The sequence below is a fragment of the Atractosteus spatula genome, chromosome 8 (assembly GCF_055471065.1).
Source record: "Atractosteus spatula isolate fAtrSpa1 chromosome 8, fAtrSpa1.hap1, whole genome shotgun sequence".
Taxonomy (NCBI): Eukaryota; Metazoa; Chordata; class Actinopteri; order Semionotiformes; family Lepisosteidae; genus Atractosteus; species Atractosteus spatula.
Window position 1 is genome coordinate 15,202,408 of NC_142713.1, and position 135,225 is coordinate 15,337,632.

The 135,225-nt window shown below is 38.2% G+C and overlaps 2 protein-coding genes across 2 annotated transcripts; one reads left to right on the plus strand and one right to left on the minus strand.

Annotated features, from left to right (window-relative positions):
• The first annotated feature begins 45,936 nt into the window (after nt 1–45,936).
• fam180a (family with sequence similarity 180 member A) lies at nt 45,937–98,718 on the plus strand. The gene is made up of 3 exons (XM_088922761.1): nt 45,937–46,015; nt 95,847–95,944; nt 98,395–98,718. The coding sequence occupies exons 1-3, from the start codon at nt 45,937–45,939 to the stop codon at nt 98,716–98,718; spliced, it is 501 nt and encodes a 166-aa protein (XP_088778887.1).
• Nucleotides 98,719–117,315: 18,597 nt separating this feature from the next.
• slc23a4 (solute carrier family 23 member 4) lies at nt 117,316–132,191 on the minus strand. Its single transcript, XM_088922936.1, has 7 exons — nt 132,016–132,191; nt 130,932–131,052; nt 125,456–125,612; nt 125,001–125,254; nt 124,390–124,450; nt 119,478–119,573; nt 117,316–117,957 (listed from the first exon to the last, which is right to left on the minus strand). Exons 1-7 carry the CDS (start codon nt 132,180–132,182, stop codon nt 117,683–117,685), a joined length of 1,131 nt encoding a protein of 376 aa, XP_088779062.1. The 5' UTR covers nt 132,183–132,191; the 3' UTR covers nt 117,316–117,682.
• Nucleotides 132,192–135,225: the final 3,034 nt, after the last annotated feature.

A 135,225-nucleotide genomic window follows, 5' to 3' on the forward strand; every position in this document is an offset into this window, starting at 1 on the left:
TACCTGAAGTGATTAGTTCCACCTGAACTTTAGTATCACACTTATTAACAAGAAGTACAAAACTTTGCACAGCTATCAACATAATGTCTTATCCAAAAGGTAGTAAATGTAAAACATAAAACAGTAAAACATTTTTTCCTAGGGAAAGAAGCGGCTATATGTAATATGTAATATTCAGTATTCTTTGCAATGCAGTGTTTAGATTTGAAAAGTTTTTAATCTTTCAAAAACTTTGAAAAGAAATCGTAAACAAATGTAGTCAGTTTTGTAATTTGAATATGTTTGGGATACATTTCTGGTGAGATAAATTGAAATCAATTTCTTAGTTCTTGTAAAATCAACCTTTATAATTATACTACTACTACTACTACTACTACTACTACTAATAATAATAATAATAATTATAATTGTTTACACTTATATAGCGCTTTTCTGGACACTCCACTCAAAGCGCTTTACAGGTAATGGGGACTCCCCTTCACCACCACCAATGTGCAGCATCCACCTGGATGATGCGATGGCAGCCATAGTGCACCAGAAAGCTCACCACACATCAGTTAACAGTGGGGAGGAGAGCAGAATAATGAAGCCAATTCATAGATGGGGATTATTACGGGTCATGATTGGTAAGGGCCACTGGGAAATTTGGCCAGGACGCCTGGGTTACAGCTCTACTCTTTTCAAGAAACCTTTGCTTTGCTTATTGTTATTTACTATCAGTGGCGATTCTAGAGCTTGAGCAACCTGTTAATGCTGAATATTCTATCTTTTTTGTCATTTTGTAACCTGTCTGTCTTACCTAATGACTTAGAACTTAAGATTAGAAAATTCTAGACCCTGGAGCAATAGATAATGAACTTAGATAAAGTCAGACAACACTTATTAAATAGGAGTAGTGTGTTGCTAAAAATATGCACATTTCATGCACATGATTATAGCGACGTATCTCTTTTTGACAGAGAGCTAAAGAGGAGGTTTCCCTTTTGAGGACTTATGTATACAGGTGCACAAACTATAGGCCTTTGTGAGCAACAGAAATCAACATTCTTTTTTGGGGGAAATTCGGTTACCCACAAAGGTTGAAGGGTAATTAGTGAAACGCCACAAATCTGTCCTGGAATTGTCCCACTTGCCTAGGATAAATTACTAATGCCACACTAACAGTGAGTCTGATCCTTCTAATATGTCTGAAAAACATTATTATAAGTACTATTAAATATAGGTATACTGTATTTAGCACTCTGACACAACACTGATTTCACTGTAAGAACAAGCTCTAACAGCTTTAAAAATAACAATCATAAGAAGATGAGACATATTACAGGTGAGAGGATGCCATTTGTCCCACGTTGGTTGTTTGGTTGCTAGTAGCTTAATGATGAGAGTTTTATCAGTTTGTTTCTTGAAGGACACCACTTCAACCAGTAATTAGGAGTCAGCTTCAACCACTACTTTAGGAAGCTAGCTTCAGACTTCCACTTTCCTCTTCTTTGTTTAATAATCTTGCAAGTATTGATTTATAAAGCCACAATTTGTTCCCAAAAATTATTTAGAAATATTTTCTCATAAAATCACATAATATTTGCACAAGGTTTTGAGTCAAATGTTTGTTGGGGACCATTTAAATTCAAAAAGTGTTTTAAAATATAAAACGTTTCAACTTCTCCCATGTATACTTGTAAATGTAATCTATTTAAGGCCCTAAATCAGACTAACAAAGTGTTCAGATAACTGGGATAAACACTAACCAATGCTTGTTTTGCAATTGTTAACCCTACAGTTTACCAATATATATTAGAATTGTTTCTTGCAATGATAATCCAACAAATATATGCATACAACTTTTGTATTCACTTTTTGTATGCTTTTGAGAAGGAAACTGATTATCGGTCTAATGTCCCATGCATTCAGCATGCTCATGAGTTTACATTATCTTTTTGTCTTGTCATATTTAACACCTGTTTAGTGGCCAAAAACAAAACTAAGGTTTTGTAATTAGAATCATATTGGAGAAAAGTAACACCCTGCAACAAATCAGTAACAGTTATACAAAAATGCTGTTACCTAATCCACCCAGATGTATTTCACACATTACTTCATAGAAAAAAATTACCAAATGTACAAAACCAAACGCATTAAAAGATAAAGCACTCCCAAACACCCACCCAATATACTGCAAATTTCTTCTCAGAACAGAAAAGCAAAGGTTACAATGTAGATTTTGTGGTACACACTATTCCAGCTACCTGATACTTAATACTAATATGGACACATTTGTTCTTATCCAAAATAATTTTGACTAAAACACCTGTGACAAATTAATAAAATTGACAAGTTTGCTCGTTATAGTTTTTTTAGTTATGTTGTTTGAAATATGGCATTTAGGCAATAGTGTGAAATAAAATAATTATTACCCCAAAAGTCAAAAATACTCCCTAGGGATATGAGTTTATGAGGCATGTGAGTTAATTTATTCTCTGGCATAGCTCCAACAAAATTAAAAAATGAAAGGCGAACCAGGACAAATAGTAATAATTCAGGTGGATAGTTGCATCAGTATGCATAGACTGCAAAAGAACAAGTTAACAGGTTTATTCCATGCTGAAAAGAGAAGAAAGAAAACACAATATTCCACCCATGGAGCCTTCCTTCTGACACACCTGAGGAAGGCTCCATGGCCGTAACATTGTGTTTTCTTTCTTCTCTTTTAAGCATGGAATAAACTATTGAACTATTGTTCAAATATTAATAATACAAACTAAAAGACACAACACATTACACAAAACACAATATAAAGGGTACACAGAACAGATTTACAGAACAGTGTTTTAGCTACATTCTGAAAACTCAGTTTCAACTAAGTAAGCAGCTCAGTTTCACCCTGTTTTTTAGGTTCTCTGTTAAAGTTTTGATACCAGACTTGATAACAGTAGTCCATAATAATATTATTTAATAAATTGTAGTAGCTGAAGAAAAAGTCTAAAAACCGAAAAGGCAATGCAATGTCATGATTTCAATTACCTTATCTTTTAAGTCTACTCGGGCCTTTGAGAAAAATGGCATATGTTAATCTATTATTTACAGTACTTCTCCCAAAATTCAATTAAGAAACTTACTTTATTACAAGTAATCTTTACATTATTTTAGTTCTTTCTAAACTTAATTTACAAATTATTATTTATTCTCTTTTTCTTAGTTTGAATTACTTAGAAGTCTTTCTGAAACCATTTAATCTTCAATTCTACTGGAGTTTTAGATATGTCTCCAGCTGAAAGCCCCTGTTAATTAATTTTATTGACTACGTCTTCACTAAGTGTCTCCTATTACAGTTCTATGGCTTCTTTGTATAAATCTGCAGAATTTAATAAAATATGATATGATAATGCATGCCTTGTTAGATTTTAAAGCTACTAATCTTATTGCCTGGATGAACTACAGTCTGCCTTAAAGAAGAAGGTTCCAAAAATGTTAGTATCAGTTACCATCATGTTCAGTTATGTAGTCTTTACACTGTACAGGGAATGGGCAAATAACGGAAACACCTAACAATATATTAATATCAAGGACCAAGGAGTAGGGCCACCCTTTGCCTTCAGAACAGCTTCAGTCTTTCTTGGAATGCTGTCATACAAGTCCTAAACTGTGTAGTGCGATACCGCACCATTCTTCAATAAGAAAAGCCTCCAGTTCTTTGAGGGATGAAGGAGGTGGAAATCTATTATACACTCTGCACTCCAGAACTTCCCATAAATGTTCAATGATGTTTAGATCTGGTGGTTGGGTAGGCCATAGAAGGCATTTGACTTCATCCTGGTGTTCATGAAACCACTCCTGAATTTGTTTAGCAGTGTGTATGGGGGCATTATTATCCCGGAATATAGGAACATCATGAGGGAACAGTGTTTGCCCCATAGGGTGCACCTGGTCCTGTAAAAAAGCCTCATTCCTTGGCTGTTATACAACTGTACAGAGCAATCATCAGACCTAATGACTCCCACGAGATGACTGCCAATACCATTACGGATCCCCCACCATGTTTAACAGTTGGCAAGAGACATTGTGGGCTGAAGGCGTCCTTTGGCTTTATCCAAACATAAACCCATCCAGATGTAAGAAAATGGGGTGAAAGATGACTCATCAGAGAAATTATTTTTTTCCATTGCTCAGGGGTCCAGAAGCTCCTTACACCAGGTTATGCGTCTTTGTGCGTTGGCCTTGGATTCACGCGGTTTCTGAATGGAAGCTCACGACATATAGTTTTTGTTGAGACTGGGTCACAGAGGTGCTGATTCAATTCTGTGGTAATTTTTGAGGCTGTACTTTTGTGGCATTTAGCAACTACAGATGCAGCCATTCAAAACGGGTGGGGTATTTCGCAGTATACCGCGGTGGGCGTGTCGCATCAAAACGCAGTATCACGCAGTGTATCGCGTCATTTGACGTCAGGCCGGAAAGTATCTGGAATCACCTTGTAAAACCGCCAGGAGGAGCCAATAAAGCTTAACCTCTCATGTACAGCATTTGAGCTTTTACATTTAAACTGTGTATTACAGCATGTTAATCATCAGTCATTAAAAAGTTGGTATATTTTATGAAAGCAAGATTGCTCAGTTGGACAAAAGTACACAACCTACCTTTATCATAAATATTTTAATTATGCAGAAATATTTTATGCATCAAAGCCTTTACCGAAGATATTACTAATAGTATTAATAATGAATGACTTTGGACATGCTGTAAACTCAAAGTATTACGCTGGTCCACATTCTTTCTAACCGTCATTTTAAACGAAAATACTTTTATTTTTTTCTTTGACAAACACCACAGCATTTTATGATCTAACTAGCGAGGACAGGACATTAGCTAGCCAATACGATAAAGGAATGACTTTTTTTGCTAATTTCTTTAGCACATTTGTACAAGCACTTGGAATCTCTCCAAGCTCTACTTTATCAGGCATTTTCTTTTACTGTAACGGACATAAAACTCCCTTGCTTTTAACAGAGCGTTTCATAATTTCTAACTATGAAAATTATTTAAACTGCGACACTTATCATTCACCCAGAGCTCAAAATATCACAAGGATCCTCAAGAGCACAACAAAGACTGTATTAAAAGATACTTGTATCAGATACATGAGAATCCAAGCTTTTTTATCTACGCTTCCTTTTCCGTATACCAGATATTATGGTACCACTTCAGAAGGGTGTCAGCCAGTCAGATTCCAGGAATCGGTACTTTAAAGAAAAAATACACACCAGTATTCCATTTCTCCCTAAACATTTTAAGCATCGAAGTCTTTAACTAACGTTAAATAGCGTGTAAAAAAGTGGTAGTTTTAGGCTTTTCTGCTAATATAATATGGAATCGCGTATCTAAAGAAATTAATAACGATAGAATTATATTCGTGTACTGCGACAGTACTGTGACAGGGCTGTTTCACCTCTCTTCAAGTGACTTCCCCAGTAGTCTGCTGGTCTACATGCCTGACTAGTAACCCATAGGTTGTGTGTTCGAATCCAGCCGGCGCTGTGACTTTTCTTTTAACAAACATTTCTTTGAAGAAATAGAATAGCAATATTATGGACAATTAATTGACCTTTTATATTTCTAAATATCACAACATGATCGAATTTAAGTCATTTTTAATAGCAATGAATAATCACCTTCTTTCCTTCTGACAACTGTCCCTGCTTCTGCTTCCTGCTTCTATCGCGTGTGTGTGTGGGGGGGGGAATCCCTTTAGATCTCCCTTCAGATTTAAAAGGTTATTAATCATGTCTTCGGTGTCGCATCTTCCCAGTGTAGCTGATCTTTTGCTGCCTGGGTAAACTATCACAAAGCTTTAGAGAACTTAACATTTCTATTATCAACAAATTGTAAATACGACATTTACATTGGCATTATTAATTTTTCACTTGGGTGTATGGAGGATTGTCAGCTGTCACTGAGAGTAGACCCCCCCTCTTAGGCTGCGCAAACGATCTTTTAAATTTTTATGGAGAAATGGAGGCTGTACAGTATGCGTTACAATATAAACATTTATATTGATTTAAATCGCGTTTTGATTTAAATCGCAAACACGTGTTTAATTATATGTGTTTTTTGATTCACAATCAGACAAATGCAAGATAAATTGATATCTTTGTCTTCTAAGTATCTTAATAAACTTTCAGTATAGCTTTCTCCCCGTTTAGATTTATTTTTCTTGGGATTTCAAACGTGGAAAAATTAGATTGTAATCGTTTTTATTTTTTAAATACATTTTAGAAAAGTGTAATCTATACTAAAAAGCTGTACACCACCTGCTATATAGATACATATTGTAATACTTTCGGGTTCGGATAGGATGGACACAAGAACTCAGACTTGCGGAGTTAAAGCTGCCTTTATTTTTCTTCTCCGTCACCACCTGCCAGCCCGGCTCTCCCGCGCCCCCAACCAGAGACAGACAGCCCGTGCCCCCCAACAGCGCGAGCCAACACACCGCCCGCTCGCCCGAGAGAGAGTAACACCCAGGGGTGCAGAAGCAGGGAACTGTTTACAACGAAAACAGATACCTCCTCAGACTGTACGCCCACTTCACTGTGGGACAGCTGCACTGGTCAGCGGCCTTCCTAAACCCCGCCCTGACCACTTTCACTCCTGTCCTGCCCCTCACCGCGCACCCCAGCCGGGCGCTCTTCGGCCTCTGCCCGGGGCGAATGTGCTACAATATGTTTAGATATTTAGATATTTAGACCCGGCCCGGCACCAAGAGAGCGTCTGCATTTATAACTTAGTTTTTAAAATTAGTCAAGCAATATGAAGCATCTCTTTTTACTTTTAAGTCCCTTAATTATCTTTAAGCACATCTTTCTCACCACTTAGACTACTTTTTGATACCAGAAACGTGTTGTTCTGTCTAATGACATTACAAGTGGAAAGATTACAGATTTTAATCGTGTTTAATTTTGTTACGTTATACATTTTAGAAACGTTTCATCTATACAAACACCACAAAACTATTCTCGATTGTATTTCTGAATGTTATGTGACACTTAGTTCACTGTTTTAAATACACCTAATTAAGAAAGTTAGGTGTTAGCATAAACTATTAGTAATCAATAATATTGAATTAAGCACTGTAATAAGTTGTTGCACTTTCCCCCGCATCTTGTAAAAATATATTTTCATTGTTCAAATATACATTAAATCTGACTATCATATAATAAGTTAAATACAAAACTAAAGAAAAAATAGGGTAAAATATAATTCAAAATATTTTGCTAACAATGTTAACTGTTTATAAATAATAAAATGTATTAACCAAGGAGTAGGATGGCACAGTTGTTAGTATGCTTTTTGTTTTGTTTCTTTTTTAAATACAACAGTAGCACCTGATGTCTCAGTGGCTTTCAAAATTAAATTATACATGCAAACCTGTGAACTAGAAAGATAACTAAAATATCCATCCATTTCAAATGGAGGCGAGGTGGTTAGCATTGCTATCTTGCAGCACTGGGGTCCTAGGTTCAATTCCTGCCGTCCTGTGTGTGTGGGGTTTGCATGTTCTCTCTAGGTTCCGTGGTTTTTCTCCATATGTGTGATATGACTCCCTCTCGCACTCCAAAACATACTGGTAGGTTAATTGGTTTATGGGAAAACTGGCCCTGGTGTGTGTGTGTTTGTGTCTGTCTGTCCTGTGATAGACTGGCACTATGTCCAGGGTGTATTCTGCCTTGTGTCCGTTACTTACTGGGATAGGCTCCAAATCCTCTGTACTGGATAAAGATTAGAAAATGGATGGAAGTAAAGGCACTGTGTGGATGGAACTATACACAGTGTTAGAAACCCACTATGAAATGGCCCCATTCCTTCAATTAATGTGCATCCAACACACAGTTCAATGCTAGCAACTACACAAAATCTAAAATACAATCCTCATTTCAGCATCTGTGTAAACATACAGTTTGTTATTTAAAAAGTTATTTAAAAAGGCTGTTATTTAAGTTTATTTTTAAGGTAACTAGAGAAACTAGGAACTAGCAACTAGCGAGACCAGCAGCCTTATCACCCTGCAACTTACAACTGGCAACCCACTGCAGCTAAGCAGTGTGAGCCTGGTGAGTACCTGGATGGGAGACCTCCTAGAAAAAACTAAGGTTGCTGCTGGAAGAGGTGTTAGTGGGGCCAGCAGGGGGTGCTCACCCTGCAGTCTATGTGGGTCCTAATGCCCCAGTATAGTGACTGGGACACTATACTGTAAACAGGTGCCGTCCTTTGGATGAGATGTAAAAGTGAGGTCCTGACTCTCTGTGGTCATTAAAAATCCCAGGGTGTAATCCCGGCGTCCTGGCCAAATTTCCCATTGGCCCTTGCCAATCATGGCCTCCTAATAATCCCCATCTATGAATTGGCTACATTACTCTGCTCTCCTCCCCACTGATAGCTGATGTGGGGTGAGTGTTCTGGTGCACTATGGCTGCTTTTGCATCATCCAGGTGGATGCTGCACATTGGTGGTAGTGGAGGGGAGTCCCCATTACCTGTAAAGCGCTTTGAGTGGAGTGTCCAGAAAAGTGCTATATAAGTGTAAGCAATTATTATTATTATCAAGAAAGGCTTTTTTTTCCCCTCTTCACCTGGTCAGCCGTGATGGTCAGCCTGGCCTGTGGGATGGAGCTCATAGCGCTTTCAGTGCTGCAGGTGTTAATGGCGGAGGTGTTGGAGAATGGCAGCTGTGGGGGACGGGGGGGTGAGTAGCTGTCGGGGGTTGTAGCTGTAGGCGGCCATGGTTGTGGGGGGATGGAGGAGCAGTTGCAGCTGTGAAGGGTTAGGGAGCGTGTGGCTGTGGGGGGATGGGTGTCGAGCCACAGAGGACCCTGAATCAAACCTTTTAAAAAACTGGTTCAGCCTGTTTGAAGCCAGTGATTTCTTGATTTCTCTAGTTCCCACAATGCAGAGTATTACAGGGCCAGTATTTACATATGATATTTACATATGATATTTGTCATTTAAAGAAATTAACACGGGCAGCTTTTGGAGATTTAAGTGTTGGCTGAGTTATTGCAGGATATAAGACTAGAGATGTTGGTAAGAAAAAGATAATTTTGGGAAAGTTGAGGAATACACTGATAACAAGAACACTTGGGGTTAGGCATACTTTTGATGAAGATGATGAAGTTAACAGACTGTATGTTTACATAGATACTGAAATGAGGATTGTATTTTAGATTTTAGTAGTTGCTAGCATTGAACTGTGTGTTGGATGCACATTAATTGAATTATAACACATATAATTAAACACGCGTTTGCAATTTAAATCAAAACGCGATTTAAATCAATATAAATGTTTATATTGTAACGCATACTGTACAGCCTCCATTTCTCTATAAAAATTTAAAAGATCGTTTGCGCAGCCTAAGAGGGGGGGTCAACTGACAAGCCTCCATACACCCAAGTGAAAAATTAATAATGCCAATGTAAACGTCGTATTTACAATTTGTTGATAATAGAGATGTTAAGTTCTCTAAAGCTTTGTGATAGTTTACCCAGGCAGCAAAAGATCAGCTACACTGGGAAGATGCGACACCGAAGATATGATTAATAACCTTTTAAATCTGAAGGGGGATCTAAAGGGATCCCCACACACACACACACACACACACACACACACACACACATAGAAGCAGGAAGCAGAAGCAGGGACAGTTGTCAGAAGGAAAGAGGGTGATTACTCACTGCTATTAAAAATGACTTAAATTCGATCATGTTGTGATATTTCGAAATATAAAAAGTCGATTAATTGTCCATAATATTGCTATTCTATTTTTTCAAAGAAATGTTTGTTAAAAGAAAAGTTGCAGCACCAGCTGGATTTGAACACACAACCTGTGGGTTACTAGTCTGGCACGTAGACCAGCAGACTACTGGGGAAGTCACACGAGCAGAGGTGAAACAGCCCTACACAGCCCTGTCGCAGTACATGAATATAATTCTATCGTTATTAATTTCTTTAGATATGCGATTCCATATTATATTTGCAGAAAAGCTTAAAACTACCACTTTTTTACACGCTATTTCACGTTAGTTAAAGACTTTGATGCTTAAAATGTTTAGGGAGAAATGGAATATTGGTGTGTATTTTTTCTTTAAAGTACTGAGACCAGCCATATACTGTATGTTTATGTTCCAAAATTAATATCGTTTATGGCCTTCACACGCGTTACAGTATGCTCCTATTCTTTTTATGCTCAGCTACTAAGATTTCCCTTCAGTGGTAAAATTCCATATAAATATTCAATACTAAAACGGGCACAGTAAAGACATTTAAATCTTTCTACGACCGTCACGATGCGCGAGGACGTAGCCAATTACCCGCGGTACGTATCTGTACCGTGCATTTTGAATGGCTGCATCTGTATCATGTGAAGTGTCCATCTATCCCTGTTAGTGAGCTTCGACTTGCGACCACTGTTCCTCTTTGCTGATGCAGATGTTCATGTTTGTCATATGCTGTCATTATTTTTGAGACTTTTCCCCTCAACACATTAAATAGTTTTGCAGTTTTTGTGACCAATGCACCTTCAATCCAGGCACCATCTATTTGGCCTCTTTGGAACTGTTTTAGTTGCCTCATGTTGCTTTGAAAACTCATATATCAAAATGTGTCATTGTGATTTAGTGACTAAACTCATGTGGTGCTTCCATTATTTCCATTATTTATTTTTAAAACTTTATGATTATAAACAGAAGGAGTGTATGCTGCATTTTGTTTTTATTTCTCTGACTATTTTGTTATCTTTGACAAAAAAATAATATTCTAAGAAAATAGCTACAAATAGTGTTATAATGCTTGTGTAACTGTATTTGTACATGTATGTTGAGCTTGATTTGTAATGTAGCCTAAACAAATTTTCTGAGAAAAAAAAGCAAAATGAATGTTACACCATGTGCAGGAAAAGTGATCTACAAATGTATTGTTTGAGACCAGACTAGTATATCAATTTTTTTATGCACACATATTATCTCTAATTTGTGATTAAAAAACAAATATAATAATTAGCATAGTTTAGTTGTTTAATACCACTTCAAGGCAGATTTGATATGCCTTACATTGAAGGCTACTTCCACCTGCTGGAAAGATATTGAAACTACATCAAGTCCATCAGACTGTTTTGAGAAATAAATAGCAGGAAAGAGTGAACAGGATGTCCCACAGCAGTCAGACATACTGTCATATTACAACAAAATGCTTAATCCAGAAAACCTCCTTTTTATCATTAGACAATTTTTCATTTGAAAAATATCCTGCATTTGTACATAAACATAGAAATGTGAAAGCAAAATTTAGCCATTTCTTTCACTTATACTATTTTTCACCCCAAAGCACTTACAAGAGGCTCAGTGAATACTGTATCATTCAATAGTGAATACTCAATCATTCATTGCAGTGCAGGATCAAATGTATGACATCATCACTAAACAACATATGGATTTCAGGTCTCATACCTTCACCAATTAAATTAAGGGTTAATTTTAAGAAGCCTGGACTATACACTCTACAATCCCAGACTGGAGTTTATCCACGATATTGGACAAGGACAAAATTAGGAAAATTACTTAATTTTAAAAAACTGATATGCAGTTCTGAATATCTAAGCAGTCAGAACCTTGGTTTAAAATCTCAGCTCGAAGGACCCATTTACATAAGTTTGGCCCACTACTGATTAGGTTCAGAGATATGGCAAGATGGATCAATGTCATCTATCAAGACTTGGTGGTAAAATTCCATCTATTTTGTAACCTCTTTATCAAAAGCATAGCGGGGGAGCTTATGCTTTTGGTGCAAGGCAAGAGATGCCCTGGACAGGCCTCCAGTCCATTTTATGGCAGACACACGCACACACTCAGACCAGTTCCTATTTTCCCAGAAGTCAATTAACCTACCAGTACCAGTAGAGGAAACCCAAGTGAACATGAGGAGAACATAAAAACTGCACACAGATCTCTCATTAAATGCGACCGAGAATACTCCAACCGGCGCATCGCTCCGCCTGCCATCGGAGGGGTGGAGAAACAAAGTAATATAGCCAATTCGTAGAGGGGGATTATTAGGAGGCATGGGAAATTTGGCCAGGACGCCAGGGTTACACCCCTACTCTTTTCGAGAAACAGCCCGGGATTTTTAATGACCACAGAGAGTCAGGACCTCAGTTTTACATCTCATCCGAAAGACAGCACTCGTTTTTACAGTATAGATAGATAATACTTTATTAATCCCGTAGGGAAATTGATGTAAATATCAATTGATGTATAGTGTCCCCATCACTATACTGGGGATTTAGGACTCACATGGACCACAGGGTGAGTGCCCCCTGCTGGCCTCACAAACAACTCTTCCAGCAGCAACCTTAGTTTTTCCCAGGAGGTCTCCCATCCAGGTACTGACCAGGCTCACACTTGCTTAGCTTTAGGAGGTTGCCAATTGTAAGTTGCAGGGTGATAAGGCTAGTGGTCTCTTTAATTCCTAGTTTCTCTAATTACCTTTAAAATAAACTTAAATAACAGACTTTTTAAATAACAGACTGTATGTTTACATAGATACTGAAATGAGGATTGTATTTTAGATTTCGTGTAGTTTCTAGCATTGAACTGTTTGTTGCAGGGTGACATGGCTGCTGGCTCAAAAAGTGCATACAGATGGCAGTCCAGAAATTGAACCCACAGCACTGCAAGGAATGTTAACCACTGTCCCAGAGTACTTAAGGTGGTAACACCGCTGCCTCAATGCTTATTTTTTCAACCTAAAATTTTTAGCAAAAAGCAGTTTGATTTGCTTGCAAACTAAACACATCTGAAGTCAGGAAAAGAAGTCTAGATTTACAAGGAAATTTTTTGCATTAATTAAATTCCACTGCAAATTTAAGAGAGATTTGCATTTTCCTAAGATTTGTTCATATGTAGTATTTCATTGTGACAGGAATGTTATTACAGTTCCTAAGCTCATCTGTTTTTATTTCTGAAATATGCATCATTAGTCCTTCAGAAAAGAAGATAAAAATTTGGCATGCTGTTCCAAATCCTGTTTCTTCAATTTCACATACCAGTATTATTTTTATTTTAAAATGCACTAAAAGTGAGCTTTGAAGAAGTTTGCATATGTAATATAGTGAGATTCACACATTATGTTTTTAAAGTCAGTATTTGTTTGTCATAGCTGTCATCTTTTTTTCACCTGAAGATCCACTCATCGCCATGAGTGCACAGGAAGATAATGAACCACACTCATCCCTAGTGCATTGATGGCCTCATGGGAATTCTGCACTAATGAGATGATTGGCAGCTGTGCCTCCTGATAGGGCTAGCTATAAAATATGCTCACATGACTGCTTAAGTGTTCAGTACAGAACCTTGGGTCCAACCCTCAGATGCAGGTATAATTTTTATTTCTGCAGAAAAGAAAAGGCATCTTTTATTTTTTTCTTTCTCATGACCAGTACAAGACTGGCTTCTTATACTGGCCATTTCATCCTTAATAAAATTTAAAAAGAGAACCCTAAGGTGGTCTGCTGCTTCTCACTCAAGGAGAATTGATCTGAGAGCACTGTTGATGCAGGAGCTGAGCAATTCCAGTAGCAGAACCCTGTTACATGTACAAGAACAGATTTCCCATGGTCATGAACATAAGCCAGATCAAAACATTCAAAATGTTTTTAGTGTCTTATTTTTAAATATCTTAAAATGTTTTAATATCTTATTTAGGAAAGTGTTACTGTAGCAAGCTAGGGAGGAATCGAAATGGTTAGATACCGATGTAAAGACATAAATGAGACACCTTCTCCCCAGGTTATGGGAAGAAATCCTAATTTATCAGCTTATCTAGACAGTAAATTCTAGTTATATAGAAATAAAATGAATTCCCAGTTGTTACTGAAATATTTGAACTAGAGTAATACAGACTTTTTATCATAATTATTTAGCTAATAACTAATGGAGATGTCTGTGTGATTGCTCTTACAATTATTAGTGTAAAAAATATACTGTAGGAGGGACAAAACACAGCTCCAGTAGTAATCCAGTGGAAGTGTGGGGAATGTCACACCTGTTGAGACTTGTGTTAAGAAGTCTAGAACTCATTTTAGCAAGTTATGGCTTAAATTGATGGTCATTGATTCTTTAAGGGCTGCACAAAGGTCACCAAACCCACTGTTTTTTCACTGTCAAAAGAGGCTTGAGCTGCCAGATGCCACTAGGATCATTCTATCAGACTCCTTCAGTCTAGAGGGTTAATGTCATTTAAGCCTTGGTGGAGTGCAGAACTGATCGAAGACAGAGAACTAGAAGAAGTGGCTTAAACCTGCAGTATCCAGCAATTATATTGGCAGGACAAACATTCAAGAAGAAATTTAAAGCCAGTCTAGAGCAAAGAACGGCAGTAAGGCTGTAAGATTTGCAGCCTTGCAGTAATGTTTGATGTATACACGTCTTGGCACAACTTGTGACATTAGGCAGTTACCACAGGAGCCTCTGTGCTAGTTTCTGTGATTAACGTTATTATTAGCGTTATTACTAGCATTAAACTTTGAGAATTCTATTAATGAACTAGGGTTTTACCAGTGACCCTCATTTACACCACCAATGCTTGAACAGAGTTCAGGAAATCAAGTCTAAAACTCCCAAGCTCAGGTCCTTCCAATAGGGAATGGATAAGGATGCAAGAGGAGTGCAAATACCCAAAACATCAGGCCAAAGGAGTTGAAAGACTCTGCTGACATGTACATGGAGGGTCATAGGTACAGTAATGCCACGGGATTGAGGGACTGAAGTGGGGATGTATATACTGTATATTGCATATATCCAGCAATATTACAACTGAACCAAATCATGGAAGGTATTAAGAGTAATTTTTGGGATCTTTTACTTTATCTTTTACCGAAAGGTATGTTAAGAAAGTATAAAGCTGACTTGGTTTAACAGCCGCAGAGTAGAAGTAATCACATCTAATGACATAATAATAAAGTGTGACCAACGGGTGTTTTAATAATAATAATAATTGTTTATACTTATATAGCACATTTCTGGACAGTCCACTCAAAGCACTTTACAGGTAATGGGGAGTCCCCTCCACCGCCACCAATGTGCAGCATTTACCTGGATGATGTGAAGGAAGACAGTGGGAAATTTGGCTAGGATCCTAGGTAACACCTCTACTCTTTTCAAGAAACACCCTGGGATTTTTAATGACCACAGAGAGTCAGGACCTCGGTTTTACATCTTATCCAAAGGACAACGCCTTTTTTACAGCATAGTGTCCCCATCACTATACTGGAGCATAAGGACCCAAACAGACTGCAGAATGAGCACCCCCTGCTGCCCCCACTAACACACTTCTAGCAACAACCTTAGTTTTTCCCAGGAGGTTTCTCACCAGGCTCACACCTACTTAGCTTCAGTGGGTTGTCAGTTGTGAGCTGCAGGGTGATATGGTTGCTGGTTCATGACATGACATGACTAATACTTATTGTGAAACCAACTTTGGTTACACATGGAAGGACAGGACAAACACAAACACATCATAAAACAGGACATACATTCAGTGTGAAAGAAGTGTGAAACAAATTTCTTCGGAAGTTGTACTGTATGTAAGAACTAAAAAACTTCTACAGTTTGTCCTGTAGGGCAGACACAGGATGCATTGCTGTACTTATTGAACTCAATAAAAACTGAATCTGCATAAGGTTATATGCTGTTCTTCTGATGAAGAATTTCCCTCAACAACGTATTGTAGCACCCTTACCTGGCGTTGTGGCTGAAGAGCACCTAGCTGGGGTGCACGGCGAGGGGCAGGATGGGAGAAGTAATGGCCAGGGCAGGGACTAGGAGAGCCAGTGGCCAGTGCAGGTGACCAATTACAGAACTGGTGTACACAGTTCGAGAATGCCCAGACTCATGTAGTTTCCCTGGTGTTGCATCCCTTTTATACATGTACCCAATTACCACCCTATACCTGTGTAACTGTACCTGAACTGGAGGGGGAGGCCAGCCAGGCGCTGCTGGATGTACCCAGTAACCAGCGGTACAACTACGCAGCATTGGTATCGGCCCTCCAGAGGTGGTTCGGCGGAAGAGGGGAGGTACCAGGACTGCTGCGGGTGAAGCTGGCCCAATGCCGGTGCCTACCGGGAGAGCCACTGGGGCCGGTCGCTGCAGACGTGGCCTTCTTAGCCCGCCAGGGTACCCTACCCTCCCAGAAGAGGCACTTTGGGAGATAGCGCTCCAGGCGTTCCTCTGGGCCATTGCGCCGACAGTAGTGTAGCACCAGGTAAGACGGCCAGCGCGGCGGAGGAGAGAGGGGGCATTTTGCCCGGGAGTGCTGGCCGCCGGAGCCATTAGGTGGTCCCCCTGAATGGGGGAAGGCTGCCCTTGAATGACGCTAAATCCGATCTGGAGAGCCAGGAAGAGCGGTTCACACCGTCTTCAGGGTAAGTCACAGCCGGGGTTTGTTTCTCCCGTTACATCGAGGGCAGACCCTGCCAGGCCCTGGTTGACACCGGCTTGACCATCACCCCGTTGCGGCCCATTTTTCTGCTGGGAACCAAGGCAGCCGAACCCACAGAATAGGAAACCACCAGCCTGCGCCTGAATACGGTGATGGGGCAGTGCACAGAGGTCCTCGGCAAGTGGGCTCTCACCATGCAGCTTGGGGCTGCGAGGGTAAAACAACCTTTCTACCTTGCCCCAATCCGTGAGGACTGTATCCTTGGTCCTCTCCAGTCGTTTTAGTCCGGAAGAAGGGTGGCTCATGGAGGTTTTGTGTGGTCTACAAATAGCTGAACGAGGTCACCAAGGAGGACTCCTATCCACTGCCACAGATAGATAATGCATTAACCTCTGGTTAATGTTGGCCTGTGTCCAGTGGGCCAGGTCGAGGCTCAACCCCAAGAAATGTGAGCTCTTTAGGCGGGAGGTTACTTTTCTGGGGCATGTGGTCGGGCTGCGATTGGTGGCCATTGTAGTGTGCTCTCACGAGGCACCAGTTCTGTAGGGTTTGGGCATTTATGGGGACAATTATTAATTGTAGCTATAAATGACAAAATGATTCTTTTAATGGCCTTAGAATCCAACCTTGCGATATAACTCAAACAACGCACACACACAGGTACTAATACATGAGGATACATTTATTAACACATAGAATATGCATGTAAACCTAACAGATCTTATCGAGAGGGTTATCAGAATACAAAAGGTATATATTCAATCAGTTACGAAGAGTTACATATATCAAGAGGACATACGTTCAGTATATCATTCATTTAGACCGTTTCATAATTGAACTTGGTTACAACTTCTACATTAGATACTCAAAACAAGTACATAACTCTTAGGAATTAAATTGATATCAACTGGTTGGGATAACAATTGAATTCTCGAGCTGTAATGCATTGAAGTTGAATACTCGTCCAATCTCTGGGGATTCAGATCTCCTGCGGGCTCTCTGGCTCCGTGCCAGGCTGTGCTGTGCGGCTTGTGACGGTGCGCTGCTGATGCTCACTGACCGGCTAGTTAGTGTTGGCTTTAACTAGCACAGTTTGTGCACAGGAGAAAAGATAACTGTGGGTCCCAGCAGGTCAGGAAGAAGACCGGCTCGTTCCTGATGAAGCGCTAGTTCTGAATACTGATTCAGCTGTCCACAGTTCCAACCTGTTCACGAGGCTTGCTGCTGATGCTAACCTCGGGTGGATCCTCTAGTTACAACCTCCGCTCTCGACTCTTAGAACAAAGCAAAGTTCTGGCACTCGGACACACTGGCCATTACGTGGTTGTCCGGGCTGAGTCTCAGGATGGTCAGGAGGCACGCTGCGAGAATGTCCTGCCCTTGGGAGCCTTCTGCCCCTGGGCCGTCCTGCCCTGGAATTGTCTCGCACCCTTGGAATTCTCTTTAGAATAGTCTAGAATAATCACCAGACCCTCTGTGTTGCCTGTTTTTACCTGGAGGAACTTCAGCTCGTTCATTGGCTGAAAGTTTCATGGGCATCAGAGACCCACGTGGGTTACTCTGCCCTACCAGTCCCTGATTGGTTGATGATGAGTAACCATGCCCTCTGACCTTGGGGTTGTAAACCACTTGGATGAGGCTCTCCCTTGGAATCTTGCAGACTTTTAGGCGCCAATGGATGACCATTGATCATGATAGCCAGGCTTAGCTAAGTGCATCCCCCTCTGGGAGCTGTCCCTTATCAAAAGAAAACATCTTTAAATCAGCCTGCATGAATAGTTTTTCTGTGGCTGCACCACAGAGATGAAGAGAGAGATGGGGCCTCATTTGGGAAAGCACAGCAACATTTAATTCTGTCTTATTAATAAGCCTCTCCACTACACCATGGACCTGGGGAAGGTCCCTTCTGCACCTGCTGCAATGCCGTGAAGGCTGGAGGATTTTGTGCTTGACTTAACCGGGCTATTCAACGTTGGCGGGATGCCAGACGTCTCAGGTGGGGGCAATGTTTGATGCAGATGTTTACAAAGAAAGTGTACAACTGTAATAATTTGAGCTATATGAATATATTGTTATTAATTTATTTAGATATGCGATTTCATTTTATATTCCCTATTAATCAAATTCTAAAAAGTATGTTTCTTTTATTGCGATAATGAGCGCAAGTATTCATAGAAAAGGTTAAAACATTATAACTTTTTATGAAGTATACAGATGCAGCCATTCAAAATGCGTGGGCGATACCGCATTATTTTGCGGTACGCTGTACGCAGTCTACCGCAAGCTACCGGTAAATACCGCGAGTTACCGTAAATTCTCCTATAATACAACAAGCAAAATAATAGTATCCGGAATTTCCGCAAGGTGGAGCTAATAAAGCTCAACCTCTCATGTTTGAGCTGTGGCCATCAAAGTCTTTAACGAAGATATTACTAATAGTATTAATAATGAATGACCTTGGACAAGCTGTAAGTGTAAACTCAAAGTATTGCCCTGGTCAACATTCTTTTTTTCATTGACCGTCTTTGTAAAAGTAACACCACAGCATTTCGCAATCACGCATTTGTTTCCAATCATGCAAAGTACAGTAATTTTTACGAATCGATTCACCATGCCTTTCACATGCTCATAAAAGAGATTGATTTAGGAACATAAACATATTACCGTATGAAAACTGTACTGTATACAGTATGTATATGTATATTTAATGTCTTAACTGTGCCCGTTTAAGTATTGAATATTCATATCTAATTTTACCACTGAAGGGAAATCTTAGTACCTGAGCATAAAAAGAATAGGAGCATACTGCAACGCGTGTGAAGGCCATAAACGATATTAATTTTGGAACATAAACATACAGTATATGGCTGGTCTCGGTACTTTAAAGAAAACATACACGAAACATGGTTTCATTATGACCAGAATCGGTCTTGAGATATTTTTAACTTGATTTACAGTATTTGAGAGGTATGTCTTAACACCGATACTACAGTGCTTAAGTACTGCTCACGTATATGTTTCTAGGTTTATATTATGCATTTCATACGGTCAAATTACTTTTGAGCAACTAATAAGAAGCGCGAAACGGTATGCGTTTTAGTTTCATTTTGTGCTGGGACCCGTGGATTGATTAGAGATATCAAGTACATACAAGTCATTTTTTAAATGTTGTAGTTCGTCTTGTAAAAATGTTACGAGTACATCATCTATCAACAATTACACAGGTTCTGTTTCCATATTGCGGATTTTGGTTACGTAATATTATTTTCTAGATTTCACGTTGTGAATATATGATTTGGGCAAACAGAGCCGCAAAGAAGTACATTATGGGTTGTTGTTGTTTTTTTGCAGTTTTATCTAGAACAAGCGATGCTTAAACCTTTGTCTGATTCTTGTGAAACTATCCACACGACAGTTACAGTACCTAGGAGTTGACTTCAGTGATGTCACTGATGGGATGTTTCTAAAAATCCATCCTCTGTAAAATGTCTTCTCTAGTTGTCCTGCATATGTATTCGATAATGAAGCTGTGTGTTCTGAGCCTGGATCTCTACATTTCTGTATGAACCAGCTTAGAGGGCTAAAGACGGCTTGTGTTTAAATTGAGTGTAAGGCAATTTATGCTTCTAAAGTCATGGTCAGCATTTATTATTGTACTGTGCTGTAAACTTGTTCTGTGACTAGTCACATTATTTTATAGCGTTTTTATAGCGTTATCAAATCCGGTGGCGCTGTGTGTTAGTTTCCTGACTCCCATGTCACATGGTCTGTGATTGAAACCTGTGAAACCGGTTTAATTTGTCACAGCCAGCACTCCGGCAGAGAGGGGGTTGTACTCGTAAAGTAGAAGCAGGCGAGATTTCCAGCGAAAGACACCTCCCTCCCCCCCCACCCTCATACGATTCAAATTGTATTACAGCATTGTAATTACACATTGTAATTGTATTACACATTGTACACATGCTTAAAAGAGAAGAGAGAAAACGCAAGCCTTCTTCAGGTGTGAGGGTCTTCTGGTCAGAATGAAACACTAAAATGTAATGTAGGCTCTGAATGGGTTCAATTATGATTTGGGCTTGATTAAGGTCGCTGCTTTTCATCTAAAACCCTACTTGAATCCTTCTAAACTAAAAATCAGTGTTAGTGAGTTCTAAATAAAGAGATATCCAGGTAACAGTGAAACGGGCGGACAGTCTGGGGAGATCGCCCGTTTTCCATGTAAATAGTTCCCTGGTTCCGCACCCCTTGGTGTTTCTCTCGCTCTCTCTCGGGTCACCTGATCATTAGCTCGAAAGATTTCAGTGCTTTGTGTATATTCTAATAATAGTGAGGGCAAGGTGTGTGGGAACAGGTTTGGTTGAAATTGCATTGGAGATCTATGTTCTTCACACCTGAAACATTTTCTCTGAAAGCATTTTCTTCACAGTTTAACCGATCTTGTTACAGCATGTTACAGTTTACTATAATTAACCATATTAATTTTAAGTGCTTAATGCCATTTTTTGACCAGGCACGAATATTCTTAAGTCCATATCTTCGCAAGGGAATCAGTGCGAATTGCAATACTAATTAAATGACAGCAGGCACTTTCCACCCCCTCTGCCAGCAGGAACATTCCTATTCTTAGCTCAGCAGCTCATTACAAACCGGGTTTTTTTACACAGCGATACAGCTTTTCGTTGTGAATCTGTTTTTCCGTGTTTACAAAGAAAGTGGAATACAGTGATACTACCTGCTATACAGATACATATGTTTAGATATTTAGACCCTTAAATTAATATCATTATTAATAATAATGATTATAATGATAATAATGATAATCGGCCAGTGAAAGCTCTGTTGTCCTTCACATCAAAGCCTGAAACATTTTACCGAACCCAGGATTTTACAGAGAGGGAGGAGGCGCGGAGCTCAGCAGTACAGAACGAACATTCTGCTGCCTGGAGCGCTTATGGCTGCAATCGCGTCTGCATTTATAACTTAGTTTTTTAAATTAATCAAGCAATATGAAGCATCTCTTTTTACTTTTAAGTCCCTTAATTATCATTAAGCACATCTTTCTCACCACTTAGACTACTTTTTGATACCATCCTTAGTCAAACCAGAAACGTGTTGTTCTGTCTAATGACATTACAAGTGGAAAGATTACAGATTTTAATCGTCTTTAATTTTGTTACGTTATACATTTTAGAAACGTTTCATCCATACAAACACCACAAAACTATTTTCGATTGTATTTCTGAATAGTATGTTACACTTAGTTCACTGTTTTAAATACATCTAATTAAGAAAGTTAGGTGTTAGCATAAACTATTAGCAATCAATAATATAAAATTTAGCACTGTAATAAGCTGTTGCACTTTCCCCCGCATCTTGTAAAAATATATTTTCATTGTTCAAATATACATTAAGTCTGACTATCATATAATAAGTTAAATACAAAACTAAAGAAAAAATAGGGTTAAATATAATTCAAAATATTTTGCTAACAATGTTAACTGTTTATGAATAATAAAATGTATTAACTAAGGAGTAGGATGGCACAGTTGTTAGTATGTTTTTTGTTTTGTTTCTTTTTCATAAATACAACAGTAGTACCTGATGTCTCAGTGGCTTTCAAAATTAAATTATGCATGCAAACCTGTGAACTAGAAAGATAACTAAGATATCCATCCATTTATAATGGTGGCAAAGTGGTTAGCATTGCTATCTTGCAGCACTGGGGTCCTAGGTTCAATTCCTGCCATCCTGTGTGTGTGGGGTTTACATGTTCTCTCTGGGTTACATGGTTTTTCTCCATATGTGTGATATGACTCCCTCTCGCACTCCAAAACATACTGGTAAGTTAATTGGTTTATGGGAAAACTGGCCCTGGTGTGTGTGTGTTTGTGTCTGTCTGTCCTGTGATGGACTGGTGCTATGTCCAGGGTGTATTCTGCCTTGTGTCCGTTGCTTACTGGGATAGGCTCCAAATCCTCTGTACTGGATAAAGAGATTAGAAATGGATGGAAGTAAAGGCACTGTGTGGATGGAACTATACACAGTGTTAGAAACCCACTATGAAATGGCAGCATCTCACTGAGAATAAAATATTTTATAGTGCTGGCTTAAGGAAACAGCCTTTCCACCTCTCTTGCCCATCAGTATCCATACCTAGTTATTTAAACAAATTGCCTCTAATTATAAACATCTTAATATGCTGGCTCTGTGGATCCGCATCAGCTATGTTTGCCCATACCTTCAATTCATGTGCATCCAACACACAGTTCAATGCCAGCAACTACACATAATCTAAAATACAATCCTTATTTCAGTATCTATGTAAACATATAGTCTGTTAACTTCATCATCTTCATCAAAAGTATGCCTAACCCCATTAGGAAGTGTTCTTGTTATAAGTGTATTCCTCAGCTTTCCCCAAATTATCTTCTTCTTGCCAACATCTCTAGTCTTTTATCCTGCAATAACTCAGCCAACACTTAAATCTCCAAAAGCTGCTTGTGTTAATTTCTTTAAATCACAAATATCATGTGTAAATACTGGCCATGTAATACTCTGCGTTGTGGAATAATAGTTTATTTTAAAGGGAACTAGAGAAACTAAGAACTAGAGAAATCAAGAAAGGCTTTTTTTCTAGAATTAATAAATGCACATCCTGTTCACTGGGGAAATTAAATCCACACTGAGCAATCTTCAGTATGTTCAGAATATGACAGCAAGAATCCTATCAGGGATGCATTACACCTGTTTTCAAGTCCTTGCACTGGTTACCTATCAGATTTCGAGTCAACTTCAAAATCCTTATCCTCCTTATATACTGTCCTACAACTGTTATTATTGATCACCGAATTATTGTACTTGACATGACTTCATTCAGCCTTTCCTGAACGTCTATGACAGGCAGAGAGAGTGCTGTTTCTGGTGCGATCTTTTGCAGCTGACATTTCACTGTTTTATACGAACAAGAAATTAGATTGCTCATAAATCAGTTATTCTATATAAACACAGCGTAATTGCCCTCCGAAAATCCTCTTTTTCTTGTTCGTTTTAGAGACCTTGATCGAAACTGATTTTAGATGTCAGAAAGGATTTATTTTCTCTGTATTTCCTAAATTGCTTTGTCGAGATTTTAACTTTATATCTAACTTTATATCTAGGCTCAGATTTCAACTATAAATCGTACAGTAATTAATAGCAGTAAATACTGATGTTTTGCGCCCTCTTACCACAAAAATATATGTTTTGTAGTTGGGATTAACTTTATTTCGTACGCGTAGCTACTCCGATTTGGACACCGAACAGTTAAAGATGGCGGCAAATCAGACACCCAGAGAGAGGGGGGGAGGGGGCGTCTTCTCGCCTCCATAACTAAAATGCCAAATAGGAGTGTCTTAAGCGACATACACAGTCGTGTAACTGACAGTTTGAGGTAGCCTATCGTGTAAATTTCGTTTTGTTGCTGATAGGTTAAGCTTTCGAAACTCTGCCCCAAAGTCATGTGACTGATTTTTCGCCCTGTTTCGTTGGTTAAACGCAATGATCACAAGCACCACCATGGTAACTGGGATGTGTAGTTTTTAATTCCGTTTGAATTATAACTGTACTGTACGTACTGTCTTCATATTTGGCCAGGGCTTTAAAGAGAAGGCGCGCCAAAAAATTTCGGTGCCGTCGTCTCCGCTTTTTTTTTCCGCAGGCGGAAGATGTAAACAGCTTAATTTTCGTGTTAAATAATTTTTAAAAATTAAAATTCATTCTATACAGCAATCACATATTTGGGTACCGTTTCATAAAACTTTCATGCTTAAAATGTTTAGGGAGAAATGGAAGACTGGTGTGTATTTTTTCTTCAAACTATCAAGACCAGCCATACACAGTACAGTTTATGTACATACAGTAATGTTTATGTTCCTAAATTAATATCGTTTATGACCTTCAGATGCGTTATGCTCCTCTTCTTTTTATGCTCAGCTACTAAAATTTCCCTTTAGTGGTAAAATTCCATATAAATATTCAAAACTAAGCGGATTGAAATGTGCACAGTAAAGACATTAAATGATTAAATCTTTTCACTACCAACCAATGCACCACGAGTGCCCCTGTTGGTCATTTTGGCCAGCCAATCACTTACCGTGGTGCCCTACGGTGCCCTGCGGGTTGGTTACTGTACCGCGGGTTTTTACCGCTCATTTTGAATGGCTGCATCTGTATGAACTTAATATAGTCAGAAGGAGCATGTAACAACTTTTCCAAAATAACCACAGTATGCAACCACATGAAATAGTCTGATGCTTAAAATGTTTATGAAGAAAGTGGAATACTGGTGTGTATTTTTTATTTAAATTACCAATTCCAGCCATATACAGTTTACATAATATGTATATATTCCTAAATTAATATCGTTTATGACCTTCAGACATGTTATTCTCTTCTTTTCATGTTCAGCTACTAAAATTTTTCTTTAGTTGTAAAATTCCTTATTAATATTCAATATTAAGTGGATTTGAACATACACAGTAAAGAGATTGAATGAAGCAATCGTTTCACTAACAACCAGTGCACCATGAGTGCCTGTCGGTCATTTTGGCCAGCCAATCACATGCTGCGGTATAACGCGCTAAACTGCAGATAACTTCACCTTCGGAGTTTTACCACGCATTTTGAATGGCTGCATCTGTATAAATGTTTTAAGTTCCTTTTTGTTGCACAAGTAGGACAAGCCCTAACTGTTTTTTTGGGAAGGGGGAGGATCTTGGAGGCACTCCAGATCACAATTTGCACACAGCTCCCACCCCAGCCCTTTTTTTACTATTTAGAACAATTAAATAAATGAATTGTATAACTACTGTAGAAAAGTTTTATTAGCCACTTTGAAGAACACATAAAAAATCACTTACCAACAAGAACAAGAAGTACACATTTTATAAAGTTAACATATTTTACAATTAAAAGTGATAACTTCAATCTCTTAATTTCTAGTAAAACACCTCAAGTAGTGTCTAGCTGGAAAATGTATCTACCATTTGTTAGTTATATGGATCTGATCGACTGAAAACCAAATGAAATACAAATGCAATATTATAGTGACTTCATTTGGCTACTTCTGTTTTGAGATTGCTTACATGCCCCACTTTTCTGTGCTTCCTTTTTTCAGTGTCCGATAGGTGCTTCCTTTTGGAGGACAATGTGTATTTACCAGTTGCAAATCATTAAAACAGTTTGCAACACAAATAAAAGGTCACTTATGATGTTTCCTTACATGTTAGATATAATGAAAGATAAATAAAACTGGTCATACATTTCCTATTTTAAATTAAATGATCAGCATTTGGTGTAGCAGCAGCTGAAAATGCACTGGTATTGCCATTTTACGGCGAAGATGGGAGTCATTTACTACATCAACAATGAAATAAACTACTACTCTTTAAAAATTCACGACTAATAATATTATAATTTACAACTAACACATTTTTACAGCCTGGATTATCACGACATGAAACAGAAAGAGCTACTTCTGCATCATACTTGTGGAATGTGGCCTGGGAATCTGAATCACAATAACTTAGAGACAAGAGCTAAATGCTAACTTCTGGACCAGTGTTTGTATAGACTTTGTAGATATGTGTGAGAAAATAATAATAATATGAAGAAGAAAAGGGAGAAGAGGAAGAAGACTATATTAAGACTTTTGTTTGTTGGTTGTCTGAAGCTCACTTACTTTGGCTACCAAAAAGGAAATGACTTCTCATGTTAATGTATGTGACAATCTACAATTGTCTATGTAAAAGTAATGAAGTTTTCACTTGACTGTAACCAAACCATGACATACAGTAAGGAGAATTATTGACTAAACATGAATCATTCTTTCTTTTAAAGTCTAGTGACGATATCACTTCACATGTCTCACGTAACACCAACTCTATTTTCTATATTGAAAAGGGATGATTGACGGTGGTCTTAACCAAATTTGGTAAAAAAAATATGAATAATGGTGAGACATTACAAATAAGGTTCTACATTAATTTTCTTCTGTATTCCATTCATATTAATGGTAAACTGCATGACAGAATAAACCAGAAATTGTTAAGGGTGTTCTCAAATGTTATAATGTGTGTTGTCCCACTCCAAATTGCCACTGATACCTGTGCATGAGAATTTCCATATAAGTGACTTGCTCTGATCATTGGGATGACTATTAATTTTGAAGATCAGTTAGATTTAGTTTAATTTAGTTTTATCAGTTAGATTACATTCTTTATTATTCTGGTGTTGGTATTTAGAATGAACGCCTGAGGTATTGTGGACATTTCTTTTTTGTTCCATTCCTTCTCTTTTATAAGAGATTTTTCTTACTCTTGATAAATAAAATCTTATTATGTCACAAAATTCCCTTTCATGTGCTTTGTAAAGAATACCTTTCCATACATTCATCTATTCTTTTTTGTGTTATTTTGAAACAGTAATTTTGTATTGTTGAAATTTGCTTAAAAAATAGATGTTGTCCTCTTAATAAACTGTACTTTCTATTTTTCATTTACTATACTCAGCCTTTTTTTGAACGACCTAGCACCGATCCCAACCATATGACCATATGACCATATGAGCCAAAATATTAATTTAACCCACCATTTTCCTTTTTTGACACTGTTTTAATGTGTATCTTTTGAAAATGATCAAGAAATGGCAATATTAATCTAATTTTAAAATCAACACCTGTGACCACAGGTACATTTGACCACCAGAGAGTAGGCCATCAGCTACAGTATATCATCCTTTCAACCTACAACTAGTGATGCACTAATGCTAAGCAGGTGCTAAGCAGGTGTGAGCCTGGCTAGTACCTGGATAGATCACTGCCATCACTGAATCTGTACTCCATCCATAAGCTTTTTCCAATTATAGAGTTTAATGTGTAAACAGTTTTGACTTTTATTGATTTTATACTGGATATTACGATAACGAGTCATGTGATTTGCATGTGTGGCATGTCAGGAACTGTAGTCTTTGTTAATGTATTTTATTCATGTGACAAATGTTTTAAAACTACATTACACACACTGTGAAGCAAATATGTTCCATTTTAAAAAGACCATACCATCTCATAATGATAATAGAGCTGGACCATCTTTAATCTCACACTGTAGAAAGTAATGTTTGTACTGCTTTTATCTACAGATGTGCAGTTACTATACATATGCCACAGATATGCTGTGATCCTGCAGTCCTGAGGTTAAATGCTATTGAGAGATGATGAAGTAATAAAGCAAGTTGATAATCATGAACATCAATACAACACGTGCTTATTTTTTCAGTGTGACTAAGACTGAACCTGTGAGTATCAGTGCAGTCAACAAACATCACAAGTGTATGAGACACAATATTAGGTTATAAACAGTAGAACCACAATTATATTTGTCATTGTATTAACAGTTAAAATAGATACACATTTTAAAATTAGTAAAATTTTTAAACAAATCTGAAATCTAAAAACAGAAGTTATTAAACCTACTGTATTTCACAACTGCATGTGAGATCAAAGTGTGACCAACAGGTGTTTTAATAATAATAATAATTGCTTACACTTACTGTATATAGCGTTTTTTCTGGACACTCCACTCAAAGCACTTTACAGGTAATGGGGACTCCCCTCCACCACCACCAATGTGCAACATCCACCTGGATGATGCGACGGCAGCCATAGTGTGCCAGAACACTCACCACACATCAGCTATCATTGGGGAGGAGAGCAGAGTAATGAAGCCAATTCATAGATGGGGATTATTAGGAGGCCATGATTGGTAAGGGCCAATGGGAAATTTGGCCAGGATGCCGGGGTTACACCTCTACTCTTTTTTGAGAAACACCCTGGGATTTTTAATGACCACAGAGAGTCAGGACCTCGGTTTTACATCTCATCTGAAGGACAGCGCCTGTTTACGGTATAGTGTCCCCGTAACTATACTGGGGCATTAGGACCCACATGGACATGGTTTTGTTTTGTTAGTGGAGCACTTCAGTTGCACACTCGCCACATAGCTTGCCAACTTCACAGCATACCACCATGAGGAGTGTAACTCTTAGCCATGGGTAGACTTGCACAATTTAGTGGACCTTTTTTGATGGAGTTGATGGACTGCAGTTGGTGCTGCCATTGTCCATTAGAAGTGGTACTATGAAGGCATGATTGCACCTCTTTGCCTGAATGTTGAGGTTTGGGTGTTCTGTCTGTCCTAAATGGAAGAAAGACCTGTTCTACAAGTTAGCACCTTCTTGGGAAAGCCCATACAGTACATACTGTAGTGATGTAGAGACTGTCAGAAGAGGTATATTAGGGTGAGGGTTCAGTTGATCCAACTGTATACCCAGAACTGGAAGCCTGAGGAAGCTGAGCTGGAGTTTGATGATCCTGGGGTAGATGCTCTCTGGTAGGGTGGCGATTGCATAAGAACCACATGACTGCTGTAGTGCTATGTGTATTCAAGTCAGTAGGTAAGAGGCAGCCAGCGAGGATGCTTGGGTAGCAGAAGGGGTTAGTAACAGTTGGCATTTTCCCACTGAATATTTTGCAGGGAGACTAATTGGGACTGGGGACGCTGTTTGTTCCACAAAGGAGTTGAGAGTGAGCTGGACTGGAACTGCATGTCCTGACAACATGGGGCATAGATACAGTAGCAGTTGTAACATGACCAGGGGAAAGGTCATTCATAACAGGTATTTTCGGAATGACCTACTTAAAATACTAGATATGGACCTTAGCAAAATGGCTGCCAAAAAGAATCAGCTGACCTGTAAATGGAAAGGGTCTACCCTGAGAAACAATGAGACACAGCTGAGCCGCATCAGGAACCGAAATATAAGTGCCCCAGAGGCAGTGAACAGGGCGGAAGCCGATAAGGTGAATGCGGTTTGGAGGAAAAGAGAGGAAAGAGGTGTATGTTAAAGATCGGGCTAAAGAATAACGGACTACTGAAAGGAGAAAAGGTTTATGGTTTTTGGATTACGGACACTGGATAAGGATACATCGCGGATTGGCTTTATTACGGACTTTTGGAACTCGGATCGGATCAGGATTAAGGGAACGGATTACGGACTGTATTTGGAAGATAGTTGGAGGAAGAAACGCCACGAAACTCAGGAAAGAAAAGTGTGGTGTGAGTATTACTTTCATTTACATAAACTTTCCCCCGGAGACACCACACAGTATAGTGCTCATGCCAGAATTCCCTGACAACTCAGAGCATGCAGTCCTACATTTTCCTCATAGATTGGAATTTACCCTCCTTGTATTTAAAAGGCATTAAAAGTTCATTCTCTACACTCTGGTATTAATTTTCTATACTTGTCTCAATAACCTGTTATCCTTTATGAAAATATATGAAAATCACCTGAGACCCAGAAATTATACTTGAAATTATAATACATATATATATATAATAATTATACTTGAAATTATACTTGAAATTATAATACATATATATAATAATTATAATACAGAAATTATACCAATCAAGATTTTTTTTAAATGTGGTCTAAGAATCATAACTTGATCTTTTAGTATTGATCTTCTCTGGTAGATCTTAGTATAAATATAAATACAGTATAAGTACTTCAACGTTTACACTACAGTTTTACTTTTATTATAACAGAAGTTTTGCATTAATTTTTAGAATCTCTTGCAGTATTATTTTTATTTCACCTGAAACTCAATTTATTCTTTTTATGGTTTTATTTTATATTTTAGTTGTTCTAATGAGGAATTTGTATAGAGCTTTTGACATTACATTTTTGAATTATAGACTTTCTAAAATTAAATTAATATGTTCTGTAGTGGTTTTGTGATTTTAGTGAGACAATTATTAATTGTAGCAGTAATCACAAGGTGGTTCGTTGTGGCTTTTAGAAAATCAATCATCAGAACAACTAACAATGCACACACACGGATTCACTACATGTGATACATTTATTAAACATAAATTGTGCACCAAACATATACCAGTCTGCCTGAATACAGGCGGCAGACCTTACTGTGAGGGTTATCAATATACAAGGTATATAATCTCGAAGAGATGCAAACACAAAGAGATACACAACAGAGAATATACTTCAATATATAGTTGGTTATACCAAATCTCTAATCAGTGTTATTACCCACTATTACACTAGACTCAGAAGTAAATACATTACTCATGAATTAAATTGATAACAACTTGTGTTGAGGTAACAATTAAATTCTCGAGACGCAATGTAGGACATGGGGTTTACTTATCCACTGTGTATGGATTTGGGATTTCCCGGCACGAACACCAAACCAGCTGACAGGCTCTGTTGCAACCTCTGTTCCAGCGGTGGTCCAATAGGCATTGTCCCGGCGTCCTCTGGCTACCAGCCAACCAGTCGAGGTGCAGTTCGGAGTAGGACGGGCAGAGGAATCTAACTGCGGCGCGCAGGGCAGTCGTTGCTCCCAGTGGTCTATCAGCAGTCCGGCTGACTAGTAGAAAGTCTCTATGCACAGAGTGTGACTGCGGGTCCTTGCAAGTCACTCTTTTGTATGGGAAGAAACTGGTTTGTTCCTGGTCCAGCGCTGCTTCTGAATAAGCTATTCAAGTTGTCGACAAGGGTCCAACTGTAGGCTGCCGTTGATCAAGCGGAGCATTCATGTTGGTCGTTGCAGAATTCTTGAATACGTATGGGATCCTCGGCCTCGCGCTTAGAACAAAGTCCAAGTCCCAGTGCAGACAACAGTGGTTGTCACGTGATTGTCTCTGAGGGTGTGCGAAAATGGCCAAGGAGAGCCCCGACCTGAGCTTGTTCTACCTTTTTGACCAAGACACAGATGTGTGCTGATTGGTTGAGAGTTTGGTGGGCATGGGAGACCCACGTGGTGTTACCACGCACTGCCAGTCCCTGATTGGTTGATCATGGTGAGAGATGAGTCACTTACTCCTGACACTTAGGAATGCAGTCCAGATGTCCATCTCGCACTCCGTAGACAGATAGGTGCCAATGGATGACTATTGATCATGATAGCCAGGCTTAGCTAAGTGCATCCCCATTTGGGAGCTGTTTCTTATCAAAAGAAAACACCTTAAATCAGCCTGCATGAATATCTTCTCTGTGGCTAAACCACAGAGATGAAGAGAGAGATGGGGCCTCCTTTAGGAAGGCACAGCAACGCTTTATTCTGTCTTAACAAGCAGTGCCGCTACAGTTCCCAGTTCAAAACCTGTAAGCTCTATCTCATTACTCCATAGTTTACTTTTATAAAATCCTCACTGTAGAAAAAAATGAAGTTTACTTAGTCTAATGAAATTGTTAACATTAGAAGGTTTTTACCATCTAATATACTGTTAATACACTGGTGTTCTAAATAGTTTTTTAAAAACAATGTTTACAAATTGTTTATATTTATTTTAATGAACATCTTTACATTTTTAGACCACATGTAAACTACACAAAATATTCTGAAAGAAAACTACTACATTTTACTTTGTTACAGATTTAAAAAAAAAATCATTTTCACTTATAAGTGGTATAAAAGGTAAAATTACGTCTCCTGGCACAGTGATAAAATCGCTTTCTTGTAGCACTGGAACCATGGGTTCATTTCCAGACTTGTGGTGCTATCGGCATGGTTTTTTTCTTCTTCTGTTTCTATAGATTTCTTCTAGGTGCCCTGGTTTCCTTTTAACATCCAAAAACAAACTGGTAGATTAAATAGTTTCCAGAAATATAGGCCCTAAGTGTATTTGTTTATGTATGTGAGACTACCATGTGATGGACAGACACAGGGTGTATCCCCCCCGCCCCCCGTTCTGGCTCCCCTATGATCCTGAAATGAAGAAGTGGTTCGAAAATGGATGGATAGATTACAAGTTCCAGTTTTATATTTTTATGAAATGTAAATCTCTTACATTTTGTATTACATTTGCATTACATCTTATATTTTTAAATTAATAATTTACCTATATGTCCAGCAGCCACATCACCCTGCAGCTCTCAACTGATTACCCATTGAAGATAAGCATAGTTGAGCCTGGTCAGTAGCTTAATGGGAGACCTCCTGGGAAGCTATGGTTGCTTGTGGTGTTAGTGGGAACAGCGAAGGGGTCCCACCCTGCCGTATGTGTGGGTCCTAATGCCTCAATATAGTGGCAGGGACACTATACTGTAGTAGGTGCTGTCTTTCGGATGAGACATTAAACCAAGGTCCTGACTCTCAGATGTCATTAAAGATCCATGGGCATTTCTCGATAAGAGTAGGGAGTTATCCTGGTGTCTGGGTCAAATTTCCCCCTCTCAGTCTTTACTGTGGCCTCCAAATTGTCCCCGTGTATGATGGGCTTCCAATTGCCCTGTGATGAACTGGTGCCACATCCAGGTTGTACCCTACCTTGCGCTCATTGCTTGCCGCGTAGGCTTCGGCTTCCCGTGACACCGTATGGTATGAAGTGGTTTGGCAAATGACATGACAATTCACCTACTGTATGTATTTTAAACCCATAATTTTGAAATACTATATAAATAAATATTTATCTGAAAGTCTGTTTTCCCATGGCACACTTAACAAAATCAACTGGCTATTCCAAAAAATTGTAACATAGGCAAGGAGAGACTCAAGCTTCTCCTATATTCCACTATATCAGAATCAGAATTTCCACAAATAAACAATACAGAAAACTCCTTTATGAAGACTACAGTTCTCTTTTAGTGTTCTGGTTATCTTGACAGAATCTGACTTCTATCCTGCCTGAGGATATTTTCATGTGTCACGGTTGATGATGCTTAAAGGCAGGTACTGACCCCCCCAAACAGGTTCTGTATATCTCCCAGAACCACCAGTGCACCCACAGACCAGCACCAGACATTAGTATTCTGTAAATACCCTTTTCATTCTCTAGCAATTACAACATCACTCACTGTCTACCCCAACACACAAGACACAAAAAACAAGGGACAAATTTGATTACCAGAGGGTCAACAGCCCATTTAGGAAGAAAAGAAAATGGCTCATGAAAGTCCTTATTACACAATACAGAACACATGTATTCAAAAAGATGAAACTATTTGTGCTCAATAGTTTCTGTTGGGAAGAAGACATAAAAACAACTACAAAAAAAGAATTCTGCACTGTCCAATCTCCTTAGTCTCTGCAATGTTCCACAAGTCATGATTTTAAGATTCTATTTTTGTCTAGCCAGTCATGGAATTGCAGGGGAACTTGCCATTCTCTTAGTCGGGTGCAGGTACTGTATGTCTAAGTGACTACAGGAGGAAGTTCAGCGTAAACAATCAAGATTGTGTGAGAACTTTTTGCCGGTTCTTGTCTGAGAGCATGCTAAGCACATTTTGGCTGCCATTTCTCTATTGGTATATTTTGCAGTGTTTTTAATCTTTTAATTTCTTTTTTATATACACTTACTGTATCTCTTTTTATCCATCTTTTGTTTTTATTTGATTCATTGCATTTTGTCTGCTGCATCTGTTTCATTCTAAATGCTGTGCAGAACTGAGACCTAGCAACAACCAAATGAGTTTGTTTTATCAAACTCTGTCTTAATGTTATACTTATGTAGGGGATCCCCACTCTGTTGGTCACAGTGGTGGTTTGGCTAGTCTGCAAGAAGGATATATCAAGGTGTTACTTACTCTGTCACCTCCTTGACCTTAAACTTTGTGATTCCACTCCATTGTTGAATTAACTTGTTTATCATGCTTCTAAATCCTGCCCTATCTTTTTATCTGAACTATCTGAATTACTTACAATATTAAATACGATGACCTGTCCAATACTAATGCATGGTGATTTAAATATTCATGTTGGCTCCTTGGACTGTATATTTGGTTCTGCACCCTGGATGGGCTGCCAGTTCATTGCAGGGCATACACAAACACATTAACATTATCCACTGTGCTGTTGTCATTTACTTGCAACACTTTTATTTCAACATAATAGACTGAATATACTTAGTTAAATACATTTTTGAGTCTATTTCATACTCATTAAAACACTAATTGAAATATCTGTGCAGAAGCACTAAGCTATCCTTCTTTATTTTTAATGAAGTCAGTATTATAGGTTCCTTGTGTATTTATAGTTATATTTCTATTACTAATATAGTACTTCTCCATTACTGTGGAATATTATTCCACAATGTAGCACTAACTGAAATAGTTTGGCAAATTGAAATTTGTGGTCTAAAATATAAACTAATCTTACAAAACAGAAACTTTGATGTAAAATTATCAACTCTGGAATATGATATTCAAAATAAAGAGATTGCCAAGCAGAAACATTCATGTGCCAATTCAAGATTCTATTTTTTTTAAATTGCTTTTACAGCTGTTTACAGACCGGATCTGTGGAAGAAATTAAAGTCATGAAAAACTTTTAAAAGTCACAGGAACTTTGTTTCATGCTATCTTTTATATGCCTTCAATATTAAAACCAAATCAGGATGATATAAGCAGAGCTAATTTATTTTCCAAGAATACCATGAAGACAGCACAAGCATAATAAGCAACATATATAAATATATACTGTATAAAGCCTCCATACACATTGCTAAACAGATTTAGCTAGTGTTTCATAAACACTGAAATAAAGTCAAACACCTCCCATGGCCTCCCCAATCACCAGATCTAAACATCATTGAACCTTCTGGAACATAGAGTGTAGAGTGTAGAGTAGACTTCCACCTCCTTCATCTCTGAAGGAACTGGAGATACATTGGCTGTTCTTATCAGTGTGAACAAAATTTATTTAAATCTTGTAAGTAGTAGTTGTTTAAAGGAACAATTAATATATTTATTTCATGCTGAAAAGAGAAGAAAGAAAACACAATGTTTCGTCTGTGGAGCCTTCTTCAGCTGTGAGGTGTGTTGTTTAAACTCAACTACATTGAAATCTAATGCAACTTTACCACCCATCATTCCTTACCACAGGAATCACAACAAAATCATACATTTTATATTTATTTGAAACCAATTTGAAATTATGAAGTATGGAAAAATGCTATTTTAATTACATTAGATACAGAATAAGAGAGGACAAATGACACACAGTGAAAAAATAGACCAAAGGCTGTGTCTGGGGCTGTATTGATCCTAAGGACATTGAATGACCAGATGCTCTGTAAGTTTGGTGAATTTGTATTTCCTTGTTTTAAAACTTACCATTTATTAAAGGTTCTTGCACAGAAACTTGTTAATCACTACACAGCTCAGAAGTGACATGTGGGGTTGTGCCTGTGACCAGGAGGGGCAATCTAGAACAGGGTGTGAATACAGGTGTAACAGCATGTTGATGCTGTGTTACACCTGGTCATGTGTACAGTATACAACCAGTACCTCATTGAGTCCTGAGCTGTTAAAGGATCGCTTCCAACGTTCTGAGAATGAGACATGAGCCCTTGTGAAGAGGGCTTTAAAAACCTTCAGTCTGAAGAAGTCAGAGAACTTTGGAGAAAGAAAGATTACAAATTACAAGGAGGAGACCCATGAGAGGACTCGGACACCAGGGGTTCTGGCATCTTCTTCCTCCTCCCCTACCGAACATTAGACTTGGAGAAATTAAAGTAGGGGAGGAGCATAAGGGACCATATAGTTTTGGACAACTATAACTGGAGATGTTGCCTAAGAACCACCAAATGAAGTATACAGAGAGCAATGCTGCTGGATTTTTTATCTGGTACAGTATATTGGGTTTGGCTACTGGGGTTGCTGGGGTACTTATGGTAGTCTGGAATGTATGTCCTTTGATGATAGTTTCCTGTGGTGATTATTTCCTGTATATCTTTCCCACCTTAATGAAAGCTGATTTGCATCTCTTTTGTACTTGTACTTGTACAGCCTGAGCTGTTATGACAGAATTTGATGTGCTAATGACCGGAAAGATGCCCCTCCCCACTGCCTCAGTGCAGCAAGCTGAGTTAAGAGCACTAATTGTAGCTTGGAAATATGCTAAAGAAAAAACTGTAACAATTTATACCTATATACTGTATGTATTTGGTGTATGCATGTCAACATTTTGGATGGCTGTGGAAGAATAGGATTTCCTCACCACAGCAGGGACTCCAGTTAAGAACGCTGGGTTGGTCTCTGAACTGTTAGAAGCCTTGCAGCTGCCGACTGAAGTAGATGTGGTAAAGTGTAAGTGACATAATTAAGAAATGATTCCAGTAATTTGAGGAAACAGCTGTTGGTGAAAAAGGGACAGCTACATGACATTCAGGCTGAGGCCTCTACAGCAGGGAAATGGACATGGTTAGGAAAAAATGTGGGGCTGCAATATTATGGGGTGTGGTGCTGCCATCACACCAGACGCCCAGCATGCCCTTACAGCCTAATGCCTTTTGTTGCCTTCCATCGGACACCCAGGTATGAGTCAAATGGTGCGACAGTTTTCCCAAAACTGGGTGGGGACTAGGTTTAAAGCAGTAGCCACTGACGTGGAATCTCAATGTGATGCTTATCAAAAGAACTCAACTACAGCTCAGGTGTGGGTGCGATGGCTCAAAAGGCCTGCCACTGACGGACCTTTCATGCACTGGCGAATTGACTATTGTAGCTTGCCAATATGTAAAGGGAACACTAGACTCTTAATGATGGTGGATCTGTTCTCCTGGTGGTTTGAGGCCACTGCCTCTGTGACTGCCAAACATTTGATGACGAAGATAATCCCTTGGTGGGGACTGCCCTGCCGCTTGGATTCTGATCTAGGGAGATACTACACTGGGAAGGTGTGTGAGGCTGTAATCACCTCACTGGGAGTGAGGTGGGATTTACAATGCCCACATCACCCTCAGTCTGCGGGGATGGTGGAACGAATGGAACTCTGAAAGACTGACTGATGAAATATCATGCTGAAGGAACACCATGAGTAGATGCTCTACCTGCGGCCCGTGTAGTCTGCGGGTGGGATCAAATTTGGCTAACGGACCATTGAGTTTGCTAACTAATTCTCTATTGCAGTATTGTAATTGTTAACTGAAGTGGTGCACGGGGCTCATGAAGAGGTGCTGGACGCTTGGGGACCTCCAGTAGGGGGAGGAGAAGACCTGATAACTGCCAAATGGGTGTGGGTGAAGAAGATACCCTGCCAGACGTTGCATCCCTGTTGAGAGGGTCCATATCAAGTACTGACTACTGACTCTGCCATCCGAGTGACAGGATGAGATCGCTGGATCCACTCGTCGCACTGTGAACAGAGTGAACAGGAAGAAAGATGTTGTTACTGGTTTGTGAATGACAGACTTCCTAAGGTGGGCCAACAGTGTGCTTGTTAGGCCTGAGGAGCATTACTCTGATATTGGGGAATATGGTATCAATACATTCCTGGTGCTGTCATATTTATCAGCCACAAATAATAATCAGAGTTCATGTTGGGTCTACTGTATATTGCTATACCGAGATCCTGATGATAGATCTCCACATGGCTGAGGTCTGCTAACTGATAAGAGATTCCAAGTGCAAGATAGAGACCCCCTAACTAAGGAAGGATAAAACCGGCCATTCAAAGTGGTCAAGGTCTTGGGAATGTCCAAACACAGGTGACCTCCCCCCCATTACCGCTGTAACAGTTTGCGTCAGAAACTATTATATACTATTATTATATTCTATAGTACATATACTATTATTATATTCCAAACAATACTTTTATCTTATTGTTCCTTGCATGCAATAAACTCAGTTGTTTAAACTTCTTCTCGGGATCCAGAACGTATTTGTCTGTTACAAAAGAGTTAAAACCCTTCTTTGAGAACAGTGTGATTATGGCCATTTGAGGTGAAATGAGAAACTATGGGCTTGGAGAAATCTTTAATCTTTATAGCCCTAACATGTTTTCTGAAGCAGTCTCCTAGTCTCCTAACCTAGATGCTAACCTAACCTACTGGGCATTTCCAGTACGAGATACAGTAAATGAGGTTTCTGGAGGTGCAAGAGGTCGCCTGGGTGATCCAGAATTGTCCTGAGGGGCCTTGAATGAGTGTGGTGTTAGATATGTACTTGCAGGTGATACAGCAAGCTCTGTTGCAGGGGGAATTACCTGGTGTGGATGATTGTAGAGGGCGGTCAAGGGAGATGTGAACAAGAATGTAAACAAGAACAGATTAGGTGGTCAGCAATGTGAGATGATGGGGCAGTCAGAAAATAGGGTCCCAGTGGAGGGATCAGCCTGTAGGATGGAAACGTTGTCCTTAATGGTCCTGGGGATAGAAAGTGTGTTAAGGTGGAAGGGAAGCACCAAAGGAATGCAGTTGTTAGGCTGGGGGTTCCTGATCAAGTTGATGGTCTGGGGGCTGTTTTTGGCTTGGATGAGGGCTATAACGTCATATATTATATTTATTTAGATGGTTGCGGTAGGGTAGATACACTTTTTCTAGAAACATCTGTGTAAAATTCTTTAATTTTTTCACTTGTGGTTATTTTGGAAACATTTTGATGTGCTTTTTTTAACTACATTTTGCTGTCATGATGTTTGCAATGGAAAATGTAAGGCTTGTATCTGTAGTTTCATCAGAATTTGTGTAGAAAATGGAAAAAGTAACTATTGTGGTATTTAATTTAAATTGTTGAACCTGAGGGACAGTTTGTTTCAGTGGTTGAATTTTTACCTGTGAGCTAGAAGGTTCTAACAATGTTTAAGACCCTTTCCCTAATAAATAAAGATAAAAGTATAAAAAGTAATTTACCTTATGTATTTTTGTGTTTAATTTATTGACATTTCATTATTAAAATCATGTTAATAATAATAGATTAGCATAATTACCAACATGTGCATCCTGTCAGTGTTGGGAGTAAAAACCGGTTCTACTAGTTCACAACAGGTTGTTTGGAGAGGGTAAGAAAATTTAAAGATGCTCTTAAAACACGATAGAGCTTTTTAAGTGCATATTTGCTTTTAAATACTAATCATCAAAATCACTGTGTATAATATTTTTATAATTGAAATCTAAAATAAGAAAGTAAATTAATAAGACAATAAGCTACTAGTGATGCTACTCCCTACAGCACATTGCTTCTGCATTTACAGGTGGTCCAATTCCTTTTTTTATTGTGAAACAGTACAGCATATTTAAAACAGAACATTAGGTATTTCCTTCATAGAATGTACTATAGTTTTAAAATGTTGGCCACATGAATCAAATAACTGAAAAAAGAATACAATTCCCGATGTGTCACACACACAAATCACATGAAGTGAGATGCACAGATAGGCATAGTTTACATGACCAGTTTATTTATTGTTTGGACAACACATGCTCCAATTCCATCCTCCATGATCAAGGAGAGGAAATAGTTTTATTTAGTGAAATTCTGAGTATACAACAAACTCCATTTAGTTTTGTTTATTAATCTCATTGTTCAGTATACATACTACAGTTTATTCTGCACTATTTATTCAGCATATCTATGATTTCATGTGATTTTCATGTGTGTTGGGTAGTGTAATGTTGGAAAGTAATGTTTGTGCTACTAGCAACTGTTATGCTGTTATGGGAGCACACACATCTTTCAAACTACTAATGTAAAAAGGACTAATATTTGTTTTGTTTTTTTTCAACAGGTACTGAGAGTCAAACAGGGGAGCTAAGCAAGTGCTATTTTAAATTAATCTTGTAATCTAAACAAGATCTCTGAGTGTTGATTTTGCAGTATGGCTGCGGACATGGCTAATTACAGTATCTGTGTTTGAAAATGGATGTGTTGCCAAAAGCATATACAGCTATCACAACATTCAGAGACATTTATAGTACATACCTAAAGTATAAATATTGTACTGTTTATACTGCATACAGTATATTTTAAACAATACATAGTGTACCTTCAGTATTATTGGACATTTATATACATAAAACATTCAACATTGTTAAGAGACACAGGAGATCACACACTCTATTATTATTATTATTATTATTATTATTATTATATAATTATTATATATATAATAATAATAATAATGGATACTCCATACAAAGCACTTTACAGGTAATGGGGTCTCCCGTCTACCACCACCAATGTGTAGCACCTATTTAGGATGGTGCCTTTTTACAGTATTGTGTAATTCTGACTGACTATACTGGGACATAAGGACCCATACTAATGGGGCAGAGTGGTGCCTCTGTGGCTAAGGCTCTGCACCTGTGGCTGGAAGGTTTCTGGTTAAAATCCCAGTGGGCTCAGACATTGTGAGAGCTGACCTGTGGTATAAATCCCTGATTCCCAGGTAGTTCTCCTGCCTCTGGTCAGTGTTAAAACATTCACAATTTGTTGAAATGTGTTTACATCAAAAACAGAATAAACAAATAACCAATAACCAGAATAACCAATAACCATTTAAAGCCCTGAATTTTAGTGGTGTGTTGTCATACTATGAGAACATTTCAGTAAGAGTAAAGAGTTGAGCAGCAAAAAATATTTAAGGTGTTAGCTGGAATAAGAAACACATGTATTGACACCATTACCATGTGTTTGGTAAACTATTTCTGAATTACTGAATAAGAGTGTTTAAAAAGAAGAATGTATATACTTCTGTATGTGGCAGTACAAATCAAAGATTAAGAAAAATTTAAAAAAGCAAAACAGTGTCTTACCATCATTCCTCCCTTTGGCGGTAGATGTAAAGATGTTATAAAAAACAAGAACAACAATTAAAAGCTTCCAATGAATCATTTTTCTTTTAGAGAGTTAAATTGAAAACCACAGTGCCCACAGTTATAAGAATCACCTCCGTGACACTCTTTCTGTTTTTTTGAGGACTGAAGCTGCTGTATTCACCTCATCCAGCTTCTGTGCTTCTTTTCTGGCATCTGGAAGTTATCAGGAACTAAGTTTCCTTCTTGCCAGCTGTTTTACCGGCAGTCAGCTCAATCCTGTTCCCATTTACCCTTGATAACAGCAGTCATTATTTAATTCCTTCAGTCTCAGCTTTGTCATTACTATCAAGTAGCAATGAAATTAATTTTGTTTAATCGTGTTATCCCTAATGTAAATATCTTTTTTATAATTTCTAATATTTAAAATATGTATATGTATGATAAAAATATAATAGGAATAGCAACTTTGTGTATTTACTTGGAAAAATATTTATTTTGATAGTTATGTTTTTTTTTGTGTTACAGAAATCTTGAAGGTCAGACACATCACTGTCAAGCACAATTTCAAGGGGCCCAGAGTGAAATCAACATTCCTCAAATAATAGTTTAGCAACCTCCACCAAATATTGTGAAGCAAAACAGAGTGTTTATTTTACAAGTGAAATGGTTATACCAGACACTTACAGTACACTTGCTTTTGAGAAACCAAAAAGAACTGGAGCATGGAGAGAAAAATCTTGAGTTATCTGAATAGATATATCACAAAACTTGTCTTCTGTATGTAAGGTGCTCTTGAAGCATATTCTACTATATCAGTATAAATAAATACTGCGATACATTTACATTTTTTATGTAAATGAGGTCTGTTTTGCTCTCACTGAAGAGGACAATCTGTGGTTTTCAGACATTATTTTGTTATTCTTATAATGTTGCTTACTGTAAATGTTTTCTTAATGTGTATATAAATTGTGTTTTGTCTTTATGTTAGCTTTCATAACTTGGAGATCACATGATGCCCACAGGGGACAAAAAAGGTGGCTTCTTGATAATGAAAGGGAAATGGCTGTATTTTAATTAGTATTTCACTCAGATGTTTACTATGGAAGACATAGAAGTTTATAGGAATATGGGAAGTCCTATAATAAATAATATTCATATAGGCTGAAATGTATAGGTATGATAAGCACTTCAGATACAGTAAATATACTGAGCATAATATTCTACCAATTGTACTTATGGACACATGAGATGTTATCCATATGGTGTTAACAAAACTCTTGCAGCAGTCTCTTGAGACAGAGTTAATGTTTACTGATTGGAAAATGTCTATGGTAAAACTATCCATAAAAAGGGTGAATAGATTAAACCAAGTAATTATAGATCAATAGGCCTTATTTATATTATATGCAAGGCTACAGAAACTAAACCAAAGGACCATCTGTATGGCAATAAGTAAATGGGAAAAATGAAAAAAATAAAGATCAAAGCATAGATTTGTGATGGCAAGTAGGAGTCCAGTATTTGGTTTTATGCTTTGCACATAGCATAAAATATTTATCTTGATGAAGATTTAATGTAATGTGATCCCTTTTGTCTTGAATTAGAATTTGAGCGTATTAACACTGTTCTATATCTTATCAATTTGTACTTTTCTAATTCTCTGTTTCCAACCATTTCCTCATCTCTTTCCATAAGCCTTTTGTTTGTATTATTTTAAAAAGGACTAATAGTTGTTTTGTTTTTTTTCAACAGATACTGAGAGTCAAACAGGGAAGCTAAACAAGTGCTATTTTAAATTAATCTTGTAATCTAAACAAGATCTCTGAGTGTTGATTTTACAGTATGGCTGCGGACATGGCTAATTACAGTATCTGTGTTTGAAAATGGATGTGTTGCCAAAAGCATATACAGCTATCACAACATTCAGAGACATTTATAGTACATACCTAAAGTATAAATATTGTACTGTTTATACTGCATACAGTATATTTTACACAATACATAGTGTACCTTCAGTATTATTGGACATTTACATACATAAAACATTCAACATTGTTAAGAGACACAGGAGATCACACACTCTATTATTATTATTATTATTATTATTATTATTATTATTATATATAATAATAATAATAATGGACACTCCATACAAAGCACTTTACAGGTAATGGGGACTCCCGTCTACCACCACCAATGTGTAGCACCTATTTAGGATGGTGCCTTTTTACAGTATTGTGTAATTCTGACTGACTATACTGGGACATAAGGACCCATACTAATGGGGCAGAGTGGTGCCTCTGTGGCTAAGGCTCTGCACCTGTGGCTGGAAGGTTGCTGGTTAAAATCCCAGTGGGCTCAGACATTGTGAGAGCTGACCTGTGGTATAAATCCCTGATTCCCAGGTAGTTCTCCTGCCACTCTACACTAACACTGTTCACTAACATTGTCTTTAAAAGCATATTATTTCTACCCTCAGTGTAACTCAGCCTCTAGTCAAGGCTCCCAGAGATTTATAGCTCTCCACAGCCTCTACAGACTGAACATCCAGTGCTTGTGGTGGAAAGGCTGCCCACAGTGAAAAGAAGCCCTGTAGTTTTGGCTACATCTACTGTATGTCCAGTGCACTGGAAAGCGCCAGTGTCCAGGGGTACCAATGTGCAGTAGGGTAGGTTTGCTCAACTGAAGGTGTCTCACTGGACCATGTTGTCTGTATATTTGATCATACTGACAGAATCGCTCTGAGTCTGCCAATGTGTGTGTGTATGAGTGTACAAGTGCAATACATATATCATGAGTGTATATGATAGTATGAATGGCATTTGATTTTCCATTACAACAGATGTTACCATTGTAACCATAAAATAACCATATGTGGATCCGATGGTTTTGGAGGATTGCATGAACCTCCAGTCAAACGTACACATTCTGGGAGAGTAGCACATGTGACTAAACTTTAGACCATGTTGTAAGCTCTTTTTAACACAAGACCACGTGTTCTAGACGTTATTGAAACACCAAGAGAAGGTATTGTAAAGTCTTGTGAAAGCAGGTCTTGTGATCTACTGGTAATCACCACACCAACCCTTAAGTGAGTGGCCAGATTAATGTGATAATAAGCATAATGCTTAACAATCTGAACTCAAGATAGAGGTGAGGTTGATGTGCGTGAATTCAAATCAGGACTGCTTTGTTTTAAATTAGATGAGATTAGATGATAAAATAATGCAAACAAAAGGCTTATGGAAAGAGATGAGGAAATGGTTGGAAACAGAGAATTAGAAAAGTACAAATTGATAAGATATAGAACAGTGTTAATACGCTCAAATTCTAATTCAAGACAAAAGGGATCACATTACATTAAATCTTCATCAAGATAAATATTTTATGCTATGTGCAAAGCATAAAACCAAATACTGGACTCCTACTTGCCATCACAAATCTATGCTTTGATCTTTATTTTTTTCATTTTTCCCATTTACTTATTGCCATACAGATGGTCCTTTGGTTTAGTTTCTGTAGCCTTGCATATAATATAAATAAGGCCTATTGATCTATAATTACTTGGTTTAATCTATTCACCCTTTTTATGGATAGTTTTACCATAGACATTTTCCAATCAGTAAACATTAACTCTGTCTCAAGAGACTGCTGCAAGAGTTTTGTTAACACCATATGGATAACATCTCATGTGTCCATAAGTACAATTGGTAGAATATTATGCTCAGTATATTTTCTGTATCTGAAGTGCTTATCATACCTATACATTTCAGCCTATATGAATATTATTTATTATAGGACTTCCCATATTCCTATAAACTTCTCTGTCTTCCATAGTAAACATCTGAGTGAAATACTAATTAAAATACAGCCATTTCCCTTTCATTATCAAGAAGCGACCTTTTTTGTCCCCTGTGGGCATCATGTGATCTCCAAGTTATGAAAGCTAACATAAAGACAAAACACAATTTATATACACATTAAGAAAACATTTACAGTAAGCAACATTATAAGAATAACAAAATAATGTCTGAAAACCACAGATTGTCCTCTTCAGTGAGAGCAAAACAGACCTCATTTACATAAAAAATGTAAATGTATCGCAGTATTTATTTATACTGATATAGTAGAATATGCTTCAAGAGCACCTTACATACAGAAGACAAGTTTTGTGATATATCTATTCAGATAACTCAAGATTTTTCTCTCCATGCTCCAGTTCTTTTTGGTTTCTCAAAAGCAAGTGTACTGTAAGTGTCTGGTATAACCATTTCACTTGTAAAATAAACACTCTGTTTTGCTTCACAATATTTGGTGGAGGTTGCTAAACTATTATTTGAGGAATGTTGATTTCACTCTGGGCCCCTTGAAATTGTGCTTGACAGTGGTGTGTCTGACCTTCAAGATTTCTGTAACACAAAAAAAAACATAACTATCAAAATAAATATTTTTCCAAGTAAATACACAAAGTTGCTATTCCTATTATATTTTTATCATAAATATACATATTTTAAATATTAGAAATTATAAAAAAGATATTTACATTAGGGATAACACGATTAAACACAATTAATTTCATTGCTACTTGATAGTAATGACAAAGCTGAGACTGAAGGAATTAAATAATGACTGCTGTTATCAAGGGTAAATGGGAACAGGATTGAGCTGACTGCCGGTAAAACAGCTGGCAAGAAGGAAACTTAGTTCCTGATAACTTCCAGATGCCAGAAAAGAAGCACAGAAGCTGGATGAGGTGAATACAGCAGCTTCAGTCCTCATAAAAACAGAAAGAGTGTCACGGAGGTGATTCTTATAACTGTGGGCACTCTGGTTTTCAATTTAACTCTCTAAAAGAAAAATGATTCATTGGAAGCTTTTAATTGTTGTTCTTGTTTTTTATAACATCTTTACATCTACTGCCAAAGGGAGGAATGATGGTAAGACACTGTTTTGCTTTTTTAAATTTTTCTTAATCTTTGATTTGTACTGCCACATACAGAAGTATATACATTCTTCTTTTTAAACACTCTTATTCAGTAATTCAGAAATAGTTTACCAAACACTTGGTAATGGTGTCAATACATGTGTTTCTTATTCCAGCTAACACCTTAAATATTTTTTGCTGCTCAACTCTTTACTCTTACTGAAATGTTCTCATAGTATGACAACACACCACTAAAATTCAGGGCTTTAAATGGTTATTGGTTATTCTGGTTATTGGTTATTTGTTTATTCTGTCTTTGATATAAACACATTTCAACAAATTGTGAATGTTTTAACACTGACCAGAGTTATGTGGTATCTAAACATTTACCCTATGTTTTGCAGTACCTGTACATAAATTCAGAGGTTATTAAGATGCCTTTAGTAAAAGTATAGCACTCAAGATTAATTAAAACATTAAATGTATAGAATTTGCATCTACAAAATGACAGCAATAACAGAATTTATTTCTCATGTGTTCAAGGTGATTATTTTTTATTTTAATAAAGAAAATTATCACTATATCAATTTAAGAATTACCAGAAACTTGATGCCTCATAATTGTTGGAAGGGTGACACACTGGGAGCATGGTTTTATTTCTGTGCTTTAAGATGTCTTTCAGATGACCCGTTAAACTGAGGTCCTTACTACTCAGTTATTAAGGATCCCATAGCACTGTTCGAAAGAGGAAAGTTGTTAGCTCCAGTGCCCTGGAAAAATTCTACTTTGGACTTCAACAGCCTGGCCTGCCTAAAGTCTCCCCTTAATCCTGTGGAAAAGCAATTTTCACTTAATCAGTCTGCTGTATATTGATATTGATGCATGTCACCCAGGTGGATGCTGTACTATAATGGTGGTTGAAGTGGGTCCCCTCTTGTACATGAAAAGTCCTTTGGAATTATTTGACATAAAAGGCACTATATAAATGCAATTAATCATTAAATGTTAATATAAAAATAATTAAATAACAATGCTTATATGTTTTAACTATTATTTTGCACATGTAAATTGAAGCAATTGTGATCTATTCTATTATTTCTGTTATCAGGAAAATTTAAGACAATTAAGACAAATACAGTGTAATATCAAATTAAAATGATAAAGCATATACAGTATTAGCAGCCTTTTCCTCTTACATATTTCAAATATCCATAACCTTGTACATCTAATACAGAGATTTATATATTTATATTTCTAAAACCAGAGAAATCATATCAGTATGCAAAGTTCAGCAGGCAAGATCCTAAGTTGCTCATCCAGTAAAGACATATGCTCTGAGAGAGAGGTTGACTATTACAGACCTGACATAATTTATTCACACCTGGATCACCTGACTGGTCATAATTTCCCCTTCCAGTAGCACATAAAACACAGCTGGTGTTTGTAATCAAGAGTTATAGGCACAGGTGTAAATGAGAACTTAAAAATAATTCCCTTGACTCCAACTGGCCAGGTGACTGATGATAGTAGTGGCTCACTCCCCAAAATCAATTACTTAAGTCTAAATAAAATAATGATATTTTCACTCTAATTATGTATTTGTGTGGTACAAAATATAGCCTAGACTGCTCTGAAAACAGTTCCTAAATCTCACCGATGCTTGAATTAACAATTAAAAACAAAACCAGATAATATACAATATATAGAATAGAAAATATAAAGACAGCTGTATATACATCAAGAGAACAGTAAATAAATAATTAATTGACATTTTTTGTGTCAAACCTTTAAGAGCACAACATTACATATTTAGTTCAGTGGGCTCTGTGCAATAATAGTGGTTTACATGATTTTAGAATAAACACCTTTGTCTCTGTAAGGTCTGTCAGGTTTAATATCTCTTTGAGGTTGATGAAGTTATTAAGAAGTGGAAGGCATTCTGGCATTGCCTAAATCAGGCTGTCTCTTTAATCTTACCAGGAAAGAGGAAACTGGTTAAAAATAAATTACATTGTTTAGCAGCTGAGATGTTGTCTATGGGTCAACAACATCCCTAGCAGTCCAAAATGGGGACTTTTCAGCAACCGAAAAAATAAGAACTCAGATCCTACATGGCAAAAAAGTACATACAGTATGTAATGCTGCAAATGGGTTAGCAAAAGGTTTTGTAGTCAGATGATACAAAATTGGAACCATTAACATATATTGGTTGTATTGGTACTGGATTGGTTTACTGTTGTATTGGTTTATTTTGCACATTTTATTATTGTATTCATAATTCCTTTGAATTATTGAGTTAATCATCTTTGTCCTGATTAACTAATTCCTAGTAACCTTACTACATTACACTTTTATACTACACTTATAAAAATTCTGACCATATCTTTATGTATTATTATATTTGTATATTTCAAGCATAAAACAATAATTTATCTTATACAGTAGGGCTGATAGATTCCCACCTCCCATTGCTCACACTTTCTAGTTGTATAATACAATAGTAAAAAGATACATTTTCATGGAATGGATCACATTAAATGGTTGAGAGTTTAAGTTTATGGAATGTTTTCATTCAGATCCAGACTTGAAGTTAAGCCATGAGACTTGAATTAAGGCCACTGAAATGCAGAGTTTCAAAGGAAGGTTATGACGAGGAAAACAATTACAGGAATTCAATGATAGGTCTGTGCCTAATTCACGTCAATAAATTGACTTGACTATGTTTTCAGCAACTCAAATTTTCACACAAGGGTGTTAAAAAATGTACATGTTACCTAATTAAAATATCTTCTGCTTAAGACTTGGTAAAATTTTTAATCAAATTAGGAAAATAATTCTCTCAATTCTGTAAATGAGATGGAACTGAATGTAAGAATGTTGCATTTTGAATTATTATAAAATTTAGAATAACATTTTTCTGTCATTCCAGCTGTTACTTATGCTTAAACTATTAAGTTTCCACTTGTTTCTCTTGTTTTTACAATTGTCTGACTAAGAATGCTACTGTTACATCATTCTTTAAGGCCCAATGGAATTATAACAAAGTTATAAAGTAGCTCAGGAGGAATGTTACACACTTCTGTTTGCCAAGTTTTACACAAGGGACTTCCCATTTTTCTCTCATACAAGCACTGCGTTTTGCTCCATTGCAGACAGATGTGTTTCTCATTTGGCTTTGCTGAGATCTAACTTTTGTGCCTGAGTCTCAGGCCTTTCTACCTTCCGAGAGAATTCGGTAACATTATTATATGCACTGTTTACGTTCCTCCCAGTGGAAATGATTGTGTACATGAGCAACTCCAGCAGACTTCGGAAGCTCCCATGCTTATTTTGGGGAATTTTAACCACTGTAAACTGGAGATGGCATTGCCTGGGTTTGATCTCATATCACAATACTGTTCATCTCATCCCCACTTACAGTACCAGACAGCTCTCAAGAGCAGAAAACCTGTTTTGCTAAGACTGTAAATGTATGGACTGATGATAGTATTGAGATCCTGAAAGGGTGTTTTCTTTGCACAGACTGGGAGATATTTAATACCCTGGAGATTAATGAGGCAACAGAGACTGTTACAGACTACACTAATTTATGTGTGGAGAGTGTCATACCCACGAAAAGCATAACAGTGTACCCAAATAATAAACCATATATAACTAAGGATGTGAAAGACTGCATCAACCCTAAAAGACTCACTTTTAAATACCAGGATCAAGTGCAACTGAAATTACTGCAAAAAGAGCTTAAACTAAAACTCAGGAATGCAAGGAATCAACACAAAGAGACAACGGAGAGTGACTTTGAAACAATGAACTCCAGGAGGTTGTGGCAAACAATTGAAACAGTAACAAACGTCAATTCTTCAAAGAAGAGCTTCCATACAATGGATGAGCTGGCTAAAGCAAACTAGCTGAATGACTTTTATCTGTGGTTTGAGACACAGGACTTCTTTGGTGTATGTAACAGCATATTAGATACTATTACAGTTGACAGTAGTGCTGGTAGGCTTCTAATAAGTCCACAGATGACTACACAATCTTTCAAGCAAATATGTGCGAAAAAGGCAACAGGACCCGATGGCATCACTGCCTCTTGAAGTGGGACATGCATATATCTCACTTATCCAGCATCATAATGTCACCACTTAAGCACACTGTGAGAGGTGTTGCTGGGAACTGTTAATTTAGCCTTAAACAAAAGCTACACTAAGATGCCATAAAGCTGACTTGCTTTAGTAGTCCCAGTGACTTAATGCTACATAATAAAAGACAGGAACAGCACCCACAGAATAAAGCAGAGCAATGTCTGCTGCATATCAAAGGACAGAACCTAGAGCAAGATGGAGTAGGACAAGAAGTCATTACATATCAAAGAACAGGACAAGCACTCAGATTGTGAAACAACCTTTCTTCTGACTGTAAATAAGAGCTGGGAAACCCTTGCAGTTTGTCTGTTCTGAGGGGCAGACCCAGCACGTGTTGATGAACTTATTGACCTCAATAAAACTGAATCTGCACAAGACTGTGTTCTGCTCCTCAGATGAAGAATTTTCCATAACAGTTGGCGTAGTCGGGAAGGATTCTCCAGGTCTCCGGTAATTCCCAGACGGCACACAGGGTGAGTACTATGTTACCACCCAATTAGGTTTCCGTAAGGGAAGGACCGGAAACATATGGAGAATATAAATAATAGTTTATAGGGAAAAGAGTAAGGACCCGTCTCTGCGAGATTCAGGGCAAAATCCCTAAACCAAGACAAGACACAGTTCTTCTGAGCTTGGTTTCGAAACCAGATGTGCTAGCAGTAACAGCTGAGCTGAGTGTTAAGCAAGGAGTTGGCCCTGTATGCTAACACCAGACTCATATTGTCAGGATTCGCCCACTGAGGAAACGGGAAGATGGACCCTATGCGGTACCTTAGGGGGCTAGATGAGAGGCGAAGTCTGAATCGAGTTCCGAGGATCATAGAAAAAAGCAGGAGAGAAGGTTTCCAATTCAGAATAGGGCAAGACTGAAGTCTTAGTCGAATCTAAGGCGAGGTAGGTGAACAAACGAACAACCAATACTGGGCAAAGAACAGGGGCTTCTGAAGGTTTAAATATTGTGCAAGGGAGAAGGTGCACTGATTGATGGAGTGTTGTGGTTGGCTGATTGGCAGGAGCAGTGTCGTTTAGCAGAAGTGCTCAGGGCTGGAGTGTGATTAGTGTGAGAATGTGGTGGGATGAAGGCGTGACAGTACCCCCCCCTTCATGGGCGGCTCTGGACGCCCTAGTAGATCTGTCCACGGTGGTACAATGGAAATTGTCAATAAGTGTCCGATCCAGAATGTCCTTCTCGGGAACCCAGGATCCCTCCTCTCGTCTGTAACCCTACCAGTCCACCAGGAATTGCCATGAACCCTTGTACCAACAGGAGTCTAGAATCTTGTGGACTGTGTAGGCCATCGATCAAACAAGGGGGGGGGGGGTCGAGGTTGGGGTTTAGAAAGAGGAGAGTGATAGAAAGGCCGCAAGATGGATACATGAAAAGTGGGATGAATCTTGGGGGGGAGAGCCTGGCGGTAGGAGACAGGAGTGATTTGAGAGAGGATGCGGAAGGGACTGATGAACCAAGGACCAAGCTTCTTCGAGGGTTGATGCAAGTGTAGGTTCCTGGTGAAGAGCCATTCAAACTGCACCCTTCTAATTCTGGGAGCCGGACACTGGTGACGGTTGGCGGCGCCCGCGTGACGCAGGGAAGTCCTTTGGAGAGTGGCCTTGGCAGATTTCCAGATGCGGCGTAGTTTTCAAAAATAGAGGCGAACAGAAGGAATGTCCGTGGCCAGGGTGGTTTCAGGGGTGAGGGAGGGTTGGTATCCCAAGGAGCAGAAAAAGGGAGACATTCCAGTGGCTGAAGTGAGAAGAGAGTTGTGGGCGTATTCTGCCCAGGGGAGCAGAGAGGACCAGTCATTCTGGGCAGATGAGGTGTAAGACCTTAAGTAGGTGAGGAGGCTTTGGTTAGTCCTTTCTGCTTGGCCGTTGGCCTCTGGGTGATAGCCAGAGGTGAGAGAAACAGAGGTGCCTAAAGCCTTCCAGAATCTGGAAATAAATTGCGGACCCCTGTCAGAAATAATATCCCTAGGTATACCATGGAGGCGGAAGCATCTTCCCAGTTTAGCTGATCTTTTGCTGCCTACGCATGCTTACACAGCTCCCTGGGTAAACTATCATACTTGACTGAGAAAGCTTTAGAGAACTTAACATTTTTATTATCAACAAATTGTAAATACGACGTTTACATTGGCGTTATGAATTTTTCACTTGAGTGTATGGAGAGGAGTGTCAGCTGTCAGTGAGAGCAGACCCCCCCTCTTAGGCTGTGCAAACGATTTTTTAAATTTTTATAATGAAATAAAAAATTAGATATAATGATATTGTAACGCTACGGGGTTTTTGGAGGGGGGGCAGTGGTCCCCCCGGGTTTCAGTTAGTGCATGATTACGCATCAATGAAAAACCAGAGGTTTAAAAAAAGAGAATTAGCTCACTGATAGTTTTATGTAGAGGCTGTGAACTGTTTCATTAGTCGTGGTCTTCAAAATGCATTTAGTTTGAAGGCTTTCTGTGTTTCCCCTCCAAAGATATGGACAGAAGAATATTCGAGTATGGTCAAAAAGCGTGGTTTTTATGGTCTGTAGCTCAAATCCTGCTTAATTAAAAATTAGACACATGAAGAATATTATTGGACAATGTTGTGATGCTAAAAAAATCAATAACGATATTAATTAAAAGATCTAAATATATTTAACGCTTACGCCTGACATTAGAGGTGCCGCCTGCGCGGTGACCACTCGACAGCCGGCTGGCTGTGCCAAAAAATAAGTAAAAACCGGTCTAACAACTCTTAAGCATACTGTAGTTTTTGTTAACACAAGTTTATTAGCGAAAAGACCACGGGCATTCTCAGAGTAGAATAGGTATGCCTTCCAATCAAAGACAGTCCCCCTTCCCCCCAAGGAAAGACAGACAAATGTTTATTTATTTATTAGCTATTTTGTAGCTATTCAGAGGGAAATGTGGTGACGTCACCGCGCAGGCGAGCACCTCTAATGTCAGAGGTGCTCTGAAATATAGCACCTCTATAGCACCAAAATATAAATTAGCTGAAATAATGTTTCAGGTGGGTAGCTGCGTCAGCATGCGTAGGCTGCAAAGGAACAAGTAATAGGTTTATTCCATGCTGAAAAAAAGAAGAAAGAGAACACAACGTTTCGGCCGTGGAGCCTTCTTCAGGTGTGAGAGAGACAGGGCAGTAGGCAAAGGTAAAGTAGCGGGAGAACAAAGGTTGGGAGGGAGGAGGAGTGAGAGGCGGGAGCAGGGGACAGAAAGAGAGGCCAATCAAGAGGTGTGAAGTCAGAATGGGTGCAGAGAGGTGTGAAATGAAACTTCCAATGAATGGAGAAAATTTAAAAGAACAGTAGTCTGTCGTTAAGGGAAGGGAGAAGGTGTGATCCTAGCTGCAGAATAATTTTAGTTTCGGTGGTCTTTCTGATGTATGAGTTTGGAAAACCGTCTTTGAGAACACAGACGGAGAGATTAGAGTGGTCGTGGCCGTCAGAGGTGAAATGAGAAACAATGGGCTTGGAGAGATCTTTAATCTTTACAGCCCTGACGTGTTCTCTGAAACGGTCTCCAAGTCTCCTTCCTGTTTCTCCAATGTAGATGGCTGGGCATTTACTGCAAGAGATACAGTAAACAAGGTTGCTGGAGGTACAAGATGCTGTCTGGGTGATCCGGAATTGTCCTGAGGGGCCTTGAATGAGTGTGGTGGTGGCTGTGTATTTGCAGGTGATACAGCGAGCTCTGTTGCAAGGGAAAGTGCCTGGTGTGGATGGTTGTTGAGGGCGGTCAAGGGAGCTGTGAACAAGGAGGTTACGCAGATTAGGTGGTCGGCGATATGAGATAATAGGGCGATCAGAAAAGAGGGCCCCAATGGAGGGATCATCCTGTAGGATGGAAAAGTTGTGGTTAATGGTCCTGGGGATAGGAAGTGTGTTAGGGTGGTAAGGAAGCACCAGAGGAATGCGGTTGTTACGGCGGGAGTTCCTGATCGGGTTGATGGTCCGGGGGGTGTTTTTGGCTCGGGCAAGGGCCCTGTCAATCACACTGCTGGGGTATCCTCTGTTGATGAAAAATGAGTACATTTCGAGGGCTTGGTTCTCGAAGTCGATGTCGTCGCTGCATAATCGTCGTAACCTAAGGAACTGTGAAAAAGGAAGAGAGTTTTTAGTGTGGTTGGGGTGAAATGAGCTGTACAGGAGGTAGCTGTGTGAATCCGTGGGTTTGTAATAAACTGAAGTGGACAGTCGGGGGTAGTTGATAGACAAGTGGATGTCTAGAAACGGAAGAAAAGAATACATTTCATTTAGACCATACATTCCATATTAAGCCAATGTGAGCATTGCTATAACAAGCAAATTTGTCAAGAGTGAATTAAATCAGTGAGTCTAAAAATGTTTTTTTTTGGATATAGTATATAGTATGTTAAGGGCACTAGAAATGTATGCGAATCTTGTATTATAAGTAACTACTAACTACCAAGTGAGCCAAATAGCCGCCTCTTATTTACCACCACTTATGTACATAAAAATTTAGAATAAAAGATACTGATGAACCACTGCAACGTGAGAATACAGAACAGCATTCACCTTTCATCTATTCCATTATTCATTTCACAAGACTGAAATTAATTTTGCCAAAGTTGATAACACTGACAAATCATCTAGTTTCTTACAAAATTATTCAGACCTTGTTTTCACATTATAGTACTTTAAAGCTTGCAATCATAGCTTTGAAGTAGCAACTAATATTTGTACATACACAACTTACTCCACACATTCAAAGCAAAAAAAGACAGATGTAAATAGGTAAATAACAGAAAAGAAAATGCTTCAGGGAAGTCTTCTAGATCCACTGGGAGATGATCAACCCTGCTTATGCTCTGCTCCCACACCCAAGCTGCTTGCCATTTCTACTGAGTTGTGTATTTCCAGCATTCTGCAATTCACTTCCAGTGTCGCACCCCAAGAGTTATCAGGTAACCTACAGGTAACCCTTTCTCATGTCATCATGTTTTTGAACATTCATGAAAAAGTTGCCAGCTGTGGATATGTGAACTAAAAACATCCATATGGTTTTATTTATGGGTTGCAATTTAAAAAAAGTGAAAAACCGTACTCAAAATGCAAGAGTGCCTTTAGCGCTTTCTGGCAAGAGGAGACACCTAAATTAATAATGTAACAAAACCAACTAAAATAACAAGCTTATAACCTAAACACTAAAAGTAAAACTTGTCATTTTCTAGGGTTCAAGGCAGTGTGTTTCTCTCTGTTCTCTCTGTTCTCTTGATTTGTGAATCTCTTTGGGCAAGACCCCACCTCACAGGGGAATCTCAGGTGGTTGTCTCTACCTTAAGCCCTGATGATGCTTAACATTTCAAGAAGCCACTGTCCTCCAAAGTTCATAAAGGACATTGAGTGTTTCCTGGAGTTCACTGGTTATTAAAGATTTATTAATTACATCACCACCACTGGGCCCCTCTCATTGAACTCGCTACAAAAGGTAACCCAGACACAGATTAGAGGATGGATCAGTACCCTGCTGCTTTCCAGACTATAACAGATCAATTCTGCCAAGTCTCAGTGTTGCACTGCCTGACCTTTCTCACCTCTTGAAGATGATGTATAGCTATAATGGTTATAGGCATAGAGTAATATCTGTATATATAGTACTGTAGCTGGCAAGCATTGTGGTGCAGTGCCTTTTTTTCATTTCCTTTTTTTCCTTCAGTTGGTTTAATTCAGGTTCAGTATATACAGTACACTGCACCACAACTTTACAGACCTTACATTCCATACCTATTGCTACAATTAGTATCTCAGGAACAGCAACAGCATGTTGTTGATTCCATGTGAATAACGTTTTCAGATGTAATAGCAGTTAGTGTGGCCCAAACTTAAAAAGGAGGGAGTTTTCTTTGTTCAAGCCTAAGGAGTCTTGAGAGAGAGCACATTTCGTGTCATTGGTTTTCACCTGTGAAAAAAATTGCCAGCTGAGTAGCATTTGGAAAAATGTTTATCTTTATAGTGACTGCTTTAGGTTGTGTGGGTAAACCTGGTTGTTGTTTACTGCTAGAATGATCTGCAAAGAACTTTTATGTGAGCAAACCTGCTAACAGGACCTTTAGTTTTTACATGTACAGTATTTAGATCTCATACAGTTTTCTGTTGGAATTAATTCTATTTAAATATAGTTCAGCTTGCATTTTTCATTGGGCTGTTCTGAAACAAAAGTAATTAAAAAAATGCTTAGTGTTATTTATCTCTGTGAAAACTGCTACCAATCACATGCAGGAAAAGGTTGGATAATTAGACAATAGTGGATTAGGGGTGACATTGTGGTGCAGTGGTTAGTACAGCCTTGCTGCAATGGGGCCCTGGGACTGTCTTCTGACAGTTGCTGTTGTGAATGTCTGTAGATTGTATCTTATTTTTAGTTTTTGTTTTGTTTCACGCTAATTTTATAAGGGAGAGTGTCATAGATAAGACTCCCTTGCCCCCATCTTGATTAAACTACTTTTATTTTTTCAAAATCTTAGAAAAGTGTAATCTATACTGAAAAGCTGTATTTATTCAATACCACTTGATAGTTACATTAATAGAGATAAGAATTCAAGTTGATACTGTTTAGACTTTGAATTATTTTAAACTGTATTACAGCATCACAGTGCACAATGCAATGTAAATCGCTACCTTTGTCTTCTGCATAATAATGTTCACCTCTCTGTCCAGCAAATTAACAATAGTAATAATAATGAACTTTATTGTATATAGTGCCTTTAAAGGTGGTTTCTCAAAGTGCTTTATGGGATAAAAACAACAATAACAACAACAATACTGTATTTCACTGCACTTTGACAGGGCGTAATCATGCACTAACTGGAACCTGGGGGGACCGCTGCCCCCCCCCCCCTCCAAAAACCATGTAGGGTTACACTATCATTATATCTATTTTTTTATTTCTTTATAAAAATTTTAAAAATCGTTTGCGCAGCCTAAGAGGGGGGGTCTGCTCTCATTGACAGCTGACACTCCTCCATACACTCAAGTGAAAAATTCATAACGCCAATGTAAACATCGTATTTACAATTTGTTGATAATAAAAATGTTAAGTTCTCTAAAGCTTTCTCAGTCAAGTATGATAGTTTACCCAGGGAGCTGTGTAAGCATGCGTAGGTAGCAAAAGATCAGCTAAACTGGGAAGATGCGACACCGAAGATATTATTAATAACCTTTTAAATCTGAAGGGAGATCTAAAAGGATCCCCACACGATGCCGGTTCCTGCTTCTGGAGCGATTCAGAGGGAAAGACGGTGATAAGTATTCGTTGTTATTAAAAAATGACTTAGATTCGAACATGTTGTGATATTTAGAAATATAAAAAAGTCAATGAATTGTCCATAATATTGCTATTTTACTTTTTCAAAGACATGTTTGTTAAAAGAAAATTCATGGCGCTAGCTGGAATTCAACAGCCAGCCTCTCACTTATAAGTCAGGCACTTAGACCATCACACCACTCACATGATGAGTGGTGAAACAGCGGTGAAACACATTGTTTGTGTACAGTATATACAGTACTACTGTTTGTGTTGCAGTACATGAATATAATTATATTGTTATTAATTTCTTTAGATACGCGATTCCATATTATATTCCCTATTAATCAAATTCTAAAAGTATGCTTGTTTACTCCGGTATCGAGTGTCTTCGCAGAAAAGCTTAAAATTACCACTTTTCTCACAGAGTACTGTATACACGTTATTTCACATGTTAGTTAAAGACTTTGATGCTTAAAATGTTTAGGAAGAAATGGAATACTGGTGTGTATTTTTTCTTTAAAGTACCGAGACCAGCCATATACAGTCTAATAATACTGTATGTTTATGTTCCAAAATTAATATCGTTTATGACCTTCACATGCATTATGCTCCTATTCTTTTTATACTACTAAAATTTCCCTTCAGTGGTAAAATTCCATATAAATATTCAATACTAAAATGTGCACAGTAAAGTCATTTAAATCTTTCCACGACCGACCAACGCACCACGAGTGCCCCTGTCGGTCATTTTGGCCAACCAATCACGTACTGCGTTATGACGCGTTATGACGCGTTATGACACGTGATGACACGTTATGACATTGCCAAATGCCTGTGGTACATGTTTGTGCCGCACACTTTGAATGGCTGCATCTGTATTCCTCTAGGGCTCCAGACTCCACCCTAGAAAGTGGATAGATACGCCCTCTGCGGGGAAGGGTTCCAGGAAGAAGATCTATCGCACAATCATAGGGGTGGTGCGGAGGGAGTGACAGAGCCTTCTGTTTACTGAATGCTGAGCGCAGATCAGCGTATTGAGATGGGATGAGGTAGGGGTTGTCCTGTGGGAGTTGAGCTGAGGAAATCGTGATAGGACGACGGCAGCATGATGACAGGCAGCGGGGACTCCAGGAGAGGATTTCGTTATGTGACCAGGAAAAGTTGGGATCGTGTTTAAGAAGCCAGGGGTATCTTAAAAGGAGCGGGTGTGATGGAGAATCCAGGATGAGAAATTGGATTTGTTCCACATGGGTGGCGCTGATGGTGAGGGTAAGTGGAATAGTTTGCGGTTCAATCAATCCAGGTGTCAGGGGTGAGCCATCCAGTGAGTGGACTGAGATAGGCGGAGATAGGGGCACAGTTGGGATTTTCCATTTCCTGCCGAGGTTTTCAGCAGCACCTGAATCAATAAAAGCCAAAAGGGAGATTTAAAAAGAATTCCAGGATAAAAGCACATAAAGAAACGGACCCGATGGCGCAGAGGAAGGGGAGGAACTGCTAACCATGGTAGAAATGAGCACGCAGGTCGGGTACTGCGGGGTTTAGTGGGACAGGCGGAAAGGAGATGTCCTGGAGAGCCACAGTAGAGGCACATTCCTTACCGACGGCGTCTGTCCTTCTCCTCTGGGGTAAGTCGGGTATGAGACACTGCGGGTTGCCTTGGTTGAGGGAGAGGGGTGCCTGCATCCTCCTGGAGACGTTCTGTCTTCCTGGCCTGAAGGCTAGCGTCTAATTCAACCACCTGGGATATAACGAGATCCAGCGAGTGAGGGCTAAGAGGAATAAAGACTAGGTGGGCCTTCAGTTCCTTGGAGAGACCCTTACGAAATTGGCAAATAAGAGCTTTGTTGTTCCAGGCGGAGTCAATGGCCAGAGCCTGAAATTCAATCATATAGTCCTGTAGGGGTCGTGGTCCCTGTTTCAGTGAGGACAGGCAGAGATTGACGAGATCTGGGCAAGTGAGGTCGAAGGCCGTCTGGAGTTTCTCAATGAAAAGGTAAAAGACCGAAAGTTCAGGAGCTGCTCTAGACAGTAGAGCTGTTGCCCAGTCCAGAGCCCTAACTGTAAGGAGAGAGATGACGAATCCAATTGCTTCGCGATTAGAAGGAAAGCGTTCCGGGTGCATCTGCATAAACAGCACTGAGCAATGAAACTCCGGCATTTCATAGGATTCCCGTCAAACTTCAGCGGCAGGGCTGTAGAAAGCGGCGAGGCAGCAGCAGCTGCGGGAGCAGGTAGCGGGGCAGGTGTCTGGACAGACGCAGGTGCATGGGTGGAGGCTGGAGTAGCCGAGAGCCGAAAGACCTGATCTGTGAAGAGCTGAAGGGAGTGATGAAACTGGGTCAGAGCTTGCGAGTGCTGATTAAGGAGGGAGGATATAGACTGTAGGCCTGCGGGGGTCCATGATTAGCACCAGGTATTCTATCAGGATTGGCCCACTGAGGAAACGGGAAGGTGGACCCTATGCGGTACCTTAGGGGCCTAGACAAGAGGCAAAGTCAGAGTCGAGTTCCGAGGATCGTAGAAAAAGGCAGGAGAGAACGTTTCCAATCCAGAATAGGGCAAGATTGAAGTCGTAGTTGAAAAGGCAGTTCCGTGAGTCAAAAGGTCAACGAGTAGGCTTCCAAATCCGAAGGGGCAAGACAGTAGAAGTACAGATGCAGCCATTCAAAGTGCGTGGTACAGACACGTACCGGAGGTAATTGGCTACGTTGTCGTGCATTGTGACGCAAGATGACGCGCGGTACCGCGGTACGTGATTGGTTGACCGACAGGGGCACTCGTGGTCCGTTGGTCTGTGGTAGAAAGATTTACAGTAAACGTCTTTACTGTGCCCGTTGTAGTATTGAATATTTATATGGAATTTTACCACTGAAGGGAAATCTTAGTAGCTGAGCATAAAAAGAATAGGAGCATACTGTAACGCGTGTGAAGGCCATAAACTATATTAATTTTGGAACATAAACATACAGTATATGGCTGGTCTCGGTCCTTTAAAGAAAAAATACACACCAGTATTCCATTTCTCCCTAAACATTTTAAGCATCGAAGTCTTTAACTAATGTGATACCGGAGTCAACAAGCATACTTTTAGAATTTGATTAAAAGGGAATATAATATGGAATCGCGTATCTAAAGAAATTAATAACGATATAATTATATTCATGTACCGCAACACAAGAATAGTACACGCTGTACATTGTCAGTTGATAATGTTTCTGTAGTGCTTTTTCAGCACTCTGCACGTGACCTTGCTGGTGGCGCTGTGGGTTAGGTTCCTGATTCCCATATTACACCTTCTGTGATCAAATCCCACTGTGGAACTATGACTTTTTTTTTAACAAACATTTCTTTGAAATAATGAAACGTTTCCCTTGGTCAGAGATTAAATAAAACCTCACTCGCACCAAACAAATTTATATTTCTAAATATCACAACATGATCGAATTTAAGTCATTTTAATAACAATGAATAGTCACCTAGGCGTTACAATATAAACATTTATATTGATTTAAATCGCGTTTTGATTTAAATCGCAAACGCGGGTTTAAATATATGTGTTTTTTGATTCACTATCAGACAAATGCAACATAAATTGATATCTTTGTTCATGCACAAACAGTGACATGTTACATTATTAATTTGGGTGTCTCCTCTTGCCAGAAAGCTCTAAATTGCATTTTGAGTGCGGTTTTTTACTTTTTCTAAATTGCAACCCATAAATAAAGCTGATACAGTTTAGACTTATTTTAAACTGTATTACAGCAGCACAATGGACAATGCAACATAAATTGCAAAAATGCACTTGGAATCTGTCCAAGCCCTACTTGTCAGGCATTTTCTTTTACTGCAACGGACATAAAAACTCCCTTGCTTTTAACAGAGCATAATTTTCTAACTACGAAATTATTTAAACTGCGACACTTATCATTCATTCCATTCCATTCCATTATCAGTCTTCCATTTCTCCCTAAACATTTTAAGCATGAAAGTTTTATGAAATGGTACCCAAATATGCGATTGCTGTATGGAATGAACTTTAATTTTAAAAAATTATTTAACACGAAAATTAAGCTGTTTACATCTTCCGCCTGAGAACAGTCACCCGTTGCTACCCAACGCAGAAACACAGCCACTAACTAGCAAAGAGAGGACATTAGCTAGCCAATATGATAAAGAAATAAATGATTATTTTATTTCTTTTGCACATTTATTTGAACATTTCCATCGATTGTACAAGCACTTGGAAACTGTCCAATCCCTAGTTCATCAGGCATTTTCTTTTACGCTGCGGGCATTCTCCTGGTCTGGCGCCGATCTGTGTCTTCTAGGATATAATGCCAGCAAACTCTTGTTTTTATGTCCACTATAACAGACGAATCTCCTTGGCTTTTAACTGAGCATCTAACCCCTCTGATTGGAGAAAAAAGACGTGCTGGTTTGCTATACATACTGTACCAGGAAGATGATTTCTTTCTATTCATAACGTGTATTTTAAAAGTTTAAGAAGTAAAAACCTTACAGCGTACACAGATTTCTAAACTGATCAGGATCGTTATCTTTGTCTTATGCATAATAATGTTCACCGCTCTGTCCAGCAAATTAATAATAAACTTTATTTTATATAGCGTTTTAAACGAATAAGTAAATAGATTGCTCATAAACCTAATCACTTATTCTACATAAACACAGCGTAATTGCTCTCTGAAAATGCTTTTTCTTTTTATTTAGGCTCAGATTTCAACTATAGATCGTATTATTATAAACTTTCTTGGAAAAATGTCTTTTATGTAAACCATGTTTGCTATTATTTCATTTAGGGCTAGAATATGTTCATTGTCTTCCGAGTCGAGTTGACATTAGAAGCTTGCCACGCCCGGACTGTTACACCACCGCATTAGCATGTTAAAGCGATTTCATTGAGGAGCCTAGCTTTCTTAACTAGTAAGTACTAAACTTCCTTGGCTTCAGAGGGGGAGGTGTCTTTCGCTGGAAATCTCGCCCCCTTCTACTTTGAAAATACCTGTGAAACCGGTTTAATTCGTCACAGCCAGCACTCCCGCAGAGAGGGGGGTTGTACTCGTTAATGTCTTAGCCGGAACATATCATTATATGTCATTTTGTATTTCTATTAAAAAATCGTTTGCCCAGCTTAACACTATTGCTGTTGTTTTTATCCTGTAAAGCGCTTTGAGGAGCACAGCTTTCTCACCACTTAGATTACTTTTTGATACGATCCTTACACAAAGCAGAAACTTCTTGTATTTTCCGATGACATACAAGTGGAAAGATTACAGATTTTAATCGTCTTTTTTCTGAACCAGGGAAAATCTGATCATGTTTCTCTATAACAATAATAAAAAACTTTATTTTACATATCACCTTTAAAAGTGGCATCTCAAAGCAATACAGTAGATGTAAACCACAGATTACAAAGTAAATACCCAGACAAACGCAAACGCGTTTTTAATAAAATGCTTTTATTCATTCAGCAGAGAGAGAGCGTAAAACCTGGGCGGAACAGCTGTTCCTTTTTCTGATCACTCGCTCTCTGGATAAATGTCTCACCTGTCCTGTTCTTTGTTTTCCTAATTTGCTGATTATGCCTTCTGCGATCCACTCCTGCCCTCACACCTAAAGAAGACTATTTTAAATTTCTTTGCGCGGTCCATTGTGCAATTAACCCTTGTATGTGCTGTCCTTAAGGTGATATCACATAAAGGTGATATGTAAAATAATGTTTTTATTATTGTTATAGAGAAACATGATCAGATTTTCCCCGGTTCATAAAAAAATATCTAAAGTATACTAGTTTGTCACTAGTATACTTTTAATACAGTCTTTGCTGTGCTCTAGAGGATCCTTGTGATATTTCGAGCTCTGGTTGAATGATAAGTGTCGCAGTTTAAATAAATTTAGTAGTTGGAAATTATGAAACGCTCTGTTAAAAGCAAGGGAGTTTTTATGTCCGTTGAAGTTTTTTTTAAACTGATTCAGCGCTGAACTTGTTTGAATTGACTGAGCTCCGTTCTGTACCACACAATGATCCCCCCAGAGTCTCTGCCCCGGGTGATTTGGGTTTTTTTGACAGAGGTTAAAAAACTCTCCCTCTCGCTTGCCCTCCCCCCCTGTGTATTGTCTGTTTTTTTTGTGCTGTCCTTTGAAAAAACAAGGCTCACCAGATAATGTGAATCGAAACCTGTTTTTCTAGCTTTTAAAGTCTTGCGATGTGTAAGCGGGAACACATCATTATATCTTACATATGAAAAATACATAATATAGCTCCCAAACAAACGCAAACGTGTTTTTAATAAGATTCTTTTATTCGTTCATAATCCGACAATTTCAGGAAGACTAACGGAGGTCTGGCTTTTTTTCTGGAAAACCATAACTCTGGTCTTGTCCAGATTGACTGTCAGCGCTCAGGTCTGACAGTGCTGCTCCAGCAGTGCCAGGTTCTGCCGCAGCCTCTGTTCTGTGGGCGACAGCAGGACCAGGTCGTCTGCAAAGAGCAGGAACTCGATTTCTGTAATTAATGCAGATCAGTAAATCAAGGGACAAAATAGTTATTGTGCCCGGCTCCTCAATGGGCTTTGACGTGCTAATGCGTTGGTTTAACAGTCCGGGTGTGGCAATGTTTTTTATTATTGTTATAGAGAAACATGATCAGATTTTCCCCGGTTCAGAAAAAAAGATCTAAAGTACTGTATACTAGTTTCTCACTCTTCTCATCCCCTCTTTGCTAAATGGCTTTTGAATAGAGTCACATGAAGAGAGAGGTGAAACAGCCCTACACAGCCCTGTCGCAGTACAGGAATATAATTATATCTTATTAATTTCTTTAGATATGCGATTCTTTTAATACAGTCTTTGCTGTGCTCTAGAGGATCCTTGTGACATTTCGAGCTCTGGTTGAATGATAAGTGTCGCAGTTTAAATAATTTTCGTAGTTAGAAATGATGAAACGCTCTGTTAAAAGCAAGGGAGTTTTTATGTCCGTTGCAGTAAAAGAAAATGCCTGACAAAGTAGGGTTTGGACAGATTCCAAGTGCATTTTTGCAATTTATGTTGCAACAGACAATGTACAGCGTGTACTATTCTTGTGTTGCGGTACATGAATATAATTATATCGTTATTAATTTCTTTAGATACGAGATTCCATATTATATTCCCTTTTAATCAAATTCTAAAAAGTATGCTTGTTGACTCCGGTATCACGTTAGTTAAAGACTTCGATGCTTAAAATGTTTAGGGAGGAATGGAATACTGGTGTGTATGTTTTCTTTAAAGTACCGAGACCAGCCATATACTGTATGTTTAAGTTACAAAATTAATATCGTTTATGGCCTTCACACACGTTACAGTATGCTCCTATTCTTTTTATGCTCAGGTACTAAGATTTCCCTTCAGTGGTAAAATTCCATATAAATATTCAATACTTAAACAGGCACAGTTAAGATATTAAATATACATATACATACTGTATACAGTACAGTTTGCATACGGTAATATGTTTATGTTCCTAAATCAATCTCTTTTATGAGCATGTGAAAGGCATGGTGAATCGATTCTCAAAAATTACTGTACTTTGCACGATTGGAAACAAATGCGTGATTGCGAAATGCTGTGGTGTTACTTTTACAAAGACGGTCAATGAAAAAAAGAATGTGGACCAGGGCAATACTTTGAGTTTACAGCTTGTCCAAGGTCATTCATTATTAATACTATTAGGAATATCTTCGTTAAAGACTTTGATGGTGACAACTCAAACATGAGAGGTTGAGCTTTATTAGCTCCACCTTGCGGAAATTCCGGATACTATTATTTTACTTGCGGTATTATAGGAGAATTTACGGTAACTCGTGGTATTTACCGGTAACTCGCGGTAGACTGCGTAAAGCGCAGCGGAAAATAATGCGGTATCGCCCGCGCATTTTGAATGGCTGCATCTGTAGTTGAAGGTGAGTTCCGTGGTTAGTAACAAGGCAGCACTGATAAATCTGGAGATGGTATCTAGTCCAGATAAAACAGGGTCGGTTCTAGACCACTTAAGGAGGAGTATTATAAGGAATAAAGAAAAGATGGTAAAGGGAACATGAAAACAAAAGTTGTGTATTAAAATTGAAATAAAACAGAATGGCAATTGTAGTGTTGTTAAATTATGAGAATATGGAAAGGAAATTCATACGAATGTTGGCAATGCTAAGTCAAGAAAAGAAGTCAAACAACTTAAAAAAAGCAAAGTTAAAAGAAGGGGTTGTGCAACTAACAAAAAGGATAAAAAAAGGTAGTGACGGGCTGTGTGAAGAGAAAGAATAATACAGAACACTATAGGACAGAACATGTGCTCAAAAGTACGATAAGTAATAAAAATGGATTGCAACCTGATTGGAAGTAACAAACATTGCTTGTTGAAAAGAAACTAAATGGAATACACGATGCTGTGTTTATTAAAAGTTACACAACTGTTAAAATAGATACAAGTAAAGGTAAAAAGTATACCATATTTACACTAAAACTATAATCAAAATTATAACTAAAATGTTCATGAAATACAACACATAATCCAACAACTTCCAAATATAATGCAAAATACTATAGATGTGTACAGTATGTGTGTTTTTTATGAATTTGTGTGCCGTAGGTGAAAGAGCTCAGTGTGTGGTTGTGAAGTTCAAAAGATGACTATATGAGTGTGTTTAGCCAGCCGGACTGGCTAGACATTAGAGACTTGATTAAAGTAAATCAAGAAGCAACTCATGTAAACAGAAAATATAAGAGCATCTAATATGTAAAAATACAAATACCAACAGAGTACAGGTAGACCTAAATGACTAAAGTATATAAATGAGCCAGATAGTATTTGTATTAAATTAGCTATATAAATTTAGTTGAAACAAAGTTGAAATATATGAAGAGAGCACAATCTCACAGTGATTAGCACTTGTTCCTCATACTGCTTAGCCTTGGGTTAAATTAATGGGGTTCTGTGTGCATTGAGTCTATAACTTCTCCCAGCATTTTTGTGGGTTCCATGCCTATGCTCCAGATTCCTCCCAGAGTCCAGAAACATGTTGGTGGGTCAAATGTTGACCTTGGTGCGAGTGTGTACAGAGCCCTGTGTCTGTGTGTGCCTTGTGGTGGACTGGTGCCTCATTCAGGGTGTTGGATAGGGATGAGCTCCAGATCCCCTGCAAAGTTGAGATAAATAAAGCAGTAAAAAAAACAGATGAAAAATAAGATTAGGACCCCTAGTCTTCACTTTAGAAGTAAGACCTCAAAAAGAGTTTATAGTTCTCAGACTGACAGGGCATGAGCTCCAGAGCTGTAGAACAAGGTGGCTAAAATCACACGTCCTGAAAATACTAAATAAACTATTAAAAGCTGTGCCTTAGCAGAGAGTTAGGCCCTGCTTACAGTATTTCACAGTAAGTAATTAAAATGTAAAGCATTGCAGGGTTAAAGTGAAAATTTTGAAGGCAATGTGCTGAATAATGGAGAGCCAGTGAAGAGATGTCACAGTTAGGGCAATGTGATCACAGAGCCTTAAATCTGTTAGAAGTCACACAGTGGAGTTTGAACCATATGGTTTATTTAGAAGGTGAATAGAGAGACCCAATGTAAACTTATTACAGAAATCTAGTTGAGGTGTGACAGAGATATGAGTAAGGGTGCTTTCAGCACTGTAAAGGCTGGTCTTGGCAGTTATGACTATGTTGGTCTTCCTCACTATATGTTTGACTTAGATGTCTGAAAGCTGTAGTCATCTATGTTTAGGAGAAGACTGACAATGACAGTCACAGCAAATTTAACAATGTGTTCTCCAAAGGGATTCTAGAGTTGTTTGTATGCAGAATATATAAGGTGTGGGACAACACAGCGCCCTAAGGAAATCCAGTGGGAGAACAAAGCTGCTCTGATATACAGTAATACCTTTCGGTCTCATTCTTTGTGATCTGTTGGTCAAAAGGTGTAAGATATAACCTACAATATTCATGACTAGATTGAAATTTGAAAGTCTTTTCTCTACTTACATATGTGGCAAAAGGTGATGGAAAAATGTATAGAGTCTGGAATGTGGCTTCTTACCTTCTATATGTAAATATGAGAGATTTAGTAATGTGAAAGTATCATCTTGGAAACCTGATGGCCTTTAGACATGATGCCAGGGATGCAATATAGTACTCAGCTGCCTAACACATGACTGCAGTACTTGCTTATTGCTGCTAGGTTCAGGCGCTTACAGAGTAGAAAATGCAAATATCTAAGACCTCCAAAGATGAGTCTCCTTTAGAGATGAGGCAGAATGGAAGGGAGAAGGGATTCCAGAGGTATTCTCAGCAGTTAAATACAGGAACTCTGAGGTAGATAAGAGTCACAAGAGTCTGGCCTGTTAAGCAATGAAATTTTACGACAAGTAATTGGGCAGTACAGTCCGTTCTGTGACCTCATGGAAGGAGCACAAACCAGTAGGCCCTGGATTATCAGAGCTGAGAGGTAACTGGTGACTGACCATAACTCCCTTAGTTAGGAGACAAGGGAAGAGCATGGGTCTAGTCTATTGGGCAGGATTTCTACCCAGATCAACATGAATTCTTAATGAATAACGACCCGTGTTTGTTTGGACATCTTGTGAGAAAAAGTTGAAAGTAGAGAGAAAAAAAATGGTGTAAAAAAACTCTGTTATTAACATTCTGTTTCTTCAACAGGAAGGCCAGTAGCTGCTTTCTTAATAATCTCATTACAGGTGTTATAATATCTGAGCGCTCTAAGAGCTAAGGCCCTGCTTCCGTTACCCTATCAGTCATAAAGTACAACTCAATTAATGAATCTATTTGAGGCCTTGGAAAGTGTGTTCAACTCCCAGCAAGAGGGACTGGATTGATAAAGAAACCTGCCATTTTTGGGTTCCGAGATGGGTTTGACCTAGAGGACCACCAAGTCATCACTAAACAACCTCAAGCTAACATTTATAATTCTTATCCAAACTATGGATCCCGATCTTCAGGATGGACAGAAATGCCCCATTTATCTGGGAAACTGGATTGAACTATGAGGGGGGGATAAACTGACAGATGGTAAATGTAAGTGTATGGAACAGTATAAGTGTTGTATTTTATTTTGTGCACATCAGAAGCTTGTGCAATATCCTGTTATTGCAGAGGCGCCTGATGATATTCTTTGTTATGAGACAACCAAGGAAAGCGCCTGGTCCCGTTAAGGTTTTATTCTCTGTTCCTGTTCCCCTCCCACCGGTTCTGACCCGGTTCCAGTTTTTAATCCTTTGTTTTGGATGGATCACCTGGCCATGGTCTTCTGCTTGTGTTTTTGGATTTTGCATTGGACTTCTTCTTTGGATTGTTTGCCCCGGACTCACCCCCCTGGACACCTGAGCACTTTGTACACGCCCCCCCGTATTCATTTCCGATTTCTGCATGGCTTTTCTCCCCAGTGTTTCCTCACTACCCCGGATTGTGTCGTCCGCATAGGGTCTGGAAAGAACTGTTCATTACACAGACAGGACAATCATTCAAGAAGACGAAATTAGAAGTCAATCTGGAGCAAGGAATAGTGATGAGGTTGGCAGACTCTGTAATGATTGGTATGTATAGCTCTTAACACAGTTGGTGAGACATTGGCCAGTTGCCACATCAAGAGCCTCAGTGCTAGTTTCTGTGACTAGTATCATTATTTATTACCAAACTGAGATTTCTATTCATGAAATATTAATTGGTCCATCTAGTCAGAGAAGAAGAACTAGGGTTTTACCAGTGGCCCCTCACCCACACCACCAATTCTTCAACAGAGTTCAGGAAATCAAATCCAAAACTCCCAAGCTCAGGTCCTTCCAATAAGGAATGGCTAAGGCTGTAAGAGGAGTGCAAATTACTCAAAACATCAGGTCAAATGAGTCAACGGGCTCTGCTTATGTGTACGTGGAGGGTAATAGGTGACCTACCAGGGCTATCGCCAGGTGGTTAACAGGAGAGACTGAAGTAGGAGATGTATACTGTATACTGTATCTCACTTATCCAGCATCACAATGTCACCACTTAAGCACACTGTGAGAGGTGTTGCTGGGGTCTGTTAATTTAGCCTTAAACAAAAGTTACGCTAAGATGCCATAAAGCTGACTTGCTTTAGCAGCCCCAGTGACTTAATGCTACATAATAAAAGACAGAAACAACACCCGGAAACAGGATAAAGCAGACCAATGTCTGCTGCATATCAAAGGACAGAACCTAGACAGAGCAGGACAGGAAGTAATTACAGTACAGATCAAAGAACAGGACAAGCACTCAGATTGTGAAACAACCTTTCTTCTGACTGTATATAAGAGCTGGGAAACCCTTGCAGTTTCTCTGTTCTGAGGGGCAGACCCAGCGTGCATTGTTGGACTTATTGAACTCAATAAAACTGAATCTGCACAAGACTGTTCTGCTCCTCTGATGAATTTTTCCTTTACAATCTCTTTTAAAAAGTTGTGCAGAGGAATTAACACCAGCATTGTGTCCTATCTTTCAGAAGTCTGTTGACTCTCACTCTGTTCCAGCACTGTGGAAAAAAGCAATACTCGTGCCAATACCCAAAAAACCCTGTCCCTCAGATAACAATGACTACAGGCTGGTAGCACTGACATCTGTTGTGATGAAATGCTTTGAGAGCATTATGATATCCATACTGTGCTCAGAAGTGAACACAGTACTGGATCTATATCAGTTTGCATATAAACACCGGCAGGACACCAATGATGCAATTAACAGCATTATGCATCTTGTTCTAAAACAACTAGAGGACCCCAATGCCTATGCTCAGATGCTGTTGGTGGACTTCAGCTCTGTATTTAATACGCTGCAGCCCCATCTATTGATAAGCAAGTTGAAGCAAATGTCCGTTAACCATAACATTTTAAGATGGTACCATTCATTTGTAACAAATAGTACACAGTATATCAGGGTCAACAAAACTCTTTCCGAGTCACGATCTATTAGCACAGGTGCCCCTCATTGCTGCATGAACTCTCCAGTTCTGTTCACACTTTATAATAATAATATTATAATATATAGCACTTTTCTGGATACACCACTCAAATGGGAACCACCACCACTAATGTCCACCATTATTCACCTGGATAATGCAACAGCAGCCGTAGTGCACAAGAACACTCACCACACATGAGCTATCAGTGGGGAGGAGAGCAGAGTAATGAAGCCAATTCATAGATGGGGATTATTAGGAGGCCATGTCTGGCCATGCCAATGGGAAATTCAGCCAGGACACCGGGGTTACACCCCTACTTTTTTCAAGAAACACCCTGGAATTTTTTTTTTTTTTTTTTTTAAAGTTACCACAGAGAGTCAGGACCTCAGTTTTACATCTCATCCGAAGGATGGCGCCTGTTTACAGTATAGTGTCCCCATCACCCACATTGACCACAGGGTGAGCACCCCCTGCCAGCCCCACTAACACCTCTTCCAGTAGCACCCTTAGTTTTTCCCAGAAGGTCTCCCATCCAGGTACTGACCAGGTTCACACCTGCTTAGCTTCAGTGGGTTGCCAGTTATGAGTTGCAGAGTGATATGGCTGCTGGATAATAATTTAATACAAATGATTGTACAAGCAGTAGTCAAAGTAACTTCATTTTCAAATTCTCAGATGATACAGCTGTTCTTGGCTTAATGCATAGAGGTAGCAGCTCATCTGTATACATGTCTGAAATCCAAAGGTTTGTGCAATGGTGTGACAATAATAGCCTAATTTTGAATGTTAAAAAAAAATAGTTTTTGATCCCAGAGCAGTTGGTGACCACTGACAGGTAGTAATCCACAACGAACTCAGGTTGATTCATATAAGTACTTAGGTATACACATAGACAGTAAACTGTGCTGGACTACTCATGTTGAGAGTGTTTGCTCCAAAGTTCAGCAGTGCTTATATTTCCTGCAAAGACTAAGAGTGTTTGGGGTTCGACAGGAAGTAAAGCTCTTCTACCGTGCTGTAATCTAGAGCATTATCGTATATGGTATTTTAGTGTGGTTTGGTAATCTATCAGTTCATTTAAAACAGCAAATTACCCACCTCATCCAGACAGCTTTGTAGGTCATGGGAGTGAAACAGCATCACTCCCTGCAGACAATCGTTGTAAAATCTATAGTCAAACAGGCAGGAAAAATTATATCAGATCCTTCCCACATCCTCATCTCTGAATATCAACTTCTTCCTTCTGGCAAATGATTTAGGGTACCTAAATGTAAGTTAGATACAAACATTTCTTTGTTCCACTATCCACTAAAGCTGTCAACGCAAATGTCAAGGATAAACACAATTTTGACATATTGACATATTGGGTGCAATATGTTTTGTGATGTGTTATAAATGTTACATGGTGTTATGTGTATGCAATGTTTTTGTTATTTTCTGTAATAGAATAATGTGCAGTGTTTTTCTTTCCTTCTTTTTTTTGTTTGCTTTCTATTTAAATGTACACCCAGGAGTGCTGGAATTCCATTAAAAAAATTCCCTCGGGGGACAATAAAATCTTATCCTGTCTTATTTCTCTCCTTCTCTTCTTTCTGCTCTAACGTCCAACTACCGCAACTAAGACGATATACAGGCAAAGGTAAATGGTAAGGCAAATATACCCTCGTTAGGTCAATTTCTTTCATCTGTGTAAACTGAGAGCTGCTGACAAATAACTTATTTTGTTTTTTAAAATTTTCTGTTTGAGCATGTGAGTTTGCAATAAAAAGACTGACCAGAAAAAGATGTGTAAGTATCATTTGTAATCCAGCAACATTTAAAAACTTTAAATGAATACTTAAAATACACATCCTGAATACTTTTGCAAGGTACTATATGCTGTTTTGTCTCTTCCCTCTCCCCAATTCTTTTTTCACTGTCCACCGCAGACTGGGGGTTTCTGCCCTGTTTGTACACCCACATGTCATTCTTGGCAGCTTACAACTCACAACTGACAACCTACTGAAACTAAGCAGGTGTGAGTCTGGTCAGTACCTGGATGGGAGACCTCTTAGAAAAAACTAAGGTTGTTGCTGGGAGAGATGTTACTGTGGCCAGCTGGGGACACTCACCTTGAGATCCTTTTCTGTGTTCATTAAAAATCTCAGGGTGTTTCTTGAAAAGAGTAGGGGTGTAACCCTGGCATCCTGCCCAAATTTCCCACTGACCCTTCCTAATCATGGCCTCCTAAAAATCCCCATAATTATTCTGTTCTTCTCTCCACTAATAGCTGTTATGTGGTGAGCATTCTGGCACACCATGGCTGCCATCACATCATCCAGGTGGGATGATCCCCATTACCTGCAAAGCTCTTTGAGTGGAGTGTCCAGAAAACACTATATAAGTGTAAGCAATTATTATTATTAAATGGAAACCAATAGGTGGAGTTCTAGGGGAGAAGCTGGGGTTGCTCCGCCCCTTCCTCTATCATTCAATTTTCTCTTCCCTATTTGAACCCTAACCACACTAATGCACACGTCTTAAGTTTTGAATTCAAGTCTATTGAGTTCGTAGTGCTAGACCTGTAATGGATCACATGCCCAATTCTCTGCCAATCTCTGCCAATCTTTCTTTCCTCCAGCAACTTGAAGATTCTCCAGTTGTTCGTTTTCTACTTCATGTGTCGACCACCTTGTATCCAAATTAATCCACATCGCTGACACTTCTTCTTCCATTCAGCCTCCCGCATTACGCTGCCCCTCTGCCACGGATTCGCCATCTTGTTTTTTAAAGGACCGGCCTCTTTAAAAGCTCCTCAAATCACTGTTCTACAGATTTATATCATATTTCACCTCAGTCCAACCGTTTTGTTCTTTTCTTTTTCTCTACGATTCCATCCCTGATTAAACAGTTCCTCCTTCTCCCTCCACTGTTTCATCAGCTCCACCTACTGCAAAATGGCCAGCTCCTCCACCTTCTTTTAGTTCCTTCTCCTTACCCACAGCCATCGAGCTCTCTAGTAGATACCATTTCTCTTCAAATTTCCCAGCAGGTTTCTGAAATCCTTGATTCCCCTTCTCACTCTGTAGCCGGCATTAATTCCCATCTGCTTAACTTTCAACTTCCCTCCTTTTAGCTCTGCCTCCTGCTTCAGCCCCGCCCATCTTTCTCTCTACCCGACCCTATGTCAGATTTTGCCCACAGCACAGCTACCACCTTAGATTCTATGCTGCTCTAAGGCCACCCTGATTTTCTTTCCTCATTTCTGCCGCCGGGTCCTTGAAGGTGAAGATGCCACTTTAGCTTCTCTCCTATTAGACAGCTCTAAACGCAATTACTTAGTTGTGGAATCTGGAGATCTCGCTGTTGCTCTAAATCCTGGGATGCACGTCTTCTCTTAACTCAGGGCGAAATTATTTGGAATTTCTCTATTTTCAGGGATGTCATCTGTTCTTTACACCCTTGCCAGGAGTGTTTGTTCTATGCTCAATTAAATTTTCTGTCTGAATGAAGTTTTAATTTAACCACTCTTCCTGTCCTAAGGCATGCCCCTATTTGCATTTTCATGACTTATTGGTGTAACACACTCTAGACTCATCTGTCCCACTGCTCCAAAATCTTTCTCTTCTTTCTTCCAAGTTCATATGCCCTTTTGTATTCCCACCCTGGAACGCATCCTTCAGGATCTTCCCTACCCTCTTGTTAACTACCTTCTAGATCAGGGGTGGGGAACGTCCGGCCCGCGGGCCGTATAAGGCCTGCAAAATAATTTGGTCTGGCCCTGCCAAGGCAACCGCAGGCGGGACTGGTAATTCAATAAATCTAGGAGCTTTTTTCATAGCAACATAAATTTATATTAAGTGAATCATCATAATAACGGAAATTTTGAGGGACAAGCAAGGAACGTCCATTACGGGATAGACAGGACACATACGAGTACATGACGGGACAGACACGTATGCTTCTCGCCGGCTTCCCGCGGCCCTGTATTACCTGTATCGCGGTGACTCAGAGGATAGTCAGTGCCAGGCAGGCCGGGAATGTACAGGTTGCGAAAGTGTTAACACACTGTGGCGAAACTACGGCGATCCGGTGATGATGAGACGAGATGCGATGAGATGATTCCTCGCGACGTTGATGACCTTGCCTCCGATGATTGACGACGATGTTGTCGACTTCTTTGTCAACAGAGACGATAACTCCAATCCAACCTTTATCCACACGTCCACGATCAACAATCCTGAAAACTGAATCTCAGATGAAGATTAAGGAAATTACAGTACACAGAAAAGACCTCAAGAGTCAATGATACGAATGTTGGATATGTTCCAAATCCAAGATGCAGGATTAGAACAGCGATCAAAGCAAAATAATTGCGTCGCTGGCGACACACACACACTGGATAGTTATTAAAACTTAAGTGGTGTGACATCCTACAAATGGTGACTACAAAGAAAAGAAAAGTTGATGCAGAGTGTCGATCTTTCCAAGAGAAATGGACAAATGATTATTTTTTTGTTGAAGTAGTAGTTTGCCTAGTTTGTGGCGATGCATGGAACCAGCTGATGTGCCTGATAACCTACAACACGAAATCATTCAGCTGCAAAGCGACTATGAGCTGAAAGCTAGGTACAACAACCTCCCACTGCTTGAGTTCTATAAATGTTACATAATCAATGATGAATTTCCCACTTTGAGGAGACATGCAATGAAATATGCATCTGTGTTCGGAACAACTTACTGCTGCGAGCAGTTCTTTTCAAAACTTACCATCGCAAAGAATCGACTGCGCTCCAGACTGACGATGCAAACCTGGAAAAGCAGTTGCGAGTAGCAACATCATCAATACCAGCTAACATCACACACCTCACCAAAGAGAAGCAGTTCCAGCCATCACATAAGGGGTGAGTTAATTAAATGTTTGACCAAATATAGCAGGCTAATTTTTAAATTGATAATTTTGTATGGCCCGCGAATGATGTTATAAATATCCAAATGGCCCTTGGCAGAAAAAAGGTTCCCCACCCCTGTTCTAGATGGTCCTCAAAATGTTTCTATTGTTTTGTTTTCAATTCCATATTATTCTTGTCATAATCTTCCTTCCTCTACTGCTGAGCCTAAGATGATTGCTGACTTGATTCCAACTGAGCTTCAAAAGGTTTTTTCGTTGTTTTTTTCGTTGGTTCCTGATACCAGGCTATGCCCTCAGGGGATAGAAAGGAGGAGATTGACTATGCAAATAATGTGGCCAGGGGTCCCCTCTGACTCGTGCTTGAGAACCTCCCCAGAGAGGCTCAAGGTGGCTCTGCCATCCTGAGGTCGGGGAAGTGAGCTTCACTTACCCCCCAAAGATGGACCCCGGATCAACACTTTCTCTCCCAACACCCGTAAGGACAAACAAAGTGTGTGCCAATGCATAATTAAAACAACCATGACAGAAAAAAAAGGAGAGGAAGGTGAAGAGGCTATGTGTGAGCCTGACCACACAGTGGAGAGGAAAAAAACCCTTAATGCCAATTCAGGGGAAAACCACTGGTGGCCCCAGTGGAACAGACGCCCCCACTCAGAGCAAACTAGCAATAGATAATGAGTAGCTGAAATTCCTAAGAGAGTGGTTTTAATGTGAAGGTGGACTGCAGAGGAGGACGACTGGCCCACTGTTTAAATAAGCTGAATATCCAAGATAGCTTGGGGCAGTGTAGGTGGCAGCTCCACTGAGGGTTGAGACCAGCGTTGGAGATCGAAACTCACAGTTGAAGAGAAAACATGTACCTGGTGTAAGATGACCAGGGGAAGGGTCGTTCATAACAGGCATATCACCCTGCAACTCACAACTGGCAACCCACTGAAGCTAAGCAGGTGTGAGTCTGGTCAGTACCTGGATGGAGACCTCCTGGGAAACACTAAGGTTGCTGCTGGAAGAGGTTTTAGTGGGGCCAGAAGGGGGCGCTCACCCCACGGTCCATGTGGGTCCTAATGCCCCAGTATAGTGACAGGGACACTATACTGTAAACAGGCGCCGTCCTTCGGATGAGACGTAAAACCGAGGTCCTGACTCTCTGTTGTCATTAAAGATCCCAGGGTGTTTCTCGAAAAGAGTAGGGGTGTAACCCTGGCATCCTGGCCAAATTTCCCATTGGCCCTTACCAATCATGGCCTCCTAATAATCCCCATCTATGAATTGACTTCATTACTCTGCTCTCCTCCCCACTGATAACTGATGTGTGGTGAGCATTCTGGTGCACTATGGCTGCCATCGCATCATCCAGGTGGATGCTGCACATTGGTTGTGGAGGGGAGTCCCCATTACCTGTAAAGCGCTTTGAGTGGAGTGTCCAGAAAAGCGCTATATAAGTGTAAGCAATTATTAATTATTATTATTATTATAACAGGTTTTTTTGGAATGACCTACTTAATGTACTCAATATAGACCTAAGCAAAATGGCTGCCAAGAAGAATCAGCTGACCCATATATGGAAAGGGTCTACCCTGAAAAACAATGAGACACAGCTGAGCCTCATCAAACCGAAATATAAGTGCCCTGGAGGCAGTGAACATGGCGGAAGCCGATAAGGTGAATGCGGTTTGGAGGAAGAGAGAGGAAAGAGGATTGTGTTAAAGATCGGACTAAAAGAATAACGGACTACTTAAAGGAGATATGGTTAATGGTTTTCGGTTTGTGGATTGTGGATAAGGATACATCGCGGAATGGTTTTATTACGGACTTTTGGATCAGGATTAAGAGAACGAATTACGGACTGGATTTGGAAGATATTTGGATGGAAGAAACACCACGGAACATAAGACAGAAAAGTGTGGTGTGAGTACTTCCCTCATTTACATAAACTTTCCCCCGGAGACACCACACTGGTTACTGAAGTATCCACAGTGAAGTGGATCAGGTTAGAAAAGCATAGAAAAGAAAGTGAGAGGATGGGGTACAAGACAGGTCAGAGAGTCAAACACTCAATTCTGGAAAACAGAATACAGAGAAACTGGTGAATTGCTAAGAATCTGAGGCAGCCAGACGTTGCATCCATAAGAGCATCTTCGAAGGGGTAAAATGGCCTTGTCTCAGGATAGAAGATAAAATGCAGAGGATGTTGGAGGAGATGGGCTTCCTGGAAGAAACTATTGGAGGTGCTGTCTCTGGATTCCACGAAGTGCAAGATGGAGTACTGGAATAGAAAGCAGTGAGGACATTAAAGAGACTGAAGTGTGAGGCAGAACTGAATCGCACAGGTAAGATCCTGTAACACTTGGAAAACAGTGAGAATAGCGAGGTTAAAATGGAGATGGAGGCGAAAGGTGGAATGGGCAGAAGGTAATGCATGCAGTTCTGGGAGAAGAGTAGGTCGCGTGGGTAATGGAACTCAATAATGTAGTAATGTGCTCATTGAAGCTGGGTGGAGATTTGATTCTAGACAAAAGAAGATTGTGAATTCCAGAACTTGAAGAGGAAAAGAGCTGTGATTGGGTCAGGATGTGGGATTAGGGTATCTGCGAAAGGTAAAGAGCGTTGGCTACAGCATTGGAAAGGCCAGGGAGGAGTTCCTCACCAGAACTGAAGGAGATCCAGGTGAGATTGCAAAGGAGGCTTGAGATTGGGGGGAAGAGGATCTTCCTTTATCGGTAATGGAAGTGATGGATTAAAAAAAAAAGATTGATTACTCATCCTCTGGTGTCCCCAGACATGGATGGCAGCACAAATAGGGTAGAGTTCCAGAAGGGCTGACAAGCGTACAAGGGGAGTGAGATCCTGGATTTGAGAGGGCCAGAAGTTACAAAAACCATTGAGTATTGAATATTACTGCAAGACTGACAGAATCATTAGTGAAAATAGATGGGTCATACAGAGTAGAACACCAATTCCTGTAGAACAGAAAGGTAGTTCCAGTGGTGGATTATAAGATCCACATTCTGATATCCTGATACCAGGATATCAGGACTTTTCTTTACTTCACTAACGTCTGCTTCTCCCCTTGAATTATAATTATTAATTAATGCTTAATGCTGTACCAAATTAGGTACAGCGAAGTGTTTTCTCCTTTCATTTAACCCCCCTTTGGCTGGTGATTAGCCAAATGGCCAGTCTTCGACTCCTGCTTCTCTCATGCCTCTAGCCGCAATATTCCTTCCTTCTGGGGGACTTCAGCTCAAAATTAATTCCACTCTAGCTAAATTCAGCAAGAAACAGGCTACATTTCCAGGCCAGCAGCACCTCCTCTGGCCACCTGTGCCTGTTGCTGCAACCACTGAGTTCCAATTTTAAACTAGCCAATACGGAATAATTTATTTTGTTATTCTTATTTTATACCTGTTAACTGGCGACTCTCTTCCTGCCTCCCTACAAACTTCAGCAATTGGCTTCTATTCCACTTCTGCGTCACTTACTTCCACAAAGGTAGTTCCAAGATGCTGCTGTTGGGTCAGTAAAGTATCTTTCTAGTTATAGAACTAAAGCACCAGTCAAAAAGCATTGTCCATAATCACTTAGATGTTCAGGGGCCGAGGTTTATTTTCTTTCACTGGAGTATTTGTTTTCCACTCTGCCATGCTCACCATATTGCTACACAGCATACCACTCAATATTTCTGCAATGTCTTCCATTCTAATTCAGAGCCTACAGGAGACCATATTTCCTTGTAGTTGGTTCCCCACACTCACCAAGCTACCCGGTCCTGCTGCTACTGCTATCTGCTAGAACTGCCATCCCTTTGCCAACTCGCACTCTGGCACTCACAGCATACTTTCTTCTCAAGCACTTACTCGTATAAGTCATTTGTTATCTGCTTGTTATCTGCTTTTATTTTGACTAAAAATTCCACTCACTTCCAGCAGAACTGCAGCCTAACTGACTTTTTCATAGGAGGTCAACATTTTGAACTACATATGAATGTTTTTGTGGATTCTTTTGGGGGAAACTAGGTCCCCCAACCAGGAAAGCTACTCCAAATAAACTCTGTGTATCTCTTCTCTTTCTCACATTTCTTATGATATATTCGAGCTATTGAAATAGAACAAAGTTATAATAGAATTTTGGAATGGAAGTTAGATTCTAATCTCCCACACTTCTGCTCACCTACATATGCAGTATAAGTTTCAAACCCAGGACTTCCCTAAGCGCATCTCTCTCGTACCCCTCCCACCACCCTATCTACACCCTTGCAGCAGGCACCCTGACACAAACCAGAGGGGAGGGGTTGGGACAGACCCCTTATGGCAATGCTGACAATTTCCTCAGTCAGGCGAGCTACAACAAATATACTTTGCATATCTCGTCTTTTTCTCTTGCATTTATTATAGTCTAACTGTACTAAAGCCTTGTGTAAACTTAACACTTAAAATTCTCCTGGCCTAAGAAGTTTTAACTTGTTGAATTGTTAGCAAAATGGAATTCAGATAAATAAAACCACAAATAGAGAGAATATATGCCAAATTAGCGATAGCCATTGTGTTGAAAAACACATTATGTTTTTCTTTTGAAAATTCATAAAACATTTTAAGTACGGGTCATTTAACACCAGATTCCAATCTTGCTCCAATAGTTTGACAACAGTTTTAGAAAGAAATATACAGTACAGAACTGCTGTAGATGTTTTTTACAGAACTTGTTTCAAACAAGTGGGGACTTAGATATTGTCTTAACATTACATTTAAATGTGTTCAAAAGTTTTTATTGCATTAAACTGCAGATTAAATAACATTGAATCAGCAATTTGAGCTAGTGAGGACCTGATGCACACTTTTCCCTGTGTATTTTGGAAAGATATTACAAGAATATTACAAATAACCTCTATGAAATATTTAAGACAATTATTTACTTTATGCTAAAAGGCTAAAGATGTTCAGCATTGATAAAGTCCAGAAACAAACCCAATGGTTCTTTAAAATTAGTAAGTAATAAAGGATTTTTGTTGAGACAATTTTTTTTCTGTACAGTATGTATAGACCCTTTTTCTTTCTGTCTTTTCCTTTGATCCTTCTAGGTGCTGCTGTACATAGGTGAGTATGGCAATTGTTTATGCATACTAGTTTCTTGAGCTCACCTTTGATTCACAAGCACAGTGCCTTGCAAAGGTATTCAAACTCTTGCACCATTTGCACATTTTGTTGCTTTAAAGATTGCGTCTTCACACTTTGAAGCAACAATTAACATACAGTACAGTATGTGCACAAGCCACTCCACACATTCAAACAATCATAAAGAAATAGATAACCCGAAAAAATGTATTAGTATAGATACTGTATATGGGTGAAATGGTAGGGCAGTGGTTAACATGCTGCCTCACGGCGTTGGGGCCCTGAGTTCAGTTCTTCGGGTGGTATCTGCATAGAGTTTGTATGCTCTCCCCTTGTTCATGTGGGTTTCCGTCAGGTGCTCTGGTTTCCACTCACCCAACTCTTGGCTCTAATGTGTATATGTGTGTCTGCCCTGTAAATGACTGACACCCCTTGCAGGGTGTATCCTGCCTTGCATCCATTGCTTGACAGGCTCTGGCTCCCCTGTGATCCTGAATTGGGGAACTTGAACTTTAAGTTTTATATTTGTAGAAAACGTAAAACTGTTAAATTTTATATTTGGGCATTGTTTTTTAAATTAATAATTCACCAAGTATTTGTCTGTGTCTGTGTTTGTGCCCTGTGATGAAATGGCATTCAGTCCAGGCTATTCCTGCCTTGCTTGCAGGGATAGGCTCCAGCTCCCCTGCGAGCCTGTATTGGATAAAGCAGTTAGAAAATGGATGGAGTATATGTACCCCAACACTGTGCTATGGCAAACCTAAAAGAATTTAGGTACACAAAATTAGTGGCAGATGTCTGAGTGAATAGTAGTTCTCATGATTTCAGCATAAATGTACCTATCTGTATGGTCTCTCTGTAAATCAGTGAATTTTAATCAAAGATTCAATCATGAATAGTCTTCAAAACAACTCAGGGATAACATGTAGAAAGACACAACATGCATATAAACCTTTTAAAGATGCTTTTTGATGAAGTATGAGCTGATGGATGAGTACAAAACTAGCTGATGCTTCTGTGATACCATGAGTCATGGTCAATAATCCTGGTCACTCTACAAGTGGGTCTCCAAAAATTGTAATTAAATTAAATATCTTTCATTTGGTAAAGTCCTGCATTAGGTTAATAAAAAGCACCTAAGTGATACTGCAAACATGTGGCAACAGGTTTTGTGGTCAGACAAGATAAAATCCAATATATTGCATCACTCGGTCAACATGATCATGATCATGAACATGATCCATACTGGTGGTGGTGGCAGCATTATGTTAGAGTTCGGTTTCTTATCAGAGGGTCATGGAAGCTTGTCATAACTGATGGAAACATGGATGAAGAAAAGTAGTACCAAATCTTAGCGGTAAACATGTTTCATATCTAACCAGGACAAAAATAAACCTTTCAGTGACACAGAGATCTATAGATCTATTATAATATAAGGCCAAAACTGAATGAGTATTTTAAGAATAAGCAAGTGAATAAGTAGGTAGCCCACTCAAAATCCTGCCTAGAATCCTACTAAGAATCAAGAACATGGGAAATGCAAGCAAACCTGACATTAAAAAATGTCCAAAATGTTTAAACAAGCCAGTGAGCAAAGTTTGGCTCTACAGAGTTTGTCTCTACTTATCCTAAAAGTTGATTTTTCAAATTGTGGGTTACTTATTTTTGAAAAATCACATATTTGATTTTTTTCACTGACAATTATTTTACCCTACGAAGTCTTCTGTTTTGTGCTTTAAGGTTTTGAAAAAAAGTTCAAATATATCCATATATATATTATATTATATCCATAATTTTGTACTTAAGAAAATAGAACACGACATGATGGTTTTGAATACTTTTCCGAGGCACTGAATATTCCTATCTCACTCTTTTAACATACATTAAAAGAGTGAGATAATTCTTAGAATCCGGTATATATTAAGTTGACACAAGGAAATGATCGTATTAAGTAGTATTAGACATAGTATTAGAACACATACCTGTACTAATTGACATTGATTTATTTTTAACAATTGGATAATTTTCTTTTTTATTTCTTTTGCAATTGACTACATAAAATAAGAGGAAAGGTCATTTATCATTTCAAATTTTAAAATCATTGACATATAATTAACTTGCCCCAATGACTGATAGTTCTCTTAAAGTTCCTATAAACTTTTAATTTCTCTATTTTCCTTAGGTGAGGCTAAGAAAATTAAAAAAGAAATTAAGAAAAGAAAGACACTACCTCACAGATTTTGTATAGAGCTAGGTATATCTGGGTGGAATTTGTATGTTCTCCCTCTGTTCGCATGGGTTTCCTTCACATTTCCTTCCAGTCTAAGGACATACTGGTAGATTAATTCACTTCTGTAAAAACTGGCCCTGGTGTGAGTATGTGCATGTTTGTCTGTGTGTGTTCTGTGATGGACTGGTATCCCATCCAAGGGTGTATCGTGTGTAATGACACAGCAGGATTACTGGCAAAAACGATGTAATCATCCAGTTTATGGCTGCATATCAGTGGTGAATGAAATGTGTACTTTACTTTATGATTATTATTTGTACTATAATACTATTGTACTATTTGTACTATTACTACTCAAGTCATGATCTCTTGACCTGTGTTATTTTTATTTCTGGTATAAAATAAAAAATCAAGCACATTAGTTTTTGTGTGGATAATAGACACAGAGCCCTAAAAGAATATAAAAACTTCCAAGACTTCTTAAAACAGCTTACCCTTAACATTTGTTTCTCATTGATCTTTTCTGAATTACTGAACCACGAGACATTTGCTTTGAGGCTCATGGAACAGCAGCAAATGTGTCTTATGACTATGAAATCTGTTTCCTGATGTCTCTCACTCTAGTTATAAATGGAATCAGTCTCTGTGGTCAGAAAGCACATATTCTTGGCACAGAAAATATGAAAGTGTACAATACTTTTGCTTTAAGCATTCCAGGACTTTGAACTACAAACTATGTTAGGCCAGACATCCTCTTTTTCCCGGACATGTCCTCTTTTTGAGACCTAAAATATCGGTCCGACCAGGATTTATAAAATTCCAAAAATTGTCTAGGATTTTGTTTTGTGCATTACTGTAAACAAACATTGATCTCCATATTTTCATTAGTTCCATGTATTACCGGTAGATGTTTTGAACTTACATGCAGCATTATGCAGCGTAGCTTGAAAACGTTTTTTGTGAGTGTGGGTGGCTGTTTTTATGGCCATGAGAAATAACAATGATTAACTTTAAGTCACAATTGATCATTTTTGCAAACAATGAGGACTTCTCCTAATTTATGATGTCTTCATTTTTTTCTCAGATGTTAAGACTTTTGTTGTGTTAAAATGAACAAAAAAACTTTAAGTTTAAAATAGGGCTATTTTTAGTTTTTTTCTTGTTTGCCATAATGGAAGAGAAATACTGTAGCAACCCTGCAACTGTTTAAAAGTTTAATAAAAACTAGAGAGTTTAAATAGATTTTTTTATTTGAAAAAGTAATAAAGATTCATTACTTTGGAGGCATTTGTCGACTGTCGATTATCCCCCCTGTCTATCCCCCCTTTTTTGAAAACCAAACTATGGTCACTCTAAACTTTATCAACTAAACCTTCTCCATCTGTGTGAGTGTGTGTGCCCTGTAATAGACTGGCATCCATTTCAGGGTGTACCCCACGTTGCGCCTGTTGCTTTCCAAAATAAGTTCTAGCTCCTACATGGCCCTGAATTGGATAAAGCAGTTAGAAAATGAATGGATGCTACTGTGTACAGCTAGAGTAGATTCAAAATGTCATGTTCAGCCTTCAAAATGTACTCTCCCTGACAAAAACACAATATACTTAGAAGTAATCACAAATCTTCATTGGGGAAATTAAGACTTCTTTTCCAAAATAAATAACCCTTTAAATGAACATTTGCAAATGAATGAATAAATATCCATTTATTGACTGTCCATTTATTAAATAATCTATTTATTACAAATCAATTTATTGACTGTCCATAAATTTATTGACATGGCTGAGGATGATTTTCTTCTGTGAACCTAAAGAATGACAAGGAACAAGTTATAGGTTTATTCCATGCTGAAAAGTGGAGAAAGAAAACACAACGTTTTGGCCGTTGATCCTTCTTCAGGTGTGAAAAAGACAGGGCAGAAAGTAAAGGTAATGTAGTGGAAGAACAAAGGCTGGGAGAGAGGAGGAGCAAGAGGACGGAGCAGGGGACAGAAAGAGAGGCCAATCAAGAGGTGTGAAGTCAGGATAGGTGAAGAGAGGTGTGAAAATAAACCTACAATGAATAGAGAGAATTTAGAATAAAAGTAGTCTGTCATTAAGAAAAGGGGGAAGGTGTGATCCTAGCTGCAGGGTAATTTTAGTTTCTGTAGCCTTTCTGATGTATGAGTTCAGAAAACTGTCTTTGAAAACACAGATGGAGAGATTAGTGTGATCATAGCCGCCAGAGGTGAAATGAGAAACAATGGGCTTGGAAAGATCTTTAATCTTCACAGCCCTAACATGTTTTCTGAAGCGGTCTCCGAGTCTCCTTCTTGTTTCTCCAATGTAGATGGCTGGACATTTACTGCAAGAGATACAGTAAATAAGGTTGCTGGAGGTACAAGATCCCATCTGGGTGATCCGGAATTGTCCCGAGAGGCCTTGAATGAGTGTGGTGTTAGATATGTTCTTGCAGGTGATACAGCGCGCTCTGTTGCAAGGGAAAGTGCCTGGTGTGGATGGTTGCTGATGGTGGTTAAGGGACCTGTGAACAAGAAGGTTATGCAGATTAGGTGGTCAGCTAACTACTAAAGAATGATAGACACATATTCCATTTAATGCCTTTTAATATTCATCTATTTACTTGTATTCATCTAGATAAAAGCAAAAGTAACAGACTTTGACAGATTAAAAAGGAAAATTTAACATTTCCAAAAAATGAAATATACGACTCCTTTCCATATAGTGTAAGATAAGTTTCTTCAATGCCCATTATTTTAACTTGTAACTCACTGTATTTGGTTTATGAATAAAAAATCCACTGTCACTGACTGCAGTGTCCTGCAGTGCTTCCTTCTGTCCTTTGGTTTCTTAAAACGTCCTAAGAACCTTTTTTTCTCCTTTGTGGTCTACTTTTTAAAATAATGTGTTGGTTGTAGAGCCTGGTTGGACAGTTCGAGAAAGTTCCAGTCTCAAAAGCTATTAAACATATTGTTTCCAATCAATTATTCCTGCTTATGTGGAAAACTTAAAAGTATGCTCCCTGAACTGTGGAAACAATCACCGATAGAAATAATTCAAATAACACTAGTGCCTAAACAACTCTCCAAAATAAGGAACAATGAAAAGAAAAACAGCTTTCACATCCAGAATATACTCAACACATTAACAGTATTCTGATTTTAACTGTCCTTGTTGCTTCCACAAAGAATTCATGTTAGTTAAATAATATCTTACCTTTGTAAAAATGTGCTGGTTGTCTCCTAATATACAATTTATTTGCATTCATCTAGATTAGCTATAATTTTCATTTCCATAAACATAAAACTGGTTTGTCCATACATTCCTCATCGTATACTGTTTCCATCTATATGAACAATGATGGGAAAAGTTTATTTTAAAAAGTAATCCATTACACTTACATATTACTTGTACGGTATACGTGATTATTTGTCTAAATTAATAAGATGTTGGTGGAAAATGCTTCTAACAGGTAATGCACTACACAATATCCATATACATATACATAGATCAAAGTAATGACTTTTCACCCAGCTTTCTGTTCATTTTAAAAATCTACACAAGTAATAATAAAAGTGATTTTACTGATTACTTTTTAAAAGTAAATTAGCCAAATACTATGAATATATAACAAAATATATTTAGTTATAATATTATATAAATTTTCAGATTTTGATAGTTTGCTAACAATTTTGATCACAATAGGCATAGATGAATTTAGATCGATTAACTCGCTAATGGATAGAAAAGAGTGAAAAAATAAAAGATTAACAGGATGATATACTGTAACTATGAAGGTACCATAGTGATCTATATTAGGAAAACAGCATTTATTTAAATAAATTATCTGCATTTTGGTGTAGGTAGTAAACGTATCAAGCTTGCTGATGCTATTAAAATAGTGGGATTAGCAAACATTGTAGAAGTACTGTAGCAAATTAAACTGAAGACCATGCAAACATGGCTGCTGAGTCTAACATTTCTAACAAGTGCAGAGTATCAGATAAGAAAATATTTTCACTTTCTAAAGTGAAGCAATAAAAAGGAAGTAATAAAATAAAAAACTATGAAAAAACAAAGATCACATTTGGATAAATACTTAAAAGTGTAGAAATTAAATAATGGGATGTTATAGAAAAAATGTAAAATGCATTACCAAGACATCCTTAACAGTATTGTGTTCTAACACTTACCACAGTGCTAATCTAGAAGTCCAGAGAAGATTAATCAGTCAGTTGATCAACCTAATGCTCAACGCTTAAGGGAAGGCTAAAATAAGGTATATTTTTAGATTTGAACAAATAATTTTATGAGGGATCTGATTAGTATGATTTTCCTTGAAAATCATTGACAGTCCAAAAGACTACTTTAGAATTAACAGTTATAGACAAACCAAATGGTGGAAGTGGAAGTACCAAGTAAGTGGAAGTGGAAGTAGAAGTGCTGTATATTTAAAATTGAGAACATGACCTGACATTATGCACATTTTCTGCATAAAGAGTTATAATAATAATAATTGCTTACACTTATATAGTGCTTTTCTGGACACTCCACTCAAAGCGCTTTACAGGTAATGGGGACTCTCCTCCACCACCACCAATGTGCAGCATCCACCTGGATGATGCAACGGCAGCCATAGTGAGCCAGAACACTCACCAATACATCAGCTATCAGTGGGGAGGAGAGCAGAGTAATGCAGCCAATTCATAGGTGGGCATTATTAGGAAGCCACAATTGGTAAGTGCCAATGGGAAATTTGGCCAGGACACCAGGGTTACACCCCTACTCTTTTCGAGAAGCACCATGGGATTTTTAATGACCATAGAGAATCAGGACCTCGGTTTTACGTCTCATCCGAGAGACAGTGCCTGTTTACAGTATAGTGTCCCCATCACTATACTGGGGCATTAGGACCCACATGGACAGTGGGGTGAGCACCCCCTGCTGGCCCCACTAACACCTCTTCCAGCAGCAATCTTAATTTTTCCTAGGAGGTCTCCCATTCAGGTACTGACCAGGCTCACACGTGCTTACCTTCAGTGGGTTGCCAGTTGTGAGTTGCAGAGTGATATGGCTGCTGGCTAAGTTGTGGATCTGTGGTACAACAGTGGAACAACAGCCATGTTGTTGAAGCTAATGCCTTGCCTTCTTTCAAGAATCATTGGGATGAAATCCTTGGATCATTTGCTAACTGTTAAATGTGTTGTAGATAGGCTGTTTTACCTCCTCTTAGTTGAGGATCCATTGTTATATCCTTAATGTCAAACTAGCTGACATCTAACTGATGGCTTGACACCAGTGGTTTAGTTTATATCCTAGTACTATATGCAGACTTTAAAACAGTTATGCCTATCACACTGTAGCCTGCAGATAATTTATATGAATGACATAAACTTGTTTTTATTTACTTAATTTCTTTGCTGTCCCAGATGGAAAATTTTCTTTGTGGGGAAATAAAAAGATGTGGAGAATATATTTAACAAATAAAACACATACCATGTTTATGACTATAATTACTTTATTATTGTGCTTATAATAACACTATTTTGCTTCATTTAATTTCTAACATAATTCACCTTTTCTTTCACACTATGCCACAGAAAGTGATAACTTGGTGTTACAGCAGCAAAAATAATCGCTACTTCAAAACTCCAAAATACTTAGTCAGAAACAGCACATACAGTAATATTACCTAGAGAGGCTATGAGTGTAAACACTATCACTGTCAAATCTTAAACACTGGCAAAAACTCTGAATGCTCCACAGAATATAATCCATTTACTAATTGTCTTGGTAGAATTACAGGTAGGTAAAATATTTTAATTAATAAGAAAACAAACTTTACCACATAAGCTGTGCTTTGGCAAACATATGAACAGGACAGAATTAAACAGCATCGCTGCAGCCAGTTGCTGGTGAAGAAGACATAAGATAGTATTTGAGACTTACAGATGCAGCCATTCAAAATGCACAGTACAAACCCGTACCACGGCCATCTACGCATGCGCCACTGCGCCCTACCGCGGTATGTGATTGGCTGGCCAAAATGACCAACAGGGGCACTCGTGGTGCATTGGTCGGTAGTGAAAAGATTTAATCATTTAATCTCTTTACTGTGCACATTTTAATCCGCTTAGTATTGAATAGTTATATGGAATTTTACCACTAAAGGGAAATTTTAGTAGCTGAGCATGAAAAGAATAGGAGCATAACGCATCTGAAGGTCATAAACGATATTAAGTTAGGAACATAAACATATTATGTAAACTGTATATTGCTGGTCTTGGTATTTAAAAGAAAAAATACACACCAGTATTCCATTTCTCCCTAAACATTTTAAGCATCAAAGTCTTACATGTGGTTATTTTGGAAACATTTTTACGTGCTCCTTGCTGCTTCTGACCATGTTACTGTACGTTTATACAGTATACAGTACTTTGTGAGAAAAGTGATAGTTTTAAGCTTTTCTGCAAATACGCTCCATACCGGAGTAAACAAGCATACTTTTAGAATTTGATTAATAGGGAATATAATATGGAATCACGTATCTCAAGAAATTAATAACAATATAATTATATTCATGTACTGTAACACAAACAGTATTATGTACACATATCTATTGATATGTGTATGGCTGTTAGAGCACTTGTCATGTGACTGTGTTAGTGGTGTGATGGTTTAAATGCTTGCCTTATAAGCGAGGGGTTGGTTGTTCAAATCCAGCTATCGCTATGGGTTTTCTTTCAACAAACATTTCTTTGAAAAACTAAAATAGCAATATTATGGACACTCTATTGACTTTTTTATATTTCTAAATATCACAACATGTTCGAATCTAAGTCATTTTTTAATAAAAACAAATAGTCACTGTCTTTCCCTCTGAATCGCTTCAGTAGCAGGAACCTGTATCGTGTGGATCATGTGGATCCCTTTTAGATTTCCCTTCAGATTTAAAAGGTTATTAATAATATCTTCAGTGTCGCATCTTCCCAGTTTAGCTGATCTTTTGTTGCCTACGCATGCTTACACAGCTCCCTAGGTAAATTATCATACTTGACTGAGAAAGCTTTAGAAAACTTAACATTTTTATTATCAACAAACTGTAAATAAGACGTTTACATTGGCGTTATTAATTTTTCACTTGAGTGTATGGAGGAGTGTCAGCTGTCAATGAGAGAAGAACCCCCTCTTAGGCTGGGCAAACGATTTTTTTTAATTTTTAAAAAAGAAATAAAAAATTAGATATAATGACATAAACCTTTACTGCAATACAATACTGTAACGTTTTGGCTGTGAATCCTTCTTCAGGTGTGAGGGTCTTCAGCTCAAAATGAAACGCTTGGAGTTTGTAATGTAGGGCACTCTGAATGGGTTAAACTTTAATGCAGGAAAAATGTATTTCCCATAAGCTACAGTATACTGATTCCCGTTTCCGCCAGGGAGTAAAAAAAAAAACACACTATGGTATTCTCTCCGATGCAGTGCAGTTAAAAAATATCTCTGATGCTGTTCCTAAATTAATATCATTTATGACCATCAGACGCTTTATGCTCCTTTTCTTTTTTCCAATGGATTGAACAGGGAGAGGCATTTCATTAAAGAGAGAGACACACACACACACACACAGTTTTTCATTGGCAAAAAGTAACGCCACACTCTCTTGTTTAAAGCACCATGTCTCTTGCCTTTAAAAGGAGGAGACACTTTACACTTTAACTCTTCTGTTCACAGAGAAATTTCACCAGAGCCTCTTCTCTTCTTGTGTCTAATTTTTAGTTTAGCAGGAATTCAGATGAAAGACAGTGACCTCAAGCAAGCCCAAATCATAGTTGAACCCGTTCAGAGCCTACATTACATTTTAGCATTTCATTTTGAGCTGAAGACCCTCACACCTGAAGAAGGCTTCACAGCCGAAACGTTGCATTTTCTCTCTTCTCTTTTAAGCATGTGTACGATGCTGTAATACAGTTTAAAATAATTAAAAGTTTAGACTTTTCAACACTTTCAAGACTTTTCAGACAGTATCAACTTGAATTCTTATCTCTATTAATATAACTATCAAGTGGTATTAAATAAATACAGCTTTTAAGTATAGATTACACTTTTCTAAAATGTATTTAAAAAATAAAAACGATTACAATCTAATCTTTCCACGTTTGATCCCAAGATCCCAAGAAAAATAAATCTAAATGGGGAGAAAGCTATGCTGAAAGTTTATTAAGATACCTAGAAGACAAAGTCAAAGATTTATGTTGGATTTGTCAGATTGTGAATCAATAAAGACATTTAATTAAACACGCTTTGTGATTTAAATCAAAATGGGGGTAACGGGGACTTGCAGTGCATCAGCATAGATGGGAAAGCCAGAGCCAACCGCTGCGCCGCCCTCGTGTTTCAAAATCTTGTGACTTTTGAAATTTACTGGGGGTTGAAAATACCTGTGAAACCGGTTTGTTTACAAACAATGTAGACACAGAGACTCAGACTGTAGCAACAGCAATTAGCAATAGCAATATTATGGAAACTCTACTGACTTTTTTTTTAACTTTTTTTTTAATTTAAAAAGAAATAAAAAATTAGATATAATGATATAAACATTTACTGCAATACAATACTGCAACGTTTTGGCTGTGAATCCTTCTTCAGGTGTGAGGGTTTTCAGCTCAAAATGAAACGCTTGGAGTTTGTAATGTAGGGCGCGCTGATATCATTATCATCCCCCCTGCCTGTCTATAGTCTTTTTAACCATTCTGTGCCTGAATTGTTTTTTGTGCACAAAAAGTGGTCATTAACTATCGAAACCTGTTTTTATCGCTTTTTAAGTCATGCAATTTCTAAGTTTAGCAGGAACACATCATTACATCTCATTTTTATTTTTTTTTTTAATTCAAAAATTCGATTGCCCAGCTTAAGGGGAGTTTATAATATTGTGGCACTATCATATAGGAAGGACACAATGACTCAGACACTCGTTGAATGAAAAAGGGCACTTTAATTTTCTGTACAGCTGGTACAGCACCCCACCACGCCCGCGTGCCAGCATTATATTCTCATGTACGGGTAGAATATGTTCATTGTCTTCAATTGAAAGAAGGGTTCTTTTCGCCCAAGTCAGGATACCAAGTCAGAAGCTTGCCCCACCCGGATTGTTACAGCAACACATTAGAATGTTAAAGCAATTCCATTGAGAAGCTGGGCGTGATAATTGTTTTCTTCCTTGATTTTCTGATCTGCAAGGCCGTTTGGGCACAGTGAATGTGAACTCTGTCTGGCATTGTCAGATTGTGAAAAATAAAAGTATTTTATGAAACACACGTTTGCGATTTTAATCAAGATGGGGGTAAGGGAGTCTTCTCTATGACACTCTCCCTTATAAAAGTAACATGAAACAAGACAAAAACTAAAAATAAGATACAGTCTACAGACATTCACAACATAGACATATCATAAAACATTTACATATATTGTTAAATTATTACTTTAAATATATACTTTAAGTTACCGTAAATATATTACTTTATTTTATATAGCACCTTTAAAAGTGGCATCTAAAAGCAATACAGGATTGTGGCTATCAAATTCTGAACGTATTGGAGATTGCTTGATGTGGATTTAAATAACCCAGTGAACAGGATGTGCATTCATTACTTCTATTAAAAAAAGCCTTTCTTGATCTCTCTAGTTCCTAGTTTCTCTATGTTCCCTTTAAAATAAACTTCTATTCCACAATGCCGTGTATTACATGGCCGGTAGGGAAACTTAAGGGAAACAAAAAAGTGGAAAAGCTACGGTCTGTCTTGTCGGAAGCTAGCAACAGTCTGCTATCCAGTGTTCTTTAGACTTCTTCTTTAAGATTAAATTCTTATATTATTCTTAATAGTTGTATCAGGCAGATTACACTTTTCCCTCGCTCTCAATAACAGACCGATTTATTTTTTAAATCACTGCGTTCGTTTACCAATTTCATCTTCACACCTCTTCCCACTGATCTCTCAGGATACTCTTCTCACCTGCCCTGCCCTTTGTTCTCCTGTGATTTGCTGTTTATTCCTGCTACCATCCACTCCTGCCCTCACACCTAAAGAAGACTATTTTACATTTCTTTATGCGGTTCATAGTGCAATTAACCTTTGCTAGTATCTTTGCAGCCAATGCACACTGGCAGTTCTACCACTCAAATATTATTTTGCTTATTATTCACAATTGTATTCTATAAAAATGCAAGTGAACAACATAATGAATAAAAATATAGAAATCCATACAATACTAGATAATTACTGATCAGATAATACAAGATCAGTCATTTGAGAACTGATCAACTTTGTATTACAAGCTAAGATAATAAACACATATATAGTGATACAGTATGTAATGATGATTCTCTGCATTTGTATAGAACTTTTTATTAAAGAGGTGTGATGTTTACATTGACCTCACTGTAAGCAAAACAAAACAAAGGATTTTTGGAGGGGGGATATTCTGGCAACAAGTGATTATAAGACGATCTGTCAAAGTACAATGAAATACAATATTGTTGTTGTTATTGTTGTTGTTATCCTGTAAAGCGCTTTGAGAAGCCACCTTTAAAGGCGCTATATAAAATAAAGTTTATTATTATTACTATTATTAATATGCTGGACAGAGAGGTGAACATTATTATGCAGAAGACAAAGATAATGATTTACGTTGCATTGTCAGATTGTGAATCAATAAAGACATTGAATTAAACACGCGGTTGCGATTTAAATGGAAATGGGGGTAACGGGGACTCTTATTATTCTCTTATTATTAACACTCGTTCAACTGTGGTTCTTTTGGTTTCACGGAGGCCTTCTCAGATAGTTGGGCATTCAGGTCGATTGCCAGGCAAAGGATTAGTAAATATATTTTGTTAAAGCAAGTCGGTTTTTTGCAACATATAAAAGACATATTGTGGCATTATTACAGTATATAGGGCAGACACAGCAACTCAGACACCCGTTGAATGAAAAAGGGCACTTTAATTTTCTGTACAGCTGGTACAGCACCCAAACAAACGCAAACACGTTTTTAACGAAATGCTTTTATTCATTCATAATCTGACTCACATAACTCACAATCTCGAATGCCCCCCACCCCACTCAACAATCCTAGGAAGAACATGAAACAGCCTTACAAACTCCAAACGTTTCATTTTGAGCTGAAGACCCTCACACCTGAAGAAGGATTCACAGCCGAAACATTGCAGTATTGTATTACAGTAAATGTTTATATCATTATATCTAATTTTTTATTTCTCTTTTAAAAATTAAAAAAATCGTTTGCCCAGCCTAAGAGGGGGGGGGGGTCTGCTCTCATTGACAGCTGACACTCCTCCATACACGCAAGTGAAAAATTAATAACGCCAATGTAAACGTCTTATTTAGAATTTGTTGATAATAAAAATGTTAAATTCTCTAAAGCTTTCTCAGTCAAGTATGATAATTTACCTAGGGAGCTGTGTAAGCATGCGTAGGAGGCAAAAGATCAGCTAAACTGGGAAGATGCGACACTGAAGATATTATTAATAACCTTTTAAATCTGAAGGGAAATCTAAAAGGGATCCACATGATCCACACGATACAAGTTCCTGCTACTGAAGCGATTCAGAGGGAAAGACAGTGACTATTCGTTGTTATTAAAAAATGACTTAGATTCGAACATGTTGTGATATTTAGAAATATAAAAAAGTCAATAGAGTGTCCATAATATTGCTATTTTAGTTCTTCAAAGACATGTTTGTTAAAAGAAAACAAACAAAAAAAAAGAGGGGTTGGCTGTTGAAAAACAAACAAAAAAAAAAAAAGAGGGGTTGGCTGTTCAAATCCTGCTATCACCATGAGGTGATAGCAGGATTTGAACAGCCAACCCCTCACTTATAAGGCAAGCATTTAAACCATCACACCACTAACATAGTCGCATGACAAGTGCTGAAACAGCCATACACATATCAATAGATATGTGTATATACTACTGTTTGTGTTACAGTACATGAATATAATTATATTGTTATTAATTTCTTGAGATACGCAATTCCATGTTATATTCCCTATTAATCAAATTCTAAAAGTATGCTTGTTTACTCCAGTATCGAGTGTATTTGCAGAAAAGCTTAAAACTATCACTTTTCTCAAAAAGTACTGTATACTGTATAAATGTACATTAACATGTTCAGAAGGAGCAAGGAGGATGTAAAAATGTTTCCAAAATAACCACATGTAAGACTTTGATGCTTAAAATGTTTAGGGAGAAATTGAATACTGGTGTGTATTTTTACTTTAAAATACCAAGACCAGCCATATACAGTACAGTTTACATACAGTAATATGTTTATGTTCCTAAATTAATATATTTTATGAGCATGTGAAAGGCATGGTGAATCGGTGATTCTCAAGAATTACTTTGTATGATTGGAAACAAATGTGTGATCGGATCAACGAAATGCTGTGGTGTTACTTTTTGTCAATGAAAAAAAAGTATTTTCGTTTACAAAGACAGTTACAAAGAATGTGGACCAGGGTAATACTTTGAGTTTACAGCTTGTCCAAAGTCATTCATTATTAATACTATTAGTAATATCTTGGGTAAAGACTTTGATGCATAAGATATTTCTGCATAATTAAAATATTTATGATAAAGGTGGTAGGTTGTGTACTTTTGTCCAACTGAGCAATCTTGCTTTCATAAAATATACCAGTTTTAATGTATAATGATTAACATGCTGTAATACAGTTTAAATTTAAAAGTCTTACGAGTATACAACTTAAATTCTTAATTGAATAAAGATTGTCCCTCAGCAGTGATTGGGAGTCGAAACCGGGTGTTTTCTGGTGACAGCTCAAACGTTGTACATGAGAGCTTGAGCTTTATTAGCTACACCTGGCGGTAATTTTGGATACTATTATCTTACTTGCGGTATTATACGGTATGACGAGTTATGACGTGTTATACCACGACACGCCCACCGTGTTTTACCGCGGCATACCCTGCTGTATGTCCTTGGAAAATACATTGCTGTTCAGAGCATGCATTATAATTCTTCCTCATTAAGATGTGCATGATTTCTCCCACGCTCTCTCATCCAAAAACACAAACAATAGAGACACACATTTGTATCATAAATCTGAATTTAAATAATCTCTGTGGTGTGATGTGTAACATGATGTGTGAACTTTCTTTTTTTGCCATTACCTGTGCCTTTCAGCTCTATATCCATCAGCGCTTAGAGTGAAGAGAGGAACAGTCAGTTTACTGAATCCTACTTTTCAGACCTCTGTGGAGGAGGTCAACATGCTCTATGAGGTAAGACATATCCCTCTAAAAGCTAGAAATTATTTAAGGTTAATAAATTTCAAAATTTCAGTGCCTGAGTCATTATGCTATAATTCAATGTTTTCCTAGTTTCATAACTATCAAACAAAAGGAAGGTTTCAATGGACCATTAAATCCTTTGTCAATCTACAGACCAAAAACTGTTACATCCAGCTAACTCATTAATTGATAATCCAGTTTTTTCAGGGTTCTATTTCTACACTTTAGAGGTCTAATATAATAATCACTAAAAGTATTAAAATAACAGTTTAACCGTTTAACAGTCTTCCTGGTTTTATATTTGAAATTTAAATATCAGTTAATACATACATTTAAAATGAAATATAAATATAAAAATATATAAAAAAGGAAAGAAAAAAGGAAACATCTTTGTAACATGACATTATAGGAAGAACAGACTCAATAAAAGTAAATTCTGAAATACATCCACCCATTTTCTACCTAGCCATCCATTTTCTAACTACTGTATTCCATCCAATTTAGGGTCGTGGGAGTGCCGGAGCTTATCCCGGCAAGCAATGGGTGCAAGATGGGATACTCTCTGGATGGGATGCCAGTCCATCGCAGGGCACACATAGATACTGATACACACACACACACTCACACAAGGGCCAATTTTCTCAGAAGCCAGCTAACCTATCTGTATGTCTTTGGACTGTGGAAGAAACTAGAACACCTGGAGGAAACCCACTTGAACATGGGGTGAACAAACTCCATGCAGATAGCAACCCAGGTCCTGAATTGAACCCAGGGTCCCAGCACTGGGTGGCAACAATGTTAACCAGTCCTTCACTGTGCTCCCCTTATAAAATAAATTTCCAACATAATTGGAAAATATTCATAATATAGTCCCTATGTAAAAAATTGAAATAAAAAATGTAATTGCTAATAAACAAAATCTATGCAGCATATCACATGTAGTACACAGAAGAGTCAGAAGATAACATTTCTTTGGTTTTAAATAAATAATCCCCTATGACAATTCAGTTGTAAAAAGGATTATACAAGGAGGAACTGTTCCCTCCGGTGACACTACTGAACACTTACACTGGAGATTGCATTATTCTTGAATCTCTTTTAATGGAAGCTTCACTACAGAAATCATATTGTACACAGCCTTTTACCAGAAACTTTATTTTTTATAAGAAAATGTTTGTTTCTAAAGAAGTTAAAGTGGTAAAAAAACTTTATAAAAAAAATCTGATTCTGATTTTAGACAAAATTATAGCCAAAGCCCACGTTAGTCAGAATCTAAAAAGGAAATTCCATGTATCTTTTTCACATGCCTTTTGAGCATTGTAATTTTACACACTTTGCCATTCATTGTGAAGATAATCGTTGCTAAATATTATACAGTAAATCTAATTTTTATGAATGTGTTCTGATTTAAATATATGATTGAATTTAACCAGATTCTCTGTTTACAATCAGGAAATTGATCTGGAGGATCAGTTTTGTTGTGAATTATTATTATAAAATAAGTTTTAAGGAACCATAATGTGATGAACCAGTTTATTGAAAGTAGAAAGTTGCCTTATCACAGCCAGCAGCCATATCACCCTGCAACTCACAACTGGCAACCCAGTTAAGCTAAGCAGGTGTGAGCCTGGTCAGTACCTGGATGGGAGATCTCCTGGGAATAACTAAGGTTGGTGCTGGAAGAAGTGTTAGTGGGGCCAGCAAGGGGTGCTCACCCTGCAGTCCATGTGGGTCATAATGCCCCAATATAGTGACAGGGACACTATACTGTAAACAGGTGCTGTCCTTTGGATGAGATGTAAAACTGAGGTCCTGACTCTCTGTGGTCATTAAAACTCCCAGGGTGTTTCTTGAAAAGAGTAGGGGTGTAATCCTGGCATCCTGGCCAAATTTCCCATTGGCCTTTACCAATCATGGCTTCCTAATAATCCCTCTCCATGAATTGGCTACATTACTCTGCTCTCCTCCTGATGCACATAGTTCTGGTGCACTATGGCTGCCGTCGCATCATCATTGCACATTGGTGGAGGGGAGTCCCCATAGCATTGGGTCCATAGCTGTTCTACACTGAGAAATCGTTAGTACAAGAAAAATGTCAGTTTTATACATACATAAGTACAGGGCATTTAGAGTAGCTAAAGTTTTTTTTAGCTTAAAAAAACATTTTAAAAAAGAAAAGTTTTTATATTTTAAACGATGTAAAATATAAAAAAACATCTGGTTAAAGATATTTCAGATAAAAGCCCTTTTGTAGCTAGTCAGTAAAATGTAACTACAATGCTCTGTACTTATTTTTCAATATTTCAGAATAGAATGTCTCCAATGTCAGAATATAATGCTCATTTCAAGAGCTTCCATAATTTCAAGTTTGAAACAAATGTTAAACAGATTAAAAAATTATTCTTTCTCTGTTCTGTTTTCTGATTTGCTTCCCTTTTCAGATCTTACTACATGGATTGTGGATGGATAATATATATGATCACTTTTTAATAATAGATGAGGAGCTGGCATCACTGAGGAAAAGCAAGAAACTAGAAGTGATCTGGGAAGATGTACTCCCAAGGAAAATCACAGAAGTCAGGCGGCTAACCTCTATGCTTTCAATGCATGTGGGACCACTAAGGAAGAACGATTTTGAGCGAACTGTTCTGACATTGGTGTACACAGCACACAAACTGATGCAGTCAAAAGGACACCAGAAGGACATGTGGGCAGAATCATTTGTGAAGCTCTACAAAGCTTTAAAACAAGACCTACTATATTAAGAGAAAGAAAAGCATATTAATGCTTTTGTCCATATATTTTATATGTTCTACATAAAGCTGGCAATCACCACTTCCACTTGTTATAAGTTTTTAATTTTATAGCATTTTCAGTGAAATGCAATATATACTACATATTTGGTCCTGGTATATTCAATGCATTTATAAAATGTGCATATGTATTTCACCAAAGATTTTTAAATTTAAATTTTTAATATGTTCATGACAATAACTAATAATTTTGGTAGGGCAGTCCATAAAATTAGGTTCTACTATATTTTAGTGAAAAACAATTTATTTGAAATCAAATATGAAAATAAGACATTTCTAATTGTCTCATAATGATTGAGAACATAGATCATGTTCAAAAAGACTGAATCGCCTAAAGTTTAAAGTTTAAAACCTCTCATAGGCAATGCTTTATCTGATATTCATTGCAAGGATTAAATCACAATCAGTCACTGAAAAGGGTGGGTTCTAAATGCAGGGCATATGCTTTATACAGTACAGTAGGATCTCAATATTTGCAAGGGTTCAGTGCAGAGATCTGTTGCAAATAGCTAAATTTGCATATAACCAAGTCCACTTCTATACTGTTGCATAATGTACTACAGTATATAGTATACAGATGCAGCCATTCAAAATGCACAGTACAACCCCGTACCGTTATACTGCAGTACATGATTGGCTGGCCAACATGACCTACAGGCGGCACTCGTGGTGGTTCATTTAATCTCTTTACTGTGCATGTTTAAATCCGCTTAATATTGAATATTAATATGGAATTTTACAACTAAAGGGAAATTTTAGTAGCTGAGCATAAAAAGAAGAGGAGCATAACATGTCTGAAGGTCATAAACAATATTAATTTAGGGACATAAACATATTATGTAAACTGTATGTGGCTGGTATTGGTAGTTTAAATAAGAAATATACAACAGTATTCCACTTTCATCATAAACATTTTAAGCATTAAAGTCTTTCATTCAGTTACATACTGTGGTTATTTTGGAAAAATCGTTATGTGCTTCTTCTGACTATATTAAGTTTATATACTTCATAAAACGTTGTTTTAACCTTTTCTATGAATATTTGCACTGGTTATCACAGAAAAAACACATACTTTTTAGAATTTGATTAATAAGGAATATAATAGGAATTGTGAATCTAACTAAATTAATGATATAATTATATTCATATAGCTCAAATTATCACAGTAGTACATTTTCTTTGTAAACATCTGCATCAATTTGACTAATTCAACCGCGATTACTTGGAAACTTTTAGCTTGCCTCGTTCAGTTATGGCTCAAGTTGCCAAGATGCGCGTTGGTGTAATGGCTTAGGTCACTCACTTGCATGCTTGAAGTTGGGGGTTCGAACACAGCTCTCACCATGATTTTTTTTAACAAAAAACATTTCTTTGAAAAATTAAAATAGTAAATATTATCGACACTACAGATGCAGCCATTCAAAATGAGCGGTAAAAACCCGCGGTACAGTAACCAACCCACAGGGCACCGCGGTAAGTGATTGGCTGGCCAAAATGACCGACAGGGGCACTCGTGGTGCATTGGTTGGTAGTGAAAAGATTTAATCATTTAATGTCTTTACTGTGCACATTTCAATCCGCTTAGTTTTGAATATTTATATGGAATTTTACCACTAAAGGGAAATTTTAGTAGCTGAGCATAAAAAGAAGAGGAGCATAACGCATCTGAAGGTCATAAACGATATTAATTTTGGAACATAAGATAGATAGATAGATAGATACTTTATTGATCCCGTGAGGGAAATTGCAGTGCAACAGCAGCTTAACACACACAACACAGCCACAGTGTAACGAATTATATAATAATAGTACAATACATACAATACAATACAAGAGTTACTCACAGTCCGGACGCACAAGAACAAACTAGAACAGAACAGTACACAGAAAATCGTATCACACTCATATCACACATATGAATATAAATATAGATGTAACTATAGATATAAATATAAATGTATTGCACAGGTCCCTGGCATATATTGCACAAAAAGTGGTTGTAAACGGGAAAAAGAAAAAGAAAAAGAAAGAGAACAGATGTAGCAGTAGATGTGTAGATGTGTTTAGTCCAGAAACAGGTCACTGTCGATCTTGCCTCTGCCAAGACGCAAGGTGGATGCGTTGTACAGTCTTATGGCAGACGGCAAGAATGACCTCCTGTAGCGCTCCCTGTCGCACCGTGGATGAATCAGTCTATTGCTGAACGTGCTCTTCATTCCTGCAAGCCTGTCATAGAGGGGATGGGAGAAGTTGTCCATGATGGCCACTAGTTTGGACATCATTCTCCTCTCAGCCACTACCTCCAAGGAGTCCAGGTCAAACCCAATGGCAGAGCTTGCTCTCCTGATGAGCTTGTTCAGCCTTTTGGAATCTACTGCTCTAATCCCAGAGCCCCAGCACACCACTGCGTAGAAAATGGCACTCGCTACCACCGACTGATAGAACATGTGTAGCATCTTACTACACACATTGAAGGACCTGAGCCTCCTCAAGAAGTAGAGTCGGCTCTGTCCCTTCTTATAGATGGCCTCGATGTTCTTAGACCATTCCAGTCTATCGTCGATGTGCACTCCCAGGTACTTGTACGAGTCCACCATCTCCACGCCACTCCCATGGATGTAGACAGGAGTAGGTTTGACCTTTTTCCTCCTGAAATCTACTACCAGTTCCTTTGTCTTTGTAACATTCAGTTCCAAGTGGTTCACCCCACACCACTCCACAAAGCTGCTGACCAGTCCTCTGTACTCCTCCTCCTGCTCACCCTTGATACATCCCACAATTGCAGAGTCATCTGAGAACTTCTGCAGGTGGCATGAGTATAGAGGGTGAAGAGGAATGGAGAAAGAACTGTCCCTTGAGGTGCCCCTGTGTTACTCACTACCTGTTCAGACACACAGTCCTGAACTCTCACAGACTGTGGTCTGCCTGTCAGGTAGTCAGTGATCCACGAGGTCGTGGAGGCATCGACTTGCATCTCCTCCAGCTTCCTCCTTAGAAGTAAGGACTGGATGGTATTGAAGGCACTGGAGAAGTCGAAAAACATGATCCTTACAGTGTTGCCAGCCCTGTCCAGGTGTGAGTAGGCCCTTTGCAGCATGTAGATGATTGCATCCTCCACACCAACACTGGGCTGGTAGGCAAACTGTAGGGTGTCCAGTGATGAGCTGACCAGGGGTCTCAGGTGGGATAAGACCAGCCTCTCCAGTGTCTTCATGATGTGAGAAGTCAGTGCAACTGGTCTGTAGTCGTTGAGGACAGAGGGGCGCCCTTTCTTTGGTACCGGGACCAGGCATGATGTCTTCCAGATCACCGGGACTCTTTCCAAGCGCAGGCTCAGGTTGAACAGTCGCTGGAGCACTCCGCTCAGCTGATCAGCACAGGCCTTCAGAACTCTGGGGCAGATGTTATCTGGTCCTGTGGCCTTACCCTCGTGCAGCCTCTTCAGCTCCTTCTTCACCTGGTCAGCTGTGATGGTCAGCCTGGCCTGGGGGATGGTGCTCATAGTGCTTTCAGTGCTGCAGGTGTTAATGGTGGAGGTGTTGGAGAGTGGCAGCTGTGGGGGATGGGTGGGTGAGTAGCCGTCAGGGGTTGTGGCTGTAGGCGGCCATGTTTGTGGGGGGATGGAGGAGGTATTGGGCAGTCGCAGCTGTGAAGGGTTAGGGAGCGTGTGGCTGTGGGGGGATGGGTGTTGCGCCACAGAGGACCCAGAATCAAACCTGTTAAAGAACTGGTTCAACTCGTTGGCCATCTCCAGGTTCCCTTCTGTTGCACCCCCAGCCTGTTTGAAGCCAGTGATCTCTCTCATGCTGCTCCATACATCTCTCACCCTATTCCTTTGCAGCTTGTCCTCTATCTTCTTCCTGTATGCGTCCTTGCTCTCTCTTAACTTCTGCTTTAGCTCCCTCTGTACACGCTTGACCTCTTCCTTATCTCCCGTCCTAAAGGCTCTCTTCTTGTCATTCAGAAGAGCCTTCAGGTCGCTGGTGATCCAGGGTTTGTTATTGGAAAAGCAGTGTACGTCTTTGGTTGGGATGGTGTTATCTACGCAGAAGTTAATATAGTCAGTGACACAGTCCACCATGCTGTCTATGTCGTCCCCATGTGGTTCGCACAGCACATCCCAGTCGGTGGCCTCCAAAGCACCACATAGATCCTCCGTAGCCTCCTGAGACCATCTCCTCACAGTCCTCATGGTCACAGGTTGGCGCTGGACAATAGGCGTGTACAGTGGTGTAAGCAAGACAAGGTTGTGATCTGATCTGCCAAGGGGGGGAAGGGCTGTGGAACTATATGCATCCTTAGCATTGGCATATAATAAGTCCAGTGTTTTGTTTTCTCTGGTCGGGCACTTAACAAACTGGTGGAAAGTAGGCAGAGTGGTGGAAATAGATACGTGGTTAAAGTCCCCTGAAATAGCTATAAAAGCGCTTGGGTGCTTTGTTTGTAGCCTGGCTGTGACTGTGTTTATGACGTCACACGCTACCTCTGCATTTGCCGTAGGTGGAATGTAAACAACAACAAAGATGGCGCATGTAAACTCCCGCGGCAGATAGTACGGACGCAGTCCTACGGCTACCAGTTCGATGTCCGGGTTGCAGACGCGCTCCTTAACATGAGTATGTCCAGGATTACACCATCTGTTGTTTACAAGCACCGCGAGCCCCCCTCCTTTCCTCTTACCGCTCTCGGTGTTTCTGTCCGCCCGCACCGTCTGAAAGCCGCCGATGGTAACGTTCGAGTCCGGAATAAGTTCCTGCAGCCACGTCTCGGTGAAACACATGATACTGCATTCACGATACTCCCTCTGGCTTCTCACCAATGCTCCCAGTTCGTCCATCTTGTTCACTAAGGACCTCACATTTCCCATGATGATCGAAGGAAGGTAGGGTTTAAATCTCCTTCTCTTCGCCTTTCGCGTCGCACCAGCCCTACAGCCTCGGCTTCTCCTCCTCAGCTCCTCCGGCACCGATGGTTTCTCTCCAGTGAGTAGAGCCGGACGCGCTAGCGCGATCAGCTGGTCCCACGTGTAGACAATGCTTCTGTGGCTATCGGCATTGCAACTCGATAGCCACAGAGGTCCAAGTATCAGAAAAAACAAGAAAAAGTTTCTCAGCTTCCTAGTATCCATCATGTTGTGATCGCAAATCTAGTTGCCGGCAAAGGTATGAAGAAAAAACACTAACACACTAGCATTAACTAACTGAAAGAAACAAAAAGACAACAAAAAGACACAGAGCTGCTGTAGCAGGCTGCCACTAACACGGCGCCATCTTGCGCCATAAACATACAGTATATAGCTGGTCTTGGTACTTTAAAGAAAAAAATACACACCAGTATTCCATTTCTCCCTAAACATTTTAAGCTTCGAAGTCTTTAACTAACGTGATACCGGAGTCAACAAGCATACTTTTAGAATTTGATTAAAAGGCAATATAATATGGAATCGCGTATCTAAAGAATTTAATAACGGTATGATTATATCCGTGTACTGCGACAGGGCTGTGTAGGGCTGTTTCGCCTGCCTGTTTATGTGAGCTGTCTTGTAGCCTACTGGTCTAGGTGTGTGACTACCAACTGGCAGGTTGTGTGTTTGAATCCAGCTGGTGCTGGACTTTTCTTTTAACAAACATTTCTTCGAAAAAATAGAATAGCGATATTATGGACAATCAATTGACTTTTATATTTCAAAATATCGCAACATGATCGATATTTGCGATATTTTGAACATATCTTCCCTTCTGACAGCGGTTCCTGCTTCTAGTGTGTGTGTGTGTGCAACAGAGTAAATTTTTATAGAGAAATGGAGGCTGGACAGTATGCGTTACAATATAAACATTTATATTGATTTAAATCGTGTTCTGATTTAAAATCGCAAACGCGTGTTTAATTATGTGTTTTTTAATCATAATCAGGCTAATGCATTTCTACATTTTCTGTATGAACCAGCTTAGAGGTTCATACAGAAAGACAGCTTGTGTTTAAATTGAGTGTAAGGTAATTTATGCTTCTAAAGTCATGGTCAGCATTTCTTATTGTACTGTGCTGTAAACTTTTTCTGTGCCTAGTCACATTATTTTATAGCGTTTTTATTGCGTTATTAAATCCGGTGGCGCTGTATGTTAGTTTCCTGACTCCCATGTCACATGGTCTGTGATTGAATCCCATGGAACTATGACTTTATTTTTTAACAAACATTTCTTTGAAAAAATGAAACGTTTCCCTTGGTCAGAGATTAAATAAAACCTCACTCGCACCAAACAAATTTATATTTCTAAATATCACAAAATACGTTCATTGTCTTCCAATCGAGTCGACATTGGAAGCCTGCCACACCCGGACTGTTAAACCAACGCATTAGCACGTCAAAGCCCATTGAGGGTATTGAGCCAGTATTGGCTTTAGTATTCCCCCCCCCCTCCCCTCAATTCAATTCAATTCAAGGTGTTTTATTTGCATGACAGATGGGTACAAGCAGTGTTGGGTATGTATATTGTAACGCTTACGGCAGACAGGCACTGTGTAAGAGCCGGCGCACCAGAGCAGCGCACCGAGGGAGCGTCTGCATTTCTAACTTAGTTTTTAAAATTAGTCAAGCAATATGAAGCATCTCCTTTTACTTAGTGCCTGAGCATAAAAAGAATAGGAGCATACTGCAACGCGTGTGAAGTCCATAAACGATATTAATTTTGGAACTTAAACATACAGTATATGGCTGGTCTCGGTACTTTAAAGAAAACATACACACCAGTATTCCATTTCTCCCTAAACATTTTAAGCATCGAAGTCTTTAACTAACGCGATACCGGAGTCAACAAGCATACTTTTAGAATTTGATTAAAAGGGAATATAATATGGAATCACGTATCTCAAGAAATTAATAACGATATAATTATATTCATGTTGCAAAAGAACTGCAACGGACATAAAAACTCCCTTGCTTTTAACAGAGCGTTCCATAATTTCTAACTACGAAAATGCCAGGTGAAAGGATTTGTAAACATATTTTGTTAAAGCAAGTCAGTTTTTTCCGCAACACATAAAAGACATTTTTCCAAGAAAGTTTAGCCTTTGTCACTAATGAAACCACTAAATAAAGACATAAATATAGAAATCTTAAGATTTGTTTTATTTAATGTTGGTAGCAGGATGAACTGTCAGAGTGTATATTTTGTCGCAGAGTTGCTGCAAGATGTTAACAGTGAAAAAGGTATTTAGAAATGAGTTATTTCAGGATGAAAATTTTCAGAATAATTGCAAATCTAGCAGGATAGAGAAAGCACAGAAAACTGGCAGTTAGATTGATCAGATTAGTATGAAAAGTCATTTAGCAAAGGGAATGAGAAGAGTGACAAACTAGTATACTTTAGATCTTTTTTTCTGAACCAGGGAAAATCTGATCATGTTTCCCTATAACAATAATAAAAAACTTTATTTGATATATCACCATTAAAGGTGGCATCTCAAAGCAATACAGTAGATGTAAAAACAGATAAAAGGACCACAGATTACAAAGTAAATGTATATAAGAAAGACAAGCAGTTAGAGGTGCTACCAAAATTAGAAAATGAAGCAGATACAGACACTAAGTCTTCTGAAAAGAAAGGTTCTGAGGTTAGATTTAAACTGGCCCTGGTGTGTGTGTGTTTGAGTCTGTCTGTCCTGTGATGGACTGGCGCTATGTCCAGGGTGTATTCTGCCTTGTGTCCGTCACTTACTGGGATAGGCTCCAAATCCTCTGTACTGGATAAAGAGATAAGAAATGGATGGAAGTAAAGGCACTGTGTGGATGGAACTATACACAGTGTTAGAAACCCACTATGAAATGGCAGCATCTCACTGAGAATAAAACATTTTATAGTGCTGGCTTAAGGAAACAGCCTTTCCACCTCTCTTGCACATCAGTATCCATACCTAGTTATTTAAACAAATTGCCTCTAATTATAAACATCTTAATATGCTGGCTCTGTGGATCTGCATCAGCTATGTTTGCCCATTCCTTCAATTCATGTGCATCCAACACACAGTTCAACGCTAGCAACTACACAAAATCTAAAATATGAGCTCTACTTGCCACTTACAATACCAACAGTACCAGCTAACTTTAGTAGTGACATTTTCATGGATCTTTTTAACAATAAAATTTACAACATCAGACTTCAGACACAATTAAACAGGCCTCAAAAAAGTCTGGTACAAACATTTTCAGCATGGAATAAACCGTTACTTTAATGCTGACCTGGAGTTACAGAGAAATTTAAATTCTAATAAGAGATTTGTAATGAGGAAAGTCATACCAATCACTCATACAGTACCAGGATTTGCAATTACAATACAAATACTTTCTTTCTGTATGTGTTTATTTTGCAGTTTGAGTCTATGGCATTCCTTTGGGGGTCTATACTCCAAGGCATGACTTTTTTATGTATAAACATCAGTATTTACTGCTATTAATTACTGTACGATTTATAGTTGAAATCTGAGCCTAGATATAAAGTTAGATATAAAGTTAAAATCTCGACAAAGCAATGTAGGAAATACAGAGAAAATAAATCCTTTCTGACATCTAAAATCAGTTTTGATCAAGGTCTCTAAAACGAACAAGAAAAAGAGGATTTTCAGAGGGCAATTACGCTGTGTTTATATAGAATAACTGATTTATGAGCAATCTAATTTCTTGTTCGTTTAAAACAGTGAAATGTCAGCTGCAAAAGATCGCACAAGAAACAGCACTCTCTCTGCCTGTCATAGACGTTCAGGGAAGGCTGAATGAAGTCATGTCAAGTACAATAATTCGGTGATCAATAATAACAGTTGTAGGACAGTATAAAAGGAGGATAAGGATTTTGAAGTTGACTCGAAATCTGATAGGTAACCAGTGCAAGGACTTGAAAACAGGTGTAATGCATCCCTGATAGGATTCTTGCTGTCATATTCTGAACATATTGAAGATTGCTCAGTGTGGATTTAATTTCCCCAGTGAACAGGATGTGCATTTATTAATTCTAAAAAAAAGCCTTTCTTGATTTCTCTAGTTCTTAGTTTCTCTAGTTCCCTTTAAAATAAACTATTATTCCACAATGCAGAGTATTACATGGCCAGTATTTACACATGATATTTGTGATTTAAAGAAATTAACACAAGCAGCTTTTGGAGATTTAAGTGTTGGCTGAGTTATTGCAGGATAAAAGACTAGAGATGTTGGCAAGAAGAAGATAATTTGGGGAAAGCTGAGGAATACACTTATAACAAGAACACTTCCTAATGGGGTTAGCATACTTTTGATGAAGATGATGAAGTTAACAGACTATATGTTTACATAGATACTGAAATAAGGATTGTATTTTAGATTATGTGTAGTTGCTGGCATTGAACTGTGTGTTGGGTGCACATGAATTGAAGGGATGGGCAAACATAGCTGATGCGGATCCACAGAGCCAGCATATTAAGATGTTTATAATTAGAGGCAATTTGTTTAAATAACTAGGTATGGATACTGATGTGCAAGAGAGGTGGAAAGGCTGTTTCCTTAAGCCAGCACTATAAAATGTTTTATTCTCAGTGAGATGCTGCCATTTCATAGTGGGTTTCTAACACTGTGTATAGTTCCATCCACACAGTGCCTTTACTTCCATTTCTAATCTCTTTATCCAGTACAGAGGATTTGGAGCCTATCCCAGTAAGCAACGGACACAAGGCAGAATACACCCTGGACATAGCGCCAGTCCATCACAGGACAGACAGACACAAACACACACACACCAGGGCCAGTTTTCCCATAAACCAATTAACTTACCAGTATGTTTTGGAGTGCGAGAGGGAGTCATATCACACATATGGAGAAACACCATGTAACCCAGAGAGAACATGTAAACCCCACACACACAGGATGGCAGGAATTGAACCTAGGACCCCAGTGCTGCAAGATAGCAATGCTAACCACTTTGCCACCATTATAAATGGATGGATATCTTAGTTATCTTTCTAGTTCACAGGTTTGCATGCATAATTTAATTTTGAAAGCCACTGAGACATCAGGTACTACTGTTGTATTTATGAAAAAGAAACAAAACAAAAAACATACTAACAACTGTGCCATCCTACTCCTTAGTTAATACATTTTATTATTCATAAACAGTTAACATTGTTAGCAAAATATTTTGAATTATATTTAACCCTATTTTTTCTTTAGTTTTGTATTTAACTTATTATATGATAGTCAGACTTAATGTATATTTGAACAATGAAAATATATTTTTACAAGATTTTACATTAAGCACTTAAAATTAATATGGTTAATAATAGTAAACTGTAACATGCTGTAACAAGATCGGTTAAACTGCGAAGAAAATGCTTTCAGAGAAAATGTTTCAGGTGTGAAGAACATAAATCTCCAATGCAATTTCAACCAAACCTGTTCCCACACACCCTGCCCCCACTACCATTAGAATATACACAAAGAACTCAAATCTTTCGAGCTAATGATCAGGTGACCCGAGAGAGAGCGAGAGAAACACCAAGGGGTGCGGAACCAGGGAACTATTTACATGGAAAACAGGCGATCTCCCCAGACTGTCCGCCCGTTTCACTGTTACCTGGATACCTCTTTATTTAGAACTCACTAACACTGATTTTTAGTTTAGAAGGATTCAAGTAGGGTTTTAGATGAAAGGCAGCAACCTTAATCAAGCCCAAATCATAATTGAACCCATTCAGAGCCTACATTACATTTTAGCGTTTCATTCTGAGCAGAAGACCCTCACACCTGAAGAAGGGGGAGGTGTCTTTCGCTGGAAATCTCGCCTGCTTCTACTTTACAACCGGAGTGCTGGCTGTGACGAATTAAACCGGTTTCACAGGTTTCAATCACAGACCATGTGACATGGGAGTCAGGAAACTAACACACAGCGCCACCGGATTTGATAACGCTATAAAAACGCTATAAAATAATGTGACTTGGCACAGAACAAGTTTACAGCACAGTACAATAATAAATGCTGACCATGACTTTAGAAGCATAAATTGCCTTACACTCAATTTAAACACAAGCTGTCTTTAGCCCTCTAAGCTGGTTCATACAGAAATGTAGAGATCCAGGCTCAGAACACACAGCTTCATTAGCGAATACATATGCAGGACAACTAGAGAAGACGTTTTACAGAGGATGGATTTTTAGAAACATCCCATCAGTGACATCACTGAAGTCAACTCCTAGGTACTGTAACTGTCGTGTGGATAGTTTCACAAGAATCAGACAAAGGTTTAAGCATCGCTTGTTCTAGATAAAACTGCAAAAAAAAAACAACAACCCATAATGTACTTCTTTGCGGCTCTGTTTGCCCAAATCATATATTCACAACGTGAAATCTAGAAAATAATATTACGTAACCAAAATCCGCAATATGGAAACAGAACCTGTGTAATTGTTGATAGATGATGTACTCGTAACATTTTTTCAAGACGAACTACAACATTTAAAAAATGACTTGTATGTACTTGATATCTCTAATCAATCCACGGGTCCCAGCACAAAACGAAACTAAAACGCATACCGTTTCGGGCTTCTTATTAGTTGCTCAAAAGTAATTTGACCGTATGAAATGCATAATATAAACCTAGAAACATATACGTGAGCAGTACTTAAGCACTGTAGTATCGGTGTTAAGACATACCTCTCAAATACTGTAAATCAAGTTAAAAATATCTCAAGACCGATTCTGGTCATAATGAAACCATGTTTCGTGTATGTTTTCTTTAAAGTACCGAGACCAGCCATATACTGTATGTTTATGTTCCAAAATTAATATCGTTTATGGCCTTCACACGCGTTGCAGTATGCTCCTATTCTTTTTATGCTCAGCTACTAAGATTTCCCTTCAGTGGTAAAATTAGATATGAATATTCAATACTTAAATGGGCACAGTTAAGACATTAAATATACATATACATACTGTATACAGTACAGTTTGCATACGGTAATATGTTTATGTTCCTAAATCAATCTCTTTTATGAGCATGTAAAAGGCATGGTGAATCACTGTACTTTGCATGATTGGAAACAAATGCGTGATTGCGAAATGCTGTGGTGTTACTTTTACAAAGACGGTCAATGAAAAAAAGAATGTTGACCAGCGCAATACTTTGAGTTTACACTTACAGCTTGTCCAAGGTCATTCATTATTAATACTATTAGTAATATCTTCGTTAAAGACTTTGATGGCCACAGCTCAAACATGAGAGGTTGAGCTTTATTAGCTCCACCTTGCGGAAATTCCGGATACTATTATTTTGCTTGTCGTATTATAGGAGAATTTACGGTAACTCGCGGTATTTACCGGTAGCTTGCGGTAGACTGCGTACAGCGTACCGCAAAATATTGCGGTATCGCCCGCGCATTTTGAATGGCTGCATCTGTATATTGAATTTGTTGGTATTTCTAAATATCACAACACGTTCAAAGTTAAGTGAGTTAAGTGATTAACCTTTTCTTTGAATACTTGTGCTCGTTATCGCAGTAAGAGAAACGCGTACTTTTTAGAATTTGATTAATAGGGCATATAATATGGAATCGCGTATCAAGAAATTAATAACGATATTAATTTAAGGATCTAAATATATGGATTTATATAGCTGGTAGTATTACTGTAATCCACTTTCTTTGTAAACACATTTTATTTTTAATTTCACTCATTCACCTAGAAAGAGATGGATAGATTGTGTGAGAAAAGATATGGAGGTATGTGAAGTGAGTGAGGAAGATGTGCTCGACAGAGACAAGTGGAGAAGAGCAACCAAAGCAGCTGACCCCAGGACAGTCTGGGACTAAGGCTGTGAAAAAGAAGAAGAAGAAGACGCATGATGAAGTATTATGTACACTATATTAACAGGGTTTTTTTTTGTATTTATATTATAACATATTCAATGTTAAGTTATATTAATAATGAAATAAACCGGGAATTAGCAAACACGAATACTGTCAAACTATTCCACCGGTTTAATTCAAAATACTTTATTCAGTGGGGCAATGTAACACCATTCAAGCCTTAAAACGAAATCGTATATATTGTAATTTCGAATCGAGAATAACAAAGCGGTATTAAAAATACCACTGAAACTATAATAATGTGTCTGGTCATTATTAACAGTATTAATTTAATAATAATAATTTCAAGTTTTTGTATCTTTATCAGAGTCATTTTTTTCTTTGGGTTTCATAAGCTTCATTTATTAAAATACCTGTTTATGAGACACGACATTTCAGATGTCAATAAATGTGAACAAATGACACCGATAATTAAACAATATCTAGTACCTGGTTGCATTTTTAGGAATTTTAGTTTGAATAAAGCGGATCCCAGGTGCAGGTGACTACTAATAGTAGTGCAAGTGCAAGTGACAGAACCCGAGAAGCCATTATGCCATTTTTCATGCATCAGTTGAAGCCTTCTGAAGTCTCTCAAAAACATAAAAATATAACATAATATTGTGTGGCCCAATGGGCAACCGATTCTTTTAATTTTAAGAAAATCAAAAATAGGAAACAATAACATGTGTGCCTCAAATACATACTGCCTGGTTTTAAAACCCATAAAAACATGTTTAGTTAAAAACACGAAATCCACAAAAAACGGGTGATTTTTTTTCCATGTGATCACCTTAGAATCTTTGTCAGCTGTAAGTTTTTTAACTTTTTAATTAAATATCCTAAACACTTTAAGTTTGTAAACGCAACACGCATTTCGTACACAGTACAATCACATTCTCCTGTCTTCTCCAGGTGTGAAATGAATTAGCAGTTGATTTGAGAAAACAGCGCACAGCGGACAGCTCACTGAGCTCTGTCAGAGAAGAGGCGGCACCGATTGGATTTCTGACTGTTATGTCACAGTTCAATATTTTATTAATTTTATTATTTTATTAATAATTAGTCCTAGAATTCGCACTGTGATAAATTGTTGCACTTCCACATCTTGTAAAAATAATTTGCAAGCCTGTGTTTAAACATACTGTAATGCTTCAGGGTTCACGTGGGCACCCTCGCCTCTGCCACCCCCCCACCCTCGGGGACTTGAACCCAGGCCTCCGGCCTCACTCCACAGGGACCCAGCCACTTGAGCCAAAGGGAAATCTCCCATCAGCCCAGCGGCTGCGGTCCCTGCTATTCACAGGGAAGGGCGGTGACGTCACCGTGCTGGTAAGCCGGCTCTCACAAGCAACGGAGGCCGTATGCGTTACAATATGTTAAATCTGACTAATATCATAAAACCAGGGTTCACTTTGTTTCTCTCTCCCTACTCTCTCTCACCCGCTGCGATTCAGATACAGAATGGTTAAAAATGGGAACAGGTGAGGCAAGCAGAGGAAAGGGGGACCGGGGAGGTGTCTTCCCACCTCTAAAACTAAAGAAAGTGTCAAAGAAAAATGGCTTGAGCGTCATACAGAGCCGATAAAGTTTGGTGCGGTCATCTCTGCTTTAAAGGTACACTCCTTGTGGATGAATTTTCACCTCGAACGTTTGCCCACCAGCTAACACACAGAAGCAAACTGAATACAAAATGTACTTGCTTTATACTGTTATACTGTACAGTGTACTAAAACATTCTATGGTCACTACACTGCCCACTAAACCTCTTTCCCACAATTTCAAGGGGGCAAGGTCACATACAGATGCAGCCATTCAAACTGCAAGGTATAAACCCGTCCTGCATGCAACTACCCACAAGCCACCACAGTATACCGCAGTACATGATTGGATGGCTAAAATGACCGACAGGGGTACTCGTGGTACACTGGTCGTTAGTGAAAAGATTTAATCATTTAATCTCTTTACTGTACACGTTTTAATCCACTTAGTATTGAATATTTACGTATGTGCATGGCTGTTTCACTGCTTTCCATGTGACTGCGTCTGTGATGTGATGGCTTAAGCATCTGCCTTATATGTCTTGAGGTCTGCAGTTATAGCCCTGCAATAGCATGAGTTTTCTTTTAACAAGCATTTCTTGAACAATTGAAATAGCAAATATTATGGACACTATATTGACATTTTTTATGTTTCTAAATATCACAACGTTCGAAGCTAAGTCATTTATTAATAACAACAAATAATTTCAAACTGCTACTGATATTATTACTGATAATAAATGTTATTGACACTATATTGAATTTATTGATATTTCTAAATATCACAAAACGCATTTTAAAGACCTTGACTTATGAAAATTTTCACAGCCTAAACATAAAACTATCAGTGAGATAATTCTCTTTTTGTAAACCTCAGATTTTTCATCGATGCGTAATTATGCACTAACTGGAGCACTGGGGGACCGCTGTTTACACATGTTCACAACATGAGAAATACTACTCAATACAGCTTTGTGCAATAAGAACCATAGGAAGCAGAACAGTACAGTCTCCAATTACCCAGACTGTAAGCACGGGAATAAAGCTTTGTTTGATTTCTGAAACCCTTTCTTTATTTCCTGTTTTCATTCAGCAGGAAATTCATATTCTTTACTCAACATCTTTTTAAAAACAGCACCCAATGATGTTCAAATCATGATGTCCGTGCTTTTTTTACTCAGAAGACTGACACAGCTATATTTGGCTAGTGTGTATTGTCTGCTTAGGGTTCTGTAGCATTCCAGTTTATGTTGTGTTTGTACTTGCAAGAATAGCAATTACAAACATTAAAAAACATACTTGCTTTATACTGTCCAACTGAACAATCTTGCTTTTATAAAATATACCGACTTTTTGATGTTTAATGCGTAAGATGCTGTAATACAGTTTAAAATAATTAAAAGTCTAAACAGTATCAACTTGAATTCTACTCTCTATTAATATAACTATCAAGTGGTATTAAATACATAAACCTTTTTAGTATAAATTACACTTTTCTAAAATTTATTTAAAGAATAAAAACTATTACAATCTAATCTTTCCACGTACAATAGAAAGTACAATATGCTCCTGCTTTAACAATGGTATGAAAAATAAATCTAAATAGTGAGAAAGCTATGCTCAAAGTTAAGATAGAAGACAAAGATAACAATTTACGTTGCATTTTCAGATTGTGTATCAATAAAGGCATTTAATTAAACGTGTTTGCGATTTAAAGCAAAATGGGGGTAATGGGGACGCTCTTATTATTTCTCTATTATTATCAAAACGCGTTCAATTGTGGTTCTTTTGGAAACATTTTGACATGTTCCTTGTAACAACACTGCTGTCGATATTGTAGCAATAAACAAAATGAAACGCTTGAAGTTTGTAATGTAGGGTTTTCTATATTTATGTCTTTATCTAGCCTGCCACACACACGCCTTTCATATGAATCCTTTCATGTGGAAACATTTTGACACTGCGCTTAACAATCTTAGGAAGAACACAAAACAATACTAATACCAGCCATATACAGTTTATATAATATGTTTATGTTCCTAAATTAATATTGTTTATGAGCATGTGAAAGGCATGGTGAATCGGAGATTCTCAAAACTTACTTTGTATAATTGGAAATGAATACGTGATCGAATCAACAAAAATGCTGTGGTGTTACTTTTTGTCAATGAGAAAATTAAGTATTTTTGTTTACAAAGACGTTTACAAAGAAAGTTGACCAGGGTAATACTTTGGGCTTACAGCTTGTCCAAGGTCATTAATTAATACTATTAGTAATACTGTATCTTTGGTAAAGATGCATAAAATATTTCTGCATAACTAAAATATTTATGATAATATAGTAGGTTGTGTACTTTTGTCCAACTGAGCAATCTTGCTTTTATAAAATATACCAACTTTTTAGTGATTAATGATTAACATGCTGTAATACACAGTTTAAAATTAAAACTTAAATTCTTAATTAAATAAAGATTGTCCCTCAGTAGTGATCAGGATTCGAAAGCTGTTCTCTGGTGACAGCTCAAATGCTGTACATGAGAGGTTAAGCTTTATTAGCTCCACCTGGCAGTTTTACAAGGTGATTCCGGATACTATAAACATAATCTAATTTGCATTAGGAATAATGCGGTATGACTATATGACACGTTATGTTGTGACACGCCCACCGCGTTGTACCGCAGCGTACCTCATTTTGAATGGCTGCATCTGTAGCTGATTCACTTTACATATCTTCTTACATATTCGGTTATGTAAGAACCAAAGTAATTCTCTGATTGGGTTTGAACTGTCTGGTTGTAGTGCACTACATGACAGTCCATTACCTATTACCACTATAAGGACAATAATATATATATATGTATTTAAAAACGCATGTCAAATGTTTCCAAAATGTCCCCCTGTGATATTTTAGTTACACGACTCCATATTAATATTACTATCAAGACATATTATCAGTACAATCAGTATAATTTTTATGAAATTCAGGTATTTTAAATGTTCAATTAAAATGTGGTTTTTAACTATCTATTAACATTTTTTAGAGCTTTTAAAGTCACGCAATGCTTTAGTTAGGCAGGAACACGTCATTGTATCTTATTTTTTTATTTATTTTTTTAAATAAAAAAATTGTTTGCCTATCTTGTTGATAGTCTGTTCTCTGATTACTGCAATTGTAAAACAAATCACCATTCCCCCTTCCCTTGTTTAACTTAAAGTTTTCCATTAAGAAATGTTGTGTTTTCTTTCTTCTCTTTTCAGCATAGAATAAACCTATTACTTATTCTTGCACTGTGTCATGACCTGCAAGAAGAAACAAGAGGGAGTAATACTAGAGGAGAAGGAATCATAGGCATTAGCATAATAAATAATTATATTCTTATTATTTCCTTTTATCCCAACATTCTTGTTGTGTTAATCAAGTAGTATAGGAGAGGCTCCCCAAGGCTGCAGAAAGTTTTATCTAAATATTTTTAGTAATGCTGCAAATTAATTTGCTATTAAAAAATCAGCCTCAATCGGCCCTGTGGGGATTTTAATAAGGATGTCCAGTCCAGAGTCCAGAGAACCTATTATATTAGGAAATGCTGGAAGAAATGCTTAGATCACTGTGCATAGATACAGGGAACAGAAGCTATATTTACAGTGGATAATATTATATATGAGATTATTACTAATATTTTTATTTTATTAAACCCCTGTTTGACAAAATTCACTAATGTTTGGCAAAGAAACATAATGAATTCACAAAAAACTGTTTTAATGCACACATTTTCCTCATTGCACAACACACTGTTGCTTTAAGGAACTGATCCGAGTTCCCAACACAGTAAAAAAAAAAGATTTTTAACGTTTAGCCATAACGAGCAGTATTCTTACATATAATATTGTGAAATCGACAATCCTGACTTTTGTCAACTTGTTTTCAAAAGTTTTTGGTTAACTGAGTAATATCACTACATGAAACAGTCCCCTGTTATATATAACTGTTTTATATAACAGTTTTATAACAGCTAGACTTTCTTCAGTGATATTATGCATTTATCTTATTTACATTGATTTGTGAAATCTTGAAAGTATAGTCATCTTTTAATCATAGATTGAAAAAGATGTATTAATAACACTTAATCAAGCAATCAATCAAGTATTGGATCACCCAGAAAATTATTTTAATGTAGAAAACTACTAAATCAGTATTTCATCTTCTGGAGCAAGTCTGGAAATCTCCTGTTACTAGAGAAGATACAGTAAGGTGGGGAAAAACTATTTCAAAAGAAAAGGAATAATTCACCAAGCATGTGTACCTTACACTTTGCATGTTTTATATATAAGTACAGATTCCTAAAATGCAGTAGTCCTTTTCATATCAGTTGGGTAGTATTGGGGGAGGGAAAGGAATGAGCACAAAAATGATTCACAAACATTTTGACACACAATAAATTCAGCCAACTACTGAGGCTATTAGTCATTTTCAACTTGAATGTTGCATGGAGAGCATGTGTTGAATAAACAGGATGGTTTATAACTTTGTATTGCTGGCAATCTGTGTCATGTCTGACAATTCTGTAGATTTCACTTCTTTGGGTCCAAGTTCCTCACAGGCTGTTACAGTTTGCTGGTGCTGCTTTGTTTGAGGATTAGGACAGAAATGTAAGTATTGCACCCACTGTGCAGAGAAAAAGCGTGAATTAATTTGAAAAGGTAAATCATAGATGTCCCCACTCTCCAGCATGTCACCTGAATCTTCATGGTGGGTATCTTTCCAAGCTATAGTACCCCGCTCCTGATTCGATCCTGCAATCAAAAAGGAAACCAGAGATGTTTGTTTTTTTGTGAGGAGTTGATTCCATCAAAAAAGTCAATAGTCAGCTTTTGCCACAATAAATCATACAGGAATCCTAGTACAAAGTGGCTTTTGAAGCACTGGGACATGCTTGAAAATAAAGTATTTATAAACATATACAGTGAAAAGTTGGCAGAGGACTATTGAAATTAATATTTCAGATGAAAAACAAATATAAGGCACAAGTAAAAAATGTCAGCATTGATTTCTCAATTTTTTGTGCAGAAATTTTAAACCATGTTAGAAGAAAGGGTTTTGTGTTCAACCTTATCCTTTTCAGCTATTTCGTATGTTTCATGTGTTAGGACACATTAACGACGTAAACTAGTGTAAAGTTAGCATTTGGTTGTATTCACATACTCCTTACATCCAATGGGTATTTCATCAATATCAACATCACCGGACTTTTGATATGTTCCTTGTTCATTTACAGTTCCTCTCTTTCTGCACACCTTTGCCCTTTCATCACTTTGATAAAGGTATAGCTTTGTCTAGTTTGTCCATAAAACTTTGCTCCAGAATTGTTGTAGTTCATCTTTCTTGTTTTTAGTGCTGATGAGAGTCCTGTATGTTGCAGTGTAGCCCATGAAAATCTCCTATCAAAGTCTTCTGTAATTTAATTTAATTTAATTTAATTAATTTTAAGATGCTTTCTATCACCATTGCACTCTGGAGATTTTATACAATCTCTTTTGCTGTTATTTTAAGGGTTTTCTTAATGATGTTTCTATCAACTGCTGCCATCTTCCATGGATGACCTGGTTTTTGACAACTGCTTATGTAAAGCTAGTGCCCACCACAATATTTCAAGATACTTGAGCTTGTAGCTGAGCATCATCTAAAATTGATAGATGATGTAGTTGGTTTTAAGTTGTTGCAAGTTGTGACAGAGGTAGTTTACAAATGGAAATTATCAGGGGTATGAATAAATCTAAATGGATTCTATCATTTTGTAGATTGTATAGATTGGCTGGGTAGTTCAAACAACTGAAATTATGTGCAACACTTACAGTACAGTACATAGGACACAAAGATCATTGAACTTATTATATGCACTTGAACTAATTTACATTTGCCGTAGAAAAGAAGTTAATTACATCCACAATCAATTTTTTAGTTACTAATTTATCTTTGCAGTTCTTTTCCCGAAAGTTTTGGTTAAAATATTAACTTAAAAAATTCTGTACATCCTTTTTAGTTCATAAAAATGGGGCATTGTTGGAAGGAGGTCTATTTGTTTACAAGGCACTGTAAGTAATAAAAACCTCACTGTACTGCAAACAGATTTGGTAGACATATAATGGGATCACGTGGTACCCATTCTCATGGATGATGATGGTATACAACAGAGAGCACAAATATTACAGCATCAGATAATAATATCCAGTATATAAAGGAAACATTTTGTTGTAATTGTGTCATACGGTAAATCTAAATGCTCAAGTACTATGTCAGATTGGCTGCTGCTTACCTGGGATGGTGTTATCAAGAATGAATCCAAAGAAACCTCCCACAAACATACTGGTGGTCAACAAAACACGTAGAACACTGTCCAATTCAATCACACCTGGAAACAAATTTATCATAGGAAAGTTTGTGATTTTGTAGAATACAGACACAGAGCAGAAATGTTGTACAGTATATCTACTTCTAAAACACATAGAGCTTACACACATTTGATAGACTATCCCTCAAATAACTTAAGATGTTAAGTTGTATCTAATTTGCAGCAGAACACACTCATGTAGATTCAGAACTAGAAACGGTTTATACAAGTTTTATTCAAACTTTTTTGTTTTTTTAAACTAGGTTTAACATGATAGGAATTTTATTAAAAGCTAACTATAAATAACAATTTAAAAAGTGGACAATTATGGTTCTTAAATAATAATGTTGTGTGCCAGAATATGGGGTAAGGTTATAGGGTGATTTACTATGGGTCTAGGATATAACATAGTCTCCTACTCCTGTAGTTTTCCCCCCATTTCATGTTGAAAAAATAAAAGCTAATCAGAGTCGGGTTGCTCTGTTCAAGAACAGCTGCTGTTATTGGAGGTGTGCTTGGGGCGTTTATGGGTGTGGAAGATGGCTGTGAGCTGTCTATTGTCCTTGAACCAGGTATTTGTACTGAAAACTATTTGTTTTAGAAAACTAAAAGAAATACGGAAACAAGAACTTCTGTCTTTTAGAGAACAGTATTTTGGAGAACAAAGACAGAATTTATTTTTTTTTTCAGATTTGTCTAATTTTGTAGGAAACCAAGAATTAAGTCTTCAAACAAAGGAATAGTATTTTTTTGCTACAAGGAAGCGGGAAGACAACCATTTTGTACCAACAGGCTAGATACAAGCTAGGAAAACCCAGCTATTTAACCAACAAAATCTCAAGGTCTCACAGTTGCCTTATTTTAATGCAGTAACTTTACTACCGTTGATAAATTAATTTTATTATTCTTACACAGCTCTACTATAACCATTTTAAATACAATATGTTAAAGTAGACTTATCAGTAAATTTCCACGTAGTTTCCATGGGTTAAGAAGCTATATTCCCTGGGAATCAAAATCAAGCGAACAGTGCATCGAGTGAGCATGTTGCTCTCCTCATGAAATAGAAAAAAAATTCTACTACAGGAGAGGACACTCTATACACAAGTGATCTCACATAGGCAATTCCCTAGTCCACGATTCATTATCTGATATTTAGACCTTACCAGTTTCAATAGCCATTGGGTGCTTATTTATCCAGTTCGGTATCACCAGACCAGAAAACATGGAAAACCCAAAAATGAAGAGGTTCCGGGATGAGTTCATATCTGCATACTGATAATAATGAACAATTACATTCATTGTGAGATTTTTAGATGAGAGTTTGGATGAGTTAAAAGGATGTGATGCAAAATTAATTATGAAATGCTGGAACGAAATTTAGTGTGAATAATACACTCTCCTTGTAACAGGCACCCTACCAAAACACAAAGAGCCAGAAATTCTAGATTTCTGTTCGGTTTATATTTTTTTTGTTTAGGCTCAAAAGTGCCACAGTTCAGTTCATTAGCGCCCTTTGAATGTATTGAGATAGCATAGTAAATTCTGTCATTTTATTTTCACAAATAAATAGTCATGAAAAATTCAGTAATTGAGTTAGATTCTAATCAATGCAATAGAGGGACAAAATATGTATTTTGTGTGACACACATTTTGTGTGACTCACCTAGCTTAGAGAATGTCAGCCAAGCCATTGTGGATATGATAACCAAATCCTCCAAAAGACCCCCAAAATATAATGCAGAGTCTTTAACTAACAAGTTAATTATGCACAACCTTTAAGTTGACCAAATCAGTTCAGATATACATGTGATATGAATTTGTAATATGATTTGCAAGACCATTGACCTAGTGTTTTGATGATTGAGATCAGTTTTCCAATAGAAACTGTGGAAGATGTGCACCAATTCTGAAAGATTGTCTGAAAAAGTGAACAGCATTAATGCCAACTTAGTTAACACTCTGCAGAAATGATGTAGGAACGAATGGTGAGTAACAAAGAATTGCTTTTCAATGAAGAATAGATAGTTGGATGAGATGGCTGATTGGGACAAACAAAGGGATTAGTACGCACAAAGAGATTCGTAAGGGCTGATGATGGAATTGAGCTTATAGCATTGAATGAAAACACCTTGATCTGACTGATCAGTCAGCTGGCTTTAAGATGGCAAGTAATTTTACTGTGAAATCAGATAAACATCTAAAAATAAGATCTACAAGGGTGATGGGTACGGCTAGTAACATGAATTTGGCACACTGCAAGAAATCAGATGAAAGCAAGAAATAATGCTTTAGGACTTAACCTACAAAAGAGGAATGGTAGCCGCTTTGTAGCAAGCTAATATAGTATGCTCAGTGCTAATAGGCAGACATTACGGAAGAGACAAATGGAAGAGACAATTCCACTTAAACTGGCATGGAGAGCGCAGGGTGGAGTGGAGAACAACATTCCGAGAAAGTGATTAAAGGGAACAGGGAATGGAAATTTCGATTATGAATAGGGGAAACTGGTGTACTGTAGGTGTGTGGTCCATGACTGGAATCAAGATTCAGAATGTATGGAACTGAATGCAAGATTCAGTACTCTAGTTTGAGAACTCAGGATGTGGACAGCTTAAATTATGAATTGATTATCCTGCAGTGGCACATTGATTTCATAATGAAGAGATTGGAGATAAAAGCTCCGCTGTAAAATGATGGTGGTAGAATAATTGAAGTGAACGAGAAGAGCAAAAGATTACACTGTCACGGAAGCCAGGGCCTAGCCGTGGAGAGAGACCGCGGAGACGGGAGGACCCCTGTGTTTGCACCGGGCTCAAGGTACCAGGTGGATCTGGAACGAGACATAAGCCCTCAGGTAGCAGACGTGGGGCAACCTGGTGAGGTGAGCCTCTCGACAACCGATCCCAATGTCGAGTGAGGAGGAAAGGGAGACCCGGAAATATAAAGCCCCAGACAACAAGACACTCCAGAAGAACATGTAAAGCACAGGGAAACTAGGAACATGACAGAGCAGGAGCACCCTCTAGATGTGGATGAAAGGAAAAGGCTGGAAAGGCATTTATGATGCAACTGAATTTGGGTTATGATAAGATGAGGTAAGAGTTGGAGTTGAGAGCAATCCCCAAAGATCTGATAGACATGGAGGGTCATAATGCCTTCTGAACAGGGAATTGTGAAGATTTATGTGGTGTCCAAGAGTCTGGTGCATGATGCACTAAATTTCCCTAACCTGTCATGGAGAGGTATCAAACTGGACAAAGTGCATAACTGTGAAAGTGTTTATTTTTTAATCTTGGCTTTTGTGAGACAGGGCATATGAAGCTAGTGCTTCATATAAGAGCAGCAACTGGAACGTCTGTACTCAGTTGATCTGAAAATATGGACATGTCCTCCGGTGAAGATAATAGTGGATCCAACAGCATTTATTACCTTGATGAGGATGCGAGAAGACTGACATAGAAAGAGTAAGATGGAGACACAGAGAATGAGCATTGGAGTGATGTCTGAGAATAATAGTTGAAGGTGAAGCAATTGATACAACAATGGTTTGTTCCAAAGTTCTGGGGAGAGGTGACCATAAGGAGAGCTGGAAGAAATAAGAGACACCTTGGCAGGTGCAGGGAGCTGGTTGTTTTCTACTGAGAAGTTGAGGTCGAAGAACTGCTTAATTAAGATGGTGAGGAATGGTGGTCAGAGCACTGAATCCAGCTGTGCTAAGAAGGGAGTAGAATATCAAGCTGGAAACAAGCATGTAGCAACAGAGAGGAATAGGAGCAACCAAGGTAACTGTAGAAACACAGAGTGTCTGGCTGTCTGAGATATGTGAAGGAAAGTCCTGGGTCTAACCTTCCATCCGAAATTCTGTTAGGTGCTCCATGTATTTGTGATCAAGAGATTAACATGAATGGTAAGCACAACATAACTGTTAATGTTAAATGCTAATTTAATGTTAAATGTTAATTTTCTACCAAAAAGTAGAAAATAACACAAATTTTTGGTTGTCTTCTTCACTTGAGGGTGACTCAACAACTGAAATATTGTACTCTTGGTAAAAATCAAGATAAAACAATTGTAATTAGTAGTATTTTTTTAAGACAAGCAGTAACAATGCCTAATCTTGTGCATTTAACATTTAACATTATTATATAGTACTTTTCATTAAAAGTACTATGTATTTCAGTTGCCCAGCCCTTACTGTAATAAAAATAAACATTAAAAGAAAAGACAGGCTGTTTTCAGTCAGCATTCAGTTCCTCTCTGAACCTTGCTTATTTTGCTGCTTGGTTATTTTGATTTTTTTCAGAAATGTCTGAAAGTTTAAACATTTTGAAACCCTTCTGGATCAGCCAAATGGGCAGAAACAAAAGCTGAGAATAAACATTTCGTTCTAAAAAGTGAATGGTTGGTGACTTTTTCTTACACAGAGATGTTCAAACATGATGAAAGAAATAGAACCCATAACATTTAAAATGATAATGATAATTGTTAAAATGATAATTGTCCTGTTGGCTAGCAAAGATTTGTTTTGAAAGAATCAAATGTTGCTTCTTTTGCCTTGGTAATTCTTATATTTTCATGTTTTGTTTGTGTGATTTGCAAATATTAGGCTGTCAAAATATTTGGCAGTAAGTACCTGAACAAGTAAAAACATGGTTTTAATTTAAACGAAATTAAAACGAGCTGTTGCTCGTTTAAATCATTAGAAAATTATCATTCAAAATATTAAATACCTGTAGGTTTGCAACTCCAGCAGCAGATATGACACCAAACATAACAAGGAACATTCCACCAATAACTGGTGTTGGGATTGTGGTAAAAATGGCTCCAATCTTACCAAACGTTCCCATAACTATCATTAGAATTCCACTGGTAACAATTACCATCCGGCTCCCCACCTGTGTGTAAAGATCAAACATGGATGATCACTTCATTTTTTCCATCATTTTTTCATCTTTTTCTCAAAAGACAAATTTGCAGTTCAAAAGACTGCAAATAAATTATTTACAACACTATAACTACTTTTTTATTTTAGTCTTTAAAGTTGATTTGTTTGCCAAAATTATTAAGCCTAATTAAAAAATAATAGTAAGTTGTTTAATAAGTGAATCACATAACATAAATTGTCCAGTAAATGAATTCCCAAATGACCATGCAACTGTGGACTGTGTAGTTGATGTTGTTTGGCTTTTTCAGGAAACCTATGTATTTATTCCCCTTTATGCCTGCATGTATTAGGTATCTGTTTTTGTTGGTGTATGAGTCCCCACTTCCATCATAATTTGGTTTCAAAACAAAACAAATTATTACATTTTATGGAAATAAAGAGGGAATAAAAGGCAGTGATTAAATATGAGAAAGTAAATGTAGTTTACAAATATTTTTTCACAATGAATACAAGTCCAAATAACACTAATAATCCAAATAATAATAGTCCACATGTCTCACCTTAGTGATGCCTAGTGCTCCCACATTCTCACTGTAGGAGGTGGTCCCATTTCCTGTACCCCATATACCTGCCAGCAGGCAGCCAATGCCTTCAATACCCACTCCTCGGTTGATGGCATGTTTTGGTGGAGGAGGAGCACCAGATAGTCTTGCACAGGCATGGTAATCGCCCACAGACTCTATCATGGAAGAAATCACCCCAGCCAAGATGCCAAATACCCCTGCAGGGCTCACAGTTGGAACACCCCATTGACCTGATTGTGAAGAGAAATGGAAAGCAAATGCTACAAATTGTGTGCACATCATTCCATTTGATGACTATTGTATATCAATTTATTACCACACTGGCAAATAAGATGATATCCAGCATGGCTTTTAATGTTAAAGGGGAAGTCAGTCGTCATCATATCTAACAAGAATTCCTGCTTTTATAAATCATGATTCAGACACTTTACCTGGGAATGGGAATCTGAACCAGGGTGCTCTGCCTAGCACATCTCCCTTCACATCAGTGCGAGCCAAATAGCCATACATCCCAGGTTCTGATGGCAAAATATTGTACTCAGTCAGGATGTAGCAAATAAGCCATGAAAATGTAATTCCAAGGAGCACCTCAAAAAGAAAAAGAAAAAATAAGCTTACATGACCAGCATAGCGTCATAGCCTTAGATTGAATAGAGCTCAATGTGCATGTCTCACATGTTTTTGTATTTCTTTTTGTTGTCATGTGATTTCCCCCATTATTTTTACACCTGTGTCCCAGATGTCAAAATTGAAAACCTGTTTGTTGTATCAGAGAGATGCTTTGATACAGTGTGTTTAGCGTGTGTCTATCAACCCTGAGGTCAGTGTTTGATTCCTGGTCAAGGCACATGTTTTTCTTTTAACAAATAAAATTAATAAAAAATAAAATGACAAAAATTATGTACACTGTATTGACATGTTATTATTTTATATATCACAACGTGTTCAATAAATAAATTTAAAATATGAATGAGCAAATGTGAATACTGTCAACAGTAGAGTAGTAGAGTAGAGTAGTTTATTGCCATATGTATTTGTACATTGGAATTCTTAATCGCACTGATCTCTTGGGACATACACAGTACAAAAGACAACACCACACAATGTAGACAACAGAAACAATAAATATGTTGTGGAAAATTAATAAATATTTAGTAGTGAGACCAAAAGAAAAAAAATGGCACTGCAGTTAGCTGTTGAGGATGTGTACTGCAGTGGGATAGAAGCTGTTTTTGAGTCTAGTGGTCCTTGCCTTAACAGTGCAGTATTGCATGCCAGAGGGTACAGGATGGTTGGGATCCTGAATGATGGATTGGGCTTTGTTGTGACAGTGGATGGTGTGGATCTCACCGACTGATAATAAATCACAACCTATAATCCTCTGTGCCATTGCCACAACACTTTGTAGTGTATCTCTGTCTTGCATGGTAGTACAAGACACCACACAGTGATGCCACTAGTGAGAACATTTTCTATGGTGCTGTGGAAAAAAGTTGAGGAACTGTTTCTCCATACCACATTTCTTTAAGCACCTCAGAAAGTGCTAGAGCTGTTGTACATTTTTCAGACTGGCTGCAGTGTTGTGAGATCAAGCCAAGTCTGTGGAGATCTTCAGGCTGAGGAACTTTAAGCAGTTGACAGTTTCCACTGTTTTGCCATTGATGCTGATTGGGGCATGACTCGCTCTGGGTTTCCTGAAGTCCACAATGAGTTATTTTGTCTTGTTGACATTCGGGGCCAGATTGTTGTCAAGGCACCATCTCATAAGATGCTCCACCTCACTCCTGTATGCGGGACTCATAGATGTTGTTGATCAGCCCAATAATAATGGTGTCATCTACCAACTTAATGATACGGTTGCTGTTGTAAGTGGCTATACAGTTGTGGGTGAACAAGGTGTCCACGACTGAGACAGCAGCCTTGTGGAGCTCCAGTGTTTAGGATCGCTGTAGAGGAGATATTGTGCCAATTTTCACCATCTGAGGTCTGCCCATCAGGAAATCTAGTATCCAGTTGCAGATGGAGTGGCATAAGCCCAGATTCCTGAGTTTTGGGACCAGTTTGGCGGGAACAATTGTGTTGAAGGCCGAGCTGTAATCAATAGACAGCATCCTAACATAGGTACCCCGTCCGTCTAAATCTTCTAGGGCAGTATGAAGTGCTAGAGATATGGCATCATCAATTGACCTATTTGAGCGGTAAGCAAACTGAAGTGGGTCAAGGGAGTCTGGGATAGAGCAATATAAATAGGACAATCTTAGTCTTTCCAGGCACTTCATGACCACTGAAGTGAGTGACATGGTCGGTAATTGTTCAAGCAAGTTACCTTGGTCTTCTTGAACAGTGGCACAATTGTGGTTTTCTTAAAGCAATCTGGTACAACTGACAGGGACAGAGAGATTAAAAATGTCTGTATACATGGGAGATAGCTAGTCTGCTATCAGGTTTTAAGGACATGAGGAGAGACACCATCTGGGCCAGCTGCTTTGCAGGTTTTCATTCTCTTAAAAGTAGTTCATGATAGCCTACAAGCATTGCCACATACGCCTTGAGTCACCCCCAATCTGTTTTTCTAATTTGTCCTTGTTCATCCAGGACTTCTGATTGGGATATATCCGGATCTTCTTGGTAGGAATACATCTGTCCACACAGTAGTTGACGTAGAATGTGACCACCTCTGTATACTTATTTTGATCAGTGGACGAATCTTTGAATATACACCAATCAGTCATTTGTAATCAGGAGTTGCAGTGGGAGTTCAATTCAATTCAGTTGAAAATACTGCTCATAATGTAGCAATTAAACACAAGCCTTTACAACAAGCCTTAAATGAAATAGTATATATTTATAATTATAATCGACAATAGCAAAGTATTAAAATGAGCACTGAAACTGAACTATAATAACGTATCTGATCACTATTAACAATATTAATGAATTAATAATTAACTATTTCAAACTGCTTGTATTTTGTTCATGGTCATTTGTCAGTGTTTTCACAACTTTCCATTTTCTTATTAAAACGTCTATTTTTGAGACACGATGCTTTAAATGTTCAGAACTTTGCAAACAAATGACAGAGCCTTCAAACCACAGGCATTTTAAAGATCATGATTTGTGAAAATTATCACATTTATATAAAGAACAACTAGTACCTGGTTCCATTTTTAGAAAGTTTGAAAAAAGTAGATCCCAGGTGTAAGCGAGTTCATAATCCGAGAATAACTATTCGTAAATATGCAAAACACCTGACCATATAAAGCAGAATAACACAAACTCATTGGGTTCAGCCACTTTTAAACTTGAGAAACTTTCTGTATTTTCTGCTTTTACTCAGATAAGAATAAACTAGATATAGACTTATTTTGACAGGATGAAAGATGTTCTGTGCTCAATAGCTTTTCCACCACAGTACCGCATTATGTTACATTTTTTACTCATTACATGCAAATCACATGAAGTCATATCCACAGATACAGTATACCAAAACCATAGCATTGACACAGGTCAATGAACTGTAGTGTAATTGTATACCATATAAATATACTGTGTATACAGTATGATCCTGTATGGTTTTAAAGCCACTACAATCCAATATCTGAAACATATTTTCATAATCAAAATTTATTCATTGCTGAAATTTGCATTAAGGCAAAATATAAATGATCTAAATGCGGAAGTAAACCTGAAAGAAGCACATCACTTTTACAAGCTATAGTAGAATATATACTCTATATATCAAACAGAGTAATTTTGTTTTTGTAAATAAAAACAATATTAATTTAACATTTTACCTAATATAATACACAGTTTAAAATTAATAAAAGTCTAATCAGTATACAACTTCTATACAACTTCAATATTCTAGGCTTTTGAAGAACGTCTTTCACACTTTTCAGAAACCTCTGGGGGAATGAGCTGCTGCTCTCAGTTACCTGACTACTTGCTGTAAGGCAATTGATGATGACAGATGGCAGATGATGTCAGTTTTCCTACTATTCTCAACACAAGCAATAAGAATGAGCCTATAGAAATGTAGAAAGTGTGTAGAAGTGAATATTTCAATTTTATAGTTCTCATCTTAATAGTGATAGAGTAAAATCTTTCTCTGTAAATGTAATTTGAGGCATAAAATAATGTGAATTTTTAAATAATTGCTCAGTATCTTGGTTTCAAATACCTAAATCTGTTAGCTACATTTGTTTTATATTTAGGAATTTATTAGGGTTAAATTACTATATGAAAGTCACACCTCCAAATACCTTTCTCATTGTTAGTTATTATTTCATTGTAAGTCTGTAAGTCTTCTGTTTGAAAATTAAACTACTCACAAAAAGTCACAAAAATATCCTCCTTAACACTCAATATACAAAAAAAGTCTATAATTATATAACCACCTGAAAACCACAAAAAAGAAAAAATGAATTGTTACCTTAAAATAAATGGTATTTCAACTGCTTGTTGACTGCTAAAACTGCTAAAAAAATTGCAGATGCATCTATGTATTTGACTCCTGTATTTTCTACACCATTCACCACAATTAACAAGTCTTCCCTTCACATTTTTAATGACATCGATATTTAAGTTTTAAAATAACATAAAGTACGACTATTTAAACATCTTAAATGAATAAACATGTATTTGCTTTCATTTAGCAGTTAATTCCAATGGTTGGGAGTTGACCTGAAACCATCCCCCATTCTCATTGGAAATCTGATTGGAAACTCTACCTATAGTTCAAGGCAGTGATGATGGAGGGAGATACCACAGCACAAAAGTAGTGTTTGGGCCCTGGACTAGATAATGGAGGAGAGAGCTAGTTTAAGAGAAAGTAATGACAGGGCCACGAGCCACCACTGGAGCTGTGAGGTGATGAAGGGTGTCCCAGGAGCAGACAGAGAGTATAATCATGCCTGGAGAGCACAACCAGCCTGCCTTGCCTTGGAAGGCAACACTTGGAAGGGAGGGATAGCTCAGGAGAGGGATAGGTGTAAAGATACATTTTCCTTAGGCCCCTTCTCAATCACAGGTCCAGTCAAACCTGTATGCAACTCCACACTTTCCCTCTGAATGGTGTGTTTACTACCCAAATTAAGAGGGCCTTTGATCAGGGTAGGAATCACCAAGGATAAGGCACAAAATTGCATCAACACTAGAGCACCACTGACTCATCAATGTAACTTAACATTAATAGAACTTTTGACACCTGGTGCCCAAAGGCCCATTCTTGTCACTTTGTGACATTGGTATATAATTATGTTCACCATATTGATGAAACAAGCTTCCAAGTCCTTAAAATGAAGACAATATTTATTCTTCTCAGGCTAATCAAATATCTTCTCCGCTTCTACTGAAAGAATAGAAAACAGTGAAACGGTGTCTATACAGTAGTTCATATGGAGAAGATTGCAAATGTTATCTACTTGTGAACTAACTTGGCCATTCAGACTTTTGGATAGCACCTTAGCATTCAGCATGGTGTCCAACCAAATCAATTAAATGTGTTGATAAGTCGCACATCTTTATCTTTTTTAATAATAGTGATATAACATTGGGATTATCTCTGAAAGGAGCCTTCCTCAATAGCCACACATGTACAGTATGTATCATGCAGAGCAAATGAAGACATAATTGGAACTAAAAAGACATAAAAATAAATCAAGAGAAGATTGATTAGGACCATAAATACGAGGAATTTTATATATAGAGCTGTTGGGATGTGTGCTGAACCCCACACTCTATGATCATTTCAGAAAGTTGTTTGATGAGATTTGGGCAGGTATTAGTAAATAGGGAAAGTAGAATAAATGGTCTCCTTTCATTTGAAACCTTTCTGAACCCGAAGTTCGAGGGTCTGTATTTTAGCTTGAAAGTGCTGTGGCACAAAATCAGTTCACTGATACTTACTGGAAGAATCTGAAAGACATAGATCCTGGAGATGTGAAATTTCTTTGTCTTGCTATAGGCAGGGAGGGGAACAGGTATGTGCCGGAGGTACTGTGAGAACAGGATTATCAGAACTGTGGTCCTACAGATGGAAAAAACAATAATTACTGTCAGAAACCACAACAACCACAGCCTGTTACTAAAAAATTCACTTGGAGAGTACTGGTGAAAAACAATATAAGTTCTAACCCGCATACCATATTTGTTCTGTACTGGTGTGTCTAAATTCAAAAGGGAAAACATTCAGCAAGGGGAGTTTGATTAGTTTGATTTGGGGAGTGGACTAAATAGTCTTGCATAGTCTTAGCTTGTAGTTACATTAATTTTGAAAACAAAAAAACATACAATGAGTAATTTATTAACTGTGGTTCAAAGCAAAACATTTATTTAGGGATTATTTTCCCCATTTTAAACTCATTATTATGTGTAAGCAGTGAATTAATTCAAACAGATACTCAAAAATGGCTGAATACAGCCATTTTTACACTGCAGGGCCAAGGTCAGCTGTATTATTATATATCAAACAGATATATTTATTCTATATTGAAGTCTGTCTGTTTATTCTATAAATTATTCTATTCTGTTTATTCTATATTGAAGTGTTACACTGTCAGTTCACATTATAAGTCAATTCTAGATTAAATTCAAATATATGCAGTATTTTTAATTTACATGCATCGTAAGGTATAACTCTTTGCATAGTTTATGTTTATGTCATTGTTCAGCTGTACAATACCATATTTCATGGTAAATAAAATGTTTTTATTAAATTTCTGATTCAATAAAAATATCTTTATTAAACTTAAAATTTGATGAAAATGTTTCCTACACTTTGTATTTTGCATAATCAGTTTTCATCAATGTTGGACTTGCTACAAATCTCAGATTCAAAAGATTTAAATATTCTCTCGGAAAAGATTCAAAAGAAATGTTAAACATTCTGTCTTTTCAGAAGCAGAGAATGTAACAGTTTTATTCACAATGATGCATAAATACTTAGCCACAGCTTTTTATTTGCTAAAGTAGTTGTGAAAGATGAACACACATTGAAGAGATCCCCCAGTGGATCCCTGCATCATTCCCAGCTGACTCGAACAGGGACAGACCAATGAGAGAGATGGTGGGTGCAATGGTGAGTGGGCCAATAAATTTCATGAGAAGACCAATGAGCCCAGAGAATCCCACGAAGATCTGGAAACAGGAGGCTACCATGATTGATCCCTGAAGCTACAGAAAAAAAGGATGCAGAATAAATTCTGTACAGCAATCCAAATTAGCATGCTCCCTATTTCTGACTAAAAATACTACAGCTACTATAACAAAACTGTAGTGTTTTGTCACAAAACTACATTTGATTAAAAACTGAACTTCCCAAAATTTCACAACTTTTTTATACATATTAGGACTACATTCAATTCAATTAGTAATTATAAAACTACAAACAATTAAAGCTCTTTGCCAGTCATTATGGCTGTCTTTATAGCAGACATTATTACTGTCTCTCCCCAGGCCCTCTGCTACAAATCCTAATCCCCAGTTTAACTCTACAGTGTGAGTGTCAGTCTTATAGTATGGGTGGACCTAACAGCCAGGAGTGTGTCCTGTCCCTCCTGGATTGGACTAAAATATTGGAATATATTTCACTAGGTTGCCGCTGCTGGGATTTTTCTTATCTCGATTCTCTGTTACACTTTTCATTGGGTCTTCCCTAGGCCACCATCACCTGTATCAGTACTTTGATCAGGTCATCCATAGGCAGTTCAAAAACAACCTAGCTGTTTCTCAGATTTGATAAAATGTTCATTTCAGCTGAGAACTATCTTGAGGACCAAAAATAAGATACTGTCCCAAAGAGCTACAAGATTACATACTGAAGGGAAAGGTAGCAGGTAGTACTTTCCAAAACTGAGAGAGAAGGAACTAGAATAAAGGTTAGAGTGGCACTAGGTGGAGCTTTCTCTTATTGATAATTAGGTAGACTTCAATTTTTTTCCAAGCAAATAGAGGTCATAGGGTAAACAGACACTCCAAATAGTCCTACATATGGTATGACCCAGTTACAAGGTGATTCAAGAGCATTGAAATGATCAGCAATGTGAAGAGTAGCAGCAAGATAAAAGGAAAGCCCCAAAGACAAGCCAGTATCAGCTTTCCACAGATCCCTAGCAATCACCAGAAAACAAATTCTTTCGTTGGCCAGGACCAGGACAAATTTCATGTTTTAAAACAAAAATTCAACACTTAACATATAGCTAAAATTTGGTCAACTCCTCATGCATCTTACAAGTTGGATGTACTTTAAGTTTGATTCATTAAGCTGAGCTGATGATTACTACAGTTACTGTCACTACTTTTTGAAATGTTTTGCAAAATACAAGAGTGCAAGTACATTTTTCACAATGTAAATGAGCACAATGTCTTTGGTAGATAAAGTATCATCTTGTCTGTAACACTTACTGATAACTTGCTGGTCCTTATCTAGATTTTGTGACCCGTACATTTGCGCTTACCTCTCGAATCCTGCTCTGCCATACTTCTATGTACTCTGGTGAGCTGGTATTAACAAGACTGGCATTTTGAGTCCAGGCAGGACACTTCCACTTAGGCATAGACATCACAGCCAGGGAGGGTGCTAGGAAGCTAAATGTCCCTCCTTGGAGAATGGGCAACCTAACGCACCAGAAATAAAACAAGATTACTTTTTCAAGTTGAAATTATTTCAAATCAAATCGAGGTTTATTTATCAAATGCACAACAATACGGCGTGCAGCAGTAGTTGCTGGCAATGAAATGTCTTTTCTGCGAGCTCACAAAAATCACAAGAATCACAAAAACACAAAAATCAGAAAATTAAGGTTACGAAAATAAGGTTACATAATAATAGATGTAATAGAAATTGAATAAAACTCAATATGAATAGAGCTGCTATGTGTCCATGGTGTATGCAATTTATACAAGTAGTGCAGTATGCTCAATACAGTGAAAACTGTGTGTCCATGTAGCCATTACAGGTGATTTGCTAATGGAGCTGCAGGTTGGCTATTTAGTAGTCTTATTGCTTGGAGGTAGAAGCTGTTTCGTAGTCCGTTGGACTTGGACCAAATGCTTTGGTACTGTTTACCGGACGGTAGGAGGGAAAACAGTTTGTGACTGGGATGACTGGGGTCCTTGAGAATGGACCTGGCCTTCTTAAGACATCTAGCTGAGTAGATATCCTGGATGTTTGGTAGCTCACAGCCGGTAATGAGCTGCGCTGACTTCACCAACCTCTGCAGTACTTTGCGATCCCGGGTAGAGCAGTTCCCATACCAGGCAGTGATGCAACCAGTCAGGATGCTCTCAATAGTGCACCTGTAGGAGTTGGCCTGGATGTGATGGCATGCCAAACATCTTTAGCCTACGGAGAAAGAATAGGCGCTGCCGTGCTGTTTTGACCACGATGTTGGTGTGGTGGGTCCAGGTTAAGTCCTCTGAGATGTTAACTCCCAGGAACTTAAAACTGCTGACCCTCTCCACTGCAGTCCCACTGATGTAGATAAATGTGTGATCTCCTCCCTGGTGTTTCCTACAGTCCACAATCATCTCCTTAGTCTTACTGATGTTCAGAGAGAGGTTGTTCTCCTGGCACCATGCTGCCAGGGTTTCAACCTCCTCCCTGTTCGCAGACTCTTCACCATCTGTGAGCAGGCCGATGACTGTTGCATCGTCCGCAAACTCAATGATGGAGTTTGAGTTATGCCTGGTGACACAATCATGGGTAAATAAGGAGTAGAGAACAGGGCTAAGCACACAGCCTTGGGGGGCTCCTGTGTTTAGAGTCAGAGTAGAGGATATGTTGGTGCCCACCCTCACTACCTGCGGACATTCCGTCAAGAAGTCCAGGATCCAATTACAGAGGGAGGTGTTGAGTCCCAGGTCCTGGAGCTTGATGACAAGCTTAGAGGGCACTATGGTATTGAATGCTGAGCTGTAATCAACAAAGAGCATTCTCACATATGTTCTTTTCTTATCCAGGTGTGAGAGGGCAGTATGGAGGGCAGTGGCAATAGCATCTTCTGTTGACCTGTTCTGGCAATACGCAAATTGCTGTTGGTCTAGGGTGTCAGGCAGTGAGGAGGTGATGTATGCTTTGACCAACCGCTCGAAGCACTTCATGATAACGGATGTGAGTGCAACAGGGCGGTAGTCATTCAGGCAACAGACTCTGGGTTTCTTAGGAACAGGGATAATGGTGGTTTTCTTAAAGCAGGAATGA

Bases quoted from the DNA above. Each gene is read 5' to 3' on its own strand.
- fam180a (XM_088922761.1), top strand. From the start codon at position 45,937: ATGATTCATTGGAAGCTTTTAATTGTTGTTCTTGTTTTTTATAACATC. The intron at 46,016-95,846 runs GTAAGACACTGT...TGTGCCTTTCAG, and splicing joins TGCCAAAGGGAGGAATGATG to CTCTATATCCATCAGCGCTT. The intron at 95,945-98,394 runs GTAAGACATATC...TTCCCTTTTCAG, and splicing joins AGGTCAACATGCTCTATGAG to ATCTTACTACATGGATTGTG.
- slc23a4 (XM_088922936.1), bottom strand. From the start codon at position 132,182: ATGGTAGCCTCCTGTTTCCAGATCTTCGTGGGATTCTCTGGGCTCATT. The intron at 125,613-130,931 runs GTAAGTATCAGT...TTTCTTTTTGAG, and splicing joins ATGTCTTTCAGATTCTTCCA to GTGCTCCTTGGAATTACATT. The intron at 124,451-125,000 runs GTGAGACATGTG...CTTTACACACAG, and splicing joins GAGCACTAGGCATCACTAAG to GTGGGGAGCCGGATGGTAAT.